Source organism: Pristiophorus japonicus, chromosome 2 (genome assembly GCF_044704955.1).
Source record: "Pristiophorus japonicus isolate sPriJap1 chromosome 2, sPriJap1.hap1, whole genome shotgun sequence".
Lineage (NCBI taxonomy): Eukaryota > Metazoa > Chordata > Chondrichthyes > Pristiophoridae > Pristiophorus > Pristiophorus japonicus.
The window spans coordinates 97,984,045-98,128,223 of NC_091978.1; positions in this window are offsets into that span (position 1 = coordinate 97,984,045).

A 144,179-nucleotide genomic window follows, 5' to 3' on the forward strand; every position below is an offset into this window, starting at 1 on the left:
ACGGAGTCAGGGCCCAGAGCTGTTTTTAGCGACTCGATGGCATCGGCCGCGTGGCGGACGTTGGCAGAATTTAGGCGCCGCGCCAGCGTGTCTGGCGCCATCCAGCCCGCTCCTCCGCCATCGAGCAGGTCCCTGACCCTGGTCACCTCACCAGCCACAGCCCTCTCTTCCGACCGCCACATAAAACCTCGGCCGTGGAGGTACGGATTCCCGAGCAGCGGTTCCTGCAGGACGGCCGCCACTCCAGCCGGCGGAGAGCTGCGCTTGGTGGAAACTTTGTTCCAGACCCTGATGAGTTCCCTGTAAAAGACAGGCAGCTCCCGGAGGGCGGTCCTGGCACCCCCCAAGTTCACAAACAGGAGCTGCGTGTCATAATTGAGGTCGCGCTGCTGGCGGAAGAAATACCTCGACAGAGCGCACCACCTGGGAGGGGGCTCGACGTAAAGGTATCTCTGCAGGGTCTGAAGACGGAAAGTCGCGAGCTGGGCGCTGACGCACACCAACGACTGACCGCCCTCCTCAAGCGGGAGACTCAAGACCGCAGCAGAGACCCAGTGCTTCCTGTTGTTCCAGAAGAAGTCCACCAGCTTCTTCTGTATCTTGGCGACAAACGCAGGGGGAGGGGTCAAAGTGACCAGCCGGTACCACAACATTGCGGCCACCAGCTGGTTTATGACTAGCGCTCGACCCCTGTAGGACAGCACTCGGAGCAGTCCTGTCCAGCGCCCTAGGCGAGCGGCGACCTTGGCCTCCAGCTCCTGCCAGTTCGCCGGCCAGGCTCCCTCGTCGGGGCTAAGGTAGACTCCCAGATAGAGGAGATGGGTCGTGCTCCAGGCAAAAGGCCTGAGCTCCTCCGGCAGGGAGTCCACCCGCCACTGACCCACCAGGAGTCCGGAACATTTCTCCCAGTTGATCCTGGCGGAGGACGCGGCCGAGTAAATCTCCTGGCACTCGCGCATCCTCCGCAGGTCAGCGGGATCCTCTACCGCGAGGAGCATGTCATCGGCGTAAGCCGAGAGGACGACCTCCACGCCCGGCCCTTGCAGAGCCAGTCCCGTCAACCTCGTCCGCAAGAGGCGCAGGAAAGGCTCCACGCAAACGGCGTATAACTGGCCGGACATGGGGCATCCCTGGCGCACCCCTCTCCTAAAGCGAAGGGGCGCCGTCAAGGACCCGTTAACCTTAATCAGACACTCCGCGGCGGCGTACAAAAGTCGGATCCGGGCGACGAAATGCGTCCCGAACCCGAAAGCGCGCAGAGTTCCGAGCAGATAGTCGTGATCCACCCTGTCGAACGCCTTCTCTTGGTCGAGGGATAGGAAGGCGACCGACAGACCAGCCTCCTGGGAACAATGGATGAGGTCCCGGACCAGATGGATGTTATCGTGGATTGTCCGGCCCGGGACCGTGTAGGACTGGTCGGGGTGGATCATGTGGTCCAGCACGGCACCAAGGCGAGCAGACATCGCCCTGGCGAAGATTTTGTAGTCCGTGCTGAGGAGGGAGACCGGGCGCCAGTTCTTAAGGAGGCGGAGATCGCCCTTCTTAGGCAGCAGGACGATGACTGCCCTGCGCCAAGAGAGGGGCATCTCCCCGGTCGCCAGACTTTCCCCCAGGACCCGCGCGTAGTCGCTCCCCAGGACGTCCCAGAACGCCCTGTGGAACTCCACGGTCAGCCCGTCCAGCCGCGGGGATTTTCCCCTCGAGAGCCGGGCGAGGGCACCGGTCAGCTCCGCCAGGCTTAGCGGAGCTTCCAGATTTTCGGCGCCCTACGGGCTGACCTTCGGCAGGTCCTCCCACAAAACTCTACGCGCTTCCTCGCTGGACGGATCCGGAGAGAACAGAGCCCCGTAATATTCACGGGCCCTGTTGTTGACGCCCTCCGGATCCGAGACGAGAGAGCCGTCGTCGGCCAGCAGCATCAAGAGCTGCTTACGGACACTCTGCCTTTTTTCCAGCGAGTAGAAGAAGGGGGAGCCGCGGTCCAGATCCCGCAGGAACCGGATCCGCGACCTTACGAACGCGCCTCGGGACCCGACGAGCTGCAGGTCCTTCAGCGCGGCCTTCTTCGCTTCGTACACCGTCCGCTGGGCCGGGTCCTGGACGACTTGACCGAGACGGGCTTCCAGGTCGAGCACCTCTTTTTCTAGGCGCCCGACTCTGGCCGCCCGCCTCTTGGTCGACCCCCTCGCGTACTCTTGACAGAAGACGCGGACGTGAGCCTTGCCCACGTCCCACCATAGCCTCAAGGAGAGGAAGCCCCCCTGCTTCCTTCTCCAGTCGGACCAGAATCGACGGAACGAGTCCTGGAACCGCACGTCCTCCAGCAGCCGGTTGTTAAAGTGCCAGTACGCGGACCCCGTCCTCGCGCGGAGCGAAGCGAGCTCCGCCCACACCAGGTGGTGGTCCGAACACGGCACCGGCCGCATGGAGGCCGCCGGGACGCAGGAAACGTACGCCCGAGACACGTAAAGGCGGTCGACTCTAGACCATCCTACTCCAGGCCTCACCCAAGTAAAGGCGCTGGAGTCAGGGTGGAGATTTCACCAGACGTCCACCAAGTCGAAGGACCCGACCAGGTCCCTCAACTTCTCCATCACCGTCATGCTCTGCGGGGCACCGGAGCGGTCCCTCGCCTCGAGGGTGCAGTTAAAATCCCCCCCGAGGACAATGCAGTCGCCGACGTCGACGGAGCCAAGAAGAGCGGACACCTCTTCAAAGAAGCGCGTTTGCTGCGGGCCGGGCTGAGGGGCGTACACGTTCACGAGATGGAGCGGCACGTCCCCCAGGCGAACCGTTACGTGCAGCAAGCGGCCTGGCACGGGCTCCTCGACCCCCAAGATCTCCGGCTGAAAATGCGGGCCCAGCAAGATGGCCACCCCACTAGAAATGGCGGTGAGGTGGCTCATGCGGACCTCTCCTTGCCATTCCAGGAGCCACGTGGCTTCGTCTCCCGGAACGGTGTGGGTTTCTTGCAGGAAGCACACCGCATATTTCCCCTCCCGCAGGAGCGAAAAATTGTCAAATCTACGGCGTGCCCCTCTGCCGCCATTGATGTTGAGGCTGGCTATGGTTATCTTCATGGCAAAAGCATAGTGCAACCACTACCTTAACCTATTGTGGGGGAGGGAGCGGAGTCTTTTGTTGAACTCCGCTCCCTCCACAGCCCAGCGAGAAGTCCCTCGAGCTCGCGCAGCTCAAGGTGTTGCGCCTTTGTCAAGGGCCCGCCCGCGGCCAAGGTTTTGACGGCGGCGCGGACGGACCCCTTGATCAGCTCTGGCTCGGACCATTTTTCCAGGGCCAGTCGGGCTTGGTCGCAGCGACCCCGGCTCTGGGCCAAAAAGTCCCGGAGTTCCTTCGCAGGAATGAGGATGGTCTCGGCGGCGGCCGCGAGCAGATCCACCGCCTCGCTGGCGGTGGTCTCTAGGTCTTCACCCGCGTCCCCCACCGAGTCCCCGTCCTCCTCCGGGAGGTGGCCGCCAGCAGCCGGCCCATCGACCGCACAAGGTACGGCAAATGAACCGGCCGCTCCAACCGGCCCTGGCTCTGCCCCGATCCCACCCCCAGGATCGTCGGCAGAGGAGTCCCCACTGGGCTCTTTTAAAAATGGTGCTGGGTCGGGAAATGACAGCGGAAGGGGTTCCCCCTCCGCCCCAGGAACTGGGGAACAAGGAGAGACCCGGCCATAGGAAATCCCCAGGCTCCCCAAGTGCACCAGCTCCAAAGTAAGGGGCGAGGGTGGGTGTTCCTCCCCCTCCCCGCTGCCACCCCCCGGCCCAGCATCTACAGTTTCATTAAAATCAGTAAATTGTGTTTCTGCCGGGTCGAGCGACTCCCGGGGAAAGTCGGGTATTGGCTGGGCGGGCTCAGGTTCGGCCTTTTCGGCCCCGCCCGCCTCAGTCCCCGGGACGCCCGGCCCGGCGGCAATGCATTCTTCCGCTGGCCCCACGCCCCCCACGACAGGCAGATCTTCCACTCCATCCCCAGGAGGCAGCGGCTAGGCAGCCTCGACTGCCTCACCCTCCCCGGGGACAGACTCTTCGCGCCTGCAGCGCAATTTGGGAGCGCTGGTGGGGGACGCGGGACACGCGGCGGGCACCGACTCCTCCGCGGAGGGATGTTGTTCCCCCTCCGCCTCATCGGAGCCGCGCCTCCTTTTGTTCCTGGGGGCGCGCGGAGGCAGGGAGACCCCCATGTCTGCCGAGGCCTCCCGCTCCGCCCCCCCCTTTTCCTTTCCTTTCCCGCGCCCGGGCCCCTCTGTGGTGTTATTCAAGGGCTCGGGCACGGGCTCGGGGCACCACGCGCTCGCCGGTGACTGGGTTGGGCTGAGCGCGGTGGTCAAACTTTCCGGCGCACTGAGGGGACCCGCCTCTAGATGTCTCGTCTTCTTCCGCGCCTTCCTTCCGTTCGGACGCTCTCCCTCCCCCCCGCCGGAGGCCCCGAAAACAAAGGCCTCCGACGATGCCCGCGCACCTATGGCTTCCGGCACGCGGACGCAACTAGGGGGAGGGGTGGCGGCGGCGCCAGCCTTGGCCGCCTTTGGTGGTTTGGCGGCCTTGGAGGCGGGGCAGTTCTTGCGAATGTGCCCCACCTCTCTGCAGGCATGGCACCGCACGCCGTCCGACGTCCAGAAGACGCGGTAGGCAGTCCCCTCGCGCACCACATTAAAAGACCCCTCCGTCGTCTCCTCCCGCGCCAGCCGGACAAAGAGCTGACGGCGGAAGGAGAACACGTGGCGCAGGCTGCTCTCCCTGAGGCCGAGCGGTATGGGGTTGATCCCCGACCTTACCTCCCCCAGTTGTTGTAGGTGAGGGAGGAGGAGCCCAGCGGGAACAAAGGGCGGGACGTTCGATATGATGACCCTCTGCGCGGTGGCCTCGAGAGGGTCCACCGGCAGGAACGTCCCGCCCACCGTGAGCCCCTTTTCGAGGGCCAGGGACACCGCCCGCTCCGACCCCAGGAAGAATACAGCCTTCCCAGACATCTTGGAGGCCGCGACAATGGCCGAGGGGCCGACTACCCCAGCCATCGCCCGCACGCACTCCTCAATGCTCATTGTGGGGTGAGTGTAGCTCTTGACCCCGTGTTTCCTGGTTATAAGTCTGAAAGGTGGCAGGGCAGCGGGTGGCGCAGGAGGTGCCGTGGAAGCGGTTGCCACCTGCGCATATGTCTTCGCTGGCCCTGCCACCGGCGTGGATGGGGTCGCCATCACGGGGTCCCTTTAAGGGCTACACCCACCCCAAAGTCACAGGCCTTAATGGTCTTGATTGGCCTCGTTTGGTTTGACTGAGCAGAGGAGCTCTTAATGAGGCACCTCTCCTCTAGTTGGTAATTGGGGAGGGGCCTTGCTCCCTCTGCTCAGTTGTCTTAATTGTTTTTTTTTTTGAAAAATTAGGAAGAAAGGGCTCTCAGAGAGAGAGGGGAGAAACAGAGGATAACGGAGAAAGAGAGAGGGGGTTGGGAAGGGGGTGGGGGCTGCGAGGGCAGGTCTCCCCTCGCAGCTGTGTGTGGGTGCACTCCCCAGATGGCAAAACACACAAGCACAGTCTTTGGGTTGGTCTTCAGGTGGGGGGAGAAGACGTCTTCACCTGGGGTAGCTGGAGCCACCAGGCACACACTCCTAACGATGTTAATTGGTGATTTAAAGAAACTTCAACCTGGTAGCTCCAGCTATCCCAGGCTAGGCAAATGTGGGGGGTGGGGGGGGGGTCCCAATTGTGGGGGGGGCCTAGTTGTAAGCACGGCCCCCACGCACACTACCACACACACACACAGCCCCCGCGATGTTCCGGCCCTCAGTGGTCTTCTTTCCTCCCCCCACCGATACAACAAAGTCTGTTTGGGAAATGCACCCACACCCACCTGTAGAAATAGTAGAGTCTCCCTCCTTCCACACTGGATGTTGTTGGTTTATCCCCCTCTCTCCAACTCCTTGCAGAATGGTAAAAAAGTTGAAATGTTTTCTTTTCTCCTCCTCTCCCTCTGGGTAAAAGTGGTGGTGAAGCCCCTTCCTTCCTTCTCTTCCTGGGCTGGTCTCAGGGCTCTCCAGGCAGGAGCTCAAGTTGCTAGCTCCTTCTCTCACTGCTCACAGCTCCAACTGAGCAGGACACGCCTCCACTGCTCCACAATTGGTCCTTGTGCATGAAACTCTTTTGAGTTTACCTGCAAAACATAAAAACATTAAACGGTGCCACCCAACCTGGGTGACACTCCAGACATTTACAAGGCCCTTTTTTTTTCCCCCTCTTTTTTTTTTTGTTTTTTGGGGTTTTTTTGTGTTTTTCTTTTTTGTTTTTTTTTGGGCACTAAAATCACAATTTTCCCCAGTGCCCCCTATGAAAGGGAAGGGGGACACTAAAAGCACCGGCAATTAAAACAAATTAAACTTAAAAAACGTAAAATCAAATTAAAATTTGGTTGCCGGGCGTGATGATGCACTCCAGTCCCTCCGGTGCCCACCTCTCGCGGAAGGCCGCGAGCGTACCGGTGGACACCGCGTGCTCCATCTCCAAGGACACCCTGGACCGGATGTAAGAGCGGAAGAGAGACAGGCAGTCAGGTTGAACGACCCCCTCGACCGCCCGCTGCCTGGACCGGCTGATGGCACCCTTGGCCGTGCCCAGGAGCAGTCCTACGAGGAGGCCTTCGGACCTACCCGCTCCCCTCCGCACAAGTTGCCCAAAGATCAGAAGAGTGGGACTGAAGTGCAGCCAGAATTTCAGGAGCAGCCCCTTCAAATAGTGGAACAGGGGCTGCAACCTTGTGCATTCAATAAAAACATGGAACACGGACTCCTCCAGACCGCAGGAATTCCCTTGTGCATGAATGACAGAAGGATAGTTTGCAGGTGAAGCAGGTAATCAGGAAGGCAAATGGAATATTGGCCTTCATTGCGAGAGGGATGGAGTACAAAAGCAGGGAGGTCTTGCTGCAACTGTATAAGGTATTGGTAAGGCCGCACCTGGAGTACTGCGTGCAGTTTTGGTCACCTTACTTAAGGAAGGATATACTAGCTTTGGAAGGGGTACAGAGACGATTCACTAGGCTGATTCCAGAAATGAGGGGGTTACCTTATGATGATAGATTGAGTAGACTGGGTCTTTACTCGTTGGAGTTCAGAATGATGAGGGTTGATCTTATAGAAACATTTAAAATCATGAAAGGGATAGACAAGATAGAGGCAGAGAGGTTGTTTCCACTGGTAGGGGAGTCTAGAACTAGGGGGCACAGCCTCAAAATACGGAGGAGCCAATTTAAAACCGAGTTGAGAAAGAATTTCTTCTCCCAGAAGGTTGTGAATCTGTGGAATTCTCTGCCCAAGGAAGCAGTTGAGGCTAGCTCATTGAATGTTTTCAAGTCAAAGATAGGTAGATTTTTAACCAATAAGGGAATTAAGGGTTATGGGGAGAGGGCGGGTAAGTGGAGCTGAGTCCACGACCAGATCAGCCATGATCTTATTGAATGGCGGAGCAGGCTCGAGAGGCTAGATGGCCTACTCCTGTTCCTAATTCTTATGTTCTTTCTTATGTTCTAATCATATTATGATTTTCTAATTGCCCTGTTATCGCTTCTTTGCTAATGGATTCCAGCATTTTCCTGATGGCTAATGTCAAGTTAACTGGCCTGTAGTTCTCTGTTTTCTCTCTCCCTCCTATCTTGAACAGCAGTGGACATTTGCTACCTTCCAATCCACTGGACTGTTCTAGAATCTAGGGATTTTTGGAAGATCACAACCAATGCAACCATTATCTCTGCAGCCACCTCTTTTAGAACCCTAGGATGTAGGCCATCAGGTCCAGGGGATTTGTCGGGTTTTAGTCCTATTAGTTTCTCAAGTACTTTTACTTTACTCATATTAATTACTTTAAGTTGCTCACTCTTATTAGCCCTTGGTTTCCCAATATTTTTGGTCTGCTTTTTGTGTCTTTTACTATGAAGACCGATACAAAATATGTGTTTAAAGTCTCTGCCATTTTGTAATCCCCCATTATAATTTCACCTGCCTCAGCCTCTAAGGGACCGACATTTACTTTTGCTACTCTCTTCCTATTTATATACTTGTACAAGCTCTTACAATCTGTTTTTATATTTCTTGCTAATTTACTCTCATATTCTATTTTTTCCTGTTTGAACAATTTTTTGGTCATCCTTTGTTGGTTTCTAAAGCTCTACTGATCCTCAGGCTTACTCCTATTCTTTGTAATAAGCCTCTTCTTTTAAACTAACACTATCCTTAAATTCTTTAGTTAGCCACTTTTCCAGTGGAGTTTTTATTTCTCAATGGAATGTATATTCATTGAGAATTTTAGAATATTTATTTAAATCTATTCCACTGCTTATCTACCATCATATCTTTTAATCTAATTTCCCAATCTACCTTCGCCAATTCGCCCCTCATACCTATGTAATTGTTTTATTTAAATTTAAGACTCTCATTTCACATTTAGAATTTCACGTTGAGATTGAGAGTGAAACATTATCATATTATGATCATTCTTCCACAGAGGATCCTTTACTACAAGATTGCTAATTAACCCTGTCTCATTGCACAATCTAAAATAGCAGGTTTCCTGGCTGGTTCCATGATGTATTGTTCGGGAAACTGGCTCTAATGCATTCCATGAACTCATCCTCTACATTATCTTTGCCAATTTAATTTGTCTAATCTATATGAAGATTAAAGTCTCCCATGATTATTGTATTACCTTTGTTACAAACTCCTATTATTTGTTGATTAATACTCTGTACAATGGTACAGCTACTGTTTGGGGGCACCTAAACTACTCTGACCAGTGATGTCTGCCCCTTGTTATTTCTTACCTCCACCCATACTAATTGTATTTCTTGATCTTCTGAGCCAAGATACTTTCTCACTACTGTCCTTATGCTGCCATTCCCCCTCCTTTTCCATTTTGCCTGTCTTTTTGAAAGGTCAAGTACCTTGAAATATTTAGGGTCCGAAACTGGTGAAGGGCAAGGGCTGCCCAAGTGCCGCCCAAAGGACCATCGATGGCTGCTGAGATACCTGACTCTACTCTGGGCAGCGTTTTCGGCAAAAGGGCCCTTGAAAGGGCAGCCAGCGGCAAAAGAGGGACTTACACTGCCAATCTGGGTGGCAGCAGGCAGGAGCTCTCATTCTCGGTGGCAAAGGCGCTTGCCGCCCAATTGACGCCAAGGATGGAGTCGGGCCCGGGGGGGTGGAAGACCCACAAAGTAAAAACAACACAAAAAAAAGTCACCGGAACACCTTCAGGAGACCCCATCCAGATAAGTCGCTGTAATGTTCACTAATCTTCTTTTGTAGATCGTTGTACCTCCCGTCAGGGTTAGAACAGCCTCCACTCAACGGTCCATCCCCCTGCGGTGCCGACTCCTGCTGACACCCGCCCGCACCAATCTGGCATCTCGCTGGGCAGAAGGCCACTTACATGACTTGGCCACCAGAGTCGTCGAGGAGCGGGAGTCCGGGGGAGGCCCATAAAAGGCCCAGCAATCGGAGAGAGCGGCAGTGTCGACGAGGAGCCAGCTGGTGCAGATGCAGCAGGGAGTAAATGCAAAAAAGAAGTAAAAAGAAATTGAAGTGTGACATCACAGCCAAGGGGTTAAGTAATTGGCTGGTTATTAGTGAGTATTTTTCTTCTTTTTCTTTTCCTTTATCAGTAAGAAACCATTGGCATTGTTGCCAAATTAAATTAATTTAAGGATTGAGTCATGGCAGCAGAACCCAGACTTGTTTCATGCTCCTCCTGCACTATGTGGGAAGTCAGGGATGCTCCCAGTGTCCCTGACAACTACATGTGCAGGAAGTATATCCAACTGCAGCTCCTGACACACCGCATTGCGGCACTGGAGCTGCGCATGGATTCACTCCGGAGCATCCGTGATGCTGAGAATGTCGTGAATAGCACGTTTAGTGAAATGGTCTCACCACAGGTAAAGGTTACTCAGGAAGAGGGAATGGGTGACCATCAGGCAGAACAGTGGAAGGAAGGTAGTGCAGGGGTCACCTGCGGTCATCTCCCTACAAAACAATTACACTGCCTTGGGTACTGTTGAGGGGGATGACTCATCAGGGGAAGGCAGCAGCAGCCAAGTTCATGGCACCGTGGGTGGCTCTGCTGCACAGGAGGGCAGGAAAAAGATTGGGAGAGCTAGAGTGGTAGGGGATTCAATTGTAAGGGGAATAGATAGACGTTTCTGCGGCCGCAATCAAGACTCCAGGATGGTATATTGTCTTGCTGATGCAAGAGTCAAGGATGCCTCGGAGCAGCTGCAGGACATTTTGGAGGGGGAGGCTGAACAGCCAGTTGTCGTGGTGCATATAGGTACCCATGATATAGGGAAAAAATGGGAGGAGGTCCTACAAGCTGAATTTAGGGAGCTAGGAGTTAAATTAAAAAGCAGGACCTCAAAGGTAGTAACCTCAGGATTGCTACCAGTGCCACGTGCTAGTCAGAGTAGAAATAGCAGGATAGGTAAGATCAATACGTGGCTTGAAGAGTGGTGCAGGAGGGAGAGATTCAAATTCCTGGGACATTGGAACCGGTTCTGGAAGAGGTGAGACCAGTACAAATCGGATGGTCTGCACCTGGGCAGGTCTGGAACCAATGTCCTATGGGGAATGTTTGCTAGTGCTGTTAGGGAGGTGTTAAACTAATATGACAGGGGGATGGGAACTTAGGCAGGGAGACAGATGGATATAGAATGGGGGCAGAAGCAAAAGACAGAAATAAGAAAAATAAAAGTGTAGGGCAGAGAAACCCAAGCCAAAAATCAAAAAGGGCCACATTACAGCAAAATTCTAAAGGGGCAAGGTATGTTAAAAAGACAAACCTGAAGGCTCTGAGCCCCAATGCAAGGAGTATTCATAATAAGGTGGACGAATTCACTGCGCAGGCAGCTATTAACGAATATGGTATCATTGGGATTACGGAGACATGGCTCCAGGGTGATCAAGGCTGGGAACTCAATATTCAGAGGTATTCAACATTCAGGAAGGATAGACAGAAAGGAAAATGAGTTGGGATAGCGTTTCTGGGTAAAGAGGAAATTAATGCAATAGTAAGGAAGGACATTAGCTTGGATGATGTGGAATCTGTATGGGTAGAGCTACAGAATACCAAAGGGCAGAAAATGATAGTGGGAGTTGTGTACAGACCACCAAACAGTAGTTGTGAGGTTGGGGACAGCATCAAACAAGAAATTAGGGATGCGTGCAATAAAGGTACAGCAGTTATCATGGGCGACTTTAATCTACAGAAAGATTGGATGAAACAAACTGGTAGCAATACAGAGGGGGAGGATTTCCTGGAGTGTATTAGGGATGGTTTTCTAGACCAATATGTCGAGGAACCAACGAGAGGGCTGGCCATCCTCGACTGGGTGATGTGTAATGAGAGAGGACTAATTAGCAATCTTGTTGTGCGAGGTGTCTTGGGGAAGAGTGACCATAATATGATAGAATTCTTTATTAAGATGGAGAGTGACACAGTTAATTCAGTGACGAGGGTCCTGAACTTAAAAAAAGATGATTTCGATGGTATGAGACGTGAATTGCCTCGAATAGACTGGTGAATGATACTTAAATAGTTGACGGTGGATAGGCAATGGCAAACATTTAATGATCACATAGCTGAACTTCAACAATTGTACATCCCGTCTGGAGTAAAAATAAAACGGGGAAGGTGCATAACCGTGGCTGACAAAGGAAATTTAGGATAGTGTTAAATCCAAGGAAGAGGCATATAAATTGGCCAGAAAAAGCAGCAAACCTGAGGACTGGGAGCAATTTAGAATTCATCAGAGGAAGACAAAGGGTTTAATTAGAAGGGGGAAAATAAAGTATGAGAGGAAGCTTGCTGGGAACATAACAACTGACTGCAAAAGCTTCTAAAGATATGTAAAGAGAAAAAGATTAGTGAAGACAAACGTAGGTGCCTTGCAGTCAGAATCAGGTGAATTTATAATGTGGAACAAAGAAATGGCAGACCAATTGAACAAATACTTTGATTCTGTCTTCAAGAAGGAAGACACAAATAACCTTCCGGAAATAGTAGGGGATCGAGGGTCTAGCAAGAAGGAAGAAATGAAGGAAATCCTTATTCGTCAGGAAATTTTGTTAAGGAAATTGATGGGATTGATGGCCGATAAATCCCCAGGGCCTGATAGTCTGCATCCCAGAGTACTTAAGGAAGTGGCCCTAGAAATACTGGATGCATTGGTGATCATTTTCCAACAGTCTATCGACTCTGGAGCAGTTCCTATGGACTGGAGGGTAGCTAATGTAACACCACTTTTTAAAAAAGGAGGGAGAGAGAAAACAGTTAATTATCCACTGGTTAGCCTGACATCAGTAGTGGGGAAAATGTTGGATTCAATCATTAAAGATGAAATAGCAGTGCATTTGGAAAGCAGTGACAGGATCGGTCCAAGACAGCATGGATTTATGAAAGTGAAATCATGCTTGACAAATCTTCTAGAATTTTTTGAGGATATAACTAGCAGAGTGGACAAGGGAGAACCAGTGGATGTGGTGTATTTGGACTTTCAAAAGGCTTTTGACAAGTTCCCACACAAGGGATTGGTGTGCAAAATTAAAGCACATGGTATTGGGGGTAATGTATTGATGTGGATAGAGAACTGGTTGGCAGACAGTGAGCAGAGAGTCGGGATAAACGGGTCCTTTTCAGAATAGCAGGCAGTAACTAGTGGGTTGCCGCAGGGCTCGGTGCTGGGACCCCAGCTATTTACAACATACATCAATGATCTAAATGAAGGAATTGAGTGTAATATCTCCAAGTTTGCAGATGACAATAAGCTGGGTGGTGGTGTGAGCTGTGAGAAGGATGCTAAGAGGCTGCAGGGTGACTTGGACAAGTTTGATGAGTGGGCAAATGCATGGCAGATGCAGTATAATGTGAATAAATGTGAGGTTATGCACTTTGGGGGCAAAAACATGAAGGCAGAATACTATCTGAATGGCGGATTAGGAAAAGGGGAGGTGCAACGAGATCTGTGTGTCATCAGTCATTGAAAGTTGGCATGCAGTTACAGCAGGCGGTGAAGAGGGCAAATGGCATGTTGGCCTTCAAAGCTAGGGGATTTGAGTATAGGAGCAGGGAGGTCTTCCTGCAGTTGTACAGGGCCTTCGTGAGGCCTCACCTGGAATATTGTGTTCAGTTTTGGTCTCCGAATCTGAGGAAGGACGTTCTTGCTATTGAAGGAGTGCAGCGAAGGTTCACCAGACTGATTCCAGGGATGGCAGGACTGACATATGAGGAGAGACTGGATCGACTGGGGCTATATTCACTGGAGTTTAGAAGGATGAGGGGGATGTCATAGAAACATATAAAATTCTGACGGGACTGGACAGGTTAGATGCAGGAAGAATGTTCCCGATGTTGGGGAAGTCCAGAACCAAGGGTCACAGTCTAATGATAAGCGGTAAGCCATTTAGAACTGAGATGAGGAGAAACATCTTCACTCAGAGGCCCCAAGTTTCGTCCCGCGGCGAAAACGGCGCACCTCCGAGCTGGGCGCCTGTTTTTCGCGCCGAAAACTGCGCCTAAAAAAAAGTCCGATGTTCTCGAGCTCCTTGGAGCTCGATGTCTGCTTGGCGCGGCGCGCTCTTCGCAGCAGGGGGCGGAGTCTAACACTCGCGCCGATTTTCTAAGTAGCAGGGGGTGGGTACAATTTAAATTAGCCTTCGAGGTGCCGGCAACCCTGCGCGTGCGCGTTGGAGCGTGCGCGCACGCGCAGTCGCACACAAACATTGGCACTCGGCCATTTTTTAAAATACTGCAGAAAAAGTGAAGATTTGTTTCTTGGACCCTGCAAAGGCTTGTAATTTAATTTTTTTTTATATTTCTGTGTGTGAGGGAGTGCTTTTAGCAGCACTGCTGAATAAATCACCTGCTGAAATCAGTGAGTTCAGCTTTTCACTGCTAAACTTGCAGAACCGGTTTGGTGCATGCAAATTAAGGACTGTGTGTTGGGAGAAATAAGAGTGCCGATTCAACTTTGCAATACTACGTGGTGTTGACAATGCAGCACCCATTCTGCAAATTTAAATATAATACTGTCGATGTGGCTGCCTCTCCCTGTCCAAATGGCCTCCGTCCCCCTCACAGCTCGAAGTCTGCTGCTGTATCTTCGGCTGCCGGCCAGCCTCTGACGCCGCTGATATCCTATGGCCGAATGGCCTCACGTCCGTCCGCTGCTGATTCTTTGGCTGCCGGCCAGCCACTGACGCCGCCCCTAAAGCGTGGCCGAATGGCCTCAAGAACCTTAATGAGCTGCGTGTGTCCTGCGTTGATTCTTCGGCTGCCGGCCAGCCACTGACGCTGCTGCTATCTCATGGCCGAATGGCCTCACATCGGTCCGCTGATTCTTCGGCTGCCGGCCAGCCACTGACGCCGCTGATATCTCATGGCCGAATGGCCTCGGGTCCGTCCGGTGCTGCTTCTTCGCGGCCAGCCACGAAGAGAATGAAGGCCTGCTTCAAGCACTGCAGCTCAGCTCGAAGCTTGCTGCCGCTGCCGTCGAGACACTGACGCCACACCCCTGCCTGTCTCCAACATGAAAGGCCTGCCTGAAGCACTTTCACCCAGGTAGGAACATGGTTTATTTAATCTTTTCTTTGCTTATAAATTTTTATTCAGGTTGGATTTATTTGTATAATATTTGTATAAGTATAACTAAGGATTGATTGTAGAATTTAATGACTTCCCTTCCCCCCCTTCCCCCACCATTCCCCACGCCTAATTTGTAACCTACGCCTGATTTTCTAAAGTGTAGACAAGGTTTTTTCGAGCGTACAAAAATCTTCACTTACTCCATTCTAAGTTAGTTTGGAGTAAGTTTTCACTCACAAAACTTTGAAATCAGGCGTAAGTGGCCGGACACGCCCCCTTTTGAAAAAAAAATTCTGCTCCAAAGTGAAACTATTCTAACTGACTAGAACTGGAGCAAACTAAATGTGGAGAATTCCGATTTCTAAGATACTCCGTTCTACACCAGTTGCTCCTAAAAATCAGGAGCAAATCATGTGGAAACTTGGGGCCAGAGAGTTGTTAACCTGTGGAATTCTCTACCGCAGAGAGTTGTTGAGGCCAGTTAATTGGATATATTCAAGAGGGAGTGAGATATGGCCCTTACGGCAAAAGGAATCAAAGGGTATGGAGAGAAAGCAGGAAAGGGGTACTGAGGTGAATGATCAGCCATGGTCTTATTGAATGGTGGTGCAAGCTCGAACGGCCGAATGGCCAACTCCTGCACCTATTTTCTATGTTTCTATGTTTCTATGTGAGACATGAGCAGGCGATTCCCGGCAATGCTCCAGCCCAAGTGGAAACTTTGAGCGAGAGGAAAACAACAGTAAAACTCGGCAGCAGTCAACGGTAAGGCCTCCAATATGAGGGCCTCTGTTTCTTCCGGTCACACTCTGCTTATCTTTACCTAAATCGCTGCACTGCTCTATTGTCTTTAGATTTCTAAATTTCCCTTGACCTGACCCCCCCAATCCCACCCGCCGCACCTCCCCACCCCGCACTCCTCCCCACCTTTTTATTTTAAAACCCGATCTACAGCCCTAGTTATTTGATTCACCAGGACACTCGTCCCAAAAGAACAGCTCCTCTGATAGAAACATAGAAACATGGAAACATAGAAAATAGGTGCAGGAGTAGGCCATTCGGCCCTTCTAGCCTGCACCACCATTCAATGAGTTCATGGCTGAACATGCAACTTCAGTACCCTCTTCCTGCTTTATCGCCATACCCCTTGATCCCCCTAGTAGTGAGGACTTCATCTAACTCCCTTTTGAATATATTTAGTGAATTGGCCTCAACTACTTTCTGTGGTAGAGAATTCCACAGGTTCACCACACTCTGGGTGAAGAAGTTTCTCCTCATCTCGGTCCTAAACGGCTTACACCTTATCCTTAGACTGTGACCCCTGATTCTGGACTTCCCCAACATTGGGAACATTCTTCCTGCATCTAACCTGTCTAAACCCGTCAGAATTCTAAACGTTTCTATGAGGTCCCCTCTCATTCTTCTGAACTCCAGTGAATACAAGCCCAGTTGATCCAGTCTTTCTTGATAGGTCAGTCCCACCATCCCGGGAATCAGTCTGGTGAATCTTCGCTGCACTCCCTCAATAGCAAGAATGTCCTTCCTCAAGTTAGGAGACCAAAACTGTACACAATACTCCAGGTGTGGCCTCACCAAGGCCCTGTACAACTGTAGCTACACCTCTCTGCCCCTGTACTCAAATCCCCTCGCTATGAAGGCCAACATGCCATTTGCTTTCTTAACTGCCTGCTGTACCTGCATGCCAACCTTCAATGACTGATGTACCATGACACCCAGGTCTCGTTGCACCTCCCCTTTTCCTAATCTGTCACCATTCAGATAATAGTCTGTCTCTCTGTTTTTACCACCAAAGTGGATAACCTCACATTTATCCACATTATACTTCATCTGCCATGCATTTGTCCACTCACCTAACCTATCCAAGTCACTCTGCAGCCTCATAGCATCCTCCTCACAGCTCACACTGCCACCCAACTTAGTGTCATCCACAAATTTGGAGATACTACATTTAATCCTCTCATCTAAATCATTAATGTACAATGTAAACAGCTGGGGCCCCAGCACAGAACCTTGCGGTACCCCACTAGTCACTGCCTGCCATTCTGAAAAGTACCCATTTACTCCTACTCTTTGCTTCCTGTCTGACAGCCAGTTCTCAATCCACGTCAGCACACTGCCCCCAATCCCATGTGCTTTAACTTTGCACATTAATCTCTTTTGTGGGACCTTGTCGAAAGCCTTCTGAAAGTCCAAATATACCACATCAACTGGTTCTCCCTTGTCCACTTTACTGGAAACATCCTCAAAAAATTCCAGAAGATTTGTCAAGCATGATTTCCCTTTCACAAATCCATGCTGACTTGGACCTATCATGTCACCTTTTTCCAAATGCGCTGCTATGACATCCTTAATAATTGATTCCATCATTTTACCCACTACTGAGGTCAGGCTGACCGGTCTATAATTCCCTGTTTTCACTCTCCCTCCTTTCTTAAAAAGTGGGGTTACATTGGCTACCCTCCACTCGATAGGAACTGATCCAGAGTCAATGGAATGTTGGAAAATGACTGTCAATGCATCCGCTATTTCCAAGGCCACCTCCTTAAGTACTCTGGGATGCAGTCCATCAGGCCCTGGGGATTTATCGGCCTTCAATCCCATCAATTTCCCCAACACAATTTCCCGAATATTAAAGATTTCCCTCAGTTCCTCCTCCTTACTAGAACCTCTGACCCCTTTTATATCCGGAAGGTTGTTTGTGTCCTCCTCAGTGAATACCGAACCAAAGTACTTGTTCAATTGGTCTGCCATTTCTTTGTTCCCCGTTATGACTTCCCCTGATTCTGACTGCAGGGAACCTACGTTTGTCTTTACTAACCTTTTTCTCTATACATATCTACAGAAACTTTTGCAATCCGCCTTCATGTTCCCTGCAAGCTTCTTCTCGTACTCCATTTTCCCTGCTCTAATCAAACCCTTTGTCATCCTCTGCTGAGTTCTAAATTTCTCCCAGTCCCCGGGTTCACTGCTATTTCTGGCCAATTTGTATGCCACTTCCTTGGCTATAATACTATCCCTGATTTCGCTTGATAGCCACAGGAATGTACAATTGTTGTAGTTCATCCGTGCTGTCTCTAAATGTCTGCCAGTGCCCATCCACAGTCAACCCCTTAAGTATCATTCGCCAATCTATCCTAGCCAATTCACGCCTCATACCTTCAAAGTTAGCCTTCTTTAAGTTCTGGACCATGGTCTCTGAATTAACTGTTTCATTCTCCATCCTAATGCAGAATTCCACCATATTATGGTCACTCTTCCCCAAGGGGCTTCGCACAATGAGATTGCTAATTAATCCTCTCTCATTACACAACACCCAGTCTAAGATGGCCTCCCCCCTAGTTGGTTCCTCGACATATTGGTCTAGAAAACCATCCCTTATGCACTCCAGGAAATTCTCCTCCACCGTATTGCTTCCAGTTTGGCTAGCCCAATCTATGTACATATTAAAGTCACCCATTATAACTGCTGCACCTTTATTGCATGCACCCCTAATTTCCTGTTTGATGCCCTCCCCAACATCACTACTACTGTTTGGAGGTCTGTACACAACTCCCACTAACGTTTTTTGCCCTATGGTGTTCTGCAGCTCTACCCATATAGATTCCACATCATCCAAGCTAATGTCTTTCCTAACTATTGCATTAATCTCCTCTTTAACCAGCAATGCTACCCCACCTCCTTTTCCTTTTATTCTATCCTTCCTGAATGTTGAATACCCCTGGATGTTGAGTTCCCAGCCCCGATCATCCTGGAGCCACGTCTCGTAATCCTAATCACATCATATTTGTTAACATCTATTTGCACAGTTAATTCATCCACCTTATTGCAGATACTCCTTGCATTAAGACACAAAGCCTTCAGGCTTGTTTTTTTAACACCCTTTGTCCTTTTAGAATTTTGCTGTACAGTGGCCCTTTTTGTTCTTTGCCTTGGGTTTCTCTGTCCTCCACTTTTCCTCATCTCCTTTCTGTCTTTTGCTTTTGCCTCCTTTTTGTTTTCCTCTGTCTCCCTGCATTGGTTCCCATCCCCCTGCCATATTACTTTAACTCCTCCCCAACAGCACTAGCAAACACTCCCCCTGGGCCATTGGTTCCGGTCCTGCCCAGGTGCAGACCGTTCGGTTTGTACTGGTCCCACCTCCCCAGAACCGGTTCCAATGCCCCAGGAATTTGAATCCCTCCCTGGTGTACCACTGCTCAAGCCACGTATTCATCTGCGCTATCCTGTGATTCCTACTCTGACTAGCACGTGGCACTGGTAGCAATCCCGAGATTATTACTTTCCCCAATACTGGTTACTGGTGCCAGTGCAATGAATCAAAACTCCTTCTTCGCACACAGGTCTTTGAACCATGCAATTATATCTTTGATTTTCTTGTCCCTATGGCAAATCGCGTGTGGCTTAGGTAACAATCCAGAGATTATTAACTTTGAGGTTCTGCGTTTTAATTTGAATCCTAACTCCTCAAACCCTCTCAGCAGATCCTCATTCCAAGTCCTACCTTTGTTGTTGGTTCCTACATGGACTACAACAACTGGATCGCTCCCCCTCCCACTCCAAGTTTTCTCCAGCTATGAGAAACTCTCCCTAACCCTGGCACCGGCCACGCAACACAGCCTTCGGAACTGCCGGTCGCGGTTGCAGAGAACAGTATATATCCCCATGACTCTACTATCCCATACCACTCCAGTATTTCTTCTCACTCACCCCCCCCACTTGAATAACCTCCTGTACCACAGTACCATAGTCAATTTGCCACTTACGCCTGTTTTAAGTTTATGTAGCGAAAAGTTACTCCAAACTAATTTAGAATGGAGTAAGTGTCGATTTTTGTACACTCAGAAAAACCTTGCCGACACTTTATAAATTAGGATCAATAAATCAACCAATAAATCAATCGATCAAAAAAAAAAAGAAAAGTTTCTACTCATCTACTGCAACACCTGGAGCCCTCCAACAGCCTGACGAAGAGGTGCTCCGGTGGGCCCCGCCGCTGAAGAGGTGCTGCTCGGGGGGCGCCCGCTGCCAAAGAGGTGCCGATTGGGCAAACCCCACCCCCAAAGAGGTGCCGATCGGGCGAACCCCACCGCCAAAGAGGTGCCGATTGGGCGAACCCCACCCCCAAAGAGGTGCCGGTCGGGCGAACCCCACCGCCAAAGAGGTGCCGATCGGGCGAACCCCACCGCCAAAGAGGTGCCGGTCGGGCGAACCCCACCCCCAAAGAGGTGCCGATCGGGCGAACCCCACCGCCAAAGAGGTGCTGGTTGGGTTGCCCTGCCGCCGTGGAGGTAAGGGCAGGCAGGCCACTCAGCCCGGGATAGAGGCGACGTCCCTTCGGCCCGGAGACAGGACGGTCCAGGAGGGCCAAGAGCTACTGTGCACGCGCACAGCCTCCACCTCAAAACAAACCCCCACGTTTTGAACACCGTAACAGCCTCAAACACCAACACTAACATTGTGTAAAAAAGTAATGATTGACCCCTAATTCCCCATCTTATTCAGAATTAGTAACCACAGACATCAATGCACAGAGATTTATATAAAATTACTCATATCACTTAATCCAGAACCAGAAACCCACAACATGCAAGCATTAAAACCAGATGTGAAAGGTATGCATCAGAAATTAACAGCTCACCATTCAGGAATGCTAATGCATAGTGGGAGACTTCAACCTGGAAGTTGTACTGAAGCATAATTAGTAGATGAGGGAAGATTTGAAGCAGTGAGTTAAAATGCCTGAAAAATTCCCATACAACACTGAAGATGGGAGTAAAGGGGTAATTTTATGAGTTTGTGATTATGAGGAGCGATGATTGGGAATTCAGGTATGTACCGCTTATGATTTTCCACCCATTCATCTTGGAACTCAAAATTATCCTTCAAGCAAAAGTTCAATTAATCATGTATACACACTATGGAATTCAGTTGCAAAACATACATATACGTACAGACTCATCCACATTCCTGCAGATTCACACACACATACACAAGTACACAAATACACATAAATTTACACACACATTGTATTGGAAATAATTATTTATCTTTATCATTATCATTAACTCGTTTACTACATTTCTAAAAATTGGATTTTTGAGTTCCATTTTGCAAAAATGGCAAAAACAGGGTTAGCTGTCTGATACGGTAGGAACACATTTGCTGACAGTGCAGGGATGAGGCACACAGAATTTTGCAATAGGTATTAGTGGCGACTACCAGAAGAAGAACTTGTATGCTTTCCTTTCCCCCATCCAGCTTAAAGCACGATCATAAAGTCTGGCAAGGCATCAGCTCTTAAAAGGCAATTATCGGAAATGTTGTGGTGGTGGCTGAATTGTTCACAATGGCATAGCATAGATATGTGGAAAATATTGCTCCCTTTGATACTGAAGAGTTCGAGGTTCGGCTGTGGTAGATTCACCAAAGCAGGATGGCTCTTTGCTGCTGAAGGTCACACCCAGTAAAAACATAGACGAAAGCTATATGGAGGGAGAGCACTGACTGAGCTAACAGTGCTGTTAGAGGGTCTATCATTGCAATCAAATGCAGAGGCCATCCCTGGTCTCCAAAGAACTACCGTCTATTTCCATTAGTGAGGGCATTAATGGAAATGAATACATCAGAGCTGATTCCTGGTTAACTAACCATAATATGGATGATAATATTTCTGAGATCACATACCAGATAAACATTGAGTGCAAACCTTTTCTGCTCAAATAAGCCATGGATTTGACATGAAGAGCCCTGAAGGTCACATTAGGGCTACACTTGAAGGAACACTGCCATGAAAGCTCTGCACACTGTCTGTCTGATGCCTTCTTTTCACAGCAAAACAGACTTGAGATGTTGTGTCTGTCATCTCCATGTGTGCACTGCAGATTGCCTGATGCTGCAGATATCTTTGCAATGGCTTGTAAGTATCTGATGGCATGAAAGCTTCATGCTGTGGTAACCTTCATATCTACGGGAAGAGTTGACCCTGTTTCAGATGCAGGTTTACATAAATATTTACTTCAAATATGGCCAACATATGCTGAAACATGGCCTTATTCTTATTGCCAAAATTATCTATAGGAAAATCGGGCATGCCATGAATTAGCCATGTATGGCCATTGACCCAAGTTACCCCTGTCACAAGGTTCTCTGCTCCTTGAGAAATCTCAGAACATTTACCTCAACCAGTCCATATAAGTTGGAGTTCACACAGTGAATTAGTACAGTCTTCAGGTGATGTGGAGATTGATAGTAAGGCTCATTGGAGTAGGGTACGCAGACATAATTCAGTCCTCATTTTCAAGTCGGGGGCATAATTTATTTTTTATTGATAGTGCAAAATGGCCAATAGCCAATCAGCAGCTCGTTTAGCACGTCACCTGATATTATTTTCCATTGACTTCAATAAAGTAAGATAAAATACCGCTTGAATCTCCCTCTTTCTGGCCGAATTGTTTAGTTTTGGACCTGCCAGGTGCGGGAGAGCTGGTAGTGAGCGGGAAATCCGGAGGTCTGGGTTTACGCACACTCTGGAGTTTTAACTCCACAGCATCCATCTGACATCATGAACAGGTTCCCCACCTGGAGGTCAGCCTGATTGACAGGCTGGCTTTCAGGCGGGCAGGGGACGCTGGACACGACGCAACCCCAGGTAGGTGGAAGCCCCAACACCGGGAGAGTGGTGGGGTCCGATCCGGGAAGGATCCAATCCCCAGTCTTGGGGGGAGATATCCGATCGCCGACCCTGGGCGAAGGGGAGGTTATATTGAGGGGAGGGGCGGTCTGAAGATGGGGGAGCTTGGAGTCCAGGGAGAAGCCCTCCTGCTCCTCCTGGTCCACAAGGATTACTCCCTGAGGCTGCTATTGCCTTGCTGAAGCTGCCAGGATTCCCGAGCACAGGGACCCCGGCCGGCCAGGTTCAATCCAATACTTCTAGCCGCATTATAATATTGAAACGACCAACCTGCTCCCTGTCCATTCTCTGTTAAAATCGCAACTGGGCGGGCTGGAGGAAGTTTGGGGTCGGGGTTTAGATTTTTAACACTTTAACCTCCCACATGACCCCAACCCACCCGTTTTTTAGGATTAAAATTCTCCCACATCCTGACATTCTTTGCCTCTTTGTCTTCCATTCTCTTTGTATCGCTATTTCTCCCTCTCCCTTGCTATATGGCTCTCCCATTTTCTCTCATTGACTATGACTTGGAGTTCAGACTCTGAATGTGCGAAGACGTAAGCGTCGTCTGCGTACTGCAGTTCAACAACAGAGGTTGGGACGGTCTTGAACAGGTTCCCACTGGTTCTGTAGTTTAGTTCCACTCCAGCGGGGAGCTTGTTGAGTGTGAGGTGGAGCATTGCAGCGAGGAAGATTGTTCGCATGCCTGACACAAGACTCCCAAAGCAAGCGCTCTACTCAAAACTCCTACACGGCAGGTGAGCCCCAGGTGGGCAGAGGAAACGTTTCAAGGACACCCTCAAAGTCTCCTTGATAAAGTGAAACATCCCCACCGACACCTGGGAATCCCTGGCCAAAGACTGCCCTAAGTGGAGGAAGAGCATCCGGGAGGGCGCTGAGCACCTCGAGTCTCGTCGCTGAGAGTATGCAGAAAGCAAGCGCAGGCGGCGGAAGGAGCGTGTGGCAAACCAATCCCGCCCACCTGTTCCCTCAATGACTGTCTGTCCTACCTGTGACAGAGACTGTAATTCCCATATTGGACTGTTTAGTCACCTAAGAACTAATTTTTAGAGTGGAAGCAAGTCTTCCTCAATTTCGAGGGACTGTCTATGATGATTTCTCTCATTGTTTTCTGAGGACTGTCAACCCTGGCTGACTGTTTGTGCTCCTGAGCTCAGGATGCTGATACAATGATTAGCATAAATCAAATAAATTAAGAAGCAAAGAAAAGCCCCAATCTACAAAGCCAGGAGGCTCTAACAAAAACAGTGAAGCTGTAGCTTCTGATTTGTTTCAATCTTTTCTTTTTTATTTGCACCGTACTTCCATTTGTATATTTTTTTTCTTTTTGCAGTTTTGCTTCTCCCCTGCATTACTTGCCTGGGGCAGTGTAAACCAGTCCTGTCAGCCTCGTGGATCCAAATATCACTAACGTTTTGATTGTGGCTGTGCAGGGTCTCTTTCAGCTCATCATCATCATAGGCAGTCCCTCGAAATCGAGGAAGACTTGCTACCACTCTAAAAGTGAGTTCTTAGGTAATTGAACAGTCCAATACAGGAATTACAGTCTCTGTCACAGGTGGGAGAAACAGTGGTTGGAGGAAAGGATGTGTAAGACTGGTTTGCCGCACGCTCCTTCTGCTGCCTGCGCTTGCTTTCTGCATGCTCTCGGCAACGAGACTCAAGGTGCTCAGCGCCCTCCGGGATACCCTTCCTCCACTTAGGGCAGTCTTTGGCCAGGGACTCCCAGGTGTTGGTGGGGATGTTGCACTTTATCAAGGAGGCTTTGAGGATGTCCTTGAAAGGTTTTCTCTGCCCATCTGGGGCTCGCTTGCCGTGTAGGAGTTCCGAATAGAGCGCTTGCTTTGAGAGTCTTGTGTCAGGCATGCGAACAATGTGGCCCACCCAACGGAGCTGGATGAGTGTGGTCAGTGCTTCGGTGCTGGGGATGTTGGCTTGATCGAGGACACTAACGTTGGTGCGTCTGTCCTCCCAGGGGATTTTCAGGATCTTGCGGAGACAATGCTGGTGGTATTTCTCCAGCGATTTGAGGTGTCTACTGTATATGGTCCACGTCTCTGAGCCATACCGGAGGGCGGGTATCACTACAGCCCTGTAGACCATAAGCTTGGTGCCAGATTTGAGGGCCTGATCTTTGAACACTCTCTTCCTCAGGCGGCCGAAGGCTGCGCTGGCGCATTGGAGGCGGTGTTGAACCTCGTCGTCGATGTCTGCCCTTGTTGATAGTAGGCTTCTGAGGTATGGAAAGTGGTCCACGTTGTCCAGGGCCACACCATGGATCTTGATGACTGGGGGGCAGTGCTGTGTGGCGGGGTCAGATTGGTGGAGGACCTTGTCTTACGGATGTTTAGTGTAAGGCCCATGCTTTCGTACGCCTCAGTGAAGATATTGCCTATGACTTGGAGTTCAGTCTCTGAATGTGCGCAGACGCATGCATAGTCCGGGTACTGTAGCTCGACGACAGAGGATGGGACGACCTTGGATCTGGCCTGAAGGCGACAAAGGTTGAACAGGTTCCCACTGGTTCTATAGTTTAGTTCCACTCCAGCGTGGAGCTTGTTGAGTGTGAGACTCCCCCTGCGGGATTAGCAAACGTCTTATGACTCTCTGACTCACCCTCGCCCGGAACCAGAGCGCCACAGTTATCAATGCGTGCGCCCCAACACTCGACGCAACAGATGAGGCCAAAGAGGGATTTTACTCCAGCCTCGAACAATCCCTGTCCCGCATCCCTACGGATGACAAACTGATCCTCCTCGGCGACTTCAACGCCAGAGTCGGTAAGGACACAGCCCTCTGGGGAGGTGTGATCGGCAGAGAGGGGGTAGGGAAAACCAACTCCAGCAGTACCCTGCTCCTGACAAAATGCCGAGAACATGACCTTGTCATCACTCACACCTTGTTCCGCCAGAGGGACAAGTACAAGGCATTGTGGCAACACCCTCGCTCCAAACACTGGCACCTGCTCCACTACATCATCGTTCAGGCCAGGGATCACAAGGATGTGCGCATCACCCACGCCATGACAGGAGCCGACAACTGCTGGACGGACCACCGCCTAATCCGCTCTATCATCAACATCAATATAGCGCCAAAGCGGCGACGGCAGCAGAAGCAGTTCCGCAGAAAAATCAACGCCAGGGCACTCAAAGACCCAGCTAAGAGAGCCCTATACAGCCAGCGCCTCACTGGCTACCCTCAATGACCCTGAGACGCAGAATGTCCACAGCGCTTGGTCTGCCCTCCAGGCCTCCATAACCAGTGCCTGCGAAAAGACGCTCGGTCACTCAACCAGGAAACACCAGGACTGATTTGATGAGAATGACCAGGAGATCCAAGAGCTAATAAATCGAAAGTGCAGGGCATTTCTGAACCTGAAACAACAACCCAATTTGGGAGCATCAAAGCAGCTTTACAGACGGATTAAGGGCAAGGTCCAACAAAAAACCAGCGACCTAAAGAATAGATAGTGGGTGGAAAAAACTCAGGAGATTCAGCAGTTGGCCGACAGCCATGATGTGCGAGGATTCTTCACCGCAGTCAAGTCCACCTACAGCCCAAGCACTCAAGGCCGCACCCCACTGCTGGCCAAGAACGGGGAGACACTCATCAAGACTGTCAGGGCCCACTGGAAGGAACACTTTGAAGATCTCCTTAACCGAGACTCTGCATTTGACACGAGTATCCTCGACTCCATCCCGCAGCATGCTACCCACCACCACCTTAGCAAAAACCCAGCCTTGCATGAGGTAGAAAAGGCCATCTGTCAGCTCAAGAACAACAAGACCTTACACACTACAGCAAATCAACACGAGGCACATACTGGAGACAAGGTCACTCTGTGACCTGCACCTTTATTCACAGGACCCAGAAGTGATGACCCTGCGTGGGACCTCCCTTTATGTACCTGGATGACCAGGTGAGGAGTGTCTCCCACAAGTTCACCCTCTGTGGTCAAGGTGTGCATTTCTCAGGTGTATACAGTGTACAGTGTTGTTACATAAAGGTTACAGTTATGTGAAGGTTACAAACATGACAGGGAGCAGGTGGAATCCCCGCTGAGGCACTAAAGTATGGTGGAGAGGCAGTATTGGCACGAATGCATAATCTCATCTCTCTCATCTTGAAAGGGGAGAGCATGCCGGGAAATCTCAGAGATGCAATAATCGTGATCATCTTTAAAAAAGGGGACAAGTCCGACTGTTCCAACTACAAAGGAATCGCCCTGTTATCAGCCACTGAGAAAGTCATCACTAGAATTCTCCTCAACCATCTTCTCCCTGTGGCTGAGGAGCTCCTCCCGGAATCACATTGCGGATTCCGCCCACTATGGGATACAACGGACATTTTCAGCTGGGCAGTCACTGGTGGACAATCATGAAGATCACACTTTTCAACCCCAAAGTAATTTATCCAATGCTTGCGTCTCTGAACAGTAGCAAAAATCAGCTAAAAGATCATGAAAACACTGATTTTTTTTTTTAAGTGAATAATTGTGCTCATTGATGTGTTGGATATTAGTGGAACAATTTTCATTTTGGATAGCCGGTGAAAACATCCAAGTCAGATATAAAATGCTCAAAGGGTGATTTTCCAACTTTGCACTGCCTGTGGGAAGCCTCACCCACCAAGAACGTGCATCGGAAAATCCTGCACAGTACAGCCTCAGGATGTCTGATACATGGTGCCAGCAGCCAAGGCTCTCCGGCAGAAGCTCAGTGTCGGAAAATTACCTCTCTAAAGTAAAGCTACACTTATACACTTTGACAACAATGAGGCGGTGACCCGAAATACTAAAGAAATATTTCCACAACACTGTTCCTTCCACGGTGCAGTATTTCCATCTACTGCTCTTGCCTGAGGCTGACACCATCCAAAATCCCACTTGCGAGGGCTGTTAAATAGTGGAACGGGTGCCTCTGCCACATTGCCCAGGTGCCCAGCCCATGGAAGCAAGCACAGTGGCACTCTGTCGCTCTGAGAGGGGGAGCCCAAGGACCTGAATCAAGCTGAAAACAAAGGCCAAAATGTTTAAATCTTTTTAAATCCACCTTTCTGGAAACAAGTGCTGTTTGTTTTTGCAGCTTTAGGCTTAGAATAGGACCTAAGTCTGCTATCTAGACATATAGGTCTTGCTGGGCCCATTAGTGGAAGTCCCAGACTAGCTCGGGAATGCCCCGCATTCCCCAACCCCAAATATATCTCCAACATGCTGTCACAGTGTAAATGGGGCAGGCAGAAGAAATGCAACCTGCCCCCAGCACAATTAGTTGGAAAGTTATAAATGGTGCGGAAACCTGCCAGAATTGCACTCCTGGGACATGCGCAATTACTGGGCTGCTCACAACACCTATTTGAACAAAATTGCCAATTTAGTGCCAATTAATGCCAAATTATGAGTAATTTTGTGCAGTGATCCAACTAGATTGAGACTGCCCAAACTCATTTCTCATCTGACCCTTACAGCTCGTAGAGCAAGTAGAATTTCACCCCATCAGTCTGGCCTGAATTTGAACCCAGCTTCCAGATGTGGAAGGGCAGTGAGACCTAATACACCACCCAGTCCTCAAGGAATAGTTTCTAACAAAACATTTATTCTGTCCTACCTATTACTACATGTAGAACAAAACTTTGAGCTCAGTGGTCAGAATGTGGATTAAACATCATCAATCGATTGTCTACAGCTCCTCATGTAAAGATCTCAAAGAATGACTATAAATTGCATTACCACAAATGTAACCATTAGTTTTAGCCTTGGACAAAGCTGTTAAGGTTATATCAATGGCCAACCACATCAGTTTGTTGGGTTTATGTTTAATCCTAGTATAATAAAATTACAAATAGAAAATCGGCTAGCTTAATCTAAAATCACACGTTATGATATAGGAAATTCAATATCTGATTTGGGAAAATCTTAAATAATGAGGTGAAATTGAGTATAACCATCATTTCCAAGAGCAATTTGTCACAACTCGAGAAAGGTAATACAACTACTGCATTCTAAACAGGTTCCTGGCTGTGTCTTAGCAGTGAACTCTTCACAGTCAACAAGACAAAAATAATTTACTTGAGCTACAATAAAGGAATCAGGTCAAAAGGGCTGATGATATTGGTGGCTTGTATGTGAGGGTTAGAAAGCAAACAAATTATATTTGTAGCACAATGTTCTTCATTGCTCAAAACGCAGTGGCAGCAACCATCCTCATTATAGTCTTGAGTTAAAATAAAAGTGTGATGGATAACAGACCTCACACTGAGTTCAGCTGTACACCTCTTGCCAAATTCGAGCTTCAAATAAGTAGCCCAAACATCCAAAGCAAATAGTGGAACACAATTAAGATCGTAGGGCTGATTCCATGATGCCAGATAAAATGGCCCCGGTATCAATGTATGTGCAGAAATAATTGCACAAGAGGACTGGGGAGGTGACCTCTCCATATTAATTATCATATGTTCCTTGTATATTTTCCAAGATTGCAAGTGGTGCTATGGCTACATATGCATAGGGAATAAAAACAGCATTTATAAAATGCTGCTGTCTTTGAAACATTGGCGTTTTCTGCGACTGATTGCTGCCAGGATGGAATTTCACCTTCTACAAAGGGACGGACTGCACCTTCAATGTAAGGATGTTGGATTTTCTGTTGAAAGAGCAGAGACTGAGGGAGGGACCTCCCTATGTGACCAAATATACAGCATGCGTGGCAGATGGTGGCTGATAAAGCCAATGCTGTCTCTCATGGCTTTAAGTTGTGGGAGCAGATGATAAAGAAATTCTTTGGCGAGAGGAATAATGTCTGTTGCCTACAGGTTGGCAACTCAAATTTAATCTTAGCCGATATTAAGCATGGCATCAGCACTGAACCCCCGATATGGTACAACATCAGCAATACAGCATGGGAAATCAGCTTGAGAATACCTATGATGTCGGCTTCACACTCTTAAGTGGCGACCAAAGGTCTATTTTACACACATCTCTGGCCATCCACAAGGGATACCCAGCAGCTGAGGCATGGCAGGAAGAGGTAACAATGAGGCTGTTAGCTCTCAAGGTGACATCATATCCTTCCTATCCAGCTGTCCCCTTCAGAAGCCTGAACAAGTGGCAGGCTGTGTGTTGAAGTGCAAGGACTAAAGTGCTTGACAATAGCTATCAATTCATCTGAATCTCTGCTGCCTGTATCCTTACTCGCACCAAGTCCCACTCATCCATCAGCTCTGTGCTTGCTGACCAATATTGGCTCCCGATCCAGCAACCTCGATTTTAAAATTCTCATCCTTGTATTCAAATCCCACCATGGCCTCACTCCTCCCTACCTTTATTATCTCCTCCAGCCCTATCATCGTCTAAGTTCTTTGCACCCCTCCAATTCTGGCTTCTTGCACATCATCGATTTCCTTCGTTCTACCATCGGCGGCTATGCCTTCAGCTAACTCGGCCCCAAGATCTGGAATTCCCTCCTTAAACCTTTCTGTCTCTATATCTCTAACTTGCTCCTTAAAACCTACCTCTTTGCCCATGCTTTTGATCACCTGCCCTAATACCTCTTGCAGCTTGGTGTCAAATTTTGTCTGATAATCGCTCCTGTGAAGCACCTTTGTCATTTTATTATGTTAAAGGTGCTATATAAATTGCAAATTGTTGTTGTTGGTGTTGATGTTGACCCAGTGGAAAAACCATGTCAACAGGGCCCCAATGGGAAGCAGCAGGCTGCCAGCACACTTACTTCTCTCACTGAGGTAGCACTTAAATTAGTACAAGATTCGATCAGGGGTGCCACCCATTGCATTGTATAAAGGGCCGCTGATCCATGATCACCCATTTTGCACTATTGCCTAAAGTTAAAATTAATCCCACTGTGAGCAACACCATGGGAGATGCGCTAGTTTATTTTAAATGGGTTAATGCTTCCACGAAAACAGTGAAGAGAATAAATTTAGACAAAAATGGTAAGTGTCCATTTGCTAGTCTCCTATAGTGTAATTTCAGGTCCAATGCAACGAATATGTGCAGCCAAGTATTCAACCCTTCTTCATTTGGGCAATTTTGTTTGGCTTATTTCAGCTCCGCTATTTAAAGATTGGTTTAATTGCCGTTTTACTTCTTGAGTGGCAAACCGTGGAATTAATTGCACAAATTAGAAGCTTGTGTTTATTATAGCAAAAGTTGTGTAAATGTCGCAGGAACCATCGGACATCAGAGATAAAAACAAAGTTTCTGTGATCAGGATGATTCTATTAATAGACAATAAATTGCACTCTAACAATTATATATTCTATATATCTATAGCTCTTATCCAAAAGTAGTGCTAAACTAAAACTCTATCAACTCACTAAGAATTACCTTTGCCCAGTAAAGATTTAACCAAACTGATAGTGAGATGCAAAATTTCTGAATGAGAAGCCACAAAACATAGAACAGAAATATGGAGCGTTGTTTGTAGGGTTTAATAACAATTGTAAATATTACCTGTGCACTTTGGGACTATCATCTATTTTTTATGATATGCAATCAACACCAAAAATTATTTTTATGACTGGTGAAGATTACAGGTTATCCATTAAAAGCTATAAAGTTACACTTTGTGTCAAAGTCCAGTGTGTTTTTCAAACCATTATTGTACCTAATTGTGCCTCATCTTTATGTTGTTAAGTAATGACCATGTGTGCAATTCTTTGCAACATAAAAATCAAGGTTGAATGCTTTTTGTAGCTATCATCAATACTTTGCTTATTTACAACCATGGGAATAGTGCATCTTACAAAAAACAGTTTATTTTATTTATAATAAATTCTGCCTTAGTACACCCTATTATGAAGTGCATTATGAAGACAAATATTTTGCTCATAAGATCCCACAAACAGCCAGGAGATGAAACATTGGTTCATTTATTTTGCTCTTCGTTGAGGGATACATTTTAGCCAGATCATCCGATCTTCTTAAAATATCACCAGAGGACCTTTAACCTCCACCTGGACAGGCAGACAGAATTGTAGTTTAATATTTCATCCAAAGGACAACAACTCAGACCATGCAGCACTCCCTTAGTAAGCATTAGAGTGTCACCTCGATTATGTGCTTAGGTTCTGAACTGGGGTTTGAACTCTCAACTTTCTGGCTGAGCGATAGTTCTATCTACTGAGCCAAGCTGATACATAAGGGGCATGCCAGGAGGGCAGGAGATCTATTGGGCCTGCCGAATTTTAAAGTCAGCCTCCAACTCTTAAAGGAGAGGTGGTGTTTTCAATGGTGGTATGTGAAATCTGCGTTTTTGGAGCAGAAGACTTAATGTCAATGGCCAGGGTACCTGATTGTCTGATGGGGCCTGATTGACTGCATCCCAGAGTACTTAAGGAGGTGGCCCTAGAAATAGTGGATGCATTGGTGATCATTTTCCAACAGTCATCGAGTCTGGATCAGTTCCTCTGGACTGGAGGGTAGCAAATGTAACACCACTTTTTAAAAAAGGAGGGAGAGAGAAAACGGGTAATTATAGACCAGTTATCATTGGAGATCATCATAGGCAGTCCCTCGGAATCAAGGAAGACTTGCTTCCACTCTTAGCATGAATTATGGAATTGGAGATATGCCCATAGTGGCTGGGCACCCGACTTTCCACAAAAATTAGAAGATGAATAGCATTTAAAAAGGACAACAAAGGGAAGGGGCATGTACACACACTGCACGCATACAAATGCACATGTACACACATATGTACACGCACATGTACACACAAATGGGAGAAATCAGAATGACCTGTAAAGGAAAACAGGAAATGGTTAAATGGATAAAGTGCTTATAACATAAAACAATAAGTAGAAACATAATGGGAAAAATTAAAGACAGTTAAGAGAACAAGGCTGGATTTTCGGCTTTTTGCGATTTCGCCCGTTGCTGGGTTAGCGTTAGCGCCAGAGCGGACAACTTTCGCCAAATGAAAGTTCACGATGGGCGTTAGTGCTCAATCCCGTATTGCACCATAGATTTTGTGCATCAGAGTCAAAAGTTCCAGTCCTAAAAAAAAATCGGACGTTCTGCACACGTGCAAATTTTTTTTTCTTCCCCACTTCTGATCTGCTGTCCGATGGCAAACACTAATGCAGGGCATGGCCGTGTGCAAGTGCTGTACACCCGGGGCTGAATCAGCCATTTTATTATTCGATTTTGATGATGGAGGAGGAGGACAGCAGGCAGTATGCCAGAAGATTTTCACAATAGGCTAACGAAGCTCTTGTGGGGGCTGTGGAGAGGACATGGCAGGAACTACACAGGAGAGGTGAATCTAGACCACTGCCTGCCATTTTTTAACAGAATCTGGAGGGAGATTGCTGAGGAGGTCTCTGCCTCAGACACAGTGGCCAGGAGTGGAAAGCAGTACCCGAAAAAGTTTAATGATCTTTGTAGGGCCGATAGAGTGAGTACAATTTTTATTGATGCACTCCTTTATTATTTAAATTATAACTCTGACACATTATTTGTTCTCATGCTGTTTCTGTCTCTTAGCACTCTGTGGGTTGCATTCAAAAATGCATGAAACATAAGTAGGCTTAGTGTGGCACCCTATTTGCCATGATCTTTGCACATTATTAAGTTTGCTTTCTGAGATCTCATGAGATGTTTCCACACTTCGAGGTCCTCCTGATGTACCGCGTGCAACTTCCAGAGGACTGTATTACATTCAGACAGTATAGTATAAGTGCTTTGGTGGCTATCTGTGTGTGCCACAAGAGCAGATGGACCCTCGGGTAACCATTCTCATCTTTGCAGCCAAAAGAAGTCCCATAACCGCTGCGAGCAGGTGTGGACAGGCAGCGGACTGTCTCAGACCCTGTCATTTACAGACCTGGAGGAGTGAGTGGCAGACCTCATCGGCATTGCAGGTTGGGCAACTGCCACTGGTGGCGCTGACCACCGCTTGCATACTGAGAGTAAGTCCTGCACACTCTCTAGGCTGAGTAGGGGCAATGTGATGCAGTGCCTGTGGACTAGGGCTGGGGTAATGTGATGCAGTGTCTCTGGACTACATATAATGGATTAGCGGTGGTCCTTCAAATGAGCCTGTGCTATGTGATCTTCCTCATGTCACACTGCCCCCTCCCCTGCTGCTAACCACTCATCTGTTGCTTTCTACTTCCATATAGAAACATAGACATAGAAACATAGAAAATAGGTGCAGGAGTAGGCCATTCGGCCCTTCTAGCCTGCACCGCCATTCAATGAGTTCATGGCTGAACATGCAACTTCAGTAACCCATTTCTGCTTTCTCACCATACCCCTTGATCCCCCTAGTAGTAAGGACTTCATCTAACTCCTTTTTGAATATATTTAGTGAATTGGCCTCAACAACTTTCTGTGATAGAGAATTCCACAGGTTCACCACTCTCTGGGTGAAGAAATTCCTCCTCATCTCGGTCCTAAATGGCTTACCCCTTATCCTTAGACTGTGTCCCCTGGTTCTGGACTTCCCCAACATTGGGAACATTCTTCCTGCATCTAACCTGTCTAACCCCGTCAGAATTTTAAACGTTTCTATGAGGTCCCCTCTCATTCTTCTGAACTCCAGTGAATACAAGCCCAGTTGATCCAGTCTTTCTTGATCGGTCAGTCCAGCCATCCCGGGAATCAGTCTGGTGAACCTTCGCTGCACTCCCTCAATAGCAAGAATGTCCTTCCTCAGGTTAGGAGACCAAAACTGTACACAATACTCCAGGTGTGGCCTCACCAAGGCCCTGTACAACTGTAGCAACACCTCCCTGCCCCTGTACTCAAATCCCCTCGCTATGAAGGCCAACATGCCATTTGCTTTCTTAACCGCCTGCTGTACCTGCATGCCAACCTTCAATGACTGATGTACCATGACACCCAGGTCTCTTTGCACCTCCCCTTTTCCTAATCTGTCCCCATTCAGATAATAGTCTGTCTCTCTGTTTTTACCACCAAAGTGGATAACCTCACATTTATCCACATTATACTTCATCTGCCATGCATTTGCCCACTCACCTAACCTATCCAAGTCGCTCTGCAGCCTCATAGCATCCTCCTCGCAGCTCACACTGCCACCCAACTTAGTGTCATCCGTAAATTTGGAGATACTACATTTAATCCCCTCGTCTAAATCATTAATGTACAGTGTAAACAGCTGGGGCCCCAGCACAGAACCTTGCGGTACCCCACTAGTCACTGCCTGCCATTCTGAAAAGTCCCCATTTACTCCTACTCTTTGCTTCCTGTCTGACAACCAGTTCTCAATCCATGTCAGCACACTACCCCCAATCCCATGTGCTTTAACTTTGCACGATAATCTCTTGTGTGGGACCTTGTCGAAAGCCTTCTGAAAGTCCAAATATACCACATCAACTGGTTCTCCCTTGTCCACTCTACTGGAAACATCCTCAAAAAATTCCAGAAGATTTGTCAAGCATGATTTCCCTTTCACAAATCCATGCTGACTTGGACCTATCATATCACCTCTTTCCAAATGCACTGCTATGACATCCTTAATAATTGATTCCATCATTTTACCCACTACCAATGTCAGGCTGACCCGTCTATAATTTCCTGTTATCCCTCTCCCTCCTTTTTTAAAAAGTGGGGTTACATTGGCTACCCTCCACTCCATAGGAACTGATCCAGAGTCAATGGAATGTTGGAAAATGACTGTCAATGCATCCACTATTTCCAAGGCCACCTCCTTAAGTACTCTGGGATGCAGTCCATCAGGCCCTGGGGATTTATCGGCCTTCAATCCCATCAATTTCCCCAACACAATTTCCCAACTAATAAGGATTTCCCTCAGTTCCTCCTCCTTACTAGACCCTCCGACCCCTTTTATAGCCAGTAACAGGTGGCACATCCCTCGGATCAATCCTCCACGTCAGGCCATCATGTGGAGGAGGAGGAGGAAGAAGAGGAGTTGACAGAGCAGCCGACCACGGCGGGCGGGCAGATGAAATCTACACCTCCATTGCCACTGGCAAACACCTCATCCGAGGATGATCTAACTGTCCCAGGCTTTGAGTTCTCTGAAGCTCCTAGGACTAGTAATTCTGGGGTCGAATCCCGTATGCCATCTATCCGGAGGGTGAGTCGGCAAAGTCGGTCTGCTGACAGACAGGCAGATGTGGAACTGGACATGGTGGCACTGTCCAGGGAGAGGATCAGGCTCATCCATCAGCTACTTGATGTCCCATGATGATCCCCGCGAGCATCGACAGTCTGAAAGCGACCATAATGGAGGTAGGGTCGCAGATTGTCGGTGTGAGCTGTGAAACCTTTGAGAGCATCACTGCCCACCCAAGGCTGGTGGCCTCCACCAATCACACTGGAGTGACATGTGGAAGATCACATAGCACAGGCTCCTTTGAAGGACCACCGCTAATCCATTATATGTAGTCCAGAGACAGTGCAGAAGATAAAGGTATGCGGAGTCAAAGGAAATGTATTAGCATGGATCGAGAATTGGCTGGCTAACAGAAAGCAGAGGGTCGGGATAAATGGGTCCTTTTCGGGTTGGAAATCGGTGGTTAGTGGTGTGCCACAGGGATCGGTGCTGGGACCACAACTGTTTACAATATACATAGACGACCTGGAAAAGGGGACAGAGTGTAGTGTAACAAAATTTGCAGATGACACAAAGATTAGTGGAAAAGCGGGTTGTGTAGAGGACACAGAGAGGCTGCAAAGAGATTTAGATAGGTTAAGCGAATGGGCTAAGGTTTGGCAGATGGAATACAATGTCGGAAAATGTGAGGTCATCCACCTTGGAAAAAAAAACAGTAAAAGGGAATATTATTTGAATGGGGAGAAATTACAACATGCTGCGGTGCAGAGGGACCTGGGGGTCCTTGTGCATGAATCCCAAAAAGTTAGTTTGCAGGTGCAGCAGGTAATCAGAAAGGTGAATGGAATGTTGGCCTTCATTGTGAGAGGGATGGAGTACAAAAGCAGGGAGGTCCTGCTGCAACTGTATAGGGTATTGGTGAGGCCGCACCTGGAGTACTGCGTGCAGTTTTGGTCACCTTACTTAAGGAATGATATACTAGCTTTGGAGGGGGTACAGGGATGATTCACGAGGCTGATTCCAGAGATGAGGGGGTTACCTTATGATGATAGATTGAGCATACTGGGTCTTTACTCGTTGGAGTTCAGAAGGATGAGGGGTGATCTTGTGGAAACATTTAAAATAATGAAAGGGATAGACAAGATAGAGGCAGAGAGGTTGTTTCCACTGGTTGGGGGGACTAGAACTAGGGGGCATAGCCTCAAAATATGGGGGAGCCAATTTAAAACCGAGTTGAGAAGGAATTTCTTCTCCCAGAGGGTTGTGAATCTGTGGAATTCTCTGCCCAAGGAAGCAGTTGAGGCTAGCTCATTGAATGTATTCAAGTCACAGATAGATAGATTTTTAACCAATAAGGGAATTAAGGGTTATGGGGAGCGGGAGGGTAAGTGGAGCTGAGTCCACGGCCAGATCAGCCATGATCTTGTTGAGCGGCGGAGCAGGCTCGAGGGGCTAGATGGCCTACTCCTGTTCCTAATTCTTATGTTCTTATGTTCCGGAGAATGTGGCGAGCAACCTTTCTGAGTTCCTCAGTCTGACACCCAGACACACCGCCACACCACCTGTGACTGGCGATGCTGATGAAGAGGCTCGCCAGTCAGAAGCCGGGCCTTCCACGTCACAAACTCGAAACTCCAATGTCTCTCCCCCCAACACAGCAGCGCTCTGACAACGTTGCTGCATGCCATCATGGTGCCACTTTGGGTATGAGGAGCAGGCAAGGGAGCGGGATAAAGGTAAGTGGGGGTGGGGGAAAGCCGGTGGTAAAAGACAGTAAGGCACGGGTGTTAGTTATAATATTGTTGTTTATTCAAACTTTAATCACAATTTAGGTTATTTTATTAAAGTTTCAACGTTTGCAAATTATGTTAAGTTATAAAAGTTTACAATGTTTCATAAATTCTTTTGTTCACCTTAACCATTCCTATGTAGTGTCTCATTTACAGAATAAGAGGGGGAATAGTCAACATGGTGGGATAGAGTGGCCAGGCAACGGTCAAACGTGCCTTTCAAGCAAAGCGTTCAATTATGAGCTGCTGATATAAGGCTTTTGCAGCGGAGAAATTTCCACGATGCTCCCCGTGGTCATGGTCCGGGTTGTGGTGGCACGGGTTCCTCACCAGACTTCTTCGTCTTCTTCCTCCTCCTCCTCCACCCACCCCTCTCTCCTGCAATCCCCATTGGCAAATCCTGTCCCCTCATGATGGCTAAGTTATGTTGCATGCAGCACACCACAATGAACTCAGAGACCTGCTGAGGGGAGTATTGCGGGCAGCCTCCAGGCATCGGAAGCGCTGCTTGAGCACTCCAATTGTCTGTTCGACGATGTTGCATGTGGCTGCATGGCTCTCATTATAGCGATGCTCGGCGTCTGTCTGAGGGTTCCGGAGGGCTGTCATGAGCCAGGTGGCAAGGCCGTAACCTTTGCTCCGAACATCCAGCTCTGGCTTTGTGGTTGAAGTTGGAACAGGCCTGAGGGAGTGCTCTCACGCAAGATGGGAGCACCCTGGATATTGGGCATTGACTGCCATAATGCGCTGAGTATGGTCGCAGATGATCTGTATGTTCAGGGAGTGGAATCCCTTTCGGTTTCGGTAAACCTCTGGAATCTGTAAATGTGCTTGCTGGGCGATGTGCGTATAGTCAAGGGCAGCCTGTACCTTGGGGAAACCAGCAAATCATCCAAAACCTACGGCCCTCTCATTTTGGGCCTCCTTGGTCATTGGGAAGTTTATGAAGTCCATCCTGCATGCATACAGTGCAATAGTCACCTGGCGAATGCAGCAATGTGTAGCATGCTGCGTGAAGAAGCATATGTCCCCGCTGATGCCTGAAAAGAACCGGAGGCCTAGAAGGCAAGTTACTGTCACCTCGACAGTGCAGTCCTGTTGCCGATGCTAGGCTGCAGGTCTGCCTTTATGGGTTGGCATATCTCTGTCAGCACTTCTTTTTGGAAGCGCAGCCTTCTAATGCACTGTGCCTCAGAAAGCTGCAGGTATGAGGGCTATTCCCAGTAAAGTCGTTGGGGGTAAAGCCTCCTCCCCATACGTCTGCGACCTCTTCAATTACGTTCAAAATGATCATCAATAAGCCCTCTTGCAGCTCGACGCCGTATAAATATAGTAGCCAGGAATAATGGATGACATAGTATAGCCCCCATCTTTTAAAATTTCCTTAAATGTCATTTAAAACAAATTATACACTCACATAAACTGCACAACGAAAAGTATGCAGTAATGCAGCGTTCTTCTCCCAATGCTATTAAATACTCAAAACTCTACTTTCTCATCTGTTTCCAAGATGGCACCGTTAGCGCATGGTGCTCCCTGGGTGTGACTGGATTTTGCTGGCAGATTCCCGGCAGATGCTAAATCGGGCGATATGGCCGTAATCTCCACCCGGGGCACTAGCACAGAGATGCACGCCAATTTATGTCATCCAACGATGAAACATAGAAACATAGAAACAGAGAAAATAGCTGCAGTAAAAGGCCATTCGGTACTTCGAGCCTGCACCACCATTCAATAAGATCATGGCTTCACCTCAGTACTCCTTTCCTGTCTTCTCTCCATACCCATTGATCTCTTAGCCGTAAGGGCCATATCCAACTCTCTCTTGAATATATCTAACGAACTGGCATCAACAACTCTCTGTGGAAGAGAATGCCACAGGTTAACAACTCTCTGAGTGAAGAAGTTTCTCCTCATCTTGATCCTAAATGGCTTACCCCTTAAACTTAGACAGTGATGCCTGGTTCTGGACTCACCAACATTGGGAACATTCTTCCTGCATCTAACATGTCCAATCCCGTGAGAATTTTATATGTTTCTATGAGATCCCCTCTTATTCTTCTAACCTCCGGTTAATATAGGCCCAGTCGATCCAGTCTCTCCTCATATGTCAGTCCTACCATCCCGGGCATCAGTCTGGTGAACCTTCGCTGCACTCCCTCAATAGCAAGAACGTTCTTCCTCAGATTAGGAGAACAAAACTGAACACGATATTCCAGGTGAGGCACCAAGGCCCTGTAAAGCTGCAGCAAGACATACCTGCTCCTATACTCAAATCCCCTAGCTATGAAGGCCAACATGCCATTTGCCTTCTTCACCGCCTGCTGTACCTGCATGCCAACCTTCAATGACTGATGTACCATGACACCCAGGTTTAATTGGATCTCCCCTTTTCCTAATCTGTCACCATTCAGATAATATTCTGCCTTCATGTTTTTGCCACCAAAGTGAATAACCTCACGTTTATCCACATTATACTGCATCTGCCTTGCATTTCCTCACTCACCTAACCTGTCCAAGTCACTCTGCAGCCTCTTAGCATCCTCCTCACAGCTCACACCGCCACCCAGCTTAATGTCATTTGCAAACTTGGAGATATTACACTCAATTCCTTCATCTAAATCATTGATGTATATTGTAAATAGCTGGGGTCCCAGCACTGAGCCCTGCTGCACCCCACTAGTCACTGCCTGCCATTCTGAAAAGGACCCGTTTATCCCGACTCTCTGCTTCCTGTCTGCCAACCAGTTCTCTATCCATGTCAATACATTACCCCCAATACCATGTGCTATAAATTTGCACAAAAATCCCTTGTGTAGGATCTTGTCAAAAGCCTTTTGAAAGTCCAAATACACCACATGCACTGGTTCTCCCTTGTCCACTCTACTAGCTACATCCACAAAAAATTCGAGATTTGTCAAGCATGATTTCCCTTTCATAAATCCATGCTGACTTGGACCGATCCTGTCACTGCTTTCCAAATGCGCTGCTATTTCATCTTTAATAATTGATTCCAACATTTTCCCCACGACGGATGTCAGGCTAACTGGTCTATAATTTCTCGTTTTATCTCTTCCCTTCTTCTTTACAAAGTGGTGTTACATTAGCTACCCTCTAGTCCATAGGAACTGATCCAGAGTCAATCGACTGTTGGAAAATGATCACAATGCATCCACTATTTCTGGGGCCACTTCCTTAAGTACTCTGGGATGCAGACTATCAGGCCTTGGGGATTTATCGGCCTTCAATTCCATCAATTTCCCTAACACAATTTCCTGGCTAATAAGGATTTCCTTCAGTTCCTCCTTCTCACTCAACCCTCGGTCCCCTAGTATTTCTGGAACGTTATTTGTGTCTTCCTTCTTGAACATGGAACCAAAGTATTTGTTCAATTGGTCTGCCATTTCTTTGTTCCCCATTATAAATTCACCTGATTTTGACTGCAAGGGACCTACGTTTATCTTCACTAATCTTTTCCTCTTCACATATCTATAGAAGCTTTTGCAGTCAGTTTTTATGTTCCCAGCAAGCTTCCTCTCATACTCTATTTTCCCCCTCCTAATTCAACCCCCTTTGTCCTCCACTACTGAATTCTAAATTTCTCCCAGTCCTCAGGTTTGCTGCCTTTTCTGGCCAATTTATATGCCTCTTCCTTGCATTTAACACTATCCCTAATTTCCCTTGTTCACCACGGTTGAGCCACCTTCCCCGTTTTATTTTTACTCCAGACAGGGCTGTACAATTGTTGAAGTTCATCCATGTGATCTTTAAATGTTTGCCATTGCCAATCCACCGTCAACCCTTTAAATATCTTTCGCCAGGCTATTCTAGCGAATTCACGTCTCATACCATCGAAGTTACCTTTCCTTAAGTTCAGGACCCGAGTCTCTGAATTAACTGTGTCACTCTCCATCTTAATAAAGAATTCTACCATATTATGGTCACTCTTCCCCAAGGGGCCTCGCACAACAAGATTGCTAATTAGTCCTTTCTCGTTACACATCACTCAGTCTAGGATGGCCAGCCTTCTCGACATATTGATCGAGAAAACCATACCTAATACACTCCAGGAAATCCTCCTCCACCATACTGCTACAAGTTTGGTTAGCCCAATCTATAGGTAGATTAAAGTCGCCCATGATAACTCTGTACCTTTATTGCACGCATCCCTAATTTTTTGTTTGATGCTGTCTTCAACCTCACTACTACTGTTTGGTGGTCTGTACACAACTCCCACTAGCGTTTTCTGCCCTTTGGTATTCCGCAGCTCCACCCATACCGATTCCACATCATCCAAGCTAATGTCCTTCCTTACTATTGCGTTAATTTCTTCTTTCACCAGCAACGCTACCCCACCTCCTTTTCCTTTCAGGACAGCGGGCGGGGGTTAAGTTTTAGCAGCACCGGAAAACCATTGCCGAAAGTTCCGCCTTGGCGCAAAATCTTGTGCACCTTGTTTCGCGCAAAAAAAAATGTTTTTTGCTCCCTGCCTAAATGGGGTACAAATGAGCCGACAATCCAGACAGTGTACATATTGAAGGCCGATAAATCCCCAGCACCTGATAAGGAAGTGACCCTAGAAATAGTGGATGCATTGGTGATCATTTTCCAACAGTCTTTTGACCCTGGATCAGTTCCTATGGATTAGAGGCTAGCTAATGTAACCCCACTTTTTAAAAAATGAGATAGAGAAAACAGGGAATTATAAACCGGTTAGTCTGACATCGGTAGTGGGGAAAATGTTGGAATCAATTATTAAAGATGTAATAGTAGTGCATTTGGAAAGCAGTGACAGGATCGGTCCAAGTCAGCATGGATTTATGAAAGGGAAATCATGTTTGACAAATCTTCTGGAATTTTTTGAGGATGTAACTCGTAGAGTGGACAAGGGAGAACCAGAGGATATGGTGTATTTGGACTTTCAAAAAGCTTTTGGCAAGTTCCCAACACAAGAGATTAGTGTGAAAAATTAAATCACATGGCATTGGGGGTAATGTATTGACATGGATCGCGAACTGGTTGGCAGACACGAAGCAAAGAGTCGGAATAAACAGGTCCTTTTCAGAATGGTAGGCAGTGACTAGTGGCGTACTGCAAGGTTCAGTGCTGGGACCGCAGCTATTTACAAAATTCATTAATGATTTAGATGAAGGAATTGAATGTAATAGCTCCAAGTTTGCAGATGACACTGTGAGGAGGATGCTAAGTGGCTGCAGGGTGACTTGGACAGGTTAGGTGAGTGGGCAAATGCATGGCAGATGCAGTATAATGTAGATAAATGTGAGGTTATCCACTTTGGTGGCAAAAACAGGAATGCAGAATATTATCTGAATGGTGACAGATTAGGAAAAAGGGAGGTGCAATGAGACCTGGGTGTCATGGTACATCAGTCATTGAAAGTTGGCATGCAGGTACAGCAGGTGGTGAAGAAAGCAAATGGTATGTTGGCCTTCAAAGCGAGAGGATTTGAGTATAGGAGCAGGAAGGTCTTACTGCAGTAGTACAGGGCATTGATGAGGGCACACCTTGAATATTGTGTACAGTTTTGGTCTCCTAATCTGAGGAAGGACATTCTTGCTTTGAGGGAGTGCAGCAAAAGTTCACCAGACTGATTTCCGGAATGGCAGGACTGACATATGAAGAAAGACTGGATCGACTAGGCTTATATTCACTGGAATTTAGAAGAATGAGAGGGGATCTCATGGAAACATATAAAATTCTGATGGGATTGGACAGGTTAGATGCAGGAAGAATTTTCCCGATGTTGGGGAAGTCCAGAACCAGGGTTCACACTCTACGGATAAGGGGTAAGCCATTTAGGACCGAGATGAGGAGAAACTTCCTCATTCAGAGAATTGTGAACCTGTGCAATTCTCTACCACAGAAAGTTGTTGAGGCCAGTTCGTTAGATATATTCAAAAGGGAGTTAGATGTGACCCTTACGGCTAAAGGGATCAAGGGGTATGGAGAGAAAGCAGGAATGGGGTACTGAAGTTGCATGATCAGCATGATCATATTGAATGGCGGTGCTGGCTCGAAGGGCCGAATGGCCTACTCCTGCACCTATTTTCTATGTTTCCTATTTTCTATATGAACAGCTGAGGCAGGGGTGCGGGTGTGGGATGGGGTAAAGCAGGTCTGACATGGAAACAGGGAAAGCTGACAAAGGATCTGGCAGCCTGTGTTAAAGCCAAAACAGATCAACACTTAGGGTGCAGATGAACCCAACAGCACAGTGTTTTGATTGAAGATCCTTACACCAACCTGCCTCCTCCCACCCCCACAGAGTCGTGTGGATGTAGAGATTTTTTTCACCATTGACTCCTTGACCTGTTTGCCAGTTGTGATTTCAATGGAAAGGAAAATTGTGAGGGTTATATAACAAGCGGCCAATCCAATATTGCCCTTCATACATTGTCGGTAAGAATTCAAATTCGTCCCAGTGAGTTGGAGGTTACACTATTGCTAAGGGATGAGGATGCTGGTTTGAAAACAAAAATGTACAGAAAAGGTAGAATACAAAAGCTATTGCTAAAAAAAACTCAAAAGCGTAAAATAATGATTTTCAATACAATAAAATTAAAGATGTAATTTTCCAATTTTGTATTCTCTGCAGGAGCCTCAATTGTCGAGTGTCAAGTTGGAAAATTACCCCATATTGGAGAAAGGCTACTTAGAATGGAAAGAAACTGTTTTTGTTTTCTCCAAATCAATATGTGACTGAAAATAGGACGAGTCAGGCATGAGCAGACTATGCACTCAATCGCCACAATGCATGATGGTGCCCAAGTGTTTAAAATATATATTTATTTGAAAGGCAAAAAAATAAATGAAAAAACCATCAAAACCAACATCATATAAAAAAGAACAGAAAAAAGACCACATAATAAATAGGGCATCTTTTTGTGAACCTTAGATTAGGCAGCTGTACATGAACGATAAATCACACTGTCAATGATAATAACAGACCAAAAGCCCATCCAATAAGTTAACAGCGCTGCAGTCACGACAAACACGAGTCCCAGGCTTCATAAACAACAACAGGCCTCCATACGGAAATGTTCATGGACACATTTCAAAGACATAAAACATAAATATATAGGCAATTTGTATAGTTTAATGATGTTGATCGATGTTATTATTTTTGTTATTTTTCATTTGTTTAAAAATATTTTGAGCAATTTTATTAGTTTACCTTTTGTTCCTTTTTATTGACAACTGTGCTAATTTTTGATTCAAAATCAATATTGGTGGTTTTCATTCCCATTTACTGCATTGGTAAATTGCATACCAGCTCAATTTTGATCTGTATGAGCTACAGAATATGATGCCGAAGTGTGAGAGAGAAAGCGTGTTGGGGTAAAACATACACTAGTTGCAAGATTTTATATATTAGATGATTTCCCATTCTTTATCATTATTCACTGAATGCAAATTTATAAGAACAAGAGCATATGCCACAGAGCACACAATGGGGGTGAAATTGGTCACTGCCAGTAGAGCTACACGGGCTGATAGCGAATTGGCAACCCATTTTACATCACCTTAAATTTTCTTTTTCAATGCAAAAGAAATCCATCCGCTAGTATAAAACAGAGTGCAGATTTGCTATCAGCCTGTTTTGCACTACTGGCATTGACCAATTTCACCCTTTGTATTATTCTGTTGCTGATGTGGAGTCTGTTCCCCTTTAAGACTACAAGGTGTAATTGCTCTGTATTCTGGAAATCGGTGCTTAGGTCAGTTAGAGGTCAGACACTCTTTCTTATGCTTTTTTAACTGTAATTGCTCAGGTCAAAGTGCAGACCTGTCACAGTTTAATTGCTGTTTGGTCAGGAAGCTTTGCAAATTGAATAGTCTTGTCAGTTTCAGGTTCCAGATCAGAAGCATACAGCATTTTAAGATTGCTTTGCAGCTCTGACAAAGAATGACATTTGTGCAGATATAGTTGCTGAAATTCCTCGGCCCCCAACTGAGGCAGGATTTCTGGCGGGACCCCAGGACGACAGGTGTCCACTTAGAATCCTGCTCACATCAAATTCACACAGGGGCCTGGGATGTGTGGAACTGTTACTCACCCCAAACGTGGCCTTTGACATCAGAGGGAGAAGGGTTGAAGGAAAGGAATTCCCATGCAAGAAATTTACTCCGACCCTCTCCTGTACTTCGTTCAAACTGGAAGGCAGGATGCACAGTTTGGGTTCTGCCAGGAGCACTCAGCTCCAGACCTCATTATAGCCTTGGTCCAAATATTGACAAAAGAGCTGAATTCCAGAGGTGAGGTGAGAGTGACTGCCCTTGACATCAAAGCACCATTTGACCAAATGTGGCATCACGGAGTCCCAGTAAAACTGAAGTCAATGGGAATCAGAGGAAAGCTCTCTCCACTGGCTGATGCCATACATAGCACAAAGGAAGATGGTTGTGGTGGTTGGAGATCAATCATAACAGCCCCAGGACATCGCTGCAGGAGTTCCTCAGGGCACTGTCCAAGGCCCAACCATCTTCAGCTGCTTCATCAATGACCTTACCTCCATCATAACGTCAAAAATGGGGATGTTCACTGATGATTGCACAGTGTTCAGTTCCATTCGCAGCTCCTCAGAAAATGAAGCAGTCCATGCCCACATGTAGCAAGACCTGGATGACGTTCAGGTTAGGGCTGATAAGTGGCAAGTAACATTCGTGCTACACAAGGCCAGGCAATGACTATCTCCAACAAGCGAGAGTCTAACCACGCCCCCTTTACCATTGCTGAATCCTCCACCAATGAGGTTACCATTGACCAGAAACTTAACTGGACCAGCCACATAAATATTGTGTCAACAAGAACAGGTCAGGATATTCTGCGGTGAGTGTCTTACCTCCTGACTCCACAAAACCTTTCCAAGGCACAAGTCAGGCGTGTCATGGAATACTCTCCACTTGCCTAGCTAAGTGCAGCTCCAAGAAAACTCAAGAAGCTCGACACCATCTAGGACAAAGCAGCCCACTTCATTAGCACCCAATCCACCGGCGCACCATGGCTGCAGTGTGTACCATCTGTAAGATGCACTGCCATAACTCGCCAAGTCTTCTTCGGCAGCACCTCCCAAACCTGCGACCTCTACCACCTAGGTGGACATGGGTAGCAGGCGTGTGGGAGCACCATCACCTGCACGTTCCCCTCCAAATTACACGCGGTCCTGACTTGGAAATATATCGGCATTCCTTCATCGTTGCTGGGTGAAAATCCTGGAACTCCCTCCATAACAGCACTGTGGGAGTACCTTCACAAGGACTTCAGCGGTTCAAGAAGGCAGCTCACCACCACCTTCTCAGGGGCAATTATGGATGGTCAATAAATGCTGGCTTTGCCAGCGATGCCCACATCCTAGAATGAATAACAAGAAATGAATCTGGCATCCAGGTCCTTTGAGTGTCAGGTATGGGGCCCAACTGGGCTCCAGGTCTGGGTCCTGGCCTGGCGGTCCCACCCCATCAGAAAGCTGACAGCATAATCAATGCCAGGTCCTCAAAAGAGGCCAGTTGGGTGCAGAACTAAAAACATTATGAGACAGTGGCACCAGCTGATCAGTGAGCAGCTTGCCTGTGCGACTTCCCCACCCACACCACCACCACTCCCCCAAACCCCCAGCCACACTGGATGGGCCCATATTGATGACATTGGCACAGGCGCTCGCTGATATCAGCAGGGTCAGAGCACCAAACTCTACCAGCGGACCAGACCTGAGAATGTTTGGTCCCATACTGTTTTAAATATATAAAATAATGGATAGGTTTGTCATCTACTTTTGTGTGTAGCCTTTGTTATCTTTTTATTTTCAAAGATGAAGCATGTTTGCTTCTTTCACTTCCTCATCAATAATTGGCAAGTGCTTTTCTTGGGATTGATGGAGGTGGTGTGGCTTGAAAGAAAAAAAGACTTGCATTTCAATAACACTTTTCACAACCACAGAATGTCCCAAAACACCTTTATTGCCATTGAAGTACTTTTGAAATATGGCCACTCTTGTAATGTAGGAAATGCAGCCGCCGATTTGTGAACAGCAAGGTCCCACAAGCAGCAATGTGATAATGACCAGATAATTTTTTGGGGGGGGATGTTGGTTAAGGGATAAATATTGGCCAGGACAGTGGAGAGTACTGCCCTGCTCTTCTTCAAAATAATGACATGGGCTCTTTGACATCCACCTGAGAGAGCAGACAGGGCTTCAGTTTAATACCTCATCTGAAAGACGGCATCTCCAACAATGCAGCGCTCCCTCAGTGCACTGGAGTGTCAGCCTAGATTTTGTGCTCAAACTTCTGGAGTGAGACTTGAACCTACAACCTTCTAACTCAGAGGCGAGAGAGCTACCACTGAGCCACGGCTGACAAGGAGCCACGAGTGACACACGCTTCTGCTTGTGATAGTGTAGTACCCTCTGCTCAGCCATCTATTCTACAGGCACTGAAGGTTGGTAGATTTGTGAGGGTTCCAAAAATGGGAGGCTGCCTCCTAAGCATTTCCTTTCAATCAACTCATTCTCCTGATTTATAATTCTTGCCCTCATGCTGCTCTTATTTAGATATATAATTTTGCATCATTGTGCAACAGTCGTTTATCAGGAAGAAGCACCTTATTATTGAAATGTGTTTCTAATTGATGACTTAATGCATCATTGATAGTAAGTGTACATTCAGAAATATGCCAAGTCTCATATTTTCTGCTCTGTAGTAAATGCAGGTAATTATCTCACATATCTGCCCAAAAATCCTTAATGACAGTATAAAAGAAAACCCTACCATATTTTGAAACATATATTAATCTGGCTTCAAAGTGAGTGATTATAAAACGCCTGTATCGTGTTTCTATACTTTAAAATTATAGGGTGATGGCTTGATCACCATGACAACTGTAATTAATGGATACACCACGAGTGCTGCAATTTTGTAGCACACATCAGATTGAGATTCAAAAAGCCAACTGTAAATAATATGTTGTGAAGTAAAACAATTATTAAAAAGAAAATCAGCTTAATTTTCTTTACTTCGGATTGAAATACTTAAAATTCTGTCAAAAATTACACTGAATTGAAAGAATTGCAGAATATGATTCTTCTTCTCTTCTTAATATGTTGACTTGTGCCGAGGAACAGTTCCAAAAGTGCCCACAACCCTCCAATGCCTCCTCCAAATCGTCATTCTTCATCTGTGAGACTAAACATAGGATGAGTCAGCATCCTGTTCAACTATAGGAAGCATCACAGTCAAAACCAATCCTGTAGTTTCACAATTCCATGTAATTTTTAATATTTATATTCTTAAACAGAATTATGGAATTACAGAACAAACAGAAAATACAATGCTACTTTTTTATTCTTATGGTGATAAAGAACTACTGCTGTGGTCCTCTCAAAGTGAATACAGCAAGATTCCTGTTATATATGTAAACTTGTATTTACTCTGTACAGCCACCAGAGGGCTCATCCCCTGGAGTCCCAAGGGATCCCATAATCCCTTGGGAGCACAGGTATTTAAGGAGGCCTCACAGGTTGGAGAGGCACTCTGGAGACCTGCAATAAAAGACTAAGGTCACACTTTACTTTGAGCTCACAGTTATCAGTCTGACTCTTTCTCCATACATAACAACTGGTGACGAGATACAGATAACAAACGCAAAGATGCAGAGAATAGTGGGATAAATTCTCGGAGGGAGATGATTGGGAAACTTTTGTGGAGCGACTTGACCAATACTTCATAGCCAACAAGCTAGATGGGGAAGAGAACGCTGCCAAACGAAGGGAGATCCTCCTCACTGTCTGTCGGACACCAACGTATGGCCTCATGAAGAATCTGCTCACTCCAGCGAAACCCACGGAGAAATCATACGACGATTTGTGCACACTGGTCCGAGAGCATTTGAACCCGAAGGAAAGCGTTCTGATGGCGAGGTACCGGTTCTACACCTACAAAAGGTCTAAAGGCCAGGACGAGTTATGTCGCCGAGCTAAGATGCATTGTAGGACATTGCGAATTTGAAGGACATTTGGAGCACATACTCAGAGACTTTTTCGTACTTGGCATTGGCCACGAAACCATACGTCGCAAGAGAGATCCCAACCTTGAGTAAGGCCATAGCGATAGCCCAGATGTTCATTGCCACCAGTGACAATACTAAGCAAATCTCTCAGCACACAAGTGCTGCTACAAGTACTGTGAACAAAGTGATGTTGTTTTCGAATCATAACGTGCAAGGCAGGTCACACATACCTGCAGCTGCACGTCCGCAAATGTCTGAGTCCACCATCAAGGGTGATGAATGTAAGGCCATTAACACCCTGTTGGCGCTGCGGGAGTGATCAGCGTTTCCATTCATGTCGATTCAAAGGGTACGTTTGCAAGAGCTGTGGAACAATGGGACACCTCCAACGAGTGTGCAGGCGAGCTGCAAATCCTGCTAAACCTGCAAAGCACCATGTTGCACAGGAGGACAAATCCATGGAGGATCACAACGAACCAGAGCTTCAGACTGAGGAGGCAGAGGTACATGGGGTGCACATATTCACCACGAATTGTCCCCCAATAATGCTGAATGTTGAACTAAATGGACTCCCTGTGTCAATGAAGCTGAACACGTGCACGGTTCAGTCCATCATGGGCAAAAAAGACTTTCGAAAGACTGTGGTGCAACAAGGCCTCAAGGCTAGTCTTAACTTCAGTTCGCACGAAACTAAGAACTTACACAAAAGAACTGATTCCTGTAATTGGCAGTGCTACTGTAAAGTTCTCCAACGATGGAACGGTGCACAAGCTACTACTCTGGGTGGTACCGGGCAATGGTCCCATGCTGCTCGGCAGGAGCTGGCTGGGAAAGATACGCTGGAACTGGGACGACGTCCGAGTGCTATCGTTCGCTGATGACACTTCGTGGGCCCAAGTCTTAAACAAATTTCCTTCGCTGTTCGAACCAGGCATCGGGAAATTCCAAGGAGCAAAAGTGCAGATCCACCTAATTCCAGGGGCGCGACTCATCTATCACAAGGCGAGAGCAGTACCGTACATGATGAGAGAAAGGGTAGAGATCGAGCTAGACAAGCTGCAAAGAGAGGGCATCATTTCACCAATCGAGTTCAATGAGTGGGCCAGTCCCATCGTCCCAGTCTCAAGGGAGACAGCACTGTCAGAATCTGTGGCGATTACAAAGTAACTATCAATCGTTTCTCCCTGCAGGACCAATGCCCACTACCAAAGGCCAATGACTTCTTTGCAACGCTGGCGGGAGGAAAGACGTTCACGAAGCTGGATCTGACTTCAGCCAAAATGACGCAGAAACTGGAGGAATCATCGAAGGCCCTCACCAGCATCAACATGCACAAAGGTCTTTCTGTTTATAACAGATGCCCGTTTGGAAACTGATCAGTGACGGCGATATTCCAGAGAAACATGGAAAGTTTACTGAGGTCAGTCCCGCACACCGTGGTCTTCCAGGACGACATCTTGGTCACAGGTCAGAACACAGTCGAGCATCTGCAGCACCTGAACGAGGTTCTTAGTTGACTCAACTGCGTGGGGTTCAGGTTAAAACGCTCGAAGTGTGTTTTCCTGATGCCTGAAGTTGAGTTCTTGGGAAGGAGGATTGCGGCGGATGGCATCAGGCCCACCAATGTGAAGACGGAGGCAATCGAGAACGCACCAAGGCCACAGAACGTGATGGAGCTGCAATTGTTTCTGGGACTTCTGAACTACTTTGGTAACTTCTTATCGGGTCTTAGCACACTGTTAGAACCACTGCATGTCTTACTATGGAAAGGGGACGAACAGGTTTGGGGCAAAAGCCAAGAAAATGCCTTTGTAAAAGCGAGAAAATTGTTATGCTCAAACAAATTGCTTGTGTTGTATGATCCATGTAAGTGTTTGGTACTAGCATGTCATGCATCGTCATATGGCGTCGGGTGTCTATTGCAACAAAACTAAGAAAGCAATAAAGAAAGGAAAGATAGATTACGAAGGTAAACTTGCGCAAAACATAAAAACAGATAGTAAAAGCTTTTACAGATATATAAAACGGAAAAGAGTGAATAAAGTAAATGTTGGTCCCTTAGAAGATGAGAAGGGGGATTTAATAATGGGAAATGTGGAAATGGCTGAGACCTTAAACAATTATTTTGCTTCGGTCTTCACAGTGGAAGACACAAAAACCATGCCAAAAATTACTGGTCACAGGAATGAGGGAAGGGAGGATCTTGAGACAATCACTATCACTAGGGGGGTAGTGCTGGACAGGCTAATGGGACTCAAGGTAGACAAGTCCCCTGGTCCTGATGAAATGCATCACAGGGTATTAAAAGAGATGGCGGAAGTTATAGCAGATGCATTCGTTACAATCGACCAAAATTCTCTGGACTCTGGGGAGGTACCAGCAGATTGGAAAGCAGCGAATGTAACACCTCTGTTTAAAAAAGGGGGCAGACAAAAGGCAGGTAACTATAGGCCGGTTAGTTTAACATCTGTAGTGGGGAAAATGCTTGAAACTATCAATAAGGAAGAAATAGCGGGACATCTAGATAGGAATAGTGCAATCAAGCAGACGCAACATGGATTCATGAAGGGGAAATCATGTTTAATTAATTTACTGGAATTCTTTGAGGATATAATGAGCATGGTGGATAGAGGTGTACCGATGGATGTGGTGTATTTAGATTTCCAAAAGGCATTCGATAAGGTACCACACAAAAGGTTACTGCAGAAGATAGAGGTACGCGGAGTCAGAGGAAATGTATTAGCATGGATAGAGAATTGGCTGGCAAACAGAAAGCAGAGAGTCGGGATAAATGGGTCCTTTTCGGGTTGGAAATCGGTGGTTAGTGGTGTGCCATAGGGATCGGTGCTGGGACCACAACTGTTTACAATATACATAGATGACCTGGAAGAGGGGACAGAGTGTAGTGTAACAAAATTTGCAGATGATATAAAGATTAGTGGGAAAGCGGTTTGTGTAGAGGACACAGAGAGGCTGCAAAGAGATTTGGATAGGTTAAGCGAATGGTCTAAGGTTTGGCAGATGGAATACAATGTTGGAAAGTGTGAGGTCATCCACCTTGGGAAAAAAAACAGTAAAAGAGAATATTATTTGAATGGGGAGAAATTACAACATGCTGAGATGCAGAGGGACCTGGGGGTCCTTGTGCATGAATCCCAAAAAGTTAGTTTGCAGGTGCAGCAGGTAATCAGGAAGGCGAATGGAATGTTGGCCTTCATTGCGAGAGGGATGGAGTACAAAAGCAGGGAGGTCCTGCTCCAACTGCATAGGGTATTGGTAAGGCCGCACCTGGAGTACTGCGTACAGTTTTGGACACCTTACTTAAGGAAGGATATACTGGCTTTGGAGGGGGTACAGAGACGATTCACTAGGCTGATTCCGGAGACGAGAGGGTTACCTTATGATGATAGATTGAGTAGACTGGGTCTTTACTCGTTGGAGTTCAGAAGGATGAGGGTTGATCTTATGGAAACATTTAAAATAATGAAAGGGTTAGACAAGATAGAGGCAGAGAGGTTGTTTCCACTGGTCGGGGAGACTAGAACTAGGGGGCACAGCCTCAAAATACGGGGGAGCCAATTTAAAACCGAGTTGAGAAGGAATTTCTTCTCCCAGAGGGTTGTGAATCTGTGGAATTCTCTGCCCAAGGAAGCAGTTGAGGCTAGCTCATTGAATGTATTCAAGTCACAGATAGATAGATTAAGGGTTACGGGGAGCGGGCGGGTAAGTGGAGCTGAGTCCACGGCCAGATCAGCCATGATCTTATTGAATGGCGGAGCAGGCTCGAGGGGCTAGATGGCCTACTCCTGTTCCTAATTCTTATGTTCTTATGTTCTTATGTAAAACTTCTAAGATATGGTGAAGAGAAAAAGATTAGTGAAGACAAACGTAGGTCCCTTGCAGTCAGATTTTGGTGAATTTATAATGGGGAACAAAGAAATGGCATACCAGTTGAACAAATACTTTGGTTCTGTCTTCACAAAGGAAGACACAAACAACCTTACGGAAATTCTAGGGAACCGAGGGTCTAGTGAGAAGGAGGAACTGAAGGAAATCCTTATTAGGCGGGAAATTGTGTTAGGGAATTTGATGGGATTGAATGTCGATAAATCACCAGAGCCTGATAGTCTGCATCCAGAGTACTTAAGGAAGTGGCCCTAGAAATAGTGGATGCATTGGTGATCATTTTCCAACAATCTATCGACTCTGGATCAGTTCCTTTGGACTGGAGGGTAGCTAATGTAACACCACTTTTTAAAAAAGGAGAGAGAGAGAAAACGGGTAATTATAGACTGGTTAGCCTGACATCAGTAGTGGGGAAAATGTTGGAATCAATTATTAAAGATGAAATAGCAGCGCATTTGGAAAGCAGTGACAGGATCGGTCCAAGTCAGCATGGATTTATGAAAGGGAAATCATGCTTGACAACTCTTCTGGAAATTTTGAGGATGTAACTAGTAGAATGGACAAGGGAGAACCAGTGGAGGTGGTGTATTTGGACTTTCAAAAGGCTTTTGACAAGGTCCCACACAAGAGATTCGTGTGCAAAATCAAAGCACATGGTATTGGGGGTAATGTACTGACGTGGATAGAGAACTGATTGGCAGACAGGAAGCAGAGAGTCCGGATAAACGAGTCCTTTTCAGAATGGCAGGCAATGACTAGTGGGGTGCCGCAGGGCTCAGTGCTGGGACCACAGCTATTTACAATATACATAAATGATTTAGATGAAGGAATTGAGTGTAATATCTCCAAGTATGCAGATGACACTAAGCTGAGTGGCAGTCTGCGCTGTGAGGAGGATGCTAAGATGCTGCAGGGTGACTTGGACAGGTTAGGGGAGTGAGCAACTGCATGGCAGATGCAGTATAATGTGGATAAATGTGAGGTTATCCACTTTGGTGGCAAAAACACGAGGGCAGAATATTATCTGAATGGCAGTAGATTAGGAAAAGGGGAGGTGCAACGAGATCTGGTTGTCATGGTCCATCAATCATTGAAAGTTGGCATGCAAGTACAGCAGGCGATGAAGAAGGCAAATGATATGTTGGCCTTCATAGCTAGGGGATTTGAGTATAGGAGCAGGGAGGTCCTACTGCAGTTGTACAGGGCCTTGGTGAGGCCTCACCTGGAATATTGTGTTCAGTTTGGTCTCCCAATCTGAGGAAGGGCATTCTTGCTATTGAGGGAGTGCAGCGAAAGTTCAGCAGACTGATTCCCGGGATGGCAGGACTGACATATGAGGAGAGACTGGATCAACTGGGCTTGTATTCACTGGAGTTTCGAAGGATGAGAGGGTATCTCATAGAAACATATAAAATTCTGACAGGACCGGACAGGTTAGATGCAGGAAGAATGTTGGGGAAGTCCAGAACCAGGGGACACAGTCTAAGGATAAGAGGTAAGCCATTTAGGACTGAGATGAGGAGAAATTTCTTCACTCAGAAAGTTGTTAACCTGTGGAATTCCCTGCTGCAAAGAGTTGTTGATGCCAGTTCATTGGATATATTCAAGAGGGAGTTAGATATGGCCCTTACGGCTAAAGGGATCAAGGGGTATGGAGAGAAAGCAGAAAAGGATTACTAAGGTGAATGATCAGCCATGATCTTATTCAATGGTTGTGCAGGCTCGAAGGGCCGAATGGCCTACTGCTGCATCTATCTTTGATGTTTCTATATTTCTATGTTTGATGATTACTTGGTTAATGCTAGCTGGAAATATCTGTCATGAATTCGAATTCACTGATGGGTTGCAGCTGAAGTGAGTTGATATCTAAAACGGTGGGCGATGCTTTTGAAAAAAGATGGGCAATTTAACACCAAACAATCTTACTGCAGTCATATTTCAAGTCCTGAATATTTATGTTTTATGGTAGGTTGCAATTATAGCTGCAATATTTCATCTGAGCATAAAAAACACATCTCCTTTTGTATAAAACATGAGCTAAGATCGATACTGAACTATCTGTGTGTGTATGTGGAAAATGCACTTAATCATATCACTTCCTGTGAGGACCATTTGTTATCATTAAACTAAAATGAATCATTTCATGTATATCAAACCTATTTAGCACCAGTAACATTGATTCATTGTTGATCAATAAGAAATTGGCACTTTGACAACATTTTGCACGTGTGTATGTGCACTGCATGGCTTCCCTTTCCAATAATAAAACTTCAAGTATGCTATAGAAAATGATCGGAATCCTGTAAAACACAGGTTCAAGTCAGTAAGAATAGAAAAGGTTAATGATGTACTGTACCACTGAATGTTAAAGAATGTATCCAGTATCAGAGCTACAAGTTTACAACACAGGGGAGAATATTCCTGTTTAAAAATAATTTTGAATTCCAAAATGAGAGCATAATTCTATTAAACTTTAATTCTGGAGACATTATAATCATGGCATATTCATTCTGTGTAATATTGTACTGAAATATTGGATGGCCCCTGTGTTTTAATTCTGCTTCAATAATAATTATTACAATCATGTCATATTAGTTGGCTGCCCAATTCTTAATTGTCACAAAATTGCTATTTATTCAGCAATCTTCACTGTCAGAACTAACCGTAATTAGTAGCTTTTAAGTTATTGCATTCCATTTCATTGTGTTTTATGTCAAGGAAGAAATTTCTTGCATTTTCACAATGTAAATAAATCCAAACATGAAGTTATATCAGACCATAACTAATAAAAATCAAATACTCGGACAATAAATGTGGTTAATATCGGTTAACAATTAGTAAATACAATTTTGAAACAACTTTCTGTTTCAATGGATTAGTAAATAAATGGACCACCGAGGACATATTCCCAGTAAAACCATTGGCTGTAACCAACAGGGTAGATAAAGGGGAATCAGTGGATGTAGTATATTTGGAATTCCAAAAGGCATTCAATAAGGTGCCACATAAAAGGTTATTACACAAATTTAGGGCCCATGGAGTTGAGGGCAAAATAGTAGCATGGATAGAGGATTGGTTAACAGACAGAAAACAGAGAGCAGGGATAAACAAGTCTTTATCAGTTTGGCAGGCTGTAACTATGGGTGCCGCAAGGATCAGTGCTAGGGCCTCAGCTATGTACAATCTATAGTAATGACCTATGTAATGAGCCGAATGTAATGTATCCAAGTTTGCTGACAATACAAAGCTAGGTGGTACAATATGCTGTGAGGAGAATACAAAGGGGTCAAAATTGCCCCTTTCCTTAAGGCCCATTAACACTGGAAATCGGCGGCCATGCTGAGGGGTGCAATGGCCACCGACTTTTCATGTAATGGTCATCTTTATCAAAATCCTGCTCCTGCGGTATCCCAGCGGTGACCAATTTTCCCCCCACTGCTCTGCTGCTACCGATCCATCCGAAGTGCTTCATCAGAGCACGCACCACCGATGTTCCCCCCCTCCCCCTGATGGTGAATTTCCGCCAAGAAAATCTTCCCCCCGCCGGGCGGTGCCAAAACCTGCTTTTTTCAGATGGCCTAGTGAGGCTGTTGCCTTCTAAAATGGTGATGAGGCTCCCATTAAAGGGGAGGATGCACTACCGTTGCCACCATGTTTTTTTTTGTCGGATCGACAATTATGCCCTCAGGTTCGGTCAGGCCTCCAACTGGCAGCCTCCAACTCGCACCCCCTCTTGGGTGCCAGGCCACTGGCCCATCCAAAACCCTCCCTGGTGGCCCTGTGGACCGATCTTTTAAAATCACGCAGGCTCTCTCCTTTAAGCTCTTGGTCCGTAGCCCTGTAGATTACAGCACTTTAAGTGCACATCCAAGTATCTTTTAAATGTGATGTGGGTTCCTGCCTCTATCACCCTTTCAGGCGGTGAGTTCCAAATCCCCACCACCCTCTGGGTGAAGAAATTTCCCCTCATATCTCTTCTAAATCTCCCCCCAATTACTTTAAATCTATGCTCCCTGGTTGTTGACCCCTCTGCTAAGGGAAACCGATCCTTCCTATCCACTCTATCCAGGCCCCTCATAATGTTATACACCTCAATCAGGTCTCCCCTTAGTCTCCTCTGTTCCAAAGAAAACAGATCCAGCATCTCCAATCTTTCCTCACAGCCAAAATTCTCCAGTCCAGGCAACATTCTTGTAAATGTCCTCTGCACCCTTTCCAGTGCAATCACATCTTTCCTGTAATGTGGTGACCAGAACAGCGCACAGTACTCCAGCTGTGGCCTAATCAGTGTTTTATACAGTTCAAGCATAACCTCCTTGCTCTTGTATTCAATGCCTCCCTCAACTTATAAAAGTAAGTATTCCATGTGCCTTCTTAACCAGCTTATCTACCTGGCCTGCTACCTTCAGGGATCTGTGGACCGACACTCCAAGTCCCATTGTTCCTTTACACTTTTCAGTGTCGTACCATTTAATGTATATTCCTTTGCCTTGTTCGGCCTCCCTAAATGCATTACCTCATACTTATCTGTATTGAATTCCATTTGCCACTGTTCTGCCCACCTGACCAGTACATTGATATCTTCCTGCTGTCCGTAGCTTTCTTCTCCATTATCAAATGGCACGTTGGCTTTTATTGCAAGGTGGTTGGAGTATAAGAGTAATGAAGTCTTGTTACAATTGTACAAGGCCTTGGTGAGACTATACCTGGAATATTGTGCACAGTTTTGGTCGCCTTATCTAAGGAAGGATCTACTTGCCTTGGAGGTGGTGCATCAAAGGTTGACCAGATTGATTCCTGGGATGAAGTCTAGGGATAGGGGGTGGGCCGTTTGGGACTGGGAAGGGGGGAAAACTTCTTCGCCCAGGGAGTGGTGGGCCTGTGAAGTTCTCTACCACAGAGAGTTATTGGGGCCAGTTCACTAGATGTATTCAGGAGGGAGTTAGATGTAGTCCTTACTACTAGGGGAATCAAGGAGTATGGCGAGAAAGCAGGAATGGGGTATTGAAGTTGCATGTTCAGTCATGAACTCATTGAATGGTGGTGCAGGCTCGAAGGGCCGAATGGCTTACTCCTGCACCTATTTTCTATGTTTCTATGTTTCTATGAAAGGGCTGTCTTATGATGAGAGATTGCTTAGAATGCGTCTATACTCTCTGGAGTTTAGAAGAATTAGAGGTGATCTCATTGAAACATACAAGACTCTGAAGGTGATTGACAGGGTAGATGCTGTGAGGTTGTTGTGTCTAGAACTAGGGGGCACAGTCTCAGGATAAGGGGTAGGCTATTTAAGACTGAGATGATGAGGAATTTCTTGACTCAGAGGGTTGTGAAACTTTGGAATTCTCTGCCCTAGAGGGCTGAGGATGCTGAGTCTTTGAGTATATTCAAGGCTGAAATAGATAAATTTTAGACTAGGGGAATCAAGGGATATGGAGATCGGGCAGGAAAGTGGAGTTAAGATCGATGATTAGCCATGATTTACTCAATGGCACAGCAGGCTCGCGGGGCCATATGGCCTACTCCTTGTCCTAGTTCTTATTTTCTTATGTTCTTAATTGTGCTTTCCTTGATATATATTAATGTCTTGGAGTTGGGTGTACAGGGCACAATTTCAATATTTACAGATGACACAAAACTTAGTAGTATAGTGAACAGTGAGGAGGATAGTGATAGACTTCAAGAAGACATAGATAGGCTAGTGAAATAGGCAGACATGTGACAGTTGAAATTTAATGCAAAAAAGTGCGAAGTGATACATTTTGTTTGGAAGAATATGGAGAGGCAATATAAAGTAAAGAGTACAATCCTAAAGGGATGCATGAACAGACAATCACAGGGGTATATGTGCACAAATTGTTGCAGGTGGCTGGGCAGGTTGAGAAAGTGGTTAAAAAAGCATTTGGGATACAGGGCTTAATAAATAGAGGCATAGAGTACAAAAGCAAGGAAATTATGATGATCCTTCATAAAATACTGCTTCAGCCTCAACTGGTGTATTGTTTGTAATTCTGGGCACCGTATTTTAGGAAGGATGTGAAGGCCATAGAGAGGGTGCAGAAAAGATTTGCGTAAATGATTCCAGTGATGAGGGACTTCAGTTCCATGGATAGACTAGAGAAACATAGAAACATAGAAATTAGGTGCAGGATCAGGACATTTGGCCCTTCGAGCCTGCACCGCCATTCAATAAGATCTTGGCTGATCATTCAACCTCAGTACCCCTTTCCTGCTTTCTCTCCATACCCCTTGATGTCTTTGGCCGTAAGGGCCATATCTAACTCCCTTTTGAATATATCTAACGAATTGGCCTCAACAACTTTCTGCGGTAGAGAATTCCACAGGTTAACCACTCTCTGAGTGAAGAAGTTTCTCCTCACCTCGGTCCTAAATCATTTACCCCTTATTCTTAGACTGTGATCCCTGGTTCTGGAACACCCCAGCAACGGGAACGTTCTTCCTGCCTCTAACCTGTCCAATCCCGTCAGTTTATATAAAATCCCCTCTCAGTCTTCTAAACTCCAGTGGATGCAAGCCCAGTTGATCCAGTCTCTCCTCATATGTCAGTCCTGCCATCCCGGGAATCAGACTGATGAACCTTCGCTGTACTCCGTCAATAGCAAGAACATCCTTCCTCAGATTAGGAGACCAAAACTGAACACAATATTCTAGGTGTGGCCTCACCAAGGCTCTATACAACTGCAGTAAGACCTCCCTGCTCCTATACTCAAATCCTCTTGCTATGAAGGCCAACATGCCATTTGCCTTCTTCACCGCCTGCTGTACCTGCATGCCAACCTTCAATGACTGATGTACCATGACACCCAGGTCTCGTTGCACCTCCCTTTTCCTAATCTGTCACCATTCAGATAATATTCTGTCTTCCTGTTTTTGCCACTAAAGTGGATAACCTCACATTTATCCACATTAAGCTGGGCTTGTTCTCCTTAGAGCAGAAAAGGTTCAGAGGAGATTTGACAGAGGTGTTCAAAATCATGATGGGTCTAGACAGAGTAGATAGAGAGAAACTGTTCCCATTGGTGGAAGCGTTGAGAACCAGAGGACACAAATTTAAGTTGATTAGCAAAAGAACCAAAGGCGACATGGGGAAAAACTTTTTACGCAGCGAGTCGTTATGAGCTGGAATGCATTGCCTGAAACAATGATGCAGACAGACTCATTCATAGCTTTCAAAAGGGAATTCGTTAAGTACCTGAAGGAAAATAAATTGCAGGGCTGCAGGGAAAGCATGGGGGAATGAGACTAGCTGTAGTGTTCTTGCAGAGAGCCGACACGAGCTCGAAGGGCCAAATGGCCTCCTTCTGTGCTGTAACCATTATGTGATTCTATGATTATATTCTATTGTGTCTTCTGCCACTTACCCTGGTGGAGTATGTGGACTCAATGTTTGGTCACCACAACTGCATATAGGCAATGTGTACCCTTGTCACCGCCGGTAAATGTGGACACCCACCACAATCAAAGGAAGCGCGAATCAGAGTCCAAGCTATAACACTGTAACCCACTTCGCTGACCTATGCTCGCTTTGAACATTAGAAGGAATGTGTTGCTGAATTTATCGTGAGATGCCAATATGCTGTGTGCCATATAGCTGTTGTGAGATGTATGCTTCTGTGGTGGCTCCAAGAACCCAATATTAGATACCGGCACAGTAGCCAATCATCCACTTCTGTATCCAGTCTACATTCCTCCTTGTGGATGTGCATTGGATTCCAAGTTCTGTGCCAGTATTGGTTCAAAATACGTCTTTCAAAATTTAGATGTTCCATTGCAAGGTTTATGTGAGTCCCACAAAAAGTCTGTCATTCAGCTCTTTTTCAGTACATGAGAGTACAAAGGGGGAAGGTTGTCTCCACCCTTTATGTGCCCCCTCTCTGAGAGTGCTGCAACTCAAAATTCTGCTTTGAGTCATGTATTTAATGCCCCAATAATATATGCAAACGTTGGGCATATTTATTTTAACATTCCACCTAAAGCCCCCAATCTTTTTCCAAATTTCTTCATAGGTCGTACAGACCTGGGTCCTTCATTAATTCTCTCCACAAACTTCATCTGAGCATCTTTAGCCTCTGCTTTGGCAGGAGGTTGGCCTTCATTTCCATACAAGGCCATCCTCTTTAGCTCCATCTCGAAACAAGTCTTCAAAAAGAGAAGTTTGTCCCACGTAACTCCATGCCTCCATTGTCCTTACCAACAGTCTCCTTTAATGGTGAATAGCAGACCTTTAAGATCCGCTGTCTTCCCATATTTCCCACTTCTAAACCAATTATGTGACTGGCCAGGCTTGCTATAACCAACTTCCAATCACATGGAGCCTATTAAAATTAAGAGAAGAGTTAATTTTACAAAATTTCGCAAGGCCAGACCTTGTCACTAATGGGTACAGTCCCAATTTTTCTGACATTGGCTATGTTATTTGGCTATGGGGATATCACAACCAAACCTGATTCTGTCCTCACTACTGTCCACACAAGCCCAAAATTACAATCGGGGTCCAATGTAGTTGATCGGACCCCAATTTGCATATTAAAAAGGCCTACTGCTACAAATAGATGACAGCTCCGGCCGCCCATTAGAAGTCCCCTTCCAAGATGGCAGTAGTTGAAGCGCCAGAGTAAACAGGATGGTAAGCGATCCAACACTATGGCCGGAATTTTGCTGGCGCTCAGCGGACAGTTAAATTTTAAATGATTACCAACGGGTCGCGACCCCGCTGTCAAGCCGCCACCACGTTAGTTTCTCAGGTGTCGGGTCTGTCATTGTGGAAGAGACCTGATACGCAGTGGCAGGGAGGCAATTTAGGTTATTATGACCTTGTTAAGAGTCTATTAAAAATAATTTTGAGCTGAACTTACCATTTTACCAGAATTTCCATGAAATTCCCTCTGCTCAGGGAACACGTCAGGTAAGGACATTGGGAGTTGTATGATCATGAATTATTTTCTTTACCTGACAGCTGTTATTGTGCTGTAAAAGCTTTCATCTCACAGCTGTTCACTTTCCAAGATCAACAGCTGTTGCTTACTGCATTTGGAAGGCACATTGAGCTTTATGCAGGTTGCAAGTCTTTGGAGCAATCTCTCGATCAAGTGTCACTTCATTGGAACAACCTCTCCCGCCATTGACAGATCGCTTCTGTCATCTCCAAGTTCACCTGCCATCTATTGCAATAGCATTGGTACACTTGAAACTATTTCACCTTGGTCCTCAGAATCCCACCACAATAAGCCCCAACACCAGCAGCACCAGGCACACCAGCAGCACCAACAACAACACCAACCTCCTCCGCAATCAACTGATGCTGCACAGGACATAGGGCATCAGCAATAGACCACATTGCTGCCCAGGATGTCAGGTATGGCCTCACTATGGCCAGATTTACTTCACTTAATGCTATACACCCTGACTGCCACTTTATGCACCAGTTTGGCACCACCCCTGATCAACACCATAAAGCATCCCTAATATGTCCAAGCCATTCCTTTCACACTCATTGCCATTGTGAGGGGTACCGTTATGTTTCTTCATTCACTGCAACTCACTAGCCACTTCCAAAGGTGCACACAAATCTGTCCATGAACGCAAAGTGTTGAAAATAAAGATTTCAATGTTTGACAGCACACTAACAGAAACTTTACATGAACATTGGATAAAACACCCAAGTACCTACCCTTGTGTGTTGTTAGTTAGTATGATTGGACTAGGATGAGTGTGAGGGGAAGCTAGTGAGACGGGGAAGTGATAATATAGATAGAGAGGATGGATGGAGGTGCAAGGTAAGTTGGTGTGAGTAAGAAAGTGCAGGAATAGACTGATGGGGATGTGATAAGTGGCACAGCAGGATGAGGTTGAGTGTGGCTTTGCAGTAACGTTTCGTGATCCACTGAGATCATTGAAAGATTTATGCCACTGCAGCCTGGTCCTCCTGACAACATCCCTGCTTGTGCCCTCCTGTGCAATGTGCAACCAGGCTGCATTGGTCTCCAGGGGAGGTCTCTTCTGCCCATTGGAAAGGAAGAGAACCTCCCTGCGTGTTGTGATTCCCTCCATAAACATATAGAGGGAATCATGGGAGAGCCTGGGTGCTTGTCAGTGTTTGCAGCACCTCAGTGCTGTAGAATACTGATCGCACAGCTGTCAAAATTAATTTGGACATGGTCCCTTTAAGGAAACAAGCTGATGGCACGTCATCAAATGACGTCTTCAGACCTGCTTCCTTCAATTGGCCTGGGAAATGCACTGGGAGGACTTAACAAGCCCAATCATTGGAAAATCATTTCTACAGAGCAGGCTGGAGCCAGCAGCAAGGTCGGGATTCGCCAGCTACCCCAGCCGCACTGTATTTAGAGCAATACGGAATCTGAGCAAAGGAGTTGAAGCTTGCACTAGGAATGACTGCCCAGAGCATCATTAAGCAGCTGATTGCCACTTAAATCATAAAGGAGTCTGCATGCCACTTTGGTGGCTAGTGCTTGACTGACTGCCCTCTCCTAACAGTGACCAGCTGACTGGGAGCAAACTAGTCGCTGCAGAGGATTTTGAATACTACTTAAAGGTATATCATCTTTTACTATTCATTTGCTGCTCGAGGATTGAAGAGGACTTTTGAAACACATCGGGAGACTTTTTGGGACACTTCGTCAAGATTTCACCAGCAATCTAGCAACATTTATTCTTGAAATTCTCTCAGGAGTTGATCAAAAAAGAGTAAGTGCTGTGCTACTCTACCTTATAGGAATCACCAGGAGAATGGGAATGCTTGGGATCCCCCTTGGGTTGGACAAGGAATAGGATGAGGACATGAGGCCAGGCAGAGCAGCCCCAGCTGCTGCAGTAAAGAGAGGCAGGAAGGCAAAGTGGACTCCTGCCCCCTTGAAAGAATTCGGCGAAAACATACTTTTGGACTTAAGTTTTGGACATTGCTTGGACACATTTTCTGTTACTGCAAAGGAGCAGAACAGCATGGTGTGGGACAGGTCCAAACATGTCCCACAGGAATACACATCAGGTGGGCAGGAATCAGATGGTTAATGGACAGGTCCTTTGTCATGCAATCAGTGAGAGATCAACAAGATTGGGCGGTGCTCAGGACACAAAGAAAGCTATTCGACCACACAGACTGGTCAGAGCCTTATCGAAGAAACAGCCAGTAACAACGGAACAGGACATTGATTTTGCTCTTTCAGTTGTACTGCCTCAGGCAGTTGAATTTTTGGTGCAAGAAGAAGCATTTTTGCAAGTATAAGAGTGGCAGTTTGCAGCCATCTCTCTCTCTCTCTCCCTCTCTCCCTCCCCTCCCCGCCTCTTCTACGCCTACTAACGTTGTTCAATGCACAAGGACTGAGCACTCTGTCTGGGATGGAGAGAAGAAACATCATCTACGAGCAAAGACAGCCTTGTTATTTCGAGTGGGAAGCTGACCTTGAGACTTGACTTGAATACTGTAGATTGGTACAGAACTAGAAGATACACCTCATCGGGAGAAGCAGCGAGTAAGTCAGAGGGGTAATTGGTGAGCATTTATCCAGGCCCACACATTTTTAAGACTGCGCATAGTGTGAAAGGGTGTTATGTGTCCCACCCAAGCCTTAGGGGTTTTAGTGGAGAGGTTTTTGCAAGGATTGTAAGTGTATGCACAATTCTGTTGGACAGATTCGGTGTGCACTTTTGAATCCGAGCAGGGGTGTTTTAGACGTGAGTACTTCGTATTAGGGGCATGTTCAGGCGGGCCAGGTTTGTGTGTTAAAAAGAGGCAGCTCATACAGAGCACGGAGTGCAGCAGCATAGAGTGGCATTCGTGAGTTTTGTAAGTGGGTGTGAGTTTTAAGGGTTATTCTCTTTAAACCATTTGGAGGCTGGAGTAAATTGTTAGTGGCAATTGCCAGTAGCTTCTAAGTAAGTAGCAGTTTAATTTAAAGGATAAAAATTAAATAGTTGGGAATCTTTCAGGTTTAGGCAGAGTAAAACAAGGTACCTCTCCAGTAGGAGGCAATTAGCAGCTAGTTAAAACCAGATCTGTAAACGACTGACCAGTAGTGAGTCATCTGACCTAGATACAGTTTAAAAAGAGGCAGCTCGTGCAGAGCACGGAGTGCAGCAGCATAGAGTGGCATCCGTGAGTTTGGTAAGTGGGTGAGTTTTAAGGGTTATTCTCTTTAAACCATTTGGAGGCTGGAGTAAATTGTTAGTGGCAATTGCCAGTAGCTTCTAAGTAAGTAGCAGTTTAATTTAAAGGGGAAAAGTTAAATCGTTGGGAATCTTTCAAGTTTAGGCAAAGAAAAACAAGGTAACTCTCTAGTAGGAGGCAATTAGCAGCTAGTTAAAACCAGTTCTGTAAACGGCTGACCAGTAGTGAGTCATCTGGCCTAGATACAGTTTAAAAAGAGGCAGCTCGTGCAGAGCGCAGAGTGCAGCAGCATAGAGTGGCATTCGTGAGTTTGGTAAGTGGGTGAGTTCGGGCAAGTGGGGGTGGCAGGTGCTGTTTTGTCTTGTTTTTCCTACCAGTGCTGACACTAGAGCAGCTGATAAGGAGTGCGAGAGTAGGAGATGGAGGCCCAAAGACCAGCCCAACCAGCTGCAGACAAAGATAGAGGGGTGTGAAATCGAGAGATGACGTCACAGCCAAGCTGGTAAGTGGTTGACTGTTCGACTGGTAAGTATAACTCTCTTTTAGACTGATTTTTGATTGGTTTAATTGGCAGCGAACTACTAAGTAGCTGTTTGGTGTTTCAGTAAATTTTAGTAAGTAAATTAATTTAAGGGTTAAGTCATGGCAGGAGAGCTCGGACCCATGTCATGCTCCTCCTGTACTATGTGGGAAATCAGGGACACTTCCAGTGCAGGAAGTGTGTCCAGCTGCAGCTCCTGACAGACCGCATGACGGCACTGGAGCTGTGGATGGGCTCACTCTGGAGCCTGCGCGATGCTGAGAATGTTGTGGATAGCACATTTAGTGAGTTGGTCACACCGCAGGTAAGGGTTAGGACAGATAGTGAATGGGTGATCAAGAGACAAGGCAAGAGCAGGAAGGTAGTGCAGGAGTCCCCTGCGGTCATCTCTCTCCAAAACAGATATACCATTTTGGATACTGTTGGGGGAGATGACTTACCAGGGGAAGGTACCAACAGCCAGGTTCATGGCACCATGGGTGGCTCTGCTGCACAGAAGGGCGGGAAAAAGAGTGGGAGAGCTATAGTGATAGGGGACTCTATTGTAAGGGGAATATATAGGAGTTTCTGCGGCCACAACCGAGACTCCAGGATGGTATGTTGCCTGCCTGGTGCAAGGGTCAAGGATGTCTCGGAGAGGCTGCAGAGCATTCTGCAGAGGGAGGGTAAACAGCCAGTTGTCGTGGTACATGTAGGTACCAACGATATAGGTAAGAGGCGAGAAGAGGTCCAACAAGCTGAATTTAGGGAGCTAGGAGTTAAATTAAAAAGTAGGACCTCAAAGGTAGTAATCTCTGGATTTCTACCAGTGCCTTGTGATAATCAGAGTAGAGGGAGCAGGATAGTTAGAATAAATATGTGGCTTGAGCAGTGGTGCAAGAGGGAGGGATTCAAATTCCTGGGACATTGGAACCAGTTTTGGGGGAAGTGGGACCTGCACAAAAGGTATGGTCTGCACTTGGGCAGGACTGGAACTGATGTCCTAGAGGTAACATTTGCTAGTTCTGGAGTGTTTAAACTAATATGGCAGGGGGATGGGAACCTATGCAGCGAGACAGGGCGAATTAATATGGAGTCAGAAACAGAGGGTAGAAAGGTAAAAAGCAATAGTGGAAGGCCGAGTAAACAAAGGCAAGAAACAAAAAGGGCCACACTACATCATAATTCTAAAAAGACAAAGGGTGTGAAAAAAACAAGCCTGAAGGCTTCGTATCTTAATGCAAGGAGTATCCGTAATAAGGTGGATGAATTAACTGTGCAAATAGATGTTAACAAATATGATGTGATTGGGATTACAGAGATGTGGCTGCAGGATGATCAGGGCTGGGAACTCAACATCCAAGGGTATTCAACATTCAGGAAGGATAGAATAAAAGGAAAAGGAGGTGGGGTAGTATTGCTGGTTAAAGAGGAGATTAATGTAATAGTTAGGAAGGACATTAGCTTGGATGATGTGGAATCTATATGGGTAGAGCTGCAGAACACCAAAGGGAAAAAACGTTAGTGGGAGTTGTGTACAGACCTCCAAACAGGAGTGGTGATGTTGGGGAGGGCATCAAACAGGAAATTAGGGGTGCATGCAATAAAGGTGCAGCAGTTATAATGGGTGACTTTAATATGCACATAGATTGGGCTAACCAAACTGGAAGCAATACGGTGGAGGAGGATTTCCTGCAGTGCATAAGGGATGGTGTTCTGGACCAATATGTTGAGGAACCAACTAGGGGGGAGGCCATCTTAGACTGGGTGTTGTGTAATGAGAGAGGATTAATTAGCAATCTTGTTGTGCAAGGTCCCTTGGGGAAGAGTGACCATAATATGGTGGAATTCTACATTAGGATGGAGAAAGAAACAGTTAATTCAGAGACCATGGTCCAGAACTTAAAGAAGGGTAACTTTGAAGGTATGAGGCGTGAATTGGCTAGGATAGATTGGCGAGTGATACTTATTGGGTTGACGGTGGATGGGCAATGACAGACATTTAGAGATCGCATGGATGAACTACAACAATTGTACATCCCTGTCTGGCGTAAAAATAAAGAAGGGAAGGTGGCTCAACCGTGGCTATCAAGGGAAATCAGATACAATATTAAAACCAAGGAAGTGGCATACAAATTGGCCAGAAATAGCAGCGAACCCGGGGACTGGGAGAAATTTAGAACTCAGCAGAGGAGGACAAAGGGTTTGATTAGGGCAGGGAAAATAGAGTACGAGAGGAAGCTTGCAGAGAACATTAAGACGGACTGTAAAAGCTTCTATAGATATGTAAAGAGAAAAAGGTTAGAAAAGACAAATGTAGGTCCCCTGCAGTCAGACTCAGGGGAAGTCATAACGGGGGACAAAGAAATGACAGACCAATTGAACAAGTACTTTGGTTCGGTATTCACTAAGGAGGACACAAAAGGGGTCAGAGGGTCTAGTAAGAAGGAGGAACTGAGGGAAATCATTATTAGTCGGGAAATTGTGTTGGTGAAGATGATGGGATTGAAGGCCGATAAATCCCCAGGGCCTGATGGAATGCATCCCAGAGTACTCAAGGAGGTAACCTTGGAAATAGCGGATGCATTGACAGTCATTTTCCAACATTCCATAGACTCTGGATCAGTTCCTATGGAGTGGAGGGTAGCCAATGTAACCCCATTTTTTAAAAAAGGAGGGAGAGAAAAAACAGGGAATTATAGACCGGCCAGCCTGACATCGGTAGTGGGTAAAATGATGGAATCAATTATTAAGGATGAAATCGCAGCCCATTTGGAAAGAGGTGACATGATAGGTCCAAGTCAGCATGGATTTGTGAAAGGGAAATCATGCTTGACAGATCTTCTGGTATTTTTTGAGGATGTTTCCAGTAGAGTGGACAAGGGAGAACCAGTTGATGTGGTGTATTTGGACTTTCAGAAGGCTTTCGTCAAGGTCCCACACAAGAGATTAATGTGCAAAATTAAAGCACATGGGATTGGGGATAGTGTGCTGACGTGGATTGAGAACTGGTTGTCAGACAGGAAGCAAAGAGTAGGAGTAAATGGGTACTTTTCAGAATGGCAGGCAGTGACTAGTGGGGTACCGCAAGGTTCTGTGCTGGGGCCCCAGCTGTTTACATTGTACATTAATGATTGAGACAAGGGGATTAAATGTAGTATCTCCAAATTTGCAGATGGCACTAAGTTGGGTGGCAGTGTGAGCTGTGAGGAGGATGCTATGAGGCTGCAGAGTGACTTAGATAGGTTAGGTGAGTGGGCAAATGCATGGCAGATGAAGTATAATGTGGATAAATGTGAGGTTATCCACTTTGGTGGTAAAAACTGAGAAACAGACTATTATCTGAATGGTGACAGATTAGGAAAAGGGGAGGTGCAACGAGACCTGGGTGTCATGGTACATCAGTCATTGAAGGTTGGCATGCAGGTACAGCAGGCGGTTAAGAAAGCAAATGACATGTTGGCCTTCATAGCGAGGGGATTTGAGTACAGGGGCAGGGAGGTGTTACTACAGTTGTACAGGGCCTTGGTGAGGCCACATCTGGAGTATTGTGCACAGCTTTGGTCTCCTAACTTGAGGAAGGACATTCTTGCTATTGAGGGAGTGCAGCGAAAGTTCACCAGACTGATTCCTGGGATGGCGGGACTGACATATCAAGAAAGACTGGATCAACTGGGCTTGTATTCACTGGAGTTCAGAAGAATGAGAGGGGATCTCATAGAAACGTTTAAATTTCTGACGGGTTTAGACAGGTTGGATGCAGGAAGAATGTTCCCAATGTTGGGGAAGACCAGAACCAGGGGTCACAGGCTGAGGATAAGGGGTAAGCCATTTAGGACCGAGATGAGGAGAAACTTCTTCACCCAGAGAGTGGTGAACCTGTGGAATTCTCTACCACAGAAAGTTGTTGAGGCCAATTCACTAAATATATTCATAAAGGAGTTAGATGAGGTCCTTACTATTAGGGGGATCAAGGGGTATGGCAAGAAAGCAGGAATGGGGTACTGAAGTTGCATGTTCAGCCATGAACTGATTGAATGGCGGTGCAGGCTCGAAGGGCCGAATGGCCTTCTCTTGCACCTATTTTCGATGTTTTTATGTTTCTATGTTGTACTGTGTTTGTCTAATTTACATCAGAAGGGTGTGTTTTACTGGGTGCAGGTGTCTGCTTTACCTTGAATAAAAGCATTGTGACGGTTGTCACTGAAAGATTTGGCTGTAACTGTGTAGTTCTGTTCACCACTATAATTCCGGTGTCTAGAACTGTTGTAAGTGAGGTGATTCGAAACCAACAAGGGCAATTTAAGGACAAAAACAGGGTCATTGACATCAATACATCGTGCCCTCGCATTCCTGTCATGGTAGTCATATTGTGACTGACGCCTGCTCTCAACAATTTCTTTCATGGTAGAGTGTATAAGGGATAACCTGGTTTTGAGCATCCTTTTCATTAGTAGCTCTGCGGGTGGAACCCCTGTGAGCGAGTGTGGTTGGGATCTATTGAGCAACAGGAAGCATGATAAGCGGCTCTGTAAGGAACCCCCTTGGATTCTGAGCATTCCCTGTTTGATTATCTGCACTGCTTGTTCTGCCTGGCGGGCCTGAGGCCGGCTTGAACGGTGCCGTTCTGACATGGTTGATTCCATTGCCTGCCATGAAGTTCTGGAATTCAGTGCTTGTGAAGCACGGGCCATTGTCGCTGACCAAGACATCCGGTGGACCATGGGCGGCGAACATTGCCCGTAGACCTTCTACCGTGGCAGAGGATGTGCTTGAATTTAAAATGTCACACTCAATCCATTTGGAGTAGGCGTCTACTTCAACCAAAAACATTTTTCCCATGAAAGGACCTGCGTAGTCCACATGCATGCGTGACATGGCTTGGCGGGCCAGGACCAGGGGCTAACGGGGTGCTTCCCTGGGTGTGTTGCCCAGCTGAGCACATGTGTTGCACCTGCGAACACAAAGTTCCAGGTCTGCATCTATACTTGGCCACCAAACGTGTGACCTGGCAATTGCCTTCATCATGACAATGCCCGGGTGCTCATTGTGAAGTTCTCTGATAAACACCTCTCTGCCCCTCTGGGGCATGACTACGCGGTTTCCCCACAGTAGGCAATCGGCCTGAATCAAAAGTTCATCCTTGCGCCTATGAAATGGTTTAAATTCCTCAGGGCATGCCCCGTACATGGCTGCCCAGTCCCCATTCAGGACACATTTCTTAACTAAAGACAGTAGCCAGTCTTTATTTGTCCAGACTTTATTCTGATGGGCTCACAGGTGAGCCTTCGCTTTCGAAAGCTTCAACAGCCATGACCATCTCAGCAGCATGCTCAGTTGCCCCCTCAGTGGTGCTAGTGGGAGCCTGCTGAGTGCATCGGCGCAGTTTTAAGTGCCCGGCCTGTGCCAAATTGTGTAGTCATAGGCGGCTAACGTAAGTGCTCATCTCTATAGGCGGGCCGATGCATTCGCATTTATGGCCTTATTGTATGCTAAAAGGGACATTAGGAGTTTGTGATCTGTCTCCAGCTCAAATTTCCTGCCAAACAGGTACTGGTGCATTTTTTTTACTGCATATACACATGCTAGCGCTTCCTTTTCTACCATTCCGTAGCCCCTTTCTGCCTGGGACAGACTTCTGGAGGCATAAGCTACCGGCTATAACTGACCATTGGCATTCACATGCTGCAACACACACCCGACCCCTTAGGACGATGCATCATACGTTAAAACAAGTTTCTTACATGGGCCATATAACATTAACAGTTTGTTGGAGCATAACAAATTGCGTGCTCTATCAAAAGCCCTTTCCTGGCTGTGTCCCCAGACTCAATCGCAACCTTTGCATAGGAGCACATGTAGCGGCTCTAACAGCGTGCTCAATTTGGGAAGAAATTTAACAAAATAGTTCAGGAGCCCCAGGAATGAATGCAGCTCCGTCGTGATAGGGGGTCTGGGTGCTCTCTGGATCGCTTCCGTTTTGGATGCAGCAGGTCTGATCCCGTCTGCTGCTACCCTCCTCCCCAGGAATTCTACCTCTGGAGCTAAGAAGACGCACTTCGCCTTTTTCAGTCGCAGCCCTAGCCGGTCCAGTCTGCGTAGCACCTCTTCCAGGTTGTGGAGGTGTTCTTCAGTATCGCGACCGGTGATGAGGATGTCGTCTTGAAAAACCACCGTCCTTGGAATCGACTTGAGGAGGCTTTCCATATTTCGCTGAAAGATCGCGGCAGCCGAACGAATCCCGAATGGACATCTGTTATACTCAAACAACCCCTTTTGTGTTGTGATGGTGGTCAGCTTCTTCGACTCACTCGCCCGCTTTTGGGTCATGTCAGCTGAGGACAAATCTAATTTTGAAAAAAGTTTGCCACTGGATAGCGTCGCAAAGAGGTCCTCCGCTCTTCGTAGCGGGTACTGGTCTTGGAGTGACACCCGATTGATGGTGGCCTTGTAATCGCCACATATCCTGACCGACCCATCCGCCTTGAGCACCAGCATGATTGGGCTCACCCAGTCACTGAATTCGACTGGCGAGAGGATGCCTTCCCTCAGCAGGTGGTCCAATTCGCATTCTATCTTTTCCCACATCACGTACGGCACCACTCTGGCCTTGTGGTGTATAGGCCTGGCGTCCGGGTTTATGTGAATCACTACCTTGGCCACCATGAAAGTGCCGATGCCGGGCATGACTACCCGGTTTCCCCACAGTAGGCAATCGGCCTGAATCAAAAGTTCATCCTTGCGCCTATGAAATGGTTTAAATTCCTCAGGGCATGCCCCGTACATGGCTGCCCAGTCCCCATTCAGGACACATTTCTTAACTAAAGACAGTAGCCAGTCTTTATTTGTCCAGACTTTAATCTGATGGGCTGTCACAGGTGAGCCTTCGCTTTCGAAAGCTTCAACAGCCATGACCATCTCAGCAGCATGCTCAGTTGCCCCCTCAGTGGTGCTAGTGGGAGCCTGCTGAGTGCATCGGCGCAGTTTTAAGTGCCCGGCCTGTGCCAAATTGTGTAGTCATAGGCGGCTAACGTAAGTGCTCATCTCTATAGGCGGGCCGATGCATTCGCATTTATGGCCTTATTGTATGCCAAAAGGGACATTAGGAGTTTGTGATCTGTCTCCAGCTCAAATTTCCTGCCAAACAGGTACTGGTGCATTTTTTTTACTGCATATACACATGCTAGCGCTTCCTTTTCTACCATTCCGTAGCCCCTTTCTGCCTGGGACAGACTTCTGGAGGCATAAGCTACCGGCTATAACTGACCATTGGCATTCACATGCTGCAACACACACCCGACCCCTTAGGACGATGCATCATACGGTAAAACAAGTTTCTTACATGGGCCATATAACATTAACAGTTTGTTGGAGCATAACAAATTGCGTGCTCTATCAAAAGCCCTTTCCTGGCTGTGTCCCCAGACTCAATCGCAACCTTTGCATAGGAGCACATGTAGCGGCTCTAACAGCGTGCTCAATTTGGGAAGAAATTTAACAAAATAGTTCAGGAGCCCCAGGAATGAATGCAGCTCCATCGTGATAGGGGGTCTGGGTCCTCTCTGGATCGCTTCCGTTTTGGACGCAGCAGGTCTGATCCCGTCTGCTGCTACCCTCCTCCCCAGGAATTCTACCTCTGGAGCTAAGAAGACGCACTTCGCCTTTTTCAGTCGCAGCCCTAGCCGGTCCAGTCTGCGTAGCACCTCTTCCAGGTTGTGGAGGTGTTCTTCAGTATCACGACCGGTGATGAGGATGTCGTCTTGAAAAACCACCGTCCTTGGAATCGACTTGAGGAGGCTTTCCATATTTCGCTGAAAGATCGCGGCAGCCGAACGAATCCCGAACGGACATCTGTTATACTCAAACAACCCCTTTTGTGTCGTGATGGTGGTCAGCTTCTTCGACTCACTCGCCAGCTCCTGGGTCATGTCAGCTGAGGACAAGTCTAATTTTGAAAAAAGTTTGCCACCGGATAGCGTCGCAAAGAGGTCCTCCGCTCTTCGTAGCGGGTACTGGTCTTGGAGTGACACCCGATTGATGGTGGCCTTGTAATCGCCACATATCCTGACCGACCCATCCGCCTTGAGCACCAGCATGATTGGGCTCACCCAGTCACTGAATTCGACTGGCGAGAGGATGCCTTCCCTCAGCAGGTGGTCCAATTCGCATTCTATCTTTTCCCACATCACGTACGGCACCACTCTGGCCTTGTGGTGTATAGGCCTGGCGTCCGGGTTTATGTGAATCACTACCTTGGCCCCCATGAAAGTGCCGATGCCAGGTTAAAATACCGAGTCAAATTAATCCAGGACCTGTGAGCATGATACTCACACCACAGAAGAAATTGCATTAACATCACCCCATTTCCAGTTCATGACAGAGAACCAACTCCTCCCCAGTAGTGCTGGACCATCCCCCAGGACAATCCAGAGTGGCAACCTGTTCTCTGAATCTTTGTGGGTCACGACTACCGTGGCGCTGCCTAGCACCTGAATGATCTCCTTTGTATATTTGTAGCTGTGCGTCAATTGGCAATAATTTTGGCCTCCTGGTCTTGGACACCCACAACCTTTCGAACTGTTTGATACTCGTCAGGGACTGGCTGGCCCCCGTGTCTAGCTCCATTAATACTGGGATGCCATTGAGGAGCACTTTCATCATTATCGGTGGCGTCCTGGTATATGAACTGTATATGTGCTCCACATGAACTCGCTGAACTTCAGCTTCCAGCGATTTCCCCCAGTATTCATTTGGCCTCGTAGGGCTTACATCCATCCTCCTCGTACATCAACCTGGCTGCAGGCTTCCTGCACATACGCGCCAAGTGACCGCTGACGTTGCAGTTTCTGCAGGTATATTGCTGATACCTGCAAGCTCTGGCTGTGTGTTTGCCTCCACAGCTCCAGCATGAGCTGGAGGCCCCGTTGTTGGAAACAAAAGGTCCATTACCAGTCGATCGTCTCTGACTGTCTCTGTAACTGTCCTTAAGCACACCATTAGCAGGTGTTGATGGCCCCATTACTGGCCGCATTGTCCATTGCGATGTCATGAATTGCCATTCAGCTAGCCATTGCCTCTGTTGAATTCCCCCTTTGGGTTCGACTACATGTTGGGGCATGTCCAATTGCCCTTGTCTGCCTGGAGAACTGTGTGACGGGTTAACAATGTTGACTCCCTGGTCATTTGCCGCATTTGAGCCAAGATTTTTGTCATACATCTTCTGGTCTCTTCCTCCCCTGAGATAAATGTCTGGGCTATCAGAGCCACCGCTTCCAAGGTCAAGTCTTTGGTCTCAATCAGTTTCCTGAAAACCCCAGCGTGCCCGATGCCCTCAATAAAAAAGTCTCGCAGCATCTCCGCTCTGCATGCCTCTGGGAACTTACATAGCCTCGCCAGTCGCCGGAGATCTGCCACGAAGTCTGGAACGCTTTGCACTTCTCGTCGCCGGTGCGTGTAAAACCGGTGTCGCGCCATTTGCATGCTACTCGCTGGTTTAAGGTGTTCCCCGATCAACTTACTGAGCTCTTCGAATGTCTTGTCTGGCGGTTTTTCTGGCGCTAGAAGGTCCTTCATCAGGGAGTAGGTTCTGGATCCACAAACCGTCAGGAGATGAGCACTGCGTTTGTCGGCCGAATCCTGTCCCAATCATTCCTTAGTGACAAAACTTTGCTGTCGTCTCTTAATAAAGTCGTCCCAATCATCACCAACACAGTACCTCTCTTCTGTGCTGCTAGTGGCCATGTTCACGTGGTTTAAATCCCAGTTTCTCGTCGCCAATGAATTGTCCTTAGTATAAAGTATAAATGCACATGAGGCCCATACATGAGAGAAGGTCACTCTGTGACCAGTTACCTTTATTACCAAGACCTGAAGTGATGAAGGTGGGTGGAGCTTCCCCTTTTATACCTGAAAGTCCAGGTTAGGAGTGTCTCCCACAAGTTCACTCCCTAGTGGTCAATGTTCTCAAGGTGGACAACTTAGGTCAGTTTATACATGGATTGCAATGATCGTTGAATACATGACCGTTTCAGCATCTCCAGGCAAGTTCAAATTATGGTAATCAGCAATTAGATCCGAATCTGTGTGCTAAAACCAGGCTTGCAATAAGGCGTGTCTTATTAGCACAGCGCCCATTTAGCGCCTCTTTTCACCCTTTCACCAAAATAACCCCCTCAGCCTTTAATGGCATGGTTTTGGACAATGTCCAAGATTATGAAGACAATACAATTCAAAGCCAGTATTGTAATATCTTGCACAGGACTGCAGTGCTCCCAAAGCACACTGTCATGCATGTCACATAATCTAATAGCAATAATGAACTCATAGATGTCTCTTTATTTAAGTTTCAGCACACCAGAGTCCATTTCAGTACTTAACTTTGATTAATGTCAAAATCAACTGCCCGGTTGTATGAAAAGCAAAATCCATGATCAGCCAAATTACCAATCTATTATTGGTTACAATGTTTTAATGAATCCATACCATTTGTTAACCTTCTGCACATCAACCACATCCTGTGTTATGCTCCCTGACTTATACTGACATTATTAATTTAAATTTGATTGAGGATCGTCAGGTCCAATTGAAGATAGCTTTAGAAGATATTCTATCAAACAATGAGAGATAAATCCCGCATGTTGAAAATCTGTGACTCTAACAGACCTGGAAGTGATCAAATGTAAAAAAGCTGTGGTGGAATTATTAAGCCTGCAGTGTTTGAAAGTGGTGACAGAAATCAAAATGGTTTAGTGTTTTTCTAGTTAGCTTATGCTTTCCTTTGCTGCTTTTTGCATAAGATTTTTGTAGTCTGTAATAATAGCTAGTCTTCTTTATGACTGGCTTGGAAACGGTTTAAATGAGCAATATGAATTTTCAGTTTATTGTACAGTAACTATTCACAGCATCATAGGTCCATCGAGTCTGCTTGGCTCTTTCGAAGAGCAATCCAGTTAGTCCCATTCCCCTCGTCTTTCCCCACATCTCTGCAATTTTTTTGCCTTCAAGTATTTATCCATTTCCCTTTTGAAAGCTACTATTGAATCTGCATCCACCACCCTATCAGGCAACACATTTCAAATCCTAACCACTCATTGCGTAAACAAGTTTTTCCTCAATTCGCATCTGGTTCGTTTGACAATCACCTTAAATCTGAGCCCTCTCATTATCGACCCTTCAGTCACTGGGAACAGTTTATCTTTATTTACTCTATTTAAATCCTTCGTGATTTTAAGCACCTCTATCAAATTTCCTCTTATCTTTCTCTGCTCCAAGAAGAACAACACCAGCTTCTCTAGTCTATCCAGGTAACTGTATTCCCTCATTTTTGGAACTATTCTCGTAAATCTCTTCTGTACCCTCTCCAAAACCTTCACATCCTTCCTAAAGTGTGGTGCCTAGAAATGGACACAATACACCAGCTGGGGCCGAACTAACGTTTTATATTGGTTCCAGTATAACCGATCAATCTGGAGAATCCAGTCTCCAGAATTAAACTGCAATACATACCATCACAATGCACCAAGCACCAGCACAGAGGCACTGCCATCGATGCCTCTAAAAACTCTGAGTCATCAGCACAGAAGCACTCACAAAGCAGAGAGACGGTGATTCTGCCATCTCCATTTACACCCTATCCAGGCTCATCTTTTGTTTTTTAACTTTTCCTTTTGCCTTGCACCATCATCCCTTTTGTCTCTTAATCATCTTCTGACTTCCAAACTATCACAGACCTTCCTTTTTGTTCTTTCCTCCCATTCCCACTTTCCCTGCCTCCACACTTGCATAAAAGTTACATCTCGAACATTTTCCAGTTTTGATGAAGAGTCATTGACCTGAAATGTTAACTCTGTTTCTCTCTCATAGATGCTGCCTGACCTGCTGAGTATTTCCAGAATGTTCTGTTTTTATTTAAGATTCCAGCATCCACAGTATTTTGCTTTTGTTATAATAGAGAATGTGAAGGTGGTTTGGAATGGCAAATAAGGTGATGGTTGGGTGGTGAGCAGGGGGATTTTGTGGGGTATGCTGTTCAGATCCAAGGTCGAAAGAAAGAGAATGATAAGTGAGTCAGCCTGAAACTGATGGAATGGGAACACAAGCTCTATGCAACATAACATAGATGGCGAGTGGAACGGAGACGTTCATCTCAGACTGACGCAATTGACCAGGCCAACAGCCCGGCACCCAAAACGGAGTGCCGGGCTGCATGATGGTGGTCCGGTCGACACGAGGGCTGCCATTGCCGGGCCGACGCAAGAGTCGGCCAACAAATTAAAATGGCGGCCCGGGGTGCTAAAGGCCTTCCCTTTAAGGGGCATTCCGGCGGCGGATGTCTGCCAGCTTCGCAACCGGGGAACCTGGCGCTAACATCTGCCCACCCCAGCCTCACGGCCCACAGGACAATTTCCCCCGCAGGGCGCAAAGGGGTCGGCGCAGGGCGGTAAGGGGTTGGTGCGCATGGTGTTGATGTCATCGCCGGTTGCATACCGCTGCCGGGACAGCGCCCTCCCAAACCTCCAGGGCAATTTCCCCAGGGGCGATAGCGCCCCCTCCCCCAGGCAAAATCACCATTGCCCCCCGGAGGCACTAATGGGACAATAAAAATGGGCAATTTCGGCCACTTAATCTTTATTTATGACAGACTTCATGTATACTATCAAAGCAACAACATTTCATAGCAGTAAGAGGACATCGACTGCATTCACTTTGAGGAAACCTTACCAAATAAGACACTGTGATTATCTGGGATTCATTGCAGCTCCCTGTCTAGGTATAGATCGTCTCCCTTTATATTTCTTATCACAGGTATGTCCCTTACTTTCTCAGCCTCTACACTTTATTACACTTTGCCTGAGCAGATGGAGCCCTTTGATTGTATTAACACTTTGGTGCTTACAATAAGTATCAACTACCTTTGACCTAGCATATACTTTCCCTCTCTAATAACTATTCAACCTTAGGTGTCCGTCGATCCACAGATCTAAAGGCCCCTCTAATTCTCCCTACCTCATTATCCCAAGTGCATTTATACCCTATTTTGTTTGTTCCCACAGGCTTCACCATCTTATCCATGTCAATGTGACATCATCTACCCAAACATGTCAAACATTGATTGCCTATTTCAAAATGTTATGGCTTAGGCCTAATTATTATGTTGCTTAGCTGAAAAGTTACGATGTCACACTGTTACGATGTATTCAGTAACATTATTATATGTAAAAACAATGCATACCAATTGGAAACTAATGGATTCCATTGGAGAATCAATCAGGCTGGCTGCAGTATCCCTGCTGCTACTCTGATTAAACCTTTTCCTTCCCCTCTGTTACATTCACCCAAGGCTGTTATCCAGCAACACTAACTATAACAAGATCTTCTTCAACCTTTGGGTGAATTCTGATATAAGTGTCTGCCTAGGATCTCTGCTACTGACTCCACCAGAGTATGAAGGATCAGTGGAAGGACCCTTGATTTATAAGCAAGTGTCAGGTACCCACGCCACTGAGGCCGCATCTCAGGTGTCTGCCCGCCTTTACAAGGGACTACATTTAAATAATACGAAAAAAATTACTCACTTTTTCCTCAGGGCCCAGGACTCCCAGGTACAGGTCACTACCACTGTTTAGTGGCTTGCTGCGCATGGTCCCATCAGGTACTCCCCGACCACTTCTACACTCAGTCGCTCTGAGAATAGGGGGACTTGGGAGCTCCCAACATTGGGAGTCCCTGCATCCCCAGTCCTGCCTCCTTCTCTGCTGCTGGGGTTTCAAGGGGCAGGCAAAGATTCCTGATACAATAAGTGGACCCAGCTTATCTGAGCCCTGACCTGATTTCTGGACCTACCAGGCACCAGAAGAGTGAGGGATTTTCAACCACCTTCTGTTCATTTCACTGCTCAGAAGATATCACCTGGATCACCAGAACATGCCATCTAGTTTGGTTTGGTTTAAACATGCCATAAATATAGCAGCCGTCATACAATAATTCTTAATGCTGTTATTCCTGGGTTGGTGAAGACATGTTCCCTTCGTGACAGCTCGGAGCAATGCTAATAGGTGACAGTTCACAAGCCCAATAACCAGACAGAATCTGAAAAATGGCCCACTTAATTGGATCAACTTCAACGGTTAATGAGCTGTTCATTGGAAATGAGAAATTGTTGTTTCTCCAACTTAGGCAGTAACTCATTTCTGATGTCGGAAACAAGCGATGAAAATTTTTAACCTTGTCTTCAACAGAGAGTTTCCAACTGTCATATCCTTGTCAGAAAAATGTCAATGTGCAGAGTTTCACCCTGGGGGTGTCATCCAATCGCTTCCTTCACTATCTCAGCAACAATGGAGAGTTCTGTGCTGTTGCTTCTGCCCCAACAGTGGTTCTTGAAACTTACAGAGGACCATAAAAGCAAAATATTAGTTCAAACAACAGCAGAAACTATGATAAAATAGTTATCATTGCCTTCGTAAACAATACAGGTAAAATAATGATGCCAGGCCTATTGTCAGACTTGACCAAGGCATACCATTCAAATCAACCTGTCTATTGTCAGTTCCTCTCTACAGTGCTGGCAGTTGCCTATTAATACCTGTTAGCGTTAGTGTTTTCTTTGAAGAATCACTCAACACTCAGGGTCGGTTCCAATGCTGAAGCAGCTTTTATTACACTCAGCGGGAAGGAAAAACTCAGGACCGTATCCAGGTTTCTCTTCACAGAACAAAGAGTTACATGTACCTTTATATGTTTCACAACAGTTACAAAACAGTTTACTACAGTTACACAGCCCATCACGGCTGGACACAAGCCAATCACAACGATTATAGATTACATATAGGTTCTTTTAACCCAATAGAATTCCCCTATTATCCAGGGAACCATATGTTCGGTTATTGTCAGCTTGGGCTGATCGATGGCTTTTATAGGTTCTCTCCCTAGTTCTTTCATCTGGGAGAAATAATTGGTATATAGCCTTGTTTACAGCAAATGGTTTCCCTCTTATCTTTCTTCCTGGGGAATTAATTGGTTTATGGCCTTGTTCACAGGAGATGGTTTCCTTCTTATCTCTGTCTTCCCAGGCATTCCTACAGTGGGCCTCACAGGGTTATTGCTCGGTCAGTGAACGTTCAACAGTTCACAGCTTGACTACCTGATTTCCCATAATGCCTGGGCAGCCATTTTATGTGTGTGTCCATTTAAGCTTATGTGAGTTTTAAATATCCAGCAGGTGCCTAATGCCTAAGTCTATATATTATTTCTACTCTCTACAACAATTCCCCCTTTCGGTAAAGGGACTAGTCCTAGTCCCCTTTTAACCGAAATACTGCCTTTATCTGATATTTGTGCACGGCCCGGTACGCCTTGCCTCAACGTGCTGGCCAGTCACGCGGTTTCAGGAGTTCCGGTTGCTTAAATCAAATTAACAAAGGCTAGCTCCTCCCGTCCCCTTATCAAACAGGCCTGTTTAATATCCAGGGAACGGTGATTGGTCCGTTTCCGCCGTTTGTGGCGCCTGCATACCTGGCAGGCCATCACGCCCCATGTTATTGCTAAGATTAATTGTATCCCGACCAGTGTGTGTGAAATAATTCGGATCCATGGGTGGATGTTCACATTTATTCCCCAGTCCCAGACCTTTCTCCACCAATTCTGACTTTGTAAGTCTACCTCGGTATCTTCTTCCAGTTCTTTGATTTTAGTTTGTAGCTGGTGATAGATTTTTACGGATTGCCCCACTCTGAGCCTTAACTCCCGTAATACCTCGGTTAGATGTGGGATAGGGACCTGCTCTGGCTCGCCATAATCCTGTAAATGATCATGGAGCTGATCAGTTACTTCAATAACTTCGGACTTCCGGCGCCTAACCTGGGTGATATGCGCTTGCCCGATCGCGGCAGGTCGTAGTGGTGTAAAGCAAAAGTTTGGCTGCGGTATAGGGCACTGCAGGTCATTATACTGGTATGAACGCTCTGTGGTAGCGACGCAGTATCTTCCCCTCCCTCCATAGCCTGCCCTCGCGAAGTGCATGTGTGCGGGCACTATTTCTAGTACACACCCGTTGGTTCGGTTAAACCCGCACTCGTCTAGTTCCCCTCGGCCCACCGGGTGAGGGCATACTGTGATTTCCCCCCTTTGCTTGCAATCTGCTAGGGAAATCCCAGTAAGTATGTTGTTTCGACGAACGGCAGAGGTGGTGGTTAGGTAGTAGCGTATGGAGACATTTTCCCGTATTACCCCGATATTCTCTAGTTGGTATAAGGGGAACGGCCCTGAGTCCGGCGTTGCTATAGGGATCAACAGGACTATCCCTATCCCGGTAGTCCTACCCATCTGGCAATCTGGAATTGCGGGGTATACTCGGGTCAGTCCCTTCAGAGTACAATTATCCAGTGTCCCCCTTTGGTTCGCCAACTGAGCTAAATGTGAACTGTCTATCCAATCGGGTACTTCCCCGCGTTGGATCTGGTCGAGGTTGTGGCGGATCTGTCCCACCATCCACAGACCATAAGCATGACAGAGTTGCCCCTGTCTTTGCTTTATTGTATCTTCTTGTTCTCTATCAATGAGGTGATTGATGGTTTTAGCGTGAGCTTCCAGGACTGAGATGCCATCCAACTGGATTTCGGCACCCTCCTTTCCTAGGTTGGCCTGGTCTTCCTGGTTTTGCTCCACCCTCTCCAATAACCCCTTCATCACCCCTCTAAGCTGTTCCACCCTTTCATTTAATCCTTGTATGTCTATCGAGTTCACTACGGAGGTCTCTGTATTGAAAACGGTAGCAACATCATTAACTATTTCCCTCTTCATCCTGGGGCTAACCCCTGTCCCCGGAACCTACTGGCACCCATTGCATCGGCAGCCTGCTGCATTACAACTTTACTTAATACATTGTACATCTTCCTTGACTGTTCTGTACCGTACTCCGGCATCTGGATGCCTGAAATATTGATCAGAACAGGCACAATTTCATGTCTAACATTATCATACAACAGTTCCCCCTCGCTGTACATTACAATCCCATTCTCTGGTCCCTTCGTAGTTATGGGGCAAGGCAGTTCCTCGGGCAATGTAGTGATTCTTATGGGGCGCGGTGTCGGAGGGGGTGAGAAACATACATACAATGATATTGCAGCCGCCCCCGCCTCCTCGTAATACCCACACAGCCCCATTCCCTTCTTGCGGATGACTGATTGCTGGGATTGTCCCGGAGGCGCGCAAATTATGCCGAAAGTACATTCATCAGGCCCTTTGACATCCCTCCGTTTAATGCATCTGCTCCTTATACCCGTGGAGCACTGTACACATACTCTTATTCTTATTAGGATTCTTATTAGGATTCACTTGTAACCATGCATTAAAATAAGTCCTGTCCTTGCTCCAGTCCTTGGCTGCTGGGATGCACATTCCGTCCGTTAAATTAAACAAGACTCCATAGTTCATATAGTTGTTTATTTCCAGCGTGCTCTGCTGTCCGTCGGTGTTGCCCAGGGTACGTGCATGTCGCAGGGCTATCCATATTACGAGCAGCGCCTTTCGTATTCCCATTCCGGTAAGTATTATCTGTAATTTTAAACAGACGGCCTGGTCGTCACCAGGGGTTAAGTTTTTTGCTCTACGAGAGTCCCTGTCACCCTGCAAAATCAGAAGCACAAGGTTATAATCGAACCATTTCGAGCTGAATCTGTAGGGCGTGCGCCCGTGTCTTTACTCACTTAAATATTACCCAAACTCCTATGACCAAGGCCAAAGCTATTCCTCCAAACATCGCTGTCTGCTTTACCATTAGGTTGGGTTTGTGGACTACACCTACCCACCGTGGGGTACATTGGCTCTATTGCCAGAGGTGACGGTGCTATGGCTGCGCACTGCACTATCCGTCTAGTCCCGTTATCTCTTCCAGCCTGTTTATCTTCGCTTTTAACTCTTCAATTTGTTTTATTGAATATCTATTTCTTTATTGTATCAGGCAAGTATTATTACATAAGCTAGTTCTGTTTTTATTTTTGTTTCCTCTGTTAGGTGAGTCTTTTTTTTCCCTATTAAGAAATCCAAATTAATAATGTTCAGTATAAAACAGCTGTCAATGGAAAGGGTTAACTCCTTTCCAGGTTTGTAAGAAGACCTGATGTCATTACGTGACTTCACGTAATCATCTGAAAAAAAAAGTCTTTGTGCCTTCAAAACTGGCTTCGAAATTAGGAATCCGTTAAAAACAGCATAAATCATTAGAGTAAACTCCAATGTTTTCTTAACTTCTAATTCAAGTACTTGCCAAAGAATTTTTTTTTTAATTGTTTTAAAACAAGACCACACATACAATAGCAATTTTGTTTACTGAAATTCAATTCTGTTTTTTTTATTTCTCTCTTTCTCCTCGTTATCTTCAAAACCCTCCTGCTTGTTTAGACTGTTCGGGACTTTTTTGATAAACACTGTCCATTTTGGAAATCTTTTCAAACTGCATTGAAACTTTTTCATAATTGAAAATTCGAATCCATGTAGAGTGTTTTTTACTTATTCCAATTTTTTTTTCTCTTCTAATTAAACCAATATCTTTTTCACAGCAAACATCAACTAGTATTTAGTAAGTTATGTCTTGTTCCATTTAGTCCGTTACATCTTTTTTTTCCTTTCTTCAAATTAGGTTTTGTATTTTACACGGAGGGTTCGTAACTCCATAAAGTTGTTAATTTAAAATCATTTGTTTACTTTCAAAGTGGCGTCTTTATCTTTTTCTTTTTCTCCATAACTGGAATGGAGACCAGCTTTGAGAGTTTGAGTGCTGCCTTTCGTTATCTCAAAATGCTCCAGTTTCAAAGTCGTTACTAAAGCTTGCTGTTTTTTAACATTTTCCAAAAGTTCCTTTTACACCTTCGCAGATAGCTCGCCACTTGCCCAGGAGTTTGACCTGATCAGATTTAATTTAATCTTTTTCTTTTTTTTTTAAATCCACCTCAGTATTTCCTGTGCCTTCTCTGAATATCTCAAAATCCCAATTCAAACTTTGTAATTTCAATCTTTATTTAAAACTTTTTTTTTAGAAGCTCTCTTTTTTTTTTAAGCATTCTTTATCTCATTCCGAGACCAAATTTATGTCTTTCAACCCAATCAATCATTGCATGTTTTCTTTCGGCAAGTAAGTGAGCATGTCAAATAAATATTTTGCTTAACAAACCTATTCTTTATTTGTTTATTTTCCTAGCTCCGTAACTTATCATCCGAATAAATCCACACCTGCGTTTCTAACTTAAATGTCTTAAAACTTCCCACATACAGGACAACATTACAAAGGGTTTAAAAAAAGACTTTCACTCTGTTTCTAAAATAAACAGACACTTGCATTCCTCTTCCAACCAGGCTTTCGGAACATGAAAACATAAAAAAATTCATTCTGCAGTCAAAAATCACACAGACACTTCTCACTCAACGATCAGACATTTACAACAGTCTCTCTTCTTGTTTTGGCCGGCTCTATTTTTGGATCCATGACCTTTCAGGGAATTCGTAGTTTTTATCTAAATAATTCCTCACATAACTAATTCCTGAGGATTCCACCCTGCTTTAATCATTTTTTTCAATTAGCTTCTTTTGTTTTTCTGCCAGGTGGCGGGTAAGCGACCCTTCTGGTCTCCACTCGAGTTTACTTGTTTTCATGGCCATTCCTGGGTAGGACTAGTACCGTTAGGAATCTACTCTCAGAGGTCCGCTTTCTTTCTAGCGCGACTTGTAGTAAACTGTCTCTTGGCTACTGTCAGGTCACAAGTTCTGCTGTTACACAAACTTATACAATTCTTAAAAATGCGTTTAAGCAATTCCCGCAGTGCTCTACGTATCCTTAACGACTACCTACCACCGCTCAGCCCGTTGGTCCGACCCTGTTCACAGGTTTGGATTCCGTTAGCCGCTGTACACCGCTTGGTTCTACCCCGGGGTATTTCAAATTACACTACTGGGTCCGGAAGATGTCTCTCGGTATCACGATCCCACGGTCTAAGTGTGTTCCCTACGCCTACTTGGTTCCTGGCCGTCACGTGGGACAAAAGTCCACTTAATTCAGGCTCAGGCTAGGCGTTTGAGATATTAGACCGTCTCCTCATGTCGATCAACCAGCTTCCACCTTCCGCACCCTTTATACTTAAAAATTGTTTTTTATACTCACCCGGGTTTTTTCCAAGGGCGTCCAGCGACTCCGGGAAATCCTGCCGACTACGCCATTGTTAGCGTTAGTGTTTTCTTAGAAGAATCACTCAACACTCAGGGTCGGTTCCAATGCTGAAGCAGCTTTTATTACGCTCAGCGGGAAGGAAAAACTCAGGACCGTATCCAGGTTTCTCTTCACAGAACAAAGAGTTACATGTACCTTTATATGTTTCACAACAGTTACAAAACAGTTTACTACAGTTACACAGCCCATCACGGCTGGACACAAGCCAATCACAACGATTATAGATTACATATAGGTTCTTTTAACCCAATAGAATTCCCCTATTATCCAGGGAACCATATGTTCGGTTATTGTCAGCTTGGGCTGATCGATGGCTTTTATAGGTTCTCTCCCTAGTTCTTTCATCTGGGAGAAATAATTGGTATATAGCCTTGTTTACAGCAAATGGTTTCCCTCTTATCTTTCTTCCTGGGGAATTAATTGGTTTATGGCCTTGTTCACAGGAGATGGTTTCCTTCTTATCTCTGTCTTCCCAGGCATTCCTACAGTGGGCCTCACAGGGTTATTGCTCGGTCAGTGAACGTTCAACAGTTCACAGCTTGACTACCTGATTTCCCATAATGCCTGGGCAGCCATTTTATGTGTGTGTCCATTTAAGCTTATGTGAGTTTTAAATATCCAGCAGGTGCCTAATGCCTAAGTCTATATATTATTTCTACTCTCTACAACAATACCTAAGTACAAAAGCATAAATAAAATTCAACTAGATATTTTAAAAAGCAGCATACAGGCTAAATGGAAGGCATTAAATTGATTATTACTAAATTCATGCCATTGAAATATAATAAAAGCAACTTTAGTAACAGAACACACTTCTCTTAGACGGTCCCTCGTATCAAGGATGACTTGCTTTCACACCAAAAAGGGATGAGTTCACAGGTGTTTCAAGGACCTAATATTCCAGGTCCCGAACTATATAGTCAAGGGTGGAAGACGCCTGTGCGTGGATTTTTTTTATGTGTGGTGGCCATTGCACATCATCCAACACATGGGCTTGACAGAACTAAGTCTTGGTCCAGTGGCAAGGATTAACAAAGACAACTGGAGACCAGCTCTGCTGCATGGATCTAGTGCGAACACATATCGCAGTGTGGGCTGGCCCGTGCTGCCCCTGGGCCCTCGCCTCAGCTGGGCCCAGAACTCACGCCTCTCCTGGGCCCCGATCACACCACTCCTGCTGTACCTGCCTAAGCTCCAATCACCGACCTGGGTTATGGTGATGTCCAATCCAGTCGCCCTCCTCCAAAACGTCGCTCTCCTGCTCCAGCTCGCGCTGCTCCTTGAAGTGTTATGCCGCCAGGTTCCAGGGCCGCTCACCACTTGTCTTTTATGGCCCCGACCTGCCGCTGGTGTTCTCACGTAGCTCGGGGCCACCACGCTGGTTCCAGGGCCCTGGAACCAGTAACAGAACAGCCATTGAGATAACTAGTTCACTTTAACATTCTATCATTCTGGATCATGGTTCGCTTAGTCTGCCTCTTCTCAAACCCTGCTCGATTGACAGTTGGCATGGTTAACAAATCTGGAGCTTCTGTGCTATTATCTTCCACTGAATTAAATACAAATCTAAAGTGATTAAACATCCAGAAAAATAACTGTTGTATCTAATTGAACTAATTATAATGGATGGGCCTGAGGTTATAACAGTAACAGATAAAACACATTCTCCCATTAAAGCAATTATGTCTGCAGAATTTCTCATGCGTATGATATTTGTTGTTCATTTGCTTTATTGATGTAAAATTTATAGGATGTTTAAACCAAACTAGATGTTATGGCCTGATGTTCCAAGAGACATGCAATTTAAGCACCATATTTGATATACTTTATTACAGCAAAGTAATAAATTGAATTTCAAGCTGTCTAGAAACAGGACCACATACAATGGTTTATTGAGTGATCCCAAGAACACAGTAATATATGTTTATCAATATATATTTTTCCAGTGGTTAAACATATTGAATATGCATTATTCAAAATCATATTTTGTATCATATTTCATTTGATGTTTAAAGAAAGTCCGTTTTACGTTTGAGCCCTCTGAAGCCAAACCTTAACTTGAAGCTTGTGAACCTCTCAGAAATGGTACCAGATCTTATCCATGCTTCTTAGAATAAGTCATTCATTCATAATGTGTCACGAACTTGGTTCAGTTCTTGACATGTGGCCGTACTGATGATTGCAAGATCTTCATCATGCAGAAAAGCAGCAGCTTATATTCCACATACAGTGATTCAAAGTTTATGTTTGGATCAGGAACCCAAATGTCTTCACTCAGAGGGTTGTGAATCTTTGGAATTCTCCAACCCGGAGAGCTGTGGATGCTTATTCGATGAGTATAAGCAAGGTTGAGAGTGATACATTTTTGGACTCTAAGGAAATCAAGTGGTTTGGGGATTGGGTGGGAAAGTGGAATTGAGGTCGAAGATCAGCCATGATCTTATTGAATGCGGCTTGAGGGGCCATATGGTCTACTCCTGTTCCTATTTCTTAACCATGCTGTTCATTGGCTGCATGCATCAGTAGGGGGCCCAAAATCGTAACATCCAAGCACCATTTAAAGCTTAAAATTAGCCTGCACCTCCATTTAAATGGAGAAAAATTGCAAAGTGCTGCAGTATAGCAGGACCTGAGGGTACTTGTGCATGAAACACAAAAGGTTAGTATGCAGGTACAGCAAGTGATCAGGAAGGCCAATGGAATCTTGGTGTTTCATGCAAAGGAAATGGAGTATAAAAGCAGGGAAGTCTTGCTACAGTTAAACAGGATATTGTGAGGCCACAACTGGAATACTGCGCACAGTTTTGGTTTACATATTTACAAAAGGATATACTTGCTTTGCAGGCAGTTCAGAGAAGGTTCACTAGGTTGATTCTGGAGATGAAGGGGTTGACTTATGAAAGTTGGGCCTCTACTCATTGGAATTCAGAAGAATGAGAGGCGATCTTATCGAAACGCATAAGATTATGAGAGGGCTTGGCAAGGTGGATGCAGAGAGGATGTTTCCACTTATAGGGGACATCAGAACTAGGGGGCATAATCTTAGAATAAGGGGCCGCCCATTTAAAACTGAGATGTACAATTGTACATCGCTGTGTGGTATAAGAATAAAAAAGGGAAAGTGGATTAACAGTAGCTAACAAGGGAAATTAGAGAAAGTGTTAAATCCAAGGAAGAGATACATAAATTGACCAGAACAAGCAGCAAACCTGAGGACTGGGAGAAATTTACAATTCAGCAGAGGAGGACTAAGGGTTGACATAGAAGCATAGAAACATGGAAATTAGGTGCAGGAATAGGCCTTCGAGCCTGCACCTCCATTCAAAAAGATCATGGCTGATCATTCACTTCAGTACCCCTTTCCTGCTTTCTTTCCATACCCCTTGATCCCTTTAGCCGTAAGGGCCATATCTAACTCCCTCTTGAATATATCTAACGAACTGGCATCAACAACTCTCTGCAGTAGAGAATTCCATAGGTTAACAACTCTCTGATTGAAGAAGTTTCTCCTCATCTCGGTCCTAAATGGCTTTCCCCTTATGCTTAGACTGTGATTCCTGGTACTGGACTTCCCCAATATCGGGAACATTCTTCCTGCATCTAACCTGTCTAGTCCTGTCAGAATTTTATATGTTTCTATGAGATCCCCTCTCACTCTTCTAAACTCCAGTGAATACAGGCCCAGTCGATCCACTCTCTCCTCCTATGTCAGTCCTGCCATCCTGGGAATCAGTCTGGTGAACCTTCACTGCACTCCCTCAATAGCAAGAACATCCTTGCTCAGATTAGGAGACCAAAACTGAGCACAATATTCCACGTGAGGCCTCACCAAGGCCCTGTACAACTGCAGTATGACCTTCTTCCTCTTATGCTCAAATCCCCTAGCTATGAAGGCCAACATGCCATTTGCCTTCTTCACTGCCTGCTGTACCTGCAGGAGGGGGAAAATAGAGTATGAGAGTAAGCTTGCAGGGAACATAAAAACTGACTGCAAAAGCTTCTATAGATATGTGAAGAGAAAAAGATTAGTGAGAATCAGGGGAATTCATAATGGGGAACAAGGAAATGGAAGACCAATTGAACAAATACTTTGGTTCTGTCTTTACTAAGGAAGACACGAAAGCCTCCTGAAAATACTAGGGGACCGAGGATCTAGCGAGAGGGGGGATCTGAGGGAAATCCTTATTAGTCAGGAAATGGTGTTAGGGAAATTGAAGGGACTGAAGGCCGTTAAATCCCCAGAGCCTAATAGTCTGCATCCCAGAGTACTTAAGGAAGTGGCCCTAGAAATAGTGGATGCATTGATGGTCATTTTCCAAAATTCTATAGACTCTGGATCAGTTCCTATAGATTGGAGGATAGCTAATGTAACCCCATTTTTTAAAAAAGGAGGGAGAGAGAAAACAGGGAATTATAGACATGTTAGCCTGACATTGGTAGTGGGGAAAATGTTGGAATCAATTATTAAAGATGAAATAGCTGCGCATTTGGAAAGCAGTGACAGGATCGGTCCAAGTCAGCATGGATTTATGAAAGGGAAATCATGCTTGACAAATCTTCTCGACTTTTTTGAGGATGTAACTAGTAGAGTAGATAAGGGAGAACCAGTGGCTGTGGTGTATTTGGACTTTCAAAAGTCTTTTGACAAGGTCCCACACAAGAGATTAGTGTGCAAAATTAAGGCACATGGAGCTAGACTTTCCACTAGGTGGCTACTAAGGCCCCAACAAATGGGCCTTATTCCAGCAATTTTTAATGTATCGCCCATACTGATCGCCGGCATAAGGCCCATTTTCTTTTTTTGCGATTTTCCACTCGGTCTTACCCCAACGATGTCAAATGGGCGATCTGGTTTTTCAGCGATCTCACGATCGCCCAAAAAAAGAGGAGGTGAAATGGAAGTCCAAAAAAAAAAGCTTCCCTAGCAACGTTATTGTGCACATGTGTGGGATTTTCTTTTTGGATTGATTTTTTTGGCCGCGTTTGGAAAGTTCAAGGGTCATCGCACATGCTCAGAAGGAAAGGGAGGGTCGGTGAGAGCGGGAGAGAGAGGAGAGAGGAGTTCGTCGGTAGATTGTTATCAGTTATCATTTCAGACGTTTCAGCAATAGCCATGTCCATTCAAAATCAAAATGAAAGTGAAATTGAAAGAAGAAGGGCCTAGCCTTCTGTGAAGAGGCTAACGAGGTACTTGTCCATGTTGTATCAACAAGGTGGGAGGACTTGACACAGGGTGGCCTTGGGAAACCTGCACCCCGTGCTTACAGGCGGATCTGGCAGAAGATTGCCGATGTGGTCACATCTGCATCCCATGTGATGCGGACGTCTGACCAGTACCGCAAGAGGTGGAACAGCCTCCTGGCAGCTGCCAGAGTAAGTTTGATTCTACTGTGTATTTAAAACATATAAAAAAACTCATGTTCATAAATTATTATTATGTATTATTTACTTGCTGTTTATTAATTGCAAACAAATTCCTCAATTTTAATTATTTATAATGTGAAGTTTAAAAACTACATTAAATGAAAAAAAAATTACATTACCAATTACATTTATTCACCCTAATCTTAAGTTGCATGTTACAGCATTAAAAATTATTCATATGCAGCCACCATAGTAAGTTGCATTGCAATATTTAAAAGATATTTCAAAGTCATATTTAAAATCATACGTACATATGTATTGTATACTTACTTTGTATAATTAGAATAATATAAAATATTATTCATATGCAATACGAGGTTCCGTAATAATGGAACATTTAAATCATTCTTCAATGTTTATTGTCAGGAAAGGTAGCTTATGCCGTGCAATGTTAAATTATCATTTACAGAAAAAGATAAGTTTAAACCGTGCGGAGCAAAGGAGAACGGGTGGCGGCCCCGTGGCAGTGCACATTCTCAATCCATACAAGGAGCTTGCGGTGGCCTTGGTGGGTCCTGAAAGCCATGCGGTCACGACTCGTGGCGTGGCCGAGCCCACCCTTGAGCCTGGTGAGTAATGCGGAATGTGCAAAGTATCAAACATTACTAATAACATACACAAAATATCGTAGTTACACATTTGTTATGCAATTATAATTCATTAGTTCAGATGTAGTCTGATCTACGAGTGAGGCCATGTTAACGCTGATGAACCTTTGTGCATTTGTGGTTTTGCAAAGTATTGCAATGTTTTGCATTATATTGAAATTATTGATATTGAAATATTGAAATATATTGATATGTATTGTTATGAGTTGTTATGAAATTTCATTCATCTTTCTAAGGTGAAGTGTCCGTTGAGCACTGCTCGGTGCCACTCACAGAGCCCTCGTCTAACAGCTCACAGGAGGGTGAGACGGCGCAGGACGAGCAGGAGGTGGAGGAGCAGGTGGAGGAGGAGGAAGAAAAGATTTTTTTTGTGGGATGGTGGGAGGGAATAACCTGCGGCCATCTCGGTTGAGATGGAAGAAGCACCGAGACCAAGCGGTGTGCAGGTGGCAACGCCAAGGCGCGTCATTTTTCAAACGCCGACCCCACAGAGGTTCGGTCAGCGTGGCGAGCAATCGGCTACCTTGGAGGGCCAGACAGAGAGCTTGATTTCCCTGTGCAGGGAAACGGTCATGATCCAGGGGTTCTCAGGATTCTCTGCGAACTGGAACCAGTTCTCTGCGAACTGGAGCCAGTTCTCTGCGAACTGGAGCCACTTTCCAGCATCCTGGAGCGAGTTCTGCACGAACTTCTCCCAGTGGTCTTTTGAACAGTCAAAGACTTCAGGAGAGACCTTGGAGGCTACTCGTCAGCAGACAGCCACAACCAATGCCCTATGGCATGTGTTGCTGGCTGGACACGGTGCTGCACCCCAAGGTGTCGTGTCTGTTCGCAGTGGGACCCCGAGTACACAAGCGAGTACGGAGGACACAGTTCCTTCTGACTCGGAAGTGAAGCTTCAGGCTTCCGCTTCCGCTCCGTCACCTCCACCACGGAAGGAAGTCTTGCCGTCCCACTCTGCACGATGTCTTGGTGTCGGTCTGCGTAGACCAAAATGGGCGGGTGGGGTGCGAACATGGGGTGGGGTTGGACCTGGAGGGAAACATGGACGCAGGTAGGGAGGGGGGCGTTTTTTCACAGTTTGTTCACTTGTTCAATTGTTCTTGTTCCTGCTTTGTGACTTTTGTTAGTTGTTAGTTGTTAAAGGTTAAAGGTTAAAGGTTCGATGAAAATTGTTAATTGTTAAATGTTTAAGATTGTTGCGTATTTGAGGGAAGGGTGGGTTGGTGCGGGGGACAGAGGGTTGGAGGGATAGTTTCTCAATTTTTATTTGCCTTTTTGTTAATAAAAAAAATGTCTTTAATTCAATAAATTGTGTGTTTCTTCTCTCTTATTTACATTAGTTATCAACTATACAGATGTTATTCCATATCTGTTCATTCTTTTAATATACGAGTACTTTAGTAACACTTCAGTAAGACTAAATTAAGCATAAGTTCTGATGATAACCCATTGCAGGCAAGCCTAAAGGACACTCCAAGCAATTGAAAGTATTGATTAACCCTAACTGTAAATCAACATCTGAAATGTCCACATTTAGCGAGTGGAACCCCTTTCCGAAAAGTACTCACGGTCTGTGCCTCCCTGGTCATTGTGAAGCTTATGAAGTCCCTCCACGAGCGTAAAGAGCTTCAGTCACCTGACAAATGTAGCAGTGTGTGGTGTGCTGCTGTGTGATTTTAATCTTTCAACAATCTCTAATCACTGTTCTCCGCACTCTCCAACAACATCAGTAAATAAATTTAATATGTAAAAGCTTCCTAATTTATATAAAACCTTCTAATAAATTCTAACCTATTCACTAAAAACAACTTAATACTACCTATAAGAAAAATTACATCTCTCATTACATTCTATTATATAAAACCCATTTACTAAGAATAACGTAAATATACCTATAGGAAAAAGCTCTCAGTAAATTCTACTATATATTTACTAAAAATAACGTAATAATACCTATTTATCCCAATATTCTGAGTACAACCAACTCTCTAATTATATCACAACTAATCCTCCACCCTGCCTCTGAAGTAAAAATGGCATTGGTAGTGCCCATTTCCTTCTCTTCAGCCCAGAAAAGTTTAGGTTGAACTGATGGGGCCCCAGCCCGGATGGCAGCAGTCAGTGCATCCATTGAATCTATTTGTCTCTGCGTCAAGAGTGTCTGCGACTGCAGTACACCAGAGAGTTGACTCAGGATATCACACACTGATGACATTTGAGTATGCAGGCCTAAATAGTATTGGACTGGTGCTCAATGGTGACTGCAATGTCAGCCATAGCCCATGCCACCATGTCTGGGAACCCATGGTCACTGTTTGCATCCAGCATCTGCTGGTATCTACCAAGGATGGGCTCGGTGGGTTGCTGAGAGCCATGAGCAATAGTTGAGGTGGACTTCTCCATCCTCACAGTTAGTGCATCGAGACTCTGGTAGGCACCCTTGCTATTGCACCCAGCAGGCCGCTGTGCAACTGCAGGGATTGTCTTGCGACAATCTCTAGTTCGGGCTCAACGTCAGAGTGCTGCTGAGCATCACCCTCCAGGGAGCTGGCCCCCAGGCTTCCCCTTCCCCATGGTGTTGCTGCAAGCCACTGGGTCCTGGAGCATCACCCACCTCCACCTCCCCCACCACCCCTTTGTCAACAGCGCTGCAGGCCCCGCTCTCAGATGCCGCAGTCTCCTGTGTGAGGTTGAAGGAGACGCCGTCCTCCTGCTCCTCCTTGTCCTCTTCGTCATCGCCACTATCTGCACCCATGGGAGATGCCTGAGAAAGCCCCGGTGTACCTGGCTGATCATCTGAAAGCACAAACACAGAGCAACGATTACCTGAAGGGGACGGGTCAGAAGCGGGAAAGGCATTTGTGAATGCTAGTCTCATGGAAAGAGCTGCACATTGATGGTGTGAGGGACAAAGTGTCCTGCAGTTCACTGCAAAAGAACTCAACATATTGTTACTGTCCCGAGGGCGGTCTGCTGCACCACTGGCATTGCATCATCTTGGACACCCATCAGGGCAGCTATCCATTCCTCCAATAGAGTGAGCACTTGGAGGTCTGACTCCCCTCAATATTCTGCATTTGTTCCTGCCGGTTGTTTGTGAGCTTCGACTGTAACATTAAAGAGAAAGTTGGAGTTAGAGCCCTTCTCAAGTGCCTTACGTATTTTAGTATCATTTCTTCTATGACAGTCTTCACAGTTTGATGTATGTACCATTCACTGCGTGGACTTGCTGTGGCAATGGTGGGATTTGTTTTCTAGGACTTAACAGTAGAAACATAGAAACATAGAAATTTACAGTGCAGAAGGAAGCCATTTCGGCCCATTGTGTCTGCGCCGGCCAACAAGGAGCCGCACGGCCCTCGGTCAGCAGCCCTAAAAGTTACATATAAACCTATGAACAATGAACAATGGTGGAAAGGTTAAGAGCACCCAGCCCAAACAGTCCGCCCCACACAACTGCGACACCCCTTACACTGAAACATTCTACACTTCACCCCAACCGGATCCATGTGATCCCTTGGAGAGGCAAAAACCAGATAAAAACCCAGCCAATTTGGGAAACAAAATTTGGGAAAATTCCTCTCCGACCCATCCAGGCGATCAATACTAGTCCAGGAGATCAACCTGGCCGTATTCGATTCCCTGCAGTACTTACCATCATATCTACGATGGCTAACAAGAGATTATCCTGTCTAATCCCAATTACCAGCTCTAGGTCCATAACCCTGCAGGTTACGGCACTTCAAGTACCCATCCAACCACTCTTCTAGGCAGTGAGTTCCAGATCCCCACAACCCTCTGCGTAAAGAAGCCCCCCCTCCCTCAAATCCCCTCTTAACCTTCCACCAACCACCTTAAAACTATGCCCTCATAATAGACCCCTCCACCATTATCCACTATATCCAGGCCCCTCAATATTTTGTACACCTCAATGAGGTCTCCTCTCAACCTCCTCTGTTCCAATGAGAACAAACCCAGCCTATCCAATCTGTCCTCATAACTAAGATTCTCCATTCCAGGCAGCATCCTAGTAAATCTCCTCTGCACCCTCTCTAGTGCAATCACATCCTTCCTATAATATGGCTATCAGAACTGTACGCAGTACTCCAGCTGTGGCCTAACCAAAGTATTATACAATTTAAGCATAACCTCCCTGCTCTTATATTCTGTGCCTCGGCCAATAAAGGCAAGCATTCTGTATGCCTTCTTAACCACCTTATCCACCTGGCCTGCTACTGTCAGGGATCTGTGGGCAAGCACTTCAAGGTCGCTTTGTTCATCTACACTATTAAGTGGCCTACCGCTTAATGTGTATACCCTTTCCTTATTTGCCCTCCCATAGTGCATTACCTCACACTTCTCTGAATTAAATTCAATTTGGCACTGCGCTGCCCACCTGACCAGTAGATTGATATCCTCCTGCAGCCCAATAATGGGGAGGCTACTGTCTTCGAGAGGCTTATGAAGACTGAGGAGTCAACAACATGAGGGGTGGGTCTGAAGAACTGAGTAGCAAGGTTAACAGCGCATGTAGGCCCATTGCAGTGGGTGTGGCTGCAAATGGGAACCTTGACTGTCACCTCACCCACTTATAGCATGGATTTGGAAACACTACATTGAGCATAGAGTGCACATTGAGTCAGAGCATAGCATGTTGAAGTTGTAATTAAAGATTCTCACCCTCACTATCCACGTCAGGTCGTTCCACTTTTTTCAGCATTGCATAGCTGCCCTTGGTACCGTGTCACTAGCAGACACTTGCTCTTCTATTTTCCTCCATAGCCTTCGGTATGTTTGGGATTGTGGTCTCTTCCCAGCCTCTGCCCTCAGCACCTGCTGACTCCTCTCCAGGACATCAAGGAGTGCATCCAGTGCGCGTCTGTGATCCGGTGGGCACGCTGACGAGCTGCTGCTGCAAGGTTTGCCATGCTCACGGTCTGAGTGAGTGCGTAGGAAGCGAATATACTCACGAGGTGTTGAGGCGCCTAATCAATGCTTCAATTAAATCCAGGTGGTGCCACTATGTCTGTGACGCAGCTCTAAATGCTGCGTAACTCCCAGATGTTGAGCCCACGCTTAACGGCCCACTTAGCGCAGCGTAGTGCCTCTAGGTAAGTGTGCAATGCCATGATTTTATGCTGCTATCAATTGTTTAGGCATCAACACTGAATTTCGCATTTGGGGACCGCGCCTGAAGCAAGATGTTAAAAATGTCTCTCATATGGTAACACCGCCTCAAAAATGGCTGTACCGAATTTTGATCCCTCAGTCTTTGAGTATATTCAAGACAGAGAGCGATAGATTTTTAGATATTAAGGGAATCAAGGAACATGGAGCCAATCTGAAGGAGTGGGTCTGGTGACATCATCGCTGATGTGTTTTGTGTCGATATATTTATGGCCACATTGCATTTGGAGCTGCATCTACAATCCTAGTTAGACGAGTTGAGATTTGTAAGGCTACAGAGCTATAGTGATGGCTGGAACAAGGCAGAGGACCGCACCCAGGTTCTCTGATGGTTCCTTCCACATGCTTGTCCTGCCAGTTGGTGGAAGAGACCTCCGCAGGACACCTTGAGGTCCTGGTTAGAGATTGCAGAGGAGGTCAATAGTAGGGCAGTTGTAAGGAAAACCTGGGCGCAGTGCCAAAAACATTTTCATGATCTTCTGAGATCAGGAAAGGTGAGTACTAAGCCACACTCACCTTCATCCTGCTGTGTCTCGCATCACATCCCCGTCATTCTGCCTTCCCAGCCCTACTCCTGCACATCCTTACTCACACTAACATCCCTCCACCCATCCCTTTCTCTCTATCTACATTATCACATCCCCATCTCACTAGCCACCCCTCACACTCACCTTCATCCTTGTCCAATCAAACCGACTAACAACACTCAACGAGGCCACTTGGTATTGCCACGTAGTCACACTCTACACTTATAACGCTTCCAGTTCTTGCACTCATTCCATCACTAACTCAACCACTTCTTTCCCTCTTTGCAGGAAAAGAGACCCCACAATAACAGAGAGAGACAAAGAATGAGAGGAGGCTCCTCACAATTGGCCACATTAACTAGCGCAGAGGAGAATGCCCTGGAGGTTTCAGGAGCGGGGGAGCAGATGGAAGTGGGGGTCAGAGAGAGGCTCTCCACAACAACCTGGTGACAGAATCAGTTTCCATTCTGTTATCTCATTAACTCATATGGGTGCTGATATCAGGAGACATTGAATGCTTATTGAATGCTCATAATCTGTATAATGGTATCTGTATGCAATGTACATAGATATATCTAACTGATCTCTTTACTCTCCACAGATCCATCAAGAGCTCCACCAACATTTGAGACCCAAGAACAGGACGACTCCTCATAGGAACCTCCAGCCTCTAAGGGTGCAGTGACACCAGGTAGAAGCACACTCGGCACCAGTGCAAATACGCGCACCTTGGTGGGTCCATGCGCGATAGGGTAGTGTTGTCACCTGGTTTCTTACACAGCACAAGTGAGCAACAGCAGATGGTGGAGACTGGGCCAGCAGTGGAGACTCCTTGTCAGGGGGCGCAGGAGTGTCCCAGCTCTGTTCATCTGCATGCTGAGCCATAGGAGCCATCCAGAAAGAGGGCGATCCTGGAAGTGCAGGAAGAATTGCAGGAGCCTCTGACTGGTTTTGCAACCGTGGTGACTGTGAGTGTGCAGAGAATAAAGGAGTCCATCTCAAACACAACCACCACTGTGTCACAGGCGATGGCGACTGTAGGCTCCTCCATGGATAGGATGGCCACCTGCATGGAGGACCTAATGCGCCAGTCACAAGAGAACATGGTGTCTATGCAAAATAGATTGTCATCTATGGAGGAGAGATGGCTATCTATGGGAAATTATTGGTCATCTATGGAGGATAGATGGTTTTCTATGGAACATAGATGGGTATCTATGGAGGAGAGATGGCTATCTATGGAGGTTAGAAGCCAGAGACTCACAGATGTCCTTTCTCGGAGGGAAGCCAGGGTAAACATGGGTCCTTATGGCCCCACTGATGTGCAGCACGGTGCTCTCCAGCCCCTTGCTAGCAGGGACGTACAGCTGTGTGATGCATCTGTAGGCGGCCGACTGCAAGATGTCGCAAATGTCTGCTGCACATCCCTGGAAGAAGCCTGAGGTGAAGAAGTTGAGTGTGCGGGTGACTTTGACAGTCATTGGTAAGGCGTGTCCACCCGCTCCTCTGGGCTGTAGGTCTTGGTCCAGCAATGTGCAAATGTCTGCAACACTCTGGCGTGATAGCCTGAGCCTCCTTTGACATTGCTGTTCAGTCATGTGGAGCAAGTTGACCCTCTGCCTGGATACCGTGTGTTGCAGGTATTGCCTCCGGCGCCATGCAGCCCTGTGCTGATGTCCTCTGTCCTGTGCAGCATCAGATGGTTGAGAAGAAGGTTGGTGATGGTGTTGTTATTGCTGTGGGTGTTGGGGCTCATCATATGAGGACCAAGATGAGAGAGTGTAATGGTACCCATGCTGATGGAGTCGATAGCAGTTGAAATTCAAATGAAAGAAGCAACATGTCAATGGTGAGAGAGGTTGCTCCAAGGAGGGGACACTGACTGGAGAGTTTGGTCCAAATACTTGCAGCCTGCATAATGCTCAATCTGTATTCCAAAGGGAGACCTTTTGGAACTGTGGACTGGATACACATGTCAAATACAATGTCGGCCATAGCTCAGTTGGTACAAAATGATGCAAGTGCAGGAAATCTTGATGTGAGAAAGCTCAGGTTTATTATACAAATTTGTTTATATGCCAGTCTGAAGCAAAAATTGCACACATTAGCATTCCTGAAACATATCTTGCAATGTGTATCTAGCTTATTACATTTTCTTGTTTTCCTCAGAAAAAAAGCACATTTTACATAAATATGTAGCTGAAGCATCCAATGATTAATTGATTAATAGTATTCCATTGGTATTTAATTCAATTTTAATTAATTAAATCACTGTTGTTCTTAAGGATCATCACCTCTGGTCTCAGTTATTTTGAAGTTGCAATTTGATCAAACACGAATTGTCAATCTACAAGTTACATCAGTGCATCATCATAGCTGTGATGAATGACTTGGGAACACATATGCACAGCTGTCCTTTCAGATTAAATGATCATGAAAAACAATGAACAATTTGAGTGCTGCAATGGCATCTGCACACCAAGATCTTGCAAAATGAAGCCAAGTCAGATGGCAGTAGAGAGTTCTAATCCCATTAAGGCTCTCATGCAAATCGCAGTCTCGGTTGCCATTTAAACAGAGCTACTACTTGTGGCTGGCTTTCATTGGTTCTTTCGCTGGAATTTGCTGTGCTACTGAATGGACTGCTCCATTCAGATGGCGAGGTGAAGACCCTGACAGGAATCATGTCTCAGTCCTTTCAGAGCATCTTCTGAAATAGCATCAACAGTGGTTATTGTTTCCTGTGATGAAGGTAGCTCAGCCTTAAGGTTGAAAACTGTCTGGGAATAAATCAAGAATTTATCTAAAGATTATTTTTAAATTTAATGAGTAAATATTGTGGTTAAGCATTATTTTTTGAATCTCTATATTTCAGTAATTGTACTGTATAGTAATAACCACAGATGATCTGGTTAAAATCGTGGGCTAGATTTTTGGGTTTTTGCAATTTCGCCCATTTTCGGGTGCAAATTGTGGTAAAATATTTTTTTTAGTACCGGATTAGCACGAGAGCCAGAGCGAGCAACATTCGCCAAATGAAAGTTGCTGACGAGCGTTAGCACTAACTCCCGCACAACAGATTTTGTGCGCCGGAGCCGAAAGTTCCACCCCAACAAAAAAATTGGCCCTTCTGCACATGCATGAATTTTTTTTTCTTTGTTAAAAAAATCAGCCCTACTGCGCATAGAAACATAAAAACATAGTAAATAGGTGCAGGAGTAGGCCATTCGGCCCTTCGAGCCTGCACCACCATTCAATAAGATCATGGCTGATCATTCCCTCAGTACCCCTTTCCTGCTTTCTCTCCATATCCCTTGATCCCTTTAGCCGTAAGGGCTATATCTAACTCCCTCTTGAATATATCCAATGAACTGGCATCAAAAGCTCTTTGCAGTAGGAAACTCCACAGGTTAACAACTCTCTGAGTGAAGAAGTTTCTCCTCATCTCAGTCCTAAATGGCTTACCCCTTACCCTTAGACTATGTCCCCTGGTTCTGGGCTTCCCCAACATCGGGAACATTCTTCCTTCATCTAACCTGTCCAGTCCCGTCAGAATCTTGTCAGTTTCTATGAGATCCCCTCTCATCCCTCTACACTCCAGTGTATAAAGGTTTAGTTGATCCAGTCTCTCCTCATATGTCAGTCCTGCCATCCTGGAAATCAGTCTGGTGAACCTTCGCTGCACTCCCTCAATAGCAAGAACGTCCTTTCTCAAATTAGGCGACTAAAACTGAACACAATATTCCAGGTGAGGCCTCATCAAGGCCCTGTACAACTGCAGTAAGACCTCGCTGCTCCTATACTCAAATCCCCTAGCTATGAAGGCCAACATATCATTTGCCTTCTTCACTGCCTGCTGTACCTGCATGCCAACTTTCAATGACCGATGAACCATGACACCCAGGTCTTGTTGCACCTCCCACATTCCTAATCTGTCACCATTCAGATAATATTCTGTCTTCATGTTTTTGCCCCCAAAGTGGATAACCTCACATTTATCCACATTATACAGCATTTGCCATGCATTTTCCCACTCACCTAACCTGTACAAGTCACCCTGCAGCCTTTTAGCATCCTCCTCACATCTCAAAACCCCACCCAGTTTAGTGTCATCTGCAAACTTGGAGATATTACACTCAATTCCTTCATCTAAATCATTGATGTATATTGTAAAGAGCTGGGGGCCCAGCACTGAGCCCTGAGGCACCCCACTAGTCATTGCCTGCCATCCTGACTCTCTGCTTCCTGTCTGCAACCAGTTCTCTAGCCACATCAGTGCATTACCCCCAATACTATGTGCTTTGATTTTGCACACCAATCTCTTGTATGGGACCTTGTCAAAAGCCTTTTTAAAGTCCAAATAGACCACATCCACTGGTTTTCCCTTGTCCACTCTACTAGTTACATCCTCAAAAAATTCCAGAAGATATGTCATGCATGCTGACTTGGACCAATCCTGTCACTGTTTTCCAAATGCGCTGCTATTTCATCTTTAATAATAGATTCCAACATTTTCACCACTACTGATGTCGGGCTAACCGATCTATAATTACCCATTTTCTCTCTCCCTCCTTTTTTAAACAGTGGTGTTGCATTAGCTACCCTCCAGGCAATAGGAACTGATCCAGAGTTGATAGACTGTTGGAAAATGATCACCAATCCATCCACTATTTCTATGGCCACTTCCTTAAGTACTCTGGGATGCAGACTATCAGGCCCCAAGGATTTATTGGCCTTCAATCTGATCAATTTCCCTAACACAATTTCCCGCTTTATAAAGATAACCTTCAGTTCCTCCTTCTCACTAGACCCCGGTCCCCTAGTATTTCCAGAAGGTTATTTGTGTCTTCCTTCGTGAAAACAGAACCAAAGTATTTGTTTAACGGGTCCGCCACTTCTTTGTTCCCCATTATAAATTCACCTGATTCTGACTGCAAGGGACCTATGTTTGCTTACACTAATCTTTTTCTCTTCACATATCTATAGAAGCTTTTGCAGTCAATTTTTATGTTCCCAGCAAGCTTCCTCTCATACTCTATTTTCCCCCTATAATTAAACCCTTTGTCCTCCTCTGCTGCATTACAAAATTCTCCCAGTCCTCAGGTTTGCTGCTTTTTCTGGCCAATTTATATACCACTTCCTTGGATTTAACACTATCCTTAATTTCCCTTGTTAGCCACGGTTGAGCCACCTTCACCATTTTATTTTTACTCCAGACAGGGATGTACAATTGTTGAAGTTCATCCATGTGATCTTTAAATGTTTGCCATTGCCAATCCACCATCAACCCTTTAAGTATCACTCGCCAGTCTTTTCTAGCCAATTCACATCTCAAACCATCGAAGTTACCTTTCCCCAAGTTCAGGACCCTAGTCTCTGAATTTAACTGTGTCACTCTCCATCTTAATAAAGAATTCTACCATATTATGGTCACTCTTCCCCAAGGGGCCTCGCACAACAAGATTGTTAATTAGTCTTTTCTCATTACACATCACCCAGTCTAAGATGGCCAGCCCTCTAGTTGGTTCCTCGACATATTGGTTCTTGAAAACCATCCCTAATACACTCCAGGAAATCCTCCTCCACCGCATTGCTACCAATTTCGTTAGCCCAGTCAATACGTAGATTAAAGTCGCCTATGATAACTGCTGTACCTTTATTGCACGCATCCCTAATTTATTGTTTGATGCTGTCCCCATCCTCATTACTATGGTTTGGTGGTATGTACACAACTCCCACTAGCATTTTCTGCCCTTTGTTATTCAGTAGCTCCACCCATACAGATTCCACATCATCAAGCTAATGTCCTTCCTTAATATTGCATTAATTTCCTCTTTAACCAGCAACCAGCAACACCACCCCACCTCCTTTTCCTTTCTGTCTATCCTTCCAAAAGTTGAATACCCCTGGATGTTGAGTTCCCAGCCTTGGTCACCCTGGAGCCATGTTTCCGTGATGCCAATTACATCATATCCGTTAACTGCTAGCTGCGCAGTGAATTCGTCCACTTTATTCCGAATACTCCTCACATTGAGGCACAGAGCCTTCAGGCTTGTCTTTTTAACACTCTTTGCCCCTTTAGGATTTTGCTGTAATGTGACCCTTTTTGCTTTTTGCCTTGGGTTTCTCTGCCCTTCACTTTTACTTTTCTTCTTTCTAGCTTTTGCTTCTGCCCCCATTCTACTTCCCTCTGTCTCCCTGCATGGGTTTCCATCCCCCTGCCATATTAGTTTAACCCCTCTCCAACAGCACTAGCAAACACTCCCCCTAGGACATTGGTTCCGGTCCTGCCCAGGTGTAGATCGTCTGGTTTGTACTGGTCCCACCTCCCCCAGAACCGGTTCCAATGTCCCAGGAATTTGAATCCCTTCCATCTGCACCACTCCTCAAGCCACGTATTCATCTGAGCTATCCTACGATTCCTACTCTGATTAGCATGTGGCACTGGTGGCAATCCTGAGATTACTACTTTTGAGGTCCTACTTTTTTATTTAGATCCTAGCTCCCTAAATTCATCTTGTAGGACCTCATCCTATTTTTTACCTAAATTGTCGGTACCTATATGCACCACGACAACTGGTTGTTTCCCTCCCCCTTCAAAATGTCCTGCACCCGCTCCGAGACATCCTTGACCCTTGCACCAGGGAGGCAACATACCACCCTGGAGTCTCGGTTGCGGCTGCAGAAACATCTATCTATTCCCCTTACAATAGAATCCCCTATCACTATAGCTCTCCCACTCTTTTTCCTGCCCTCCTGTGCAGCAGAGCCACCCACAGTGCCATGGACTTGGCTGCTGCTGCCCTCTCCTGATGAGTCATCCCTCTCAACAGTACCCAAAGTGGTGTATCTGTTTTGCAGGGGGATGACCATAGGGGACCCCTGCACTACCTTCCTTCCACTGCTCTTCCTGTTGGTCACCCATCCCCTGTCTGGCTGTCGAACCTTTACCTGTGGTAAGACCAACTCACTAATCATACTATTCACGTCATTCTCAGCATCGTGGATGCTCCAGAGTGAATCCACCCATAGCTCCAGTTCCGCAATACGGTCTGATTTAAAACATTTTTAAATTTTTTTCTTCTTGCCGTGCTTCAGGTCAGCTGTCCGATCGCAAACACTAATGCAGGCAGGGAACACCCGTGCATGCGCAGTACACCCGAGGCTGAATCAGCCATTTCACTTTCATTTTGGTTTATTGAGCATCACAGCATTATGGAGGAGGACAGGCAACGGGCGAGGAGGTTTAGCAACAAGGCAAAGGAGACCCTAGTCATGCTGTGGAAAGGAGATGGGCTGAATTACACAGGAGGGGTGGAAGTAGACACCTCCCACCAATATTTAAGAAGATCTGGAAGGAGATCACAAAGGTGGTCTCTGCCTCGAACCGGAACCCAGTGTCACAAAAAATGTAATGATCTGACCAGAGTCATCAGAGTGAGTACCATTTTTATTCATGTACATGTTCATTACTGAAATTATAAATCTGACACTTTATTTGTTCTGATGCTATTGCTGGGTATCAGAAGATTGTGGGTTGCCTCCTAAAATGCATCACACATAGGTAAGCTAAGCCTGGAACCCTATTTGCCATGAATAATCTTTACACATTATTAAGATTGCTTTCTGAGATCTCATAAGATGTTTCCACACTTCGATGTCCTCCTGGTGAACCACATGCAACTTCCAAGGCCATTAATCAGAGGACTGTATTACATTCACACAATATGGTATAAGTGCTTTGGTGGCTATCTATGTGTGCCACAAAAGCAGATGGACCCTCTGGTAACTATTCCCATTTTCATCTTTGCAGGCAAAAATGTCCCAATAACCACTGGGAGCAGCAGCAGACAGGCGGTGGTCAGGATCACACCCTGCTACTGACTGACGTGGAAGAGCGAGTGGCAGGCCTCATCGGCGTCTCCGGTCGGACAACTGCTGCTGGGGGTGCTGACCCCAATTTGGAAAGTGAGGGTAAGTGCTGCACACTCCCTGGGCTGGGTTGGGGCAATGTGATGCAGTGTCTGTGGAGTAGGGTTCAGGCAATGTGATGCAATGTCTGTGGATTCGGGTTCAGGCAATATGATGCAGTGTCTCTGGAGTAGGTTTGGGGCAATGTGATGCAGTGTCTGTGGAGTAGGGTTCAGGCAATGTGATGCAATGTCTATGGATTAGGGTTCAGGCAATGTGATGCAGTGTCTCTGGAGTAGGGTTGGGCCAATGTGATGCAGTGTCTGTGGATTAGGGTTCAGGCAATGTGATGCAGTGTCTCTGGAGTAGGGTTGGGCCAATGTGATGCAGTGCCTGTGGAGTAGGGTTCAGGCAATGTGATGCAGTGTCTCTGGACTACATATAATGGAGTAGCAATGGTCCTTCAAATGAGCCAGTGTTATGTGACCTTCCTCATGTCACCCTGTCCCTTCCCCTTATCTGTTGCTTTCTACTTCGAGATGTCTCGAGATGTCGAGATTTCATGTCTCTCATGAACCCTCCACATCAGGCCATGATGTGGGTGGGAGGGGGTAGGAGGAGGAGGAGGAAGAGGAAGAGAGCAGTAAGGAGCCGACTGTTGGTTGCGGGGGGCAGGGGGGGGGGGGTTGGTGGGGGGGCGGGGGTTTGCAGATGCACTCTGTTGTGTATCTGTAAAGCATGCACTCCCATGTTCCGCCACCAGGGAGCTCATCCCCTCATGTCACAAGGGATCCCAGCATCCCTTGGGAGCACTGTATATAAGTCGGCCCCTAACTCTGGAGTGTCTTATTAAAGAATGAGGTCACTGTTACTTTAACTTCCCTGTGTGCAGGCTCATCTGTGTTAGGAACACAATAACTGGCGACGAGAAAACGAATCCAACGCAAAGATGCAGCAAACTATGGGCATCCTGGAGAAGTGAGGACTGGGAAGCCTATGTCGAATGGCTAGATCAGTACTTTGCAGCCAAAGAGCTGGACAGAGAAGGAAGCGCTGCAAAAAGGAGAGCGGTCCTCCTCACAGTCTGCGGAGCACCAACCTACAGCCTCATGAAGAATCTTCTGGCTCCAGTGAAACCCACAGATAAGGCATATGAGGAGCTGTGTACACTGGTTCGGGAGCATCTTAACCCGAGGGAGAGCGTCTGATGGCGAGGTATTGGTTCTACACATGCCAGCAATCTGAAGGTCAAGAAGTGGTGAGCTATGTCGCCGAGCTAAGGCGACTTGCAGGACAATGTGAGTTTGATGGCTACCTGGAGCAAATGCTCAGGGACTTTTTTGTACTGGGCATTGGCCACGAGACCATCCTACGAAAACTTTTGACTGTAGAAACACTGACCCTCAGTAAGGCCATTGCGATAGCACAGGCATTTATGTCCACCAGTAAAACACCAAACAAATCTCTCAGCACACAAGTGCGAGCAATGTTCATAAATTAACTGGGTGACCCAGATGATTCAGAGTCCCAACAAAGGATGAATGCAAGGCAATTCACACCTTGTTGGCGTTGTGGAGGCTTCCATTCAGCTTATTCATGCCACTTCAAAGGGTATGTTTGCAAGAGCTGTGGAACAATGGGGCATTTCCAACGACTTTGCAAACGAGCTCCAAGCTCTGAAAAACCTGCTAACCACCACGTGGCAGAGGAAGATCGGTCCATGATAGATCAAAGCAACTTCGAGCCTCAGAGAGAGGAGGCAGATGCTGAAGTACACGGGGTGCACACATTTTTGACGAAATGTTCACCTATAATTCTAAACATAAAATTGAATGGCTTACCCGTAGCCATGGAACTGGACACTGGCGCTAGCCAATCCATCATGAGTAAAACGATGTTTGAGAGACTGTGGTGCAACAAGACATTCAGACCAGCCCAGAGCCCCATCCACACGAAACTGAGAATATACACCAAAGAGCTTATCACTGTCCTGGCAGCGCCATGATCAAGACCACCTTCGAGGGCACGGTTCATGAACTGCCACTCTGGATTGTCCCGGGCGATGGCCCCACACTGCTTGGAAGGAGCTGGCTGGGCAAAATCCGCTGGAGCTGTGATGACATCCGAGCGCTATCACATGTCGATGAGGCCTCATGTACCCAGGTTCTTAACAAATTTCCTTCCCTTTTTGAGCCAGGCATTGGAAACTTTTCCGGGGCGAAGGTGCGGATCCAATTGGTCCCAGAGGCACGACCCATTCACCACAAGGCGCGAGCAGTACCTCTCATGATGAGGGAGAGAGTGGAAATCGAGCTGGACAGGCTGCAACGCAAGGGCATCATCTCCCCAGTGGAATTCAGCGAGTGGGCCAGCCCGATTGTTCCAGTACTCAAAAGTGATGTCATGGTCAGGATTTGCGGCGATTATAAAGCAACTATTAATCGTTTCTCGCTACCTGCTACTTGCGACCTATTTGCGACGATGGCAGGAGGCAAGACATTCACCAAGCTCGACCTGACTTCGGCCTACATGACGCAGGAGCTGGAGGAGTCTTCGAAGGGCCTCACCTGCATCAACACGCACAAGGGACTGTTCATCTCCAACACATGCCCGTTTGGAATTCGGTCGGCTGCAGCAATCTTCCAGAGAAACATGGAGGGCCTACTCAAGTCGGTACCACACACGGTGGTCTTTCAGGATGACATATTGGTCACAGGTCGGGACACCGCCAAGCACCTACAAAACCTGGAGGAGGTCCTCCAGCGACTGGATCGCGTAGGGCTGCGGCTGAAGAGGTCGACATGCGTCTTCATGGCAACAGAAGTGGAGTTTTTGGGGAGAAAGATCGCGGCAGACGGCATTCGGCCCACAGACGCCAAGACAGAGGCTATCAGGAACGTGCCCAGGCCACAGAACGTCACGGAGCTGCAGTCGTTCCTGGGACTCCTCAACTATTTTGGTAACTTCCTACCGGGGTTAAGCACCATTTTAGAGCCACTACATGTGTTATTGCGCAAAGGTGAGAACTAGGTATGGGGAAGAAACCAAGTAATTGCTTTTGAGAAAGCCAGAAACATTTTATGTTCCAACAAGCTGCTTGTATTGTATAACCCGTGTAAAAGATTTGTGCTAGCATGTGACGCGTCATCGTACGGAGTCGGGTGTGTATTACAACAAGCTAACGTTGCGGGGAAGTTGCAACCTGTCACCTATGCCTCCAGGAACTTGTCTAAGGCCAAGAGGGCCAACAGCATGATTGAGAAAGAGGCATTAGCGTGTGTGTTCGGGGTAAAGAAAATGCATCAGTACCTGTTTGGCCTCAAATTTGAGCTGGAAACCGATCACAAGCCCTTCCTATCCCTGTTCGCTGAGAACAAGGGGATAAATACTAATGCCTCAACCCGCATACAAAGGTGGGCACTCGCGCTATCAGCGTATAACTATACCATCCGCCACAGGCCAGACACCGAGAACTGTGCGGATGCTTTCAGTCGGCTACCATTGCCCACCACGGGGGTGGAAATGGCGCAGCCTGCAAACTTGTTGATGGTCATGGAAGCGTTTGAAAATGATAAATCACCTGTCACGGCCCGCCAGATTTGGACTTGGACCTCTGCTATCTCTAGTAAAAAACTGTTTACTGCATGGGAGCTGGGCCAGCATCCCCATTGAAATGCAAGAGCCAATCAAGCCATTCCAGCGGCGAAAGGACAAGCTGTCCATTCAGGCAAACTGCCTGTTGTGGGGTAACAGCATAGTGCTACCCAAAAAGGACAGGGAGACATTCATCTCGGATCTCCACAGCACACACCCGGGTATAGTAATGATGAAAGCGATCGCTAGATCCCACGTGTGGTGCCCCGGTATCGACTCTGACTTCGAGTCCTGTGTACAGCAATGCAACATGTGTGCTCAGTTGAGCAACGTGCCCAGAGAGGCACCAAAAGTTTGTGGTCCTGGCCCTCCAGACCATGGTCGAGGATCCATGTCGACTATGCAGGCCCGTTTCTCGTTAAAATGTTCCTGGTGGTGGTGGATGCTTTTTCAAAATGGATTGAATGTGAAATAATGTTGGGAAGCACCGCCACCGCCACCATTGAAAGCCTGAGGGCCATGTTTGCCACCCACGGCCTGCCTGACATACTGGTCAGTGACAACAGGCCATGTTTCACCAGTGCTGAATTTAAAGAATTCATGACCCGCAATGGGATCAAACATGTCACCTCGGCCCCGTTTAAACCAGCCTCCAATGGGCAGGCAGAGCGGACAGTACAAACAATCAAACAGAGCCTTAAACGAGTCACAGAAGGCTCACTCCAAACCCGCCTGTCCCGAGTACGGCTCAGCTACCACACGAGACCCCACTCACTCACAGGGGTGCCCCCGGCTGAGCTACTCATGAAAAGGACACTTAAAACCAGACTCTCGCTGGTTCACCCCAACCTGCATGATCAGGTAGAGAACAGGCGGCAGCAACAAAATGTAAGCGATGGTCGCTCCACTGTGTCACGGGAAATTGATCTGAATGACCCTGTGTATGTGCTAAACTATGGACATGATCCCAAGTGGATCGCAGGCACGATGATAGCTAAAGAAGGGTGTAGGGTGTTTGTAGTCAAGCTCGACAATGGACAAGTTTGCAGAAAGCACCTGGAACAAATGAGGCTGCGGTTCACAGACTGCCCTGAAAAACCCACAGCAGACACCACCTTTTTCGAGCCCACAACACACACCCAAAGGATCAACGACACCACGCCGGACCAGGAAATCGAACCCATCACGTCCAACAGCCCAGAAAGGCCAGGCTCACCTTGCAGCCCTGCAGGGCCAACAACACACCAGAACAGACATTTGTACCGAGGCGGTCCACCAGGGAAAGAAAGGCTCCCGACCGCCTCACCTTCTAAATATTTTTCACTTTGACTTTGGGGGGGGCAGTGATGTTGTGCATCTGTAAAGCATGCATTCCCATGTTCCGCCACCAGGGAGTGCATTCCCTGAAGTCCCAAGGGATCCCAGCATTCCTCGGGAGTACTGTATATAAGCCAGCCCCGAAGGCCTGTTTCTCACTCTGGAGTGTTTTATTAAAGACTGAAGTCACTGTTACTTTAACCTTCCTGTGTGCAGCCTCATCTGCGTTAGGAACACAATACACTCCACACCACTTATGGCACTGGGAAACATATTGTCCGAGGATGAAGCTATCTTCTCATGCTTTGACATAATCGATGCTCCTGGGACTAGTGGTGCAGCAACGCAGTTCTGGGGTCGAATCCTGTATGCTGTCTCTCCGGAGGGTGAGTCGGCAAAGTTGGTCTGCTGACAGACAGGCAGTCGCAGAACGATAACATGGTGGGACTATCCAGGGAGAGCGTCCAACACACCCGACAGCTCCTTGATATCCTGGGTAGGATTCTTGCGAGCATCAAGAAGCTCACTGCGACCATTACGGAGGTGGTGTTGCAGCTTGTCGTTTTGAGCCGCGAAACCTGTGAGGCCATCAATGCTCACGCATTACTGATGGCCTCTGCCAGTAACACTGGAGTCCCCAGTGTCACACCCGATGACCCACACCATCTGTGACCGGCGACGCTGAGCAAGAGACTCGGCAGTTAGAAGCCGGGCCTTCCATACCCCGAGCTTATGTCCTAAGACAATGACAGATGGTTTAGTGAACTTTTTAGAAATTCCACATGTATGGATGATTAGTCAGAACAGACTGCACCTGGCCATCCCTTTCCCTACCCCTCTACTCACTTTCACTAGATGAAGAAAATAGAACATTAAAAATGGGCCCGCAGATCAGAAATTAGCCACTTGTCTGCGCGAAGTTTGCTGACCTCAGCCAGGACAGTGTTGAGCCATTATAATTGGCTTTGAATAGAAGAAAAAAGCTCAGTAATGCCAATGAATGGAGCAACATCTGTTTGACAGCGTCATCCATAAACACAAGAAAAAGTTTGCTCAGCATTAGTCACTAAAGCAAGGTCAAATGTGATATTATCTATTCCTTCCAAATACCAAATACTCAGGTTTTGAGTTACAGAAAAAAATATCACCACTGTTGTAAGCTTCTACATTTTTCTACATTTTTATCAACAATTTGATGTTGTTACAAAGCAGCATTAGATTTAAAACTTACTCTCCGTTTTAAAGATAGCGCCGTTAGTGCCGGGTGCACCTGAGGTGCGAATGGTTTTTGTTGGCGGGTTCTTGGGTGGACGCTAAATCAGGCGATATGCTCGAAAGTTTTGCCCGGGGTGCTAACACAGCGTTGCACAATGAATGAAGTCATCCAAACACTGAAAACATCGGGCGGGCGCTAAGTTTTATTGCCGCTGCAATACCATCGCCGAAAGTTCCGCCCAGGTGTAAAACGTTTTGCGACCAAAAAAAGGTTTTTGCATCTCGCCCAGGCGCTAAACGGGGCACAAATTAGCCAAAAATCCATCCATATATCTTTTACATTTTGAGTAGCATTGAAGCAATTTGTACAGTTTTGGAAAATTTAGGAGACAGGTGTAGATCCAAAATCTTCATGATGAAAAATAAGAGAACGCCTGTTTTTCTCTCCATAATTAATGACCCACTATTGAAATCAGGTATAGCTTTGAATGTGTGATATTTCTAAATGAAATTTTGTTAATGAGTTGTTAATTATTGAGTAAAACATTCTCACATTTTTGTTAAAAGACAAGGGGTTAGATTTTAATGCCGAGCGGGTTTTGAGCAGAGAGCAGTGAGAAATGAACCTGCTGTCAGAAATTTCAGGATGGGGATATTTTAATTCCTGGGCCTTATCTGCATGCTGCCACTCAGCTGCCTGACCAAACAGATGACAAGCGGCAGCTGGCTGGCGGCTGGGAGGGGAAGACTTTGCGATGAGGAGGCTGCCCCTCAGCATGCTGGAAAGAGTCGCCAGCACACAGTTAAGTCGCAGGGTCTGGGGTGCGGGGGGGGGTCTTTTCCCTGATCCCGCAGGTTGGTGGGTGGTGGGAGCTCGCTACAGGGAAGGCCCAGTCTTTCATGTGGGGCTCAGAAGAGCACTGCAGCTCCTCGTGCCAACACAAAGGAAAACGTTACACTTTGTGGAAAGGCCTCTTAAGTATGCAGAGCTGCTTCTGCCTGACAAGAAAACGATATTAACTTCCCCACTCAGGACCTAGTTAAAATTCCCTAGGGGTCCTATTCATGTCAGTAGACTCTGATTAGCATTAATGCATGGGGCTCCCGCCTGAGTATGGTGGGTGCAACATCCACTGCCAAAACCAGTGGCATTAAAGTTAGCAATCGGCAAAGCCTCCATTCCTGTTCAGCGGGGAGAGTTAAAATTCCCAGGAAATTCGATGTATCTCAAAGGTAAAATGTTTACACGGATCTGCAAATTTGTACTTTTCATTCACAAAAGGTCATCCATGCTTAGATGAAAATTTGTCTTCTGAACAAAAGCAAACAGTTTTTCTGTAGAATCAGATAAAAAATAGAGCTGAATGATTTGCTGCAATCCATTTATAATATACCATTAATCACTGGAGTGACAGTTATCTTAGAATACTTGCCCAGTCAGTCTGATTGTGTGCTTTCTAAGGATGATTATCAGATTGGCACCTCACTGGTGAATTCACAACCTTTCACAGCCTCATTTAATTGGAATCTATTATTAAGGATGAAATAGCAGCTCATTTGGAAAATGGTGACAGGATCGGTCCAAGTCAGCATGGGTTTATGAAAGGGAAATCATGCTTGACCAATCTTCTGGAATTTTTTGAGGATTTTTGAGTGGACAAGGGAGAACCAGTGGATGTGGTGTATTTGGACTTTCAAAAGGCCTTTGACAAGGTACCACATAAGAGATTGGTGTATAAGATCAAGGCACATGGTATTGGGGGTAATGTATTGGTTCGCAGGCAGGAAGCAGAGAGTCAGGATAAACGGGTCCTTTTCGGAATGGGAGGCAGTAACTAGTGGAGTACCGCAGGGCTCAGTCCTGGGACCTCAGCTCTTCACAATATACATTAATGATTTGGATGAAGGAATTGAGGGTAATATCTTCAAGTTTGCAGATGACACTAAACTGGGTGGCGGTGTGAGCTGTGAGGAGGATGCTAAGAGGCTGCAGGGTGACTTGGACAGGTTAGGTGAGTGGGCAAGTGCATGGCAGATGCAGTATAATGTGGATAAATGTGAGGTTATCCACTTTGGTGGCAAAAACACGAAGGCAGAATATTATCTGAATGGCGGCAGATTAGGAAAAGGGGAGGTGCAACGAGACCTGGGTGTCATGGTTCATCAGTCATTGAAAGTTGGCATGCAGGTACAGCAGGCGGTGAAGAAGGCAAATGGCATGTTGGCCTTCATAGCTAGCGGATTTGAGTATAGGAGCAGGGAGGTCTTACTGTAGTTGTACAGGGCCTTGGTGAGGCCTCACCTGGAATATTGTGTTCAGTTTTGGTCCCCTAATCTGAGGAACGACGTTCTTGCTATTGAAGGAGTGCAGCGAAGGTTCACCAGACTGATTCCAAGGATAGCTGGACTGACATATGAGGAGAGACTGGATCAACTGAGCCTTTATACACTGGAGTTTAGAAGGATGAGAAGGGATCTCTTAAAACGTATAAGATTCTGACGGGACAGGACAGGTTAGATGCGGGAAGAATGTTCCCGATGTTGGGGAAGTCTAGAACCAGGGGACACAGTCTTAGGATAATGGGTAGGCCATTTAGGACTGAGATGAGGAGAAACTTCTTCACTCAGAGTTGTTAACCTGTGGAATTCCCTGCCGCATAGAGTCGTTGATGCCAGTTCATTGGATATATTCAAGAGGGAGTTAGATGTGACCCTTACGGCTAAAGGGATCAAGGGGTATGGAGAGAAAGCGGGAAAGGGGTACTGAGGTGAATGATCAGCCATGATAATATTGAATGGTGGTGCAGGCTCAAAGGGCCAAATGGCCTACTCCTGCACCTATTTTCTATGTTTCTATGTTTCTTTATTTATATACTACAACTGGCGACGAGATATAGATGACGAACGCAACAATGCAGAGAACAGTGGGCGTTCTGGAGAAATTCTCAGAAAGAGATGATTGGGAAACCTTCGTGGAATGACTTGACCAACACTTCATGGCCAACGAACTGGAAGGAGAAGCGAACACTGCCAAACGAAGGGCGATTCTCCTCACCGTCTGCGGGGCACCAACGTATGGCCTCTTGAAAAATCTGCTTGCTCCAGAAAAACCCACAGAGAAATTTGTGCACAATGGTCCGGGAGCATCTGAACCCGAAGGAAAGCGTTCTGATGGCGAGGTACCGGTTCTACATCTACAAAAGGTGTGAAGGCCAGGAAGTGGCGAGTTATGTCACCGAGCTAAGCCTTGCAGGACATTGCGAATTTGGAGGACACTTGGAGCACATGCTCAGAGACTTTTTCAAACTTGACATTGGTCATGAAGTGATACTTCACAAACTTTTGATTGTAGTGACCCCAAGCTTGAGTAAGGCCATAGCGTTAACCCAGGCATTCATTGCCACCAGTGACAATACTGAGCAAATCTCTCAGCACACGAGTGCTGCTACAAGTACTGTGAACAAAGTGATGTTGTTTTCAAATTGCAACAAACAGGGCAGGTCACACATACCTGCAGCTGCACGTGCGCAGATGTCTCAGAGTCCACCATCAAGGGTTGGCGCTGCGGGGGTGATCATTGGTTCCATTCATGCCACTTCAAAGGATACGTTTGCAAGGTCTGTGGAACAATGGGACACCTTCAACAGATGTGCAGGTGAGTTGCAAACCCTGTTAATCCTGCAAACCACCATATTGCAGAGGACAGATCCACGGTGGATCATGATGAACCAGAGCCTCAGACTGAGGAGGCAGAGGTATATCGGGTGCACACATTTACCACAAAGTATCCCCCAGTAATGCTGAAGGTTGAATTAAACGGACTCCCGGTGTCAATTGAGCTGGACATGGGCGCGAACCAGTCCATTATGAGCATAAAGACTTTTGAAAAACTGGTGCAGCAAGACCTCAAGGCCAGTCTTGACTCCCATTTGCAAGAAACTGAGAACTTACACAAAGGAACTGATTCCCGTAATCGGCAGTGCTACTGTAAAGGTCTCCTACGATGGAGCGGTGCACAAGCTACCACTCTGGGTGGTACCGGGCGATAGTCCCACGCTGCTCGGCAGGAGCTGGCTGGGAAAGATACTCTGGAACTGGGACGATATCGCCCACTGACGACACTTCGTGTGCCCAGGTCTTAAACAAGTTCCCTTCACTGTTCAAACCAGGCCTCGGGAAGTTCCAAGGAGCAAAAGTGCAGATCCACCTAATTCCGGGGGCACGACCCATCCATCACATGGCAAGAGCAGTACCATACATGATGAGAGAAAGGGTAGAGATCGAGCTGGACCGGCTGCAACGAGAGGGCACTATTTCGCCGATCGAATTCAACGAGTGGGCCAGTCCAATTGTTCCCGTCCTCAAGGGAGACGGCACCATCAGAATCTGTGGTAATTACAAAGTAACGATCAATCCTTTCTCCCTGCAGGATCAGTACCCACTACGAAAGGCTGACAACCTTTTTGCTACGCTGGCAGGAGGAAAGACGTTCACGAAGTTGGACTTGACCTCGGCCTACATGACACAGGAGCTGAAGGAATCATCGAAGGGCCTCACCTGCATCTATACACACAAACGTCTCTTCATTTATAACAGATGTCCATTTCGAATTCGATCAGCCGCAGCGATATTCCAGAGAAACATGGAAAGCTTAATGAAGTCGGTCCTGCGCATGGTGGTTTCCCAGGACGACATCTTGGTTACAGGTCGGGACACAGTCGAGCATCTGCAGAACCTGGAGGAGGTTCTTAGTCGACTCAACCGCATGGGGCTCAGGTTGAAACGCTCAAATTGTTATGCTCAAACAAATTGCTTGTGTTGTATGATCCATGTAAGCGTTTGGTACTAGCATGTGATGCGTCGTTGTATGGCGTCAGGTGTGTATTGCAACAAGCTAATGAATCTGGGAAATTGCAACCAGTTGCCTGTGCATCCAGGAGTCTGTCTAAGGCTGAGAGAACCTACAGTATGATTGAAAAAGAAGCGTTAGTGTGTGTTTATGGGGTAAAGAAAATGTATCAATATCTATTTGGGCTAAAATTTGAATTGGAAACGGACCATAAGCCACTAATATCCCTGTTTTCCAAAAGTAAGGGGATAAATACGAATGCATCGGCCCCAGCCAGAGATGGGCACTCACATTGTCCGCATACAACTACGCCATCCGCCGCAGGCCAGGCACAGAAAACTGTACTGATGCTCTCAGTCGGCTGCCATTGCCCACCACGAGGGTGGAAATGGTGCAGCCCATAGATTAAGTCATGATTATGGAAGCATTCGAGAGTGAGCAATCACCCGTCACAGCCTGACAGATTAGAACCTGGATGAGCCAGGACCTCTTACTGTCCCGAGTAAAAAATTGTGTGCTTCACCAGTGGTCCAGTGTCCCAGTGGAAATGCAGGAAGTGATAAAGTCGGATCAGCAGCGCAAAGATGAAATGTCCATACAGGCAGACTGCCTTCTGTGGGGCAATCGGGTAGTGGTCCCCAAAAAGGGCAGAGACACTACATCAGTGACCTCCACAGTACCCACCCAGCCATCATAATGATGAAAGCGATAGCCAGATTCCACGTGCAGTGGCCCAGTATCGATGCGGACTTAGAGTTCTGTATGCACAGATGTAACACATGCTCGCAGTTAAGCAATGCACCCAGGAAGGCGCCACTAAGTTTATGGTCCTGGCCCTCCAAACCATGGTGGGTCCATGTCGACTATGCAGACCTGTTCTTGGGTGAAATGTTCCTTGTGGTTGTAGATGCGCACTCCAAATGGATTGAATGTGAGATATTGTCGGCAAGCACATCCGCTGCCACCACTGAAAGCCCGCGGGTCATGTTTTCCATGCACGGACTACCTGAAGTCCTGGTGAGCGACAATGGGCCATGTTTTACCAGTGCCGAGTTCAAAGAATTCATGACCCGTAACAGGACCCTAGTTTCTGAATTAACTTTGTCCACTCTACTTGTTACATCCTCAAAAAATTCCAGAAGATTTGTCAAGCATGATTTCCCCTTCATAAATCCATGCTGACTTGGACCAATCCTATCACTGCTTTCCAAATGTGCTGCTATTTCATCCTTAATGATTGATTCCAACATTTTCCCCACTATTGATGTCAGGCGAACTGGTCTATAATTACCCGTTTTCTCTCTCCCTCCTTTTTTAAAAAGTGGTTTTACATTAGCAACCCTCCAGTCCATAGGAACTGATCCAGAGTCGATAGACTGTTGGAAAATTATCACCAATGCATCCACTACTTCTAGGGCCACTTCCTTAAGCACTCTGGGATGTAGACTATCAGGCCCTGGGGATTTAACGGCCTTCAATCCCGTCAATTTCCCTAACACAATTTCCTGCCTAATAAGGATATCCTTCAGTTCCTCCTTCTCACTAGACATTTGGATCCCTAGTACATCGGGAAGGTTATCTGTGTCTTCCTTTGTGAATACAGAACCAAAGTACTTGTTCAACTGGTCTGTCATTTATTTGTTCCCCATTATAAATTCATCTGATTCTGACTGCAAGGGACCTACATTTGTCTTCACTAATCTTTTTCTCTTCACATATCTATAGAAGCTTTTGCAGTCATTTTTTATGTTTCCGACAAGCTTCCTCTCATACTCTATTTCCCCCCTCTTAATTAAACCCTTTGTCCCCCTCTGCTGTATTCTAAATTTCTCCCAGCCCTCCGGCTTGCTACTTTTTCTGGCTAATTTGCATGCCTCTTCCTTGGAGTTAACACGATCCTTAATTTCCCTTGTTAGCCACGGTTGAGCCACCTTCCCCAGTTTATTTTTACTAGCAGGTGGCACTGGTAGCAATCCTGAGATTACTACTTTTGAGGTCCTACTTTTTAATTTAACTCCTAGCTCCCTAAATTCATCTCGTACGACCTCATCCCGTTTTTTACCTATATCGTTGGTACCTATATGCACCACAACAACTGGCTGTTCACCCTCTCTTTTCAGAATGTCCTGCACCCACTCTGAGACATCCTTGGCCCTTGCACCAGGGAGGCAACATACCATCCTGGAGTTTTGGTTGCGGCTGCAGAAACGCCTATCAATTCCCCTTACAATCGAATCCCCTATCACTATTGCTCTCCCACTCTTTTTCCTGCCCTCCTGTGCAACATGGAAGGGATGGTGGAGGCCCTAGAACTGGTAGCCAGGAACACAGGTGGCAGAGGGCTCCCAGTGGTCTCGGAGCACGGCACTACACTCCAAGGTGCCGCACCCCCATTGCCAACCACACATGAGAGCCAGGAGCAACTTCTTGCTTCTGGCTCGGAGCACGTTCCCACCTCGGGACAGTCCTCTCCCGTATCCGTCCAAGCATCAGTTTGGCCGTCATCATCCCCGCACCCCAAAATGAAGAATCGCCTGAGGAGCTTCTCGGCCAGGTGGCTTGGAGTCAAGAGGGGAAGGGGTAGAGGTGGAGAGGAGATGTGGGAGGGGGAAGGTTTATTTTCACAGAAATACTGATGATTTCAGACAACTGTTCAGTTTAAATGTTTTTTATTTAACAAAACCTTTGTTGCGCATTGGCTCAGATAGCTGCACCGTTACACACTGATTCCTTAACATCAAAGGGTATAATTACACTTAACTTCAATCAACTTAAACTTTAACTGTCACCACTGCACATCTAGCAGTGTGTCAGGCTTGAAAATAGCACCAAAATTCTTTCAGGCAAAGTGCTCATTGATGAGCTCCTGACATAAGGCTCTTGCAGCTATCATGCCACCACAGGCCCTTTCATGTGGTCTACCGGGGAGCGGGGTCATGGCTTCTGCATCAGCCTGATTGTCTGGACCGATGTCAGCGTCTGCCTCCTCGTCCTCCTATTCCTCTCTCTGGTGAGGTAGGCTGTCAGACTCATCAGGCAATTCTTGTCCCCTCCTGATAGCCAAGTTGTGCAGCATGGAACACATCACCATGAATTGAGCTACCTGCTCAGGGTGGTATTGGAGCTCGCCTCCTGAGTGGTCCAGGCATCTAAAGTGCTGCTAAAGCACTCCAATGGTTTTCTCCACAATATTGCAAGTGGCTCTGTGGCTCTTGTTGCATCGCCTCTCGGCTTCGGGGTGTGTGTCACACAGTGGGGTCATCAGCCAGGTGGCGAGACCATATCCCTTGTCACCAAGCATCCAGCATTGACCTTGTGGTTGATTTTTAAGCAAGTCAGATATAGTGCTCTCACTCAAGATGTGAGCATCATGGATGCTGCCCAGAAATTTAGCATTCACTGCCATTATAATTTACGGTGGTCAACAACCAGTTGGACATTCAGGGAGTAGGATCCCTTGCGGTTCCTGAAAACGTCAGCATCCTGAAAAGGTTCCCGCATCGTGATGTGCATACAGTCTATTGCTCCCTGCACCTTGGGCAAGTTTGCAATTCTGGAGAATCCTAGAGCCCTCTCACTCTGTGCCTCCCTGGTCATAGGGAAACTGATCAAGTCCCCCCTGCATGTGCACAGGGCTTCAGTGACCTGTCTAATGCAGCAATGTGTGGCATGCTGAGACAGACCGCAAATGTCACCACCTGAGGCCTGAAAAGAACCCGACGCATAGAACGACAGTGCCGCAGTGACTTTGACCTCGATGGATAGTGCAATATTGCTGGTGCTGGCAGGCTGCAGATCTCCCCTTTCGAGCTGGCATATCTCAGTTATAACCTATTTGTGGAAACGCAGTCTCCGAAGCAGGTGGTATCAGGCAAGTTGAGGTAAGACCACTTGTCCCTGTACTTGGGGGGTGTAACGTCTGGTCCGTCTCATCAGTCTGGCACATCTTACATTCGGCACATAATGCTGTGGAGCATACCTTTGGCCATCTTGAGTCTGCAGCATGTAATTAAGTCATCAAGAGAGGGTGAGAAAGGACAGGCCCCATTGTAATAGCTGTTTTCCACCGATTGGTCACAAACTATGAATGTCCTGATGAAGACACCTATTAAATTCCAGTCGGTCACAGTATGGTCAAGATGTTTGTACAGATGTTCACAACAACTCCAACGACCTCCAGGGTACATCCGAACTCCCCCGAAGTTGAAGCAGAGCAGCCTTTTAAAGGATGCGACATGTGATGTAGAACATGGCATCCATAATGCTGTGATTAGCTCCGATTAGTTCCACATTTTCCGGGCGGTTTTTGGGGGGAGCGATATTGTGAGCGATATGTGTGCGAGGTGATGAAAGTGAATCTGGGCGATCTCATGGCTGCTAGTTTTGGCAAATATGATCTTTACAACAAAAAAAAGTGGGTGGGTGGTATTATTGAATCTCGGCATTAATTTCGTGCGGAAACGCTGGGCAATATTATGGGCATTGATTTCACCTATTCTGATGATTCCGCCCCAAAAAAGTGGGCGGGCGGTATTATTTTTTCCCTGCGTTACACACATGGGGAAAGTAACACTCGGCAATAAGTTTCCGAAAAATGCCCGTCAGTTTCTATTTTGTGGCTAAATGAGCACTATATGGGCATTGTACGTCATTTCAGCAGTAAAATGGAAGTTAAGTGGGGGTTAAGCATGTAAAAAAAGTGGAAAATCTAGCCCATGAGCTTTTAAAAGTAGTTGCACTTGTATGACCCATTAAACATCATCATAGGCAATCCATCGAAATCGAGGAAGGCTTGCCTCCACTCTCAAAGTGAGTTCTCAGGTGACTGTACAGTCCAATATGGAATTAGAGTCTCTGTCACAGGTGGGACAGACAGTCGTTGAAGGAAAGGGTGGATAGGGAGCCTGGTTTGCCGCACACTCTTTCCGTTGCCTGTGCTTGTTTTCTGCATGCTCTTGGCTACGAGACTTGAGGTGCTCAGCACCCACCTGATGCTCTTTCTCCACTTCGGGCGGTCTTTGGCAAGGGATTCCCAGGTGTCAATGAGGATGTTGCACTTTATCAAAGAGGCTTTGAGGGTGTCCTTGAAACGTTTCCTCTGCCCACTAAACACTTGCTTGATAGTCAACAGAGATGGCTAGATTGTTGCATTGTGAGCTCATGTAAATTGTTGCACTTGGATAAACGATACAATTGTTTGGTAGTCACCAGAGATGGCTATCTTGTTACAAAATGAACTGATGTCAATAGTTGTACTTGGATGTCTACGAGAATTTTTGAAAGGGTTTTGTGGATATGCTGATGTGTTGGGGATGAAGTTGTTTTGTGCTTCTTTTCAGCACACATGATTTATGGTTTCAATAAACCAAGTTTGGATTGTTCACATGATGATACTTTGATTTTTAAAGACAGAGGGTTGAAGGTTGTGTAGCGATGTGTTTAGTTGATGCCCATGTGTATAGGCTGGCCATTTGGCATGTGAAGAGTCATTCATTGGAATCGATGAGTGATGAGTCTTTGACGAGCAGCCTTTCCAGCCACAGCAGTGTCACGCTGCCTCCTCCTTGGCTGAAGCTTCTCATCTTCTTCGTCATCATCGTCCTCCTCTTGAGGTGGATCACCCATCCCTGGTGGTAATGGCTGGTCTCTCATAGAAACATAGAAACATAGAAAATAGGTGCAGGAGTAGGCCATTTGGCCCTTCGAGCCAGCACCGCCATGCAATAAGATCACAGCTGATCATCACCTCAGTACCCCTTTCCTGCTTTCTCTCCATACCCCTTGATCTCTTTAGCCGTAAGGGCCATATCTAACTCCCTCTTGAATACATCCAATGAACTGACATCAACAACTCTCAGCAGTAGAGAATTCCACAGATTAACAACTTTCTGAGCGAAGAAGTTTCTACTCATTTCGGTCCTAAATGGCTTACCCCTTATCCTTAGATTGTGTCCCCTGGTTCTGGACTTCGCCAACATCGGGAACATTCTTCCTGCATCTAACCTGTCCTGTCGCGTCAGAATTTTATTTGTTTCTATGAGATCCCCTCTCATACTTCGAAACTCCAGTGAACACAGACCAAGTCGATCCAGTCTCTCCTCATATGTCAGTCCTGCCATCCCAGGAATCAGTCTGGTGAACGTTTGCTTTATTCGTGGTGCACATTGGTTCCAACGATATAGGTAACAAGCGGGACGAGGTCCTATGAAATGAATTTAAGGAGCTAGGAGCTAAATTAAAAAGTAGGACCTCAAAAGTAATAATCTCGGGATTGCTACCAGTGCCACGTGCTAGTCAGAGTAGGAATCGCAGGATAGCGCAGATGAATACGTGGCTTGAGCAGTGGTGCAGCAGGGAGGGATTCAAATTCCTGGGGCATTGGAACCGGTTCTGGGGGAGGTGGAACCAGTACAAACAGGACGGTCTGCACCTAGACAGGACGGGAACCAATGTCCTGGGGGAGGGTTTGCTGGTGCTGTTGGGGAGGAGTTAAACTAATATGGCAGGAGGATAGGAACCAATGCAGGGAGACAGAGGGAAACAAAATGGAGACAGAAGCAAAAGACAGAAAGGAGATGAGTATAAGTGGAGGGCAGAGAAACCCAAGGCAAAAAGCAAAAAGGGCCACTTTACAGCAAAATTCTAAAGGGTCAAAGTGTATTAAAAAGGTAAGCCTGAAGGCTCTGTGCCTGAATGCGAGGAGTATTTGGAATAAGGTGGAGGAATTAACTGTGCAGATAGCAGTTAACGGATATGATGTGGTTGCCATCACAGAGACATGGCTCCAGGGTGACCAAGGCTGGGAACTCAACATCCAAGGGTATTCCACGTTTAGGAAAGATAGACAGAAAGGAAAAGGAGGTGGGGTGGCATTGCTGGTTAAGGAGGAAATTAATGCAATTGTAAGGAAAGACATTAGCTTGGATGATGTGGAATCGGTATGGGTGGAGCTACGAAATACCAAAGGACAGAAAACGCTATCAGGGTTCTGAAGCAGTGTTTCCGCTGCCTTGACTTTTCTGCTGGGGCATGCCAATACTCACCTGATAGAATCTCCATGATCACCATTGTGTAAACATAGAAACATAGAAACATAGAAAATAGGTGCAGGAGTAGGCCATTCAGCCCTTCTAGCCTGCACCGCCATTCAATGAGTTCATGGCTGAACATGAAACTTCAGTACCCCCTTCCTGCTTTCTCGCCATAACCCTTGATCCCCCGAGTAGTAAGGACTTCATCTAACTCCCTTTTGAATATATTTAGTGAATTGGCCTCAACTACTTTCTGTGGTAGAGAATTCCACAGGTTCACCACTCTCTGGGTGAAGAAGTTTCTCCTCATCTCGGTCCTAAATGGCTTACCCCTTATCCTCAGACTGTGACCCCTGGTTCTGGACTTCCCCAACATTGGGAACATTCTTTCTGCATCTAACCTGTCTAAACCCGTCAGAATTTTAAACGTTTCTATGAGATCCCCTCTCATTCTTCTGAACTCCAGTGAATACAAGCCCAGTTGATCCAATCTTTCTTGATAGGTCAGTCCCGCCATCCCGGGAATCAGTCTGGTGAACCTTCGCTGCACTCCCTCAATAGCAAGAATGTCCTTCCTCAAGTTAGGAGACCAAAACTGTACACAATACTCCAGGTGTGGCCTCACCAAGGCCCTGTACAACTGTAGCAACACCTCCCTGCCCCTGTATTCAAATCCCCTCGCTATGAAGGCCAACATGCCATTTGCTTTCTTAACCGCCTGCTGTACCTGCATGCCAACCTTCAATGACTGATGTACCATGACACCCAGGTCTCGTTGCACCTTCCCTTTTCCTAATCTGTCACCATTCAGATAATAGTCTGTCTCTCTGTTTTTACCACCAAAGTGGATAACCTCACATTTATCCACATTATACTTCATCTGCCATGCATTTGCCCACTCACCTAACCTATCCAAGTCACTCTGCAGCCTAATAGCATCCTCCTCACAGCTCACACTGCCACCCAACTTAGTATCATCTGCAAATTTGGAAATACTGCATTTAATCCCCTCGTCTAAATCATTAATGTACAATGTAAACAGCTGGGGCCCCAGCACAGAACCTTGCGGCACTCCACTAGTCACTGCCTGCCATTCTGAAAAGTACCTGTTTACTCCTACTCTTTGCTTCCTGTCTGACAACCAGTTCTCAATCCACATCAGCACACTACCCCCAATCCCATGTGCTTTAACTTTGCACATTAATCTCTTGTGTGGGACCTTGTCGAAAGCCTTCTGAAAGTCCAAATATACCACATCAACTGGTTCTCCTTTGTCCACTTTACTGGAAACATCCTCAAAAAATTCCAGAAGATTTGTCAAGCATGATTTCCCTTTCACAAATCCATGCTGACTTGGACCTATCATGTCACCATTTTCCAGATGCACTGCTATGACATCCTTAATAATTGATTCCATCATTTTACCCACTACTGAGGTCAGGCTGACCGGTCTATAATTCCCTGTTTTCTCTCTCCCTCCTTTTTTAAAAAGTGGGGTTACATTGGCTACCCTCCACTCGATAGGAACTGATCCAGAGTCAATGGAATGTTGGAAAATGACTGTCAATGCATCCGCTATTTCCAAGGCCACCTCCTTAAGTACTCTAGGATGCAATCCATCAGGCCCTGGGGATTTATCGGCCTTCAATCCCATCAATTTCCCCAACACAATTTCACGACTAATAAAGATTTCCCTCAGTTCCCCCTCCTTACTAGACCCTCTGACCCCTTTAATATCCGGAAGGTTGTTTGTATCCTCCTTAGTGAATACCGAACCAAAGTACTTGTTCAATTGGTCCGCCATTTCTTTGTTCCCCGTTATGACTTCCCCTGATTCTGACTGCAGTGGACCTACGTTTGTCTTCACCAACCTTTTTCTCTTTACATACCTATAGAAACTTTTGCAATCCGCCTTAATGTTCCCTGCAAGCTTCTTCTCGTACTCCATTTTCCCTGTCCTAATCAAACCCTTTGTCCTCCTCTGCTGAGTTCTAAATTTCTCCCAGTCCCCAGGTTCGCTGCTATTTCTGGCCAATTTGTATGCCACTTCCTTGGCTTTAATACTATCCCTGATTTCCCTAGATAGCCACGGTTGAGCCACCTTCCCCTTTTTATTTTTACGCCAGACAGGAATGTACAATTGTTGTACTTCATCCATGCGGTCTCTAAATGTCTGCCATTGCCCATCCACAGTCAACCCCCTAAGTATCATTCGCCAATCTATCCTAGCCAATTCACGCCTCATACCTTCAAAGTTACCCTTCTTTAAGTTCTGGACCATGGTCTCTGAAATTACTGTTTCATTCTCCATCCTAATGCAGAATTCTACCATATTATGGTCACTCTTCCCCAAGGGGCCTCGCACAATGAGATTGCTAATTAATCCTCTCTCATTACACAACACCCAGTCTAAGATGGCCTCCCCCCTAGTTGGTTCCTCAACATATTGGTTGTACTGCATGCTGCACAACCTGGCCTTTATGTAGTAGTGAGGTTGGGGTCAGCATCAAACAAGAAATTAGGGATGCATGCAATAAGGGTACAGCAGTTATCATGGGCGACTTTAATCTACATATAGATTGGGCGAACCAAACTGGTAGCAATATGGTGGAGGAGGATTTTCTGGTGTGTATTAGTGATGGTTTTCTAGACTAATATGTTGAGGAACCAACTAGAGGGCTGGCCTGAGTGATGTGTAATGAGAAAGGACTAATTAGCAATCTTGTTGTGCGAGGCCCCTTGGGGAAGAGTGACTCTAACATGGTAGAATTCTTTATTAAGATGGAGAGTGACACAGTTCATTCAGAGACTAGGGTCCTGAACTTAGGGAAAGGTAACTTCGATGCAATGAGACATGAATTGGCTAGAATAGACTGGTGAGTGATACTTAAAGGGTTGACAGTGGATAGGCAATGGAAAACACTTAATGATCACATGGATGAACTTCAACAATCATACATCCCTGTCTGGAGTAAAAATAAAACAGAGAAGGTGGCTCAACCCGTGGCTAACAAGGGAAATTAAGAATAGTGTTAAATCCAAGGAAGAGGCATATAAATTGGCCAGAAAAAGCAGCAAATCTGAGGACTGGGAGAAATTTAGAATTCAGCAGAGGAGGAAAAAGGGTTTAATTAGGAAGAGGAAAATGGGAGGAAGCTTGCCAGGAACATAAAAACTGCCTGCAAAAGCGTCTATAGATATGTGAAGAGAAAAAGATTAGTGAAGACAAACGTAGGTCCCTTGCAGTCAGATTCAGGTGAATTTATAATGGGGTACAAAGAAATGGAAGACCAGTTGAACAAATATTTTGGTTCTGTCTTCACAAAGGAAGACACAAATAACTTTCCGGAAATACTAGGGGACCCGGGGTCTATGGAGAAGAAGGAACTGAAGGAAATCCTTATTAGGCGGAAAATTTTGTTTGGGAAATTGATGGGATTGAAGGCCGATAAATCCCCAGGGCCTGATAGTCTGCATCCAAGAGTACTTAAGGAAGTGGCCCTCGAAATAATGGATGCATTGGTGATCATTTTCCAACAGTCTATCGATTCTGGATCAGTTCCTATGGACTGGAGGGTAGCTAATGTAGCACCACTTTTCAAAAAAGGAGGCAGAGATAAAACGGGAAGTTATAGATTGGTTAGCCTGACATCAGTAGTGGGGAAAATGTTGGAATCAATTATTAAAGATGAAATAGCAATGCATTTGGAAAGCAGTGACAGGATTGGTCCAAGTCAGCTTGGATTTATGAAAGGGAAATCATGCTTGACAAATCTTCTAGAATTTTTTGTGGATGTAACTAGTAGAGTGGACAAGGGAGAAGCAGTGGATGTGGTGTATTTGGACTTTCAAAAGGCTTTTGACAAGGTCTCACACAAGACATTGGTGTGCAAAATTAAAGCACATGGTATTTTGGGTTATGTACTGGCGTGGATAGAAAACTAGTTGGCAGACAGCAAGCAGAGAGTTGGGATAAACGGGTCCTTTTCAGAATGGCAGGCAGCGACTAGTGCGGTGCTGCACGGCTGCACGGCTCAGTGCTGATTCCAAGAATTCCGAGAATTTCCTCTCGGAATGAGTGACCACAGTATGGTTGAATTTGTAATACAGATTGAGGGTGAGGAAGTTGTGTCAGAAACGAGCATACTATGTTTAAACAAAGGGGACTACAGTGGGATGAGGGCAGAGTTGGCTAAAGTAGACTGGAAACACAGACTAAACGGTGGCACAATTGAGGAACAGTGGAGGACTTTTAAGGAGCTCTTTCAAAGTGCGCAACAAAAATATATTCCAGTGAAAAAGAAGGGTGGCAAGAGAAGGGATAACCAGTCGTGGATAACCAAGGAAATAAAGGAGTGTATCAAATCAAAGACCAATGCGTATAAGGTGGCCAAGGTTAGTGGGAAACTCGAAGATTGGGAAAATTTTAAACAACAGCAAAGAATGACTAAAAAAGCAATAAAGAAAGGAAAGATAGATTACGAAGGTAAACTTGCGCAAGACATAAAAACAGATAGCAAAAGCTTTTACAGATATATAAAACGGAAAAGAATGACGAAAGTAAATGTCAGTGCCTTAGAAGATGAGAAGGGGGATTTAATAATGGGAAATGTGGAAATGGCTGAGACTTTAAACAATTATTTTGCTTCGGTCTTCACAGTGGAAGACACAAAAACCATACCAAAAATTGATGGTCATAGGAATGTGGGAAGGGAGGACCTTGAGACAATCACTATCACTAGGGGGGTAGTGCTGGACAGGCTAATGGGACTCAAGGTAGATAAGTCCCCTGGTCCTGATGAAATGCATCCCAGGATATTAAAAGAGATGGCGGAAGTTTTGCAGATGCATTCGTTATTATCTACCAAAATTCTCTGGACTCTGGGGAGGTACCAGCGGATTGGAAAGCAGCTAATGTAACGCCTCTGTTTAAAAAAGGGGGCAGACAAAAGGCAGGTAACTATAGGCCGGTTAGTTTAACATCTGCAGTGTGGAAAATGCTTGAAACTATCATTAAGGAAGAAATAGCGGGACATCTAGATAGGAATAGTGCAATCAAGCAGATGCAGCATGGATTCATGAAGGGGAAATCATGTTTAACTAATTTACTGGAATTTTTTGAGGATATAACGAGCATGGTGGATAGAGGTGTACCGATGGATGTGGTGTATTTAGATTTCCAAAAGGCATTCGATAAGGTGCCACACAAAAGGTGACTGCAGAAGATAGAGGTATGCGGAGTCAGAGGAAATGTATTAGCATGGATAGAGAATTGGCTGGCGAACAGAAAGCAGAGAGTCGGGATAAATGGGTCCTTTTCGGGTTGGAAATCAGTGGTTAGAAGTGTGCCACAGGGATCAGTGCTGGGAACACAACTGTTTACAATATACATAGATGACCTGGAAGAGGGGACAGAGTGTAGTGTAACAAAATTTGCAGATGACACAAAGATTAGTGGGAAAGTGGGTTGTGTAGAGGACACAGAGAGGCTACAAAGAGATTTAGATAGGTTAAGCGAATGGGCTAAGGTTTGGCAGATGGAATACAATGTCGGAAAGTGTGAGGTCATCCACCTTGGGAAAAAAAACAGTAAAAGGGAATATTATTTGAATGAGGAGAAATTACAACATGCTCCGGTGCAGAGGGACCTGGGGGGCCTTGTGCATGAAACTCTTTTTGGAGTTTATCTGAAAACATAAAACATTAATCCGTGCCACCCGACCTGGATGACACACCAGACATTTACAAGGCCCTTTTTTTCCTTTTTTGTGGTTTTTTTTTTGTGTTTTTCATTTTTTGGTTTTTTTTGGGCAGTAAAATCACATTTTTTTTTTCCCAGTGCCCCCTATAAAAGGGGAGGGGGACACTAAAAGCACTGGCAATTAAAAACAAATTAAACTTTAAAACGTAAAATCAAATTAAAATTTGGTTGCCGGGCGTGATGATGCACTCCAGTCCCTCCGGTGCCCACCTCTCGCGGAAGGCCGTGAACGTACCGGTGGACACCGCGTGCTCCATCTCCAAGGACACCCTGGACCGGATGTAAGAGCGGAAGAGAGGCAGGCAGTCAGGTTGAACGACCCCCTCGACCGCCCGCTGCCTGGACCAGCTGATGGCACCCTTGGCCGTGCCCAGGAGCAGTCCAACGAGGAGGCCTTCGGACCTACCCGCTCCCCTCCGCACAGGGTGCCCAAAGATCAGGAGAGTGGGACTGAAGTGCATCCAGAATTTCAGGAGCAGCCCCTTTAAATAATGGAACAGGGGCTGCAACCTCGTGCACTCAATAAAAACATGGAACACGGACTCCTCCAGACAGCAGAAATTGCAGGCGGCCTGGGAGTCCGTGAACCGGCTTAAAAATTTGTTGCACAGCACTGCTCCATGCACCACCCTCCAGGCCAAGTCCCCGATGAATAGTGGGAGGACTCCCGCATAGAGTGCCCTCCATCGGGGACCCCGCTTCCTCCGGACGGCAAGATGGTACGCCATGGCGTGTCCGGACGGCCGGCGAGGATGGCAAAGTTGAGAGTGTGCAGGAGCAGCCCGTACAGGAAACCCCTCCGCGCGGAAATGAAAGGCACGGAGGGGATTTCCCTGAGGCGGCTCAAGTTGTGAGGCGCCGGCCCCCGAGGGAGGTTCCGGGGTTTGGCGCCGATAAGGAATTCCGTCCGGACGGGGGTCAGTTCGGACGGGATCTCCCCACGTGCTTGAGCCTCCTCGATGCACCTAACAGAGTCAGGGCCCAAAGCTGTTTTTAGCGACTCGATGGCTTCGGCCGCACGGCGGACGTCTGCTGAATTTAGGCGCCGCGCCAGCGTACCTGGCGCCATCCAACCCACTCCTCCGCCATCGAGCAGGTCCCTAACCCTGGTCACCTCACCAGCCACAGCCCTCTCTTCCGACCGCCACATAAAACCTCGGTCATGGAGGTACGGATTCCCGAGCAGTGGCTCCTGCAGGACGGCCGCCACTCCAGCCGGCGGAGAGCTGCGCTTGGTGGAGACTTTGTTCCAGACCCTGATGAGTTCCTTGTAAAGGACAGGCAGCTCCTGGAGGGCGGTCCTGACACCCCCCTAGTTCACAAACAGGAGCTGCATGTCGTAATTGAGGTCGCGCTGCTGGCGGAAGAAATACCTCGCCAGAGCACACCACCTAGGAGGGGGCTCGACGTAAAGGTATCTCTGCAGGGTCTGAAGATGGAAAGTCGCGAGCTGGGCGCTGACGCACACCAACGACTGACCGCCCTCCTCAAGCGGGAGACTCAAGACCGCGGCAGAGACCCAGTGCTTCCTGTTGTTCCAGAAGAAGTCCACCAGCTTCTTCTGTATCTTGGCGACAAACGCAGGGGGAGGGGTCAAAGTGACCAGCCGGTACCACAACATTGCGGCCACCAGCTGGTTTATGACTAGCGCTCGACCCCTGTAGGACAGCACTCGGAGCAGTCCTGTCCAGCGCCCTAGGCGAGCGGCGACCTTGGCCTCCAGCTCCTGCCAGTTCGCCGGCCAGGCTCCCTCATCGGGGCTAAGGTAGACTCCCAGATGGGTCGTGCTCCAGGAAAAAGGCCTGAGCTCCTCCGGCAGGGAGTCCACCCGCCACTGACCCACCAGGAGTCCGGAATATTTCTCCCAGTTGATTCTGGCGGAGGATGCGGCCGAGTAAATCTCTTGGCACTCACGCATCCTCCGCAGGTCAGTGGGATCCTCTACCGCGAGGAGCACGTCATCGGCGTAAGCCGAGAGGACGACCTCCACGCCCGGCCCTTGCAGAGCCAGTCCCGTCAACCTCGTCCGCAAGAGGCGCAGGAAAGGCTCCACGCAGATGGCATATAACTGGCCGGACATGGGGCATCCCTGGCGCACCCCTCTCCTAAAGCAAAGGGGCGCCGTCAAGGACCCGTTAACCTTAATCAGACACTCCGCGGCGGCGTACAAAAGTCGGATCCGGGCGACGAAATGCGTCCCGAACCCGAAAGCGCGCAGAATTCCGAGCAGATAGTCATGATCCACCCTGTCGAACGCCTTCTCTTGGTCGAGAGATAAGAAGGCGACCGACAGACCAGCCTCCTGGGAATGATGGATGAGGTCCCGGACCAGATGGATGTTGTCGTGGATTGTCTGGCCCGGGACCGTGTAGGACTGGTCGGGGTGGATCATGTGGTCCAGCACGGCACCAAGGCGAGCAGACATCGCCCTGGCGAAGATTTTGTAGTCCGTGCTGAGGAGGGAGACCGGACGCCAGTTCTTAAGGAGGCGGAGATCGCCCTTCTTAGGCAGCAGGACGATGACTGCCCTGCGCCAAGAGAGGGGCATCTCCCCGGTCGCCAGACTTTCCCCCAGGACCCGCGCGTAGTCGCCCCCCAGGACGTCCCAGAACGCCCTGTGGAACTCCACGGTCAGCCCGTCCAGCCCCGGGGATTTTCCCCTCGAGAGCCGGTCGAGGGCACCGGTCAGCTCCGCCAGGCTTAGCGGAGCTTCCAGATTTTCGGCGCCCTCCGGGCTGACCTTCGGCAGGTCCTCCCACAAACCTCTACGCGCTTCCTCGCTGGACAGATCCGGAGAGAACAGAGCCCCGTAATATTCACGGGCCCTGTTGTTGATGCCCTCAGGATCCGAGATGAGAGAGCCGTCGTCGGCCAGCAGCGTCAAGAGCTGCTTACGGACACTCTTTTTTCCAGCGAGTAGAAGAAGGGGGAGCCGCGGTCCAGATCCCGCAGGAACCGGATCCGCGACCTCACGAACGCGCCTCGGGACCCGACGAGCTGCAGGTCCTTCAGCGCTGCCTTCTTAGCTTCGTACACCGTCCGCAGGGCCGGGTCCTCGACGACTTGACCGAGACGGGATTCCAGGTCGAGCACCTCTTTTTCTAGGCGCCCGACCCTGGCCGCCCGCCTCTTGGTCGACCCCCTCGCGTACTCTTGACAGAAGACGCGGACGTGAGCCTTGCCCACGTCCCACCATAGCCTCAAGAAGGGGAAGCCCCCCTGCTTCCTTCTCCAGTCGGCCCAGAATCGACGGAACGAGTCCTGGAATCGCACGTCCTCCAGCAGCCGGTTGTTAAAGTGCCAGTACGCGGACCCCGTCCTCGCGCGGAGTGAAGCGAGCTCCGCCCACACCAGGTGGTGGTCCGAACACGGCACCGGCCACATGGAGGCCGCCGGGACGCAGGAAACGTACGCCCGAGACACGTAAAGGCGGTCGACTCTAGACCATCCAACTCCAGGCCTCACCCAAGTAAAGGCGCTGGAGTCAGGATGGAGATTCCGCCAGACGTCCACCAAGTCGAAGGACCCGACCAGGTCCCTCAACTTCTCCATCGCCGTCATGCACTGCGGGGCACCGGAGCGGTCCCTCGCCTCGAGGGTGCAGTTAAAATCCCCCCCGAGGACAATGCAGTCGCCGACGTCGACGGAGCCAAGGAGAGCGGACACCTCTTCAAAGAAGCGCGTTTGCTGCGGGCCGGGCTGAGGGGCGTACACGTTCACGAGATGGAGTGGCACGTCCCCCAGGCGAACCGTTACGTGCAGCAAGCGGCCTGGCACGGGCTCCTCGACCCCCAAGATCTCCGGCTGAAAATGCGGGCCCAGCAAGATGGCCACCCCACTAGAAATGGCGGTGAGGTGGCTCATGTGGACCTCTCCTTGCCATTCCAGGAGCCACGTGGCTTCGTCTCCCGGAACGGTGTGGGTTTCTTGCAGGAAGCACACCGCATATTTCCCCTCCCGCAGGAGCGAAAAATTGTCAAATCTACGGCGTGCCCCTCTGCCGCCGTTGATGTTGAGGCTGGCTGTGGTTATCTTCATGGCAAAAGCATAGTGCAACCTCTACCTTAACCTATTGTGGGGGAGGGAGCGGAGTCTTTTGTTGAACTCCACTCCCTCCGCAGCCCAGCGAGGAGTCCCTCGAGCTCGCGCTGCTCAAGGTGTTGCGCCTTTGTCAAGGGCCCGCCCGCGGCCAAGGTTTTAACGGCGGCGCGGACGGACCCCTTGATCAGCTCTGGCTCGGACCATTTTTCCAGGGCCAGTCGGGCTTGGTTGCAGCGACCCCGGCTCTGGGCCAAAAAGTCCCGGAGTTCCTTTGCAGGAATGAGGATGGTCTCGGCGGCGGCCGCGAGCAGATCCACCGCCTCGCTGGCGGTGGTCTCTAGGTCTTCACCCGCGTCCCCCACCGAGTCCCCGTCCTCCTCCGGGAGGTGGCCGCCAGCAGCAGGCCCATCGACCGCACAGGTACGGCAAATGACCCGGCCGATCCAACCGGCCCTGGCTCTGCCCCGATCCCACCCCCAGGATCGTCGGCAGAGGAGTCCCCACTGTGCTCATTTAAAAATGGTGCTGGGTCGGGAAATGACAGCGGAAGGGGTTCCCCCTCCGCCCCAGGAACCGGGGACCAAGGAGAGACCCGGCCATAGGAAATCCCCAGGCCCTCCAAGTGCTCCAGCTCCAAAGTAGTGGACGAGGGTGGGTGTTCCTCCCCCTCCCCGCTGCCACCCCCCGGCCCAGCATTTACAGTGTCATTAAAATCATTAATTTCGGTTTCTTCCGGGCTGAGCAAATCCCGGGGGAAGTTGGGTATTGGCTGGGCGGGCTCAGGTACGGCCTTTTCGGCCCCGCCCGCCTCAGTCCCCGGGACGCCCGGCCCGGCGGCAATGCATTCCTCCGCGATCCCCACGCCCCCCACGACAGGCAGATCTTCCACGCCATCCCCGGGAGGCAGAGGCTGGGCAGCCTCGACTGTCTCACCCTCCCCGGGGACAGACTCCTCTCGCCTACAGCGCAGCTTGGGGGCGCTGGTGGGGGACGCGGGACACGCGGCGGGCACCGACTCCTCCGCGGAGGGATGTTGTTCCCCCTCCGCCTCAACGGAGTGGCGCCTCCTTTTGTTGCTGGGGATGCGCGGAGACAGGGAGACCTCCATGTCTGCCGAGGCCTCCCGCTCCACCCCCCCCTTTTTCTTTTCTTGTCCGCGCCCGAGCCCCTCTGCGGTATTGGTCAAGGGCTCGGGCACGGGCTCAGGACACCCCGCGCTCGCCGGTGACTGGGTTGGGCCGAGCGCGGTAAACAAATCGTCTGGCGCACCGAGGGGACCCGCCTCTGGATGTTTTGCCTTCTCCCGCGCCTTCCTTCCGATCGGACGCTCTTCCTCCCCCCCGCCGGAGGCCGTAATAGCAAGGGCCCCCGGCGATGCCCGCGCACCTACGGCTCCCGGCACGCGGATGCAACTTCAGTGGTTTGGCGGCAGGCATGGCACCGCACGCCGTCTGATGTCCAAAAGACGCGGTAGGCAGTCCCCTCGTGCACCACGTTAAAGTTCCCCTCCGTCGTCTCCTCCCGCGCCAGCCGGACAAAGAGCTGGCGGCGGAAGGAGAACACGTGGCGCAGGCTGCTCTCCCTGAGGCCGAGCAGTATGGGGTTAATCCCCGACCTTACCTCCCCCAGTTGGTGTAGGTGAGGGAGGAGGAGCTCAGCGGGAACAAAGGGCGGGACGTTCGATACGATGACCCTCTGCGCGGTGGCCTCGAGAGGATCCACCGGCAGGAACGTCCCGCCCACCGTGAGCCCCTTTTCGAGGGCCAGGGACACCGCCCGCTCCGACCCCAGGAAGAACACGGCCTTCCCAGACATCTTGGAGGCTGCAACAATGGCCGAGGGGCCGACTACCCCAGCCATCGCCCGCACGCACTCCTCAATGCTCATTGTGGGGTGAGTGTAGCTCTTGACCCCGTGTTTCTTCGTTATTAGTTTGAATGGTGGCAGGGCAGCACGTGGCACAGGAGGCACCGTGGATGTGTATGCCGCCTGTGCATAAGTCCTAGCTGGCCCTGCCACCAGCGTGGATGGGGTCGCCATCACGGGGTCCCTTTAAGGGCTACACCCACCCCAAAGTCACAGGCCTTAATGGTCTTAATTGGCCTCTTATCTAAAGACTGAGCAGAGGAGCTCTTAACGAGGCACACCTCTCCCCTAGTTGGCACTTGGGGAGGGGCCTTGCTCCCTCTGCTCAGTTGTTTTAATTGTTTTTAAAAAATTAGGAGGAAGGGCTCTCAGAGAGAGAGGGGAGAGACAGAGAGAGAGAGATAGAGAAAGGGGGTGCGGGAAAGAGGGAGGCTGCGAGGGCAGGTCTCCCCTCACAGCGATGGGTGGGTGTTTTTCTTGGGGTGCACTCCCCAGATGGCAAAAAAACAAAAACACAGTCTTTGGGATGGTCTTCAGGTGGAGGGAGAAGATGTCTTCACCTGGGGCAGCTAGAGCCAACCAGGCACACACTCCAAACGATGTTCAAAGGTGTGATTAAACAATCTTCAGCCTGGTAGCTCCAGCTATCCCAGGCTAGGCAATGTGGGGGGGGGGGTTCAATTGTGTGTGGGGCCTAGTTGTAAGCAAGGCCCCCACACACACTTCCACACACACACACCCCCCGTGATGTTCCGGCCCTCAGTGGTCTTCTTTCCTCCCCGCACCGATACAACAAAGTCTATTGGGGAATGCACCAAAACACACCCACCTGTAGAATGTTGTAGAAATGACTCTCCCTCCTTCCACACAGGTTGCTGTTTTTTCCCCCTCTCTCCAACTCTGTAGTTGTAGTGAATGATAAATTGTTTCTGTGCTCCTCCTCTCCCTCCGGATGTTGAATGGGTAGCAAGCTAGCCCTTTCCTCCTCTTCCTGGGCTGGTCTCAGGGCTCACTCCAGGCCTTCCAAGGCAGGAGCTAAAGCAGATAGCTCCTTCTCTCACTGCTCACAGCTCCAACTGTGCAGAACACGCCTCCACTGCTCCACCATTAAGCCCAAAAAGTTAGTTTGCAGGTGCAGCAGGTAATTAGGAAGGCGAATGCAATGTTGGCCTTCATTGCGAGAGGAATGGAGTACAAAAGCAGGGAGGTCCTGCTGCAACTGTATAGGGTATTGGTAAGGCCGCACCTGGAGTACTGCATGCACCTTACTTAAGGAAGGATATACTGGCTTTGGAGGGGGTACAGAGACGATTCACTAGGCTGATTCCAGAGATGAGGGGTTTACCTTATGATGATAGATTGAGTAGACTGGGTCTTTACTCGTTGGAGTTCAGAAGGATGAGGGGTGATCTTATAGAAACATTTAAAATAATGAAAGGGATAGACAAGATAGAGGCGGAGAGGTTGTTTCCACTGGTCGGGGAGACTAGAACTAGGGGGCACAGCCTCAAAATACGGGGGAGCCAATTTAAAACCGAGTTGAGAAGGAATTTCTTCTCCCAGAAGGTTGTGAATCTGTGGAATTCTCTGCCCAAGGAAGCAGTTGAGGCTAGCTCATTGAATGTATTCAAGTCACAGATAGATAGATTTTTAACCAATAAGGGAATTAAGGGTTACGGGGAGCGGGCGGGTAAGTGGAGCTGAGTCCACGGCCAGATCAGCCATGATCTTATTGAATGGCGGAGCAGGCTCGAGGGGCTAGATGGCCTACTCCTGTTCCTAATTCTTATGTTCTTATGACCCCAGCTATTTACAATATACATTAATGACTTAGATGAAGGAATTGAATGTAATATCTCCAGGTTTGCAGATGACACTAAGCTGGGTGGCGGTGTGAGCTGTGAGGAGGACGCTAAGAGGCAGCAGGGTGATTTGGAGAGGTTAGGTGAGTGGGCAAATGCATGGCAGATGCAGTTTAATGCGGATAAATGTGAGGTTATCCACTTTGGGAGCAAAAACACGAAGGCAGAATATTATCTGAATGGCGGCAGATTAGGAAAAGGCGAGGTGCAACGAGACCTGGGTGTCATGGTACATTGAAAGTTGGCATGCAGGTACAGCAAGCGGTGAAGAAGACAAATGGTTGGCCTTCATAGCTAGGGGATTTGAGTATAGGAGCATGGAGGTCTTACTGCAGTTGTACAGGGCCTTGGTGAGGCCTCACCTGGAATATTGTGTTCAGATTTGGTCTCCTAAACTGAGGAAGGACATTCTTGCTATTGAAGGAATGCAGCGAAGGTTCACCAGACTGATTCCCGGGATGGCAGGACTGACATATGAGGAGAGACTGGATCGGCTGGGCCTGTATTCACTGGAGTTTAGAAGGATGAGAGGGGTTCTCATAGAAACAGATAAAATTCTGATGGGACTGGACAGGTTAGATGCAGGAAGAATGTTCCCGATGTTGGGAAAGTCCAGAACCAGAGGACACAGTCTAAGGATAACGGGTAAGCCATTTAGGACTGAGATGAGGAGAAACTTCTTCACTCAGAGAGTTGTTAACCTGAGGAATTCCCTGCCGCAGAGAGTTGTTGAGGCCAGTTCATTGGATATATTCAAGAGGGAGTTAGATATGGCCCTTACGGCTAAAGGGATCAAGTGGTATGGAGAGAAAGCAGGAAAGGGGTACTGAGGTGAATGATCAGCCATGATCTTATTGAATGGTGGTGCAGGCTCAATGGGCCGAATGGCCTACTCCGGCACCTATTTTCTATGTTTCTATGTTTCTATGATACCAAATGTGAGTCCGAGCGTCAAACGCAGCACTGACTGAGACCTCTGAGCCCCGGCTGCAACTCGCTTTAAATAACACCCCGGATTAGACCTCCACGTTGTGCAGTCTAACTTTTTCAGGCGTCATCGAAGACAGCTATTAAGTGAGGCGGCAAAAGTGAATGTGGCGAGATGGACACCAAGGACGCATTGCATTCCTACTGACATCATGATTTCCATGGCGTTAGTCGGTGGGACGTAACGTGTTTTCACATTTAAAAAATGACCACTGAATTTTGCGTCATGCGTGACCAGCACCCAGCGCCACTTCCAACCGCCTAACTCCCAGTTAACACCTAACACCAGCATTATCAGCAGGTGTTAGCAACCATATTTCGACCCTTGTGCCTCTACAGCCCTCTGGGGTAGAGAATTCCAAAGACTCACCACCCTCTAAGTTAAGAAGTTTCTCCTCATCTCAGTCCTAAATGGCCGACCCCTATTCTGGGATTGTTACCCCTGGTTCTGGACTCCCCAACCAAGGGAAACATCCTCCCTGCATCTTCGCTGTCAAGCTCTGTAAGAATGTTGTATGTTTCATTCTTCTAAACGCCTTCCCTGCCCATTTCTCCTATGCCACCTCCTTATCTGCTGCCACGTGAAGTTTCAAACTTTGAAGCTCGAGCCTCGGCTCTTTAAACTTCCTGGGCCAGGACGAGTTGGTACAGGTTCATTACTGATTGGTGCAAAAAGGCTGCTCCCTCATTGGTCAAAATCCATCAATCATGGAGCATTCCATGAGCTGGGGCTGAAAGTCAGTGTTGCACAATAAAGGAAGGAACCATGAGCCGAGTACAAGGAGCTCATGGGACAGCTTTGGTGCATGGGACATCACCACTTGAGACTGTTTCGACTGTTTGACTGCATGAAGAGTTTAAAACCTGTCATTCCAAAAGCAGTTGGGGAAATGTTTCCTTCTGTGTTCAGATATGGTCATTACGCCTGCTTGTGCTGGCTCTTTAACTGGCACTACTTACTTTAATCCCATTTCCCTGCCCTAAGGAAATAAACTGAAATGGCCTTTTTTTTCTCTTTTCATAGGATTTTCTGCCCTTCTGGGTGTGAAATTGGTAACAACAACCCTGAAATTACACTGGCTGATACTAGTGGATGAATAAATAATCTCTCTCCAATATGTTAGCGCAGGCCCAAACTATGTAAAATAAGCGGATTAACACTTTTGCTAACTTTAGCGGGCAGAGGAATCTCAGACAAGCTCATGAACCAATCATCTGCCACTACAACAGTAACCACACTCCCGACTGGCAATCTGTTCCACAGTTTTAACACCCTCTTATTTAGAAAAATGGTGCCTAAATTTTCTATTTTCTTTTGACTCCTTAACTTTATAGCAATATTGGATTATTACTTTCCCGTGGCATAATTTCAGGGCTACCATTTTAAAATCTGCTGTTACTTGTTAAGGACTGTTAAAGAAGAGAAAGAAGAGGAAGTTTCTGTTGGGTAAATTAAAATGATAAGGTACAGATGAGTTCACCCGTTGAGTTAAACTCTTTGGCAGAATATCAGTTCCCAATGAATGTTGTTGCTTTTGTTCCAGTAACTGCTTCAATGTTGGCGTTCATGGGAGAAAGCTGCTGAGAGCACATTATAAAAGCAAAAGCAAAATACTGCGGATGCTGGAAATCTGAAATAACAACTGAAAATGCTGGAAATACTCAGCAGGTCAGGCAGCATCTGTGGAGAGAGAAAGGTCGATGACCTTTCGTCAGGACTGGAAAAAGTTAGAGACATAACAGGTTTTAAGCAAGTGCCGAGACAGGGACATGGTGGAGGGGAGGAAAGAATAAAAAGGAGGGTCTGTGATAGGGTGGAAGGCAAGAGAGATTAAGTGACACAAGGGATGATGTGCATTGTGAAAGGAGAAGGTAATGGGACAAGTAAAGAAACAAAAGATGGGTCTCGAAGAGGTGTAAATGGGAATAGCACAATCATCAACAGCTGCCATCTGAAAAAATAAGGGCAGAGAATTTTGGTCTAAAAGTGTTGAACACAATGTGTCCGAAAGTTTGTAAAGTCTTAATCGAAAGATGAGGTGTTTTTCCTCCAGCATATGTTTAGCTTCATTGGAACTGTGTAGGGGGCCGAGGACAGAGTGGGACTGAAGCAGAGAATTAAAGTGACAGGCAACCGGAAATTCGGGGTCACACTTGCGCTCTGAACGGAGGTGTTCCGCAAAGTGGTCACACAATCTGCGTTTGATCTCCTCAATGTAGAGGAGACCACATCATGAGCAGCGAGTACAAAATACTAAATTGCAAGAAGTACAAGTAAATCGCTGTTTCACCTGGATTGATAAAAGCACTTTCATTGTAAGCACCCAACTCACCCACAACCATCACATTCACTGACACCTGTTTAAAGCCCCAATGTTTCTTTGAGCAGGATATTTCATCAGTTGCTTGACTAGTTAAGTGACTGCTAAGCTATTTGAGAAGAAATAAATTAATAATATTGCAGGCGACTTTGAATTGGCAAGGAAAAATTAATGTCCCAGTATCTAAAAGCAACAAAGCATCCCTCGCGATTATAGTTTGCTCAGGATGAATTCATGGGCCCTGAATTTCTGGAGGGGGGCGTTGTCCAACCCTTCTGCAAAAATTTCATTGGAAGATTGGCGGAACCCCTGGAGAAACAATGTAAGGGGCCTTTTTTTCCATTTCTCCGGGGAGTTCCACCGATCTTCCACTGAAATTATGGCAACACAGGGAAAAGCTGCAACAACACTCAAGAAACTCAACACCGATCAGGCAAAGTAGTCTGCTTGATTGGCAGCCAATCTACCACCTCAATCATCCTCTCCCCGCACCATCGGTGTACCATGACTGCAGTGTGTACTATCTACAGGATGCACTGCAGCAACTTGCCAAGGCTCCTTCGGCAGCACCTCCCAAACCCAAGAACTCGAGCACCTAGAAGAACAAGGGCAGCAGGCGCATGGGAACACCATCACCCCTAAGTTCTCCTCCAAGTCACACACCATCCTGACTTGGACATATATCACCATTCCTTCATCATCACTGGGTCAAAATCCTGGAACTCCTTACCTAACAGCACTGTGGGAGTACCTTCACCACATGGACTGGAGCAGTTCAAAAAGAAGGTGCACAACCCCCTTCTCAAGTGCAACTAAGAATGGGCAATAAATGCTGGTCTTGCAGGCAATGCCCACATCCCAAGACGACATTTAAAAAAAAGATTAGGAGAATTCCCATGGAACTTTAGGGCTATGATCCACTACAATCACTGTATTAAATATAATACTGACAGATGCTCCGATGGAAGAGATTCGTGGCTTGACTTCGTAGCTGAGTGGTTTTATTCAAACCAGTCCAGATAGCTAGTTGAATGAATGATTTGTTGGGGAATGTTAAGTAACAAAAAGGAATATGAGGAAGCCTAGCCCTTAAATTCCTGAGCTTTGACAACACAAAGCTACCAGCAAACAGCATGAGTAGTGCTGGCAGCTTTCCAATAATAATCAAATGAGGTATGGGCTCCAATTTTGTGGAAATCACTCTCTGATATCATTAGGCGCGTGTACCAATTGTGGCAGCTATTCTGCACCTTTTTCTGAAATGAGTTGCATTTATACCCCAAAGTTCTTTCAATTAACGCTTACAAAACAAGTTCAAAAATAGACCCCAAAGAAGTAATTTTCTCATTTTGCACTCGCAGCTTGGAACCTCACCCACTGCCCATGTATATGAGAAATTCAGGCACTCACAGTACATGAATAATGGTTGTAAAATTATACACACCGTCCACCCGAATGTCCAACATTACTGTTGTCGGATGAGGTTCCCATTAAAAGCATAAAGTGGAAAATTATTCCACAAATCTCCTCTGCCTTTTGCACTGTTCTAATATAAAAAACAATCTTGAGTCCAGCAAAATATTATTTTCTGACTGCCAGTTGAAGATTGGTATCCAACTAGGTCAGTTAGCTCTGACTCAGTCTCCAATGTCCACTTATCTTTAAAGAGAGCTGCAATGCAGATGTGAAAGCTGTACATTACACAAACAATAATACCACTGTGCTACTAACCTATGCAGCACTTTCGATATACCGATGCCATGTAGAAACAGAAACATAGAAAATAAGTGCAGGAGTAGGCCATTCGGCCCTTTGAGTCTGCACCACCATTCAATATGATCATGGCTGATCATGCACTTCAGTACCCAATTCCTGCTCTCCCTCCATACCTCTTGATCCCTTTAGCCATAAGGGCCACATCTAACCCCCTTTTGAATGTATCTAACGAACTGGCCTCAACAACTTTCTGTGGTAGAGAATTCCACAGGTTCACAATTCGCTGAGTGAAGAAGTTTCTTCTCATCTCGGTCCTAAATTGCTTACCCCTTATCTTTAGACCTGGTTCTGAACTTCCCCAGCATTGGGAACATTCTTCCTGCATCTAACCTGTCCAATCCCGTCATAATTTTATACATTTCGATGAGATCTCCTCTCCTTCTTCTAAATTCCACTGAATATAAGCCTAGTCGATCCAGTCTTTCTTCATATGTCAATCCTGTCATCCCGGGAATCAGTCTGGTGAACCTTCGCTGCACTCCATCAATAGCAAGAAAGTCCTTCCTCAGATTAGGAGACCAAAACTGATATGTCCTTACTATACAGTATAAATGCACACGAGGCCCATGCTTGAGAGATGGTCAGTCTGTGACCTGTCCTTTATTCCTTAGCACTCAAGTGATGAAGGTGGGTGGAGCTTCCCCTTTTATACCTGAAGGTCCAGGTTAGGAGTGTCTCCCACCTAGTGGTCAGTGTTCTCACAGTGCACAACTTAGGTCAGTTTATACATGTGTTACAATGCTGATTCAATACATGACATCACCTCCCCCCAAAGTCTTATTGGGATCACAGGTTGAGTCTCTCTGGTGGTTTACGCTCCCTTGTAGAGCGCCTGAGTTGGGGCTCCGGTTGTTGGGCGCTGGCTTGAGTGTCTGCTGTTTGCGGTGCCCCAGGCCTGTCCGGACTGCCCACAGTAACTGGGCTCTCCTCCCTTTGGTTCCTGTGTTCGGTCACCTGTGGTGGAGTGAACTCTATATCCTGTTCTTCCTCTGCTTCTTCTATGGGGTTGCTGAACCTCCTTTTTGTTTGATCCACATGTTTGCGGCAGATTTGTCCATTGGTAAATTTAACTACCAGAATCCTATTTCCCTCTTTGGCAACCACAGTGCCTGTGAGCCATTTGGGCCCTGCAGCGTAGTTGAGGACAAAAACAGGATCATTTACATCAATACATCACGCCCTCGCATCACCCTCGTCATGGTAGTCATATTGTGACTGGCGCCTGCTCTCGACAATTTCTTTCATGGTGGGGTGTATAAGGGATAACCGGGTTTTGAGCATCCTTTTCATTAGTAGCTCTGCGGATGGAACCCCTGTGAGCAAGTGTGGTCGGGATCTATAGGTCAACAGGAGGTGTGATAAGCGGGTTTGTAGGGAACCCCCTTGGATTCTGAGCATCCCCTGCTTGATTATCTGCACTGCTCGTTCTGCCTGGCCGTTTGAGGCTGGCTTGAACGGTGCCATTCAAACATGGTTAATTCCATTGCCTGCCATGAAGTCCTGGAATTCAGTGCTTGTGAAGCACGGGCCATTGTCGCTGACCAAGATGTCCGGTCGACTGTGGGCAGTGAACATTGCCCGTAGACTTTCTACCGTGGCAGAGGATGTGCTTGAATTTAAAATTTCACACTCGATCCATTTGGAGTAGGCGTCTACTACAACCAAAAACATTTTCCCCATGAAAGGACCTGCGTAGTCCACATGGATGCGTGACCAAGGCTTGACGGGCCATGGCCAGGGGCTAAGGGAGGCTTCCCTGGGCGCATGGCCCAGCTGGGCACACGTGTTGCACCTGCGAACACAAAGTTCCAGATCTGCGTCTATCCCTGGCCACCAAACGTGTGACCTGGCAATTGCCTTCATCGTGACAATGCCCGGGTGCCC